Source organism: Xyrauchen texanus, chromosome 12 (genome assembly GCF_025860055.1).
Source record: "Xyrauchen texanus isolate HMW12.3.18 chromosome 12, RBS_HiC_50CHRs, whole genome shotgun sequence".
In the NCBI taxonomy this organism is placed as follows: domain Eukaryota; kingdom Metazoa; phylum Chordata; class Actinopteri; order Cypriniformes; family Catostomidae; genus Xyrauchen; species Xyrauchen texanus.
The window spans coordinates 15,223,591-15,367,769 of record NC_068287.1 but is presented as its reverse complement, the minus strand read 5'-3'; the positions used below and the strand labels follow the sequence as shown (position 1 = coordinate 15,367,769).

General features: G+C 38.8%; 4 protein-coding genes across 12 annotated transcripts; 2 read left to right on the top strand and 2 right to left on the bottom strand.

Moving 5' to 3' along the window:
- Positions 1 to 64,716: 64,716 nt before the first annotated feature.
- mrtfbb (myocardin related transcription factor Bb) lies at positions 64,717 to 113,092 on the top strand. Of its 5 annotated transcripts, XM_052138689.1 has the most exons (18): positions 64,717 to 64,848; positions 74,730 to 74,805; positions 80,580 to 80,658; positions 81,518 to 81,760; positions 97,447 to 97,512; positions 100,114 to 100,169; positions 100,388 to 100,463; positions 100,587 to 100,748; positions 101,561 to 101,739; positions 101,993 to 102,130; positions 103,479 to 103,726; positions 104,600 to 104,753; positions 105,976 to 106,707; positions 106,802 to 106,933; positions 107,884 to 108,027; positions 109,262 to 109,396; positions 109,691 to 109,751; positions 109,871 to 113,092. In XM_052138689.1, exons 4-18 carry the CDS (start codon positions 81,607 to 81,609, stop codon positions 110,326 to 110,328), a joined length of 2,895 nt encoding a protein of 964 aa, XP_051994649.1. In that variant the 5' UTR covers positions 64,717 to 64,848; positions 74,730 to 74,805; positions 80,580 to 80,658; positions 81,518 to 81,606; the 3' UTR covers positions 110,329 to 113,092. The 5 variants fall into 5 exon arrangements, with proteins under 5 accessions (XP_051994649.1, XP_051994651.1, XP_051994648.1 ...); XM_052138691.1 differs by lacking the exon at positions 80,580 to 80,658 and having other exon boundaries at positions 103,482 to 103,726; XM_052138688.1 differs by lacking the exon at positions 80,580 to 80,658.
- A 153-nt stretch (positions 113,093 to 113,245) lies between these two features.
- On the bottom strand, positions 113,246 to 124,878 carry snrnp25 (small nuclear ribonucleoprotein 25). Of its 2 annotated transcripts, XR_007971738.1 has the most exons (10): positions 124,438 to 124,878; positions 124,194 to 124,284; positions 122,105 to 122,210; positions 121,942 to 122,016; positions 120,119 to 120,821; positions 119,616 to 119,836; positions 119,277 to 119,396; positions 119,098 to 119,151; positions 118,772 to 118,919; positions 113,246 to 114,433 (listed from the first exon to the last, which is right to left on the bottom strand). XR_007971738.1 is itself a non-coding variant. In XM_052138712.1 (5 exons), exons 1-5 carry the CDS (start codon positions 124,645 to 124,647, stop codon positions 120,722 to 120,724), a joined length of 582 nt encoding a protein of 193 aa, XP_051994672.1. In that variant the 5' UTR covers positions 124,648 to 124,878; the 3' UTR covers positions 119,906 to 120,721. The 2 variants fall into 2 exon arrangements, 1 of the variants encoding a protein (XP_051994672.1); XM_052138712.1 differs by lacking the exons at positions 113,246 to 114,433; positions 118,772 to 118,919; positions 119,098 to 119,151; positions 119,277 to 119,396; positions 119,616 to 119,836 and having other exon boundaries at positions 119,906 to 120,821.
- Positions 124,879 to 125,113: 235 nt separating this feature from the next.
- On the top strand, positions 125,114 to 126,581 carry polr3k (polymerase (RNA) III (DNA directed) polypeptide K). Its single transcript, XM_052138717.1, has 3 exons — positions 125,114 to 125,328; positions 126,009 to 126,096; positions 126,253 to 126,581. Exons 1-3 carry the CDS (start codon positions 125,218 to 125,220, stop codon positions 126,378 to 126,380), a joined length of 327 nt encoding a protein of 108 aa, XP_051994677.1. The 5' UTR covers positions 125,114 to 125,217; the 3' UTR covers positions 126,381 to 126,581.
- Positions 126,582 to 128,155: 1,574 nt separating this feature from the next.
- On the bottom strand, positions 128,156 to 141,617 carry cdip1 (cell death-inducing p53 target 1). 4 transcript variants are annotated; one of them, XM_052138710.1, is made up of 6 exons: positions 141,479 to 141,617; positions 139,582 to 139,643; positions 139,086 to 139,219; positions 134,596 to 134,769; positions 131,926 to 132,196; positions 128,156 to 129,905 (listed from the first exon to the last, which is right to left on the bottom strand). In XM_052138710.1, exons 3-6 carry the CDS (start codon positions 139,168 to 139,170, stop codon positions 129,794 to 129,796), a joined length of 642 nt encoding a protein of 213 aa, XP_051994670.1. In that variant the 5' UTR covers positions 139,171 to 139,219; positions 139,582 to 139,643; positions 141,479 to 141,617; the 3' UTR covers positions 128,156 to 129,793. The 4 variants fall into 4 exon arrangements, with proteins under 4 accessions (XP_051994670.1, XP_051994668.1, XP_051994669.1 ...); XM_052138708.1 differs by having other exon boundaries at positions 128,157 to 129,905; positions 139,587 to 139,643; XM_052138709.1 differs by having other exon boundaries at positions 128,157 to 129,905; positions 139,086 to 139,215; positions 139,587 to 139,643.
- Positions 141,618 to 144,179: the final 2,562 nt, after the last annotated feature.

Sequence of the window (144,179 nt, the reverse complement as noted above, 5' to 3'; positions counted from 1 at the left end):
AATTAAATCTTAGGTGACAATGAATCTTCAGCACTAGTGAAAGAATTTCACCTTCTTGAACTATTCAGAGTACTTATCTCTTCAAGTCAAAATCCATTCACTTTATCCTTACCACATGTCAATAATGTGGAATGATTAGGTGTTTTCACAAATAATAGGCTTTAATATAACACTTCTGATCTTTGTTTCTGGGAGGTGAAACACAAATAGCAGAAAAGTGCTGTGCAAACAGTTCCAGAGTATTCCAGTGGCATGTATGTGTTTATGTCACAATCTGCGACTTCAACTTCAAATTAGCAAATGTCATAAACAAAGTCCACCAACCATTCAAAATCCAGCACACAGATACTAATCAACATAGCCTGTTATTCCTTTATTCATACTGTCAATTGGTTGCACATCCTTCATGTCTTAAATGTCTCAAATATTTATTGTTTCAATGTTAATCTTTGTCTGAAATTTTCATATTTTTAAATCTACAAAATTAGCTCCAGGAATTTTGTTCTTGTTTCATGGCTGAGCTGGAACACTGATTAGGGCTTTGCCATGTTTTACAAACATATTGTGTGCTCTTTAAGAGGCACACAAGCCCTGTCAAGTGATGGTGTTTTTTTTACATTTCCTTTTGATTAAGATGCTGTAATGGTGCGTTAATTATGATTTGCAATTGCTCAAGTGTGTTGCGCTATATTTCAAAAGCAGACACCAATGTGATTAGGTAAAGGATGGTTCAAAGCTAAACAAATATTTTCTTTATTATTCCTTTCAGAAAATAATTTAAAGTAGTTTTTTTGGTACTTTTCAGAGCAGTAAACTCACTAATGCTTAAGCTTTAATTTTTGTATTGTCAGACCTCCACACATTGTAAATCCCTTGCTGTTGACATGCAGCCAATAATCTGTAGTAACCACAATTCCTGTTTCTCCACCTTAACATCGCTCTTGCATATTGAGGTTTTGGTGACTGCGTTGAGCAGGGTCAGCGAGTCCACAGGGAACTGGATGGAGCACGCAATGAAGTCCAGAACTTCAGCCATTCCCGCTGAAAAGCTTGAATGCTAATCCTGCCATATCCCGAGCAAAACACCACCCAGTCACATGATAGGCACATCAATCCTGGATTTGGCCCCTCGCCAAATGGCCCCATCTCCTGTGTATACTTAAGCTGTAACTTCTCACATCTCAGAATTTTATGTGGATCATTCCTGTTATTCAGTACAGTTTGAGTACAGGTTGACACTAACACTGGGAATAATGGGGTATTGTGAGAGTTGCGAAATGAAGAATATAGAGACAAAGCGGAATCATAAGCTTTGAGGTGTTCATGAGCCTGTTCATGCAGTCGCCCACTGCCTCCGGCTGGCCACGAATTCAATCATAATTACCCACTGAGGACCGCCTGGACTACCCAAAACTGAAGTCGGCTCTCCTGCAACGATTCGGACGCACACCGGAAAAACATTGCCAGTGGTTCTGCTCCCTCACCCTGAGCGAAACTGGCCGCCCATTTACATTTGCCCAGCAGCTCCGTGATGCCTGCCAGAAGTGGGTGCTAGCCGAGGAATGTCGTGAAGTGGAGGGAGCTATCGATCTGATGGTGTTGGAAGAGTTGACCAGTTGTCTGTACCGAGGAACCGTGGAATGGGTCTAATGCCATCACCCCACATCATTGGATGACGCCATCCAGCTGGCTGAAGCCCAAATGGCCTATCCAGAAGCCGGCGAGTAGGAGTCCACATCTCTCTCTCTCTCTCTCTCTCTCTCTCTCTCTCTCTCTCGCACAATCTCCCTCTTGCTGCTCCTCCCCGTCTTGTCCCTCCCTCACCTCCCTCTCATCCTATACCCGCTCCCTAGAAATGGAGAGTTTTTCAACCCAAACTGGCACACGGTACACTCAGGCATGCAACACAGTGACTGAATCATGCATTGTGAACCTAACTCAGTTACCCACCATGGCACAGCCATCACACTGTGAAATGTGTGATCTCCAACCATGAACTATGAGAGCTGAATGCTCTATAGAAATGACATGACATTTTGTACGCACTTAAGAGTCCTTGGCCAATAGGACTGGGCAAATGTTCACACATGGGTGTGAAGGAGGGGCTCTGTAGCACCCCCTTGAAAATGGGCATGTAAGGGGGTTCTGTAGCACACCCATTTTCACCAAAATGGGTATGTATACAGTTCTCATAAAGCTTAACAACTTTCATATAGTCATTAGTTCCACCCAACAGGAAGTTGGCCATTTAGGATTTTCTGCAAATCACAGGCTCTGAACTTTTAAATAGTCCTCCTAGGAGATTCATAAGACTATAACCACATTTAAACACCATTATGCCAAGACATGTAAGATGCTAAATTGTGAACAGATTTTTGTTATATATCGAATGGTGTGGCCATGGCAAGGTATTCAATTAATGACAAAAATGGGAAACAGGAAGTTTAACATATTGTCTGTATGCAATGTGTGATTGAGATAAAAATTGAGACGTATGTTTATTCTTGGAGGCTAATCACATGGATGTGACTATTTTGGGTCACGGTCATAGAGGCACACCTTGCAACAGTAAGTGTGGCTATTACAACAGTGTGGCAGGGCAAAGGGTGGGGCCTGGTCGTGATGCTACACAGCCGGCCCCTAATCAGGCAAATCAAGCCTCCGAGAGGGATAAGGGCCGACCGGAGATGGCAGTGCGACAGAGAGAGAGATTTACGGGTAGCTGCACAGTAGTAGAGTCCTCACCACTACCATCCACCCCAACGGAGCAGCCGCGGTCATCTGCTGGGGGACGGAAGAGCCTGAGAGTGGACGAAAGGCCACCAGCCACAAGAGGAGAAGGGGCTCCTAGCCAAACACCTGGAGTGATCAGGGCCGCTGCCAGGGGCAGGGGGAGACCCCTACCAGCCACTAAATGGGTTGTGACGACCGCGAGTGGGGAGGGTCTACCAGCCGTAGACCCTCCCCACTCGAAAACCACTGCCAGGGGCGGGGAGACCCCTTCTGTTCCCCGAGAACATGGCAAGGAGTTCCGTCCACCAGGGGCCGGAGGACTGCCTCTGATCCACCTGGGGAGGCACAGCTGTCATCCATTAGAGGGTGGAGGAGTGGCCGAGGAGCTATGGCGTATCGAACAACCAGCGAGTAAGTGTTTTTTTCTCTCTCCTCTCTCTCTCTCCCACTGCCGCTCCATGTTGGCCTTTCCCTCTCTTTTAAATTTGAGTGTGTTTTTTGGGGGGGTACTTTGCTGTTACATTGAGTACCCTGTGTTTTTAATTATTATTGTTGTTTCCCTCCCATGTCCCATCCCAGATTCAGAAAGGAAGGGATGACCTGCCGGCAGATGGGGCCGGAAAATACAGACTTTAAATTAGTCCTCTTATATTTAACCAAATTGCTTCAAAATTGATTAGAATAATGTCAAATGTCAAACACATGTGTCCACTGAAGGGGGAAAATTCTATTACATAATGAATCATATACCCTATTTAACTGTTTGATTATATTGAGGATTTATTAATCACAAGTAGTTATGTAAGAGAGAGAGAGAGAGAGAGATCGTAGTTTTGATTTTCTTGTTATTATCATTATCTGATTTATGGTTGTAAAAGTAACCAGGACTGGACAACCCATTTACCTCATGTCATCAATTAATTGAAACATGAATTTACAGTGTATATCAATCAGATGCAGCAATAGTGTGCTCTCTTGTGTTCTTTTGTGCCCTTTTGTCTCTCTCTGTGCTCTGTCCTTATGTTCCACTGATGGTGAGGCCTGGCATTCCAGCAAAGTTGGGGAGAAGGCCTCTATTCCTGAGAAGGCGTTAATACCTACACATCGCATGTCTAAATAACTCATGTATCTGATTTATTTACGGTTATTGTGCCCTATTGTGACTTTGCCATTGTCAAAAACAACTTCCAAGGATTTTAATTGCTCTCCTTGGTATCTATTTGATGTAAAGAAAAAAAGAGTAGCCATAACTGATAGCTAAACTTTGATATATGACCATAAGTTGTTTCAACCAAGGATGGGACCTCTATTCATGTTGTGGCTAACAATTAATGTTTGCACAAAGATGGAAACAGTCCATATTTGTTATATGTTGAAATGATTGAAGTAGTTGACCTACCAGAATGCTACAAATTGTGGTATGATGACACCCATAATGTAATTTGCATATGACTATAATTGCTTTGGAAAGTTTGTCAAACAACACTTCAACTTCCTGTCTTTTTAACTGTTGTATCTTATCGACTTGTGATACCTATTGAACCTACAGAGAACAATCAGTAAATTCTCTCTCATTTGATTATTGCAAAACCTGATTCTGAGTTTTTATTCTTCAATATACATATTGGACCCAGCTGTTGCTCCCTACAGCTTCTGGTGGAGAATGTGGCAAATTTTATCAGTGTAAACTTGATCAAACAACTAAGGTCGGTAGATTTTTATTTTGTTAGGGACTGTCTGGTGGAGAGATTGAGTGAGGCTCTGCTGTTAGTCTTTGAAAAAAAGAGGCCTATGACACCCCGCACTCTGTACCAAGAGTGAGCGGAAGTGGTTACACCCTGCACTCTGTACAGAGAGTGGGTGTTAGTGGTTCTGACAGTCCACACTTATGTTCTAGTCCTTACTTTTCTAGAGTCATTATTAAGAATCTAGCAGTGGCTAGATATCACACCCGAATGTAGTGGTATCTTGATTAGAATGTGAGGATGTCCTTGTGACATCGGAGATATCCGAAGAAGGATAGAATATTCTGCAGACTTTGAATGGGAAAACCTTGTTTCTCTTCTAGTTCTATCAATCAATCAATCAATCAATCAAATTTTATTTGTAGAGTGCCTTACAACAGCCAAAAGGTGCACAAGGCGCTTTCCAGTAAAAACATCAATAGACAACAGTATATAAAAAACATAAGTGTACATAAAAATAGCAATCGAGTCAAGTCGGAGGCTATGTGTTAAAAGTTTGTCTAAATAGATGTGTTTTCAACTGCGATTTAAAAACACTCAACATGGTGATACTTCATAAGTGTGGTTGAAGTGCGTTCCACAGTTTTGGGCCTTGGACGGCAAATGACCGACCTCCAAACTTTATTTATTTAAACTTTGGAATCACCAGAAAGGTGTGTTCAGAGGAGCACAAGGTTCTGGCTGGTTGGTGGACAGTTAGTAATTCTGTGAGATAGGCTGGGGCCAAACCATTAATGGCCTTGAACACGAACAACAGGACCTTATACTCCACCCTAAACCGCACTGGGAGCCAGTGGAGCGAGCGGAGGATCGGGGTGATATGTGAGCGTTTGGTGGCACGTGCTGCTGTGTTTTGTACCAGTTGAAGCCTATTGAGAAGTGATTGATTAAATCCAATGTTCTAGATTCTTTTAGTTTAGATTAGATATACATTTTTCTTTTATTTTCTTGTTTTATATACACAGTGTAGGCATTGGTTGATCATGGGTAAACTGAGATCTGCCTTGACTAAAATTAAAGGAAAAGAAATTCAATAATGATTTGGATAATTTCATGTTCTCTGCTTTTTCAATTCCCTGAAGTCGTGCTCTTAGTACCTGTTCTCCTGATGTTTATGTGTAGCAGCCTTGCCAATATTTTGTTTTTACAACAGGTTTGATCTGTGATCAATTGAGCTAAATAAAATGGCAAGCCAAGTCCAAACCTCCAAAAAGGTTCCAATAATATACTCTTAAGAAGTCTGCTGAAGTAATTAAGAAAATGGTTATTCAGGGATTTCATTCAGACTGGAAAGTATTACAACAGCTTGAATGGTTGGAAACGAGGAAGGATACAAAGAAGTACAAATTTGGAGTTGTGTGTGTGTATTCTTGGTTGAGCAAAATGGGTTGAGTTCCATTAAACCCAGAGGGGAACATTTTAGAGGCGGTTGAAGGGGTTCAAGCAGTGATGGCAGTACAAGACAAAGTTGTTGAGATTACAGGCATAAATGTCTGTTACAAGAGTGATTTAGGAAATGGTTTAGGGGTTGTGTTTAAACAATATGAAGAAATGAAAAAGAAAACAAATCTGGCGCTGTGGTGTCAGTCCTCTCCGCTCCTGAGTTCTCTTCTGAAGACTCAGCGCACATGCCAGAAAAAAAGCTCCACCTCCGCCAGGCCAAAATCAAAGCCCTTACCATAAATAAGGGCTTTGAAATGAAACTGATGTGAATTAAACTGATGTTATATTTACTGAAACTGATAAAGTGAAAGCATCTAGAGGTGCAAAACCTAAAACATTGAAAAAAAAAGTTAACTCCATTAAATAAATTTTGTGATGCCCCCATTATGCCAATAAATTATTATCAGGGTAATTCTATAAGTGAAATAAATAATGAAATGGGTGCAGGAAGAGAACATAATAGAACAACCTCTACTGAAAAGAATAATTTGATGGTAGATCTCAATCTATTTGAATTGCATAACCCAAATCGACTGTTGTGGATTAAGAGACAGTAGCTAGACAATAGAACTTGGGGATATGTGACATTCGAGATTTAGTGGAAAATCTGCTTTCCATTTCCAAATTGGCTGAAGTAAAGCAGTTTGAGTTCTTTCCTTTCATACCAGCTGATTGGGGTGAATTATGTGATGCTCTTGAAGGATACAAAGTTTCTGTGCAGCAGATTTTATGGTGGGGTTCTTTCCCCTGGACCAGTGTCACAGACATGAAACAAGCCCCAAACAAAAAATCAACTGGAAAAAAGATCAGTTGATATTCCTTCCTGGAAAAAGTTTCTCACATGGTATAATCTCACTTGGACCCATAGACTCAATAGAGAATCTGTAAAGAAGGGCAAAGCATAAGTTGCTGCAGTGGTGGAGGAAGAGATTCCACCTGACGTAACTTGCCCTAGATGTGGCATTAGTGGCATATAGTTTAAGCTCAGTAAATGTCACAAATGTGGAAAAATAGGCCATACCCGGAGAACCTGTAGTTACAGAGCAAAAGGACATAGGTTGGAGGGTGGCAATAAAAAAGAGGGAGGGAAGAAGGAGAATAACATGTCCAGCTCTTGAAGCTCCAGCTGTTATTAGAGGAGGAGGATGAATAGGGGTCGACTTCCTCCAGCTCTTGTGATAAAAACTGATTCTCGTGCTTTCGTTCAAGCATTCAAACATTTTATTATCACAAGATAAGATTGTGCTTGGCTGCAATGAAGTACTCTGCTTATCCCATGTTGGTCCCCACCAGGACGACCCAGATTATTCAGTCGCAGCTGTTACATCCATAACAGAGAAGCCCCATAAAAGGAAACTTTTGATTTCTAAATTCCCTCCAGTGTGGGCTAAAGATAGATTTGACTGTAATCGTGCTAAATTGTCACCAATCAGCATTGCTGGTCATATGCATGAAGCCATACATCAATATCCCCTCAAAAATGAACCTTGTAAAGAAGAAGAGATAGCTGTAGAGGAACTAAGCAAATGAGGATTATTGTTCCTTGCAATTCTCCCACTAACTCTCCCATGTGGACTTTCAGCAAGCCTGATTGAAGCTGGAACTTGACAATTGATTATACTGCACTAAATGCTGTTTCACATAAAGTGCACATCCTAGTGGCCAACCCTACGATAATTCTCAATGAGATAGGATCTCAGCAAGCTTATTTCACTGCTTTGGATATTTCTAATGGATTTTGGACATGTCCTATTGCTGTAGAGGATCAGCCAAAGTCTGCTTTTGCTTGTGGGGGTCAACAATGGACCCGTGTAGCACAGGGGTTTTTGCGATTCTCAGATATTATTTCATCAGACTCTGGCTACTTTTAGTGATCCTATTTGCAAAGCACTTGAGGATAATGGATCTATTGGATGGATCTATTGAATGGATCTATTGACATTCTCATTGCCAACCCCACCAAGTTTAAGCACATAGCTGCTGTTCAGACTGTTTTGAAAGCTCTAAAAAATGGGGGTTTCAAAGTGAATTTGAAAAAAGCTCAGCTGGCATCATCTGAGGTAACCTAATTGGGACAGATAGATGGCATTCATGGCCGACGCATAACTCGTGAAAGACTTAAAAGCAACAACTGAATTGTCAAAACCACAAACTTTTACTGGTTTGAGACAGGTAATGGGACTTTTGAACTGTTACCAGTTTATCACAGAATACACTGAACTGTCTAAACCCCTCACTGAGGCTCTGAAGGTAGGTAAGCGAGGGTCTGAATAGATTGACTGGACAGAGGAAATGGATGAAGCATTTGTCAGCATTAAAGAGACACTTGCTTCTTTGTCTGCGTTGAGACATGCTGATATTAACAAGACTTTTCATCTGTGGATTTGGGTGGATAATAAATCTTACTCTGCTGCATTAGGACAACGCATTCCAGGGAGAACATCATATGGAACTCTAGCCCTGTGCCTCCTTCCATGGCAGGACAGTGTCCTTGTTTGGTGATTTGTTGTGACTGTGCAGATTTGGCCGTGAGAGTTACTGAGGAAATCAGAGAGTTTTTGTACACACATAACACCAGATTTTAAAGCTGTTCACTAACATTCGTTTAGGCTCCATTTCAAATCAGAGACGCGCTATTTGGGAAACTACTTCACTGAGCAAAAATGTTGACATTTCAACTGACTCTGGAAATATGGTCAACCCTGCTTCTCTCCTACCTGATGAAGGAACTACTCATAACTGTGTACATGCATTGCAAGATGACTCTGTGAGCCCTCTGTGAGTGCAGAACCCTTTACAGATGCACTAAATATCTTTGTAGATGATTCCAGCTTTCACAACAAAGGAGTTTGACACTCAGGCTGGGCTGTTGTTAATGAACATTTCAAGACTGTCACTTGTGGATCTCTTTCTGAGGGTGGTGCTCAAGTAGCAGAACTGATAGCCCTTAAGCGAGCATTGCAGTTTGCCAAAGGGAAACAAGTAAATAGATACACAGACAGTACTTATGCTTATGGTGTTGTTCATGATTTTGGACATGTGTGGAAACGCAGTGGATTTCTAACTACTTCAGGATTACCCATTTCTCATCAAAAGCAGGTTAATGAATTGATGGATTCTTGCTCTCTCCCCACAAAGGGTGTTGTTATCAAAGTTACAGGACACTCCAGGAACAACTCCTTTGAATCTAATGGAAACAACAGAGCTGATCTGGCTGCATGAGAGGCTGCTCTTCTGAAAAACCACACAGACAGTGCTGATGCTCTCTCTCTTGTTGACACATACAGAAAGCACCTGTGATGAGCAGGAACAATGGACAAAATTAGGGTCTCAATTGAACTCTGATGTCCTACTGAAATTTAATGATCGTATTGTGTGCCATATCAATGTCCATATTAAACTTATGTCTTTGAATCATAGTTTGGCTCATGCAGGTTCTGAACAACTATACTCTTTGATTTAAAAAACCTGGTGGTTGCCAAAAATTAGAGCCGCTTGTATTTATTTTTGCAAAAGATGTCTGATATGTCTAAAGGTAAACTCCCCCTCCAAGCTAAAAATTCCTTTAGGACATGCACCCCAGTCACAGGGCCCATGGACACATTTATAGATTAATTTAATCGTCCTTTACCTCATTGTGAAGGCTGTATATACATACTAATGATTGTTGATCTATTTTCAAGGTGGAAGCTTTTCGTCTGAGAAACTGTACCACAGATGCCACTGCCAAATCATTGTTCCATGAGGTATTCCCTAGATGGGACCTGCCTTTGCAAATTGATTCAGATCTGGGAACTCATTTCACTGATAAAGTCATGAAAAATGTCATGAAGATGATATAAGTTAGAGATCAATTTCACATAATGTTTAGACTGCATTCTAGTGGTTCTGTGGCATGTACAAATCATACTTTGAAAAGATTTCTGAGGAAGGGAGTTCTGGAGTGGGGAAGGGATGGCATGTGACTTTGCCAATGATTCTGTTCAGCATGAGGGTGAGCCCAAACCAAATATTCAGCTCAGCTGTCGAAATCATGACGTGGGATGCTCCTCTACAACATGAGGGTTTTATAGGTCCTTTAAAAGATGCAGCTCAAAATCATTTGAAGGTTTTAGATAAAAGTTTGAAAGCTACTTGAGTGAGTGTCATTATGAGGCAGGAGTAAAAAGACCAAAAAGATTCAAAACAGACACAAAATCTCCCTGAAGTAGGAGATAAAGTTATGTTGCAGCACGACTGGGATTGTCAAACATTAACCCCTGCAGCCTATCTCAAGTTTATTGATTCAAGTGGTAAACGTAAATGTTTCCAAATGGACGGTGAAGCAATGATGACTTATTTGATTAGTCACTCCCAAATTATCCAGAGAGTACCCTCATATTGCAGAAAGCCCAATGGGTGAACCAAGGAGACTTAGATGTCTTAGATGCTGATATCACAAATCACTACTCTAAGTTGGATCCCTAAAGCCCCAGCTGAAGAAAACACATTAATGCATTTAATGTGACCTTTGAAAATACAGGCCGTTATGTAATCAATCAGAAGCCTGTCAAAGATAACAAAAGATTGCAAAGATCTACCCCAGAGAATGACAGCAAATACTAAATAAATGAAGGCAGGTTAATAAGATTGCTCCTGCAACCTAAAGCACCAGATCCTAGACACATCCTGTCTTACCATGTGCCTGGAGCATGAGACAAAATAGAGTCCAACATTGCAGTGAAAGCAGTGGTTCTTAGCTACATTGACAAAAATATCTTTGTACATGAAAACAAATTATGCGTTTGTAGGATACAAATATCTAAATTCTGCCTGGCTTCGATCTGATGGTAAACCATTTTTAACTGAACCTAAGGGACCAACCGCTTTAGCTATAGCTTTTATGATTTAATTTACTGTTGGTAATGTCTTTAGGGACATCTATGAATCTGTTGAAGAATTCGTTGAAGAAGCTTGGGAGCAGAGGTGGGTAGAGTAGCCAAAATCTATACTCAAGAAAAATTTCAATTACTTCAAAAACATAATTACTCAAGTAGAAGTAAAAGTACTCACATAAATAGTTACTTGAGTAAGAGTAAGAAAGTTTCCAATTAAAAGTGTACTCAAGTAGTGAGTGACTCATTACTTTCAAAAATTACATAATAGACTTTTACTCCCCTATATTCCATTACATAATACACATTGAACATATACTACAAAATTATTATTATTATGAATGGAAATTCTGTCATCATTCACCATCATGTTGTTCCATACCCATATGACTTTCTTTCTTCCATGCAACACAATAAGGAGATATTAGAGAGAATGTTTGCCTGAGTCACTATTTACTTTCAGTGAATTATTTTTTATATATATATATTGAAAGTCAATGGTGAACTGTCAGTCCCTAACATTCTGTCAAACATATTTTGTGTTCCACATAATAAAATGTCACACTGGTTTGGAACAACATGAGGGTAGGGAAATGATGACAGAATATTAAATGATGGCTGAGATGTTAATTTAAAGAGATAGTTTACCCAAAAATAAAAATTCTCTCATCATTTACCCAACCTCATGCCATCCCAGATATGTATGACTTCCTTTCTTCTGCAGAACAGAAATATAAATTTTGATGCTCAAAAAAGCACATAAATGCAGTATAAAAATAATCCATAAGACTCCAGTGGTTTAATCCATGTCTTCAGAAGAGGGTGTGTGTGAGAAACAGATCAATATTTGTAATTTTTTGCTAGACAGCAGGGGGAAATATGCAGAGAAAAATGTGAATCAACAAAAACACAAGAAGAATGTGAAAGTGATCTGTTTCTAATCCACACCTATCACATCACTTCTGAAGATACTGATTTAACCACTAGAGTCTTATGGATTATTTTTATGCTGACTTATGTTTGTTTGTTTGTTTAGCCACCCATTCACTTGCATCTGCAGACCTACAGACCTGAGAAATTCTTTTAAAAATCTTCATTTAAGTTCAGCAGAAGAAAGAAATTCATAAATATCTGGGATTTCATGAGGGTGAGTAAATAATGAGAATTGTAATTTTTGGGTGAACTAACCCTTTAAGTTCTCTTGTCAGATCTGGATGAATTTGTCAATAAGAAGAGAGGTTTGGAAAAATTTCTAGTAATTATTACAGTGAAAACGTGAAAATGTCCCACAAGGACATTATATATAATGCTGAAATATAATGCCTTCTTTCACTAGTTCGTAGCTTTTAAAGTCCTGTGTGGATTCTTATTTTGTTTTAGTTACAGTTTTCAGTGTCGTAAGTATTTAGATCGTTAGTTCTGTACAGCAGTACCACCGCGCTCTAAATGCAGAGTACACAACCTACGTAGGGCACCAACTCCAGTCATGGAACACTCGCTGTGTCTGAAACCACCCCTATCCATTATATAGTGCACTATTTCGAGTTTTCACTTATTTGTTGGAGTGTCTGAATGCTGAGCGAGTCACTCGTTCCCTACCTTTGTTCATTCATTCTTACCCACAATGCACTATATTTTCAAGTGTACATTTCAAGTACACTCGATCATGGTTAATTTCCCACAATCCACCATGGGGAAGATGTACGAGCTGGGAGTTAACTGCTTCCTTCACTCCTGCAATGTTTTATTTCATGCTGAATGTAGTAAATTCAGAACTTTTTGACATAATATTACTTGATTAAAATAACATAATAGCATATAGAGAGACAAAACATACAGATACATTTTAAAATGTACACTTTATTTGATCAAATGAGTTTACTCTTTATATTAACACACAGTATATATTAAAAATGACAAACAGAATGAAGATTTATTGTATTAATATATTATTTAATAAGAATAAATAGTAAGGTACCAAGTATTTTAAACTTTCATCTGTAATGTTTTCAGTGCACCTCGCTGTGCAAGCGCAGAAATGCTGTCTGTTCAAGTTCCAGTTGTCGATCACGCGAAAGGCAGTGATTTACACTCAATTTGGATGTTTACATGGATTTATACAGTTAATCCGCATGAAGTAGCTGCGATATTTTACAGTACCCCCGCGAGAGTGTGGAGTAAATGCTTAAATACTGCTTATGACATGAAGGACAAAGCACACTGATATATTGCTGATTTAAAAATGTACACTTAAAAACCGATGTCATAAGTGCCCAGTTACATTATCACCCTAAAAATGACCATCTCATTACACAGAAAAGCCCACGTTAGAATTAGAGTCAAAACTTACCTCAGTGTGCTGCCTGAAGTTGGAGCTGTGACTTTAATCTGGAAATTTCAGCTTATCTTGGTGTTAAATGAAGGCATTGCATGACGAAACTATTCTTTTTGTTTTCACTGTGCAGAGCAAAGAAAGTGTTTCACTTTGAAGAGTTTGATGCTGCTGCACTGCTAACCTGAGTGACAGTCTGTGACACCAGCTCAGCACACACAGCTGTGTGAACATCCGCTCTCATTAAAGTCCCATTTAATAATCTCTTAATAAATAACACATTAATTAAAATGAAACCCAGTAATGTAACGACAGTAACACCACACATTGTAAAGAATTAAAAGTAAAAAAAAAATGAATTCGAATTTTTCTTGAGTGAAAGTAAAAAGTACCCATTTTTAAACCAACTCTAAAAGTAATTTCTTTCCCAAAAAGTCACTCAAGTAAATGTAACGGAGAAAATGTAACGCGTTACTATCCACCTCTGCTTGGGAGGATTTTTTTGAAGCTTCAAAAACAGTAATATTCGGTACAGGGAGATCTCCATTGTATGCCTTCGGCACACTCATGGGAAGATTGCCCTTTTCTTAATTTTATGGTTAATGCTCCATTGTTGCTTTTCATATGTGTTCAAGTCTGCATGTACAACTATTAACCCCTCTAAAGAGGTTGAGTGTCTGGTGAAGCTGGCCTCAAACCTCAGGACCACCTGAAAGAAGAAAACACCAGTGCTCTGTTGTGAGTGGGAGGCCAGAGAGCCTCACCATGAGGACCAGAATTTTTAGGTTCTGGCATGTCCGTAGGTGAAGATGTGTGGGTGACCTGTCAGGGGAGCACATGCCATTTCTCTTATCTCTTTAGTGTCCTCACTGGTAGACCACCATGGGGTATTGAACCCCACACCAGTCTAAAACAGGGGAGAGAAGGGGAAACATTTGAATTCCTCTTTGCTCTTGAAAGCTATATCTTATATTTCATAATCCTCACTTATTCTTATTATATTTATCAATGTTCTGTTCTCTTTTCCTAAAAGGTACAAGTAATCTGAGGGGTGACTGAGGGTCTGGCCCATGTCAGGAGTGCAATAACAGTGTTTACTTATTCAGTCCAGCCTCTGGAGAATTTGCATTTGATGTTGTATTGCATTTATTCCATTTCTATTTTTATTACATAATGAATCATATACCCTATTTAACCGTTTGATTATATTGAGGATTGATTAATCATAAGTAGTAATGTAAAAGAGAGAGAGAGAGATCATAGTTATGATTTATTATCTTTGTTTTATGGTTTGTAAAAGTAACCAGGACTGGACAACCCATCTTCCTCATGTCATCAGTTGAATTGTGTTCTCTTTGTCTGTCTCTGTGCTCTGGCTTAATGTTCCTCATGTGAGGCCCGGCATTCCAGCAAGGTTGGGGACAGGCCTCTATTCCTGAAGAGATAACACCTACACATTGCATGTCTAAATAACTCATGTCTCTGTATTAATTATGGTTATTGTGCCCTTTTGTGACTTTGCCATAGTCGAAAACAACTTCCAAGGATTTTAATTGATCTCCTTGGTACCCCTTTGATGTAAAGAAATAAGGAGTAGCCATAACTGATATCTAGACTTTCATATCTGACCATAAGTTGTTCCAACCATGGATGGGACATCTATTCATGTTGTGGATAACAATTATTGTTGGAAACAGTCCATATTTGTTATATGTTAAAATGTTTGAAGTAGTTGACGTACCAGAATGCTACAAATTGTGGTATGATGACACCCATAATGTAATTTGACCATGAATATCTATGCTTTGGAAAGTTTGTAAAATGACACTTTGACTTTCTGTCTTTCTAACTGTTGTCATCCATCCATCCATCCATCTTCAACCGCTTATCCGAAGTCGGGTCGCGGGGGCAGCTGCTCCAGCAGGGGGCCCCAAACTTCCCTATCCCGAGCCACATTAACCAACTCTGACTGGGGAACCCCGAGGCGTTCCCAGGCCAGTGTGGAGATGTAATCTCTCCACCTAGTCCTTGGTCTTCCCCGAGGCCTCCTCCCAGCTGGACGTGCCTGAAACCAGGGGGCATCCTTACCAGATGCCCAAACCACCTCTAACTGTTGTATCTTATTTAATTGTGATACCTATTGAACCTACAGAGAACAATCTGTAAAATCTCTCTCATTTGATTATTGCAAAACCTGACTCTGAGTTTTTATTCTTCAGTATCCATATTGAGGACCCAGCTGTTGCCCCCTACACCACCTTGCATTGTTTTACAAAATCCACAGAGTGGAAATTGACCCATGGTGCAAGTCAATGCTGCTTGCAGCTATATTTTTATCTTGATATTCATTGGAAATTGTGCCTATGGTGGGTAAGGGACTATCTGAAAAGTCCACACATTGTGCTAAATGTATTAAAACTGTGGAGAATGTGGTAAGAGACCGCCAGAGTTAGGTATACCAGACTTTCAGAATTATGCTATGGTAAAGCTCAGGCTTTTATCATTATAGCTTGAATATTCACCAAACATCTGAATGGAAATTAAGAGCTAACACTATAACCATTGCTCAGTGAGGGATTGACAGTTAGCCGAACAATTATAATTCAATTATTCTTACTTTAAATTAACTTTAATATATTTTTACTAGTACTACTTTTGATTATATCATTCTGATTTCTGATGTTCTAATGTTTTAGAAAACCATTAGTTTTCTAAAAGTTTTGAGAGTTATTCAAACCAACTAATAACACAAAACATTACAGAAGTCCTAAAATGCATTGCTAATACCTTCTGATGTTTGTGCTGTAGGTTTCACTCTTTTGTTTGGTTGTCAAACTCTTACTGATATGTTGCCGATTTATTAGTAGCTTTTGTTTTTATGTGAGAAGTTAGATGTATGTGTTGTACAGTATTAGTGCTTTGTGTATTTTTGTTCTTTGCATATGTTTACAAATTGTACAGCACATTGGTCAACTACCCATTGTTTTTAATTGTGCTATATAAATGAACTACCTTACCTTACCTTACTTTCACACCAAAAGTAATGACACCTCCTAGAGTATGATGTAATTAAAGAACTAGCTTTTGTTAGTTAAAGGGATATTACAAAAGACTAACAGGATGGAAATTGAACTTGAGGACAAATTAAAAACCTTATATATTAAATTATTAATTAAAATAATATTCCCAAGAAAACATGTTTTGTTTGAAACATTTCAATTGGAGAATGCTAAAAATGAGGAAACACCTGGACAATCTGATAATAAATTGGCAGTTTTTCATGTCAGAAGTTAGTGCGTAGCACCTAGGGACATCTGCTCAAACCAAAGTAGTGAAATTATAAACAATTCCTCCCTGTGTTCATTTAATTGTGATGTTGTGATACAAGAAATCAAACTCATATGATTTCAAGATTTACAAAACGAGAGTTTAATATTTAATAGTTTTTATAATATTATAAGATATTTGATGATGACTTCTAATGTACTGCATAAAGACACTGTCACATTTACCTTTGCATGCCGAAAATACAGCAATCTCAATAGGAATTCGCACGATCGTGAATTCAGCGCTATGGATTTCTGGTGGCGGATAATTTCCCCTCTGGGATTTCGCATGGAGCTCAAGGTAGGTGAACTTTAACAGGCCAATCCGTCATTGTTGGCCAATAGAAAGTTGCTTGGTTTGGCAGTGACCTCTGTGTGGGCAGTGCTTGGTATTTTTAACATATCTCTCACAGAATATAAAGTGCATCATTAAAAATTGGCTGCTTAGCAATTCGTTTTTTGCTCATTTCATTCTCATACAATGTCCGTCTACATCTTCCAAAGGTAAATATCACCACACCTTAATAGGAATGACCAACATCAATGATCATTATAGTCAGACACTCACACTCACACTCTCACTATCACGTCACAACTTTCTCCCACCTCTTTCGCAATTTTATCTTAAATTGTGTCATATTGTGTCACTATAGCAAAGTTACATGCTGTGATTACATCTAGCCCTTTCCTTGCTCTCAGTGGCGTTCATCCAAAACTTGTCACCTTTATTTGTCTCTTCATATGGCTCATGGCTTCTCTTCACTTAGAAAAATTACTTCATCTTCCATTGCTCTCTGCCTCTATTACTCTCTTTCACTCTAGCTGCTCGCATTAGCTGAACTTTCAGGCTTCTCAGACTGTGACAATGGACCTGTCTTGTCTGCCAATATGCAGGACTCACAGGAAAAGGACTAGCCGCTTGACACCACCTATTCAGCACAGAGCTTCCTAAACCCATCGCAGGACTTTTGCTTTGTGACAGATTACATTAACTGCAAAAGACATTGATGGATTTGCTCTCTTGCAAGGAACAATCTCTGCCTTTTCACACCCAAATCACACACATCAATCAGAAAACTTGTGGTGAAAAACCTGTTCCTTTTGGACATTTCCTCACATTTTTCTGTTCTAGAAATATGGTACCACATTGCTGATGTTGAGCGATGTGAAACTCAAATTACCCCACTGAGTTAATTTTCTCAGTCTAATGAAAGCCTAAGATTTAATTTAGCAGTGATAGATAAGTTCCTCTGACTGAAGCAATAATGTTCATAAGCCTGATGTAGAAGTTGCATCTTCTCTTTGCCTTAAAGACACCTGTGTTCATTTATAAAGGTGTAATCTGCTGAAAGTGAATTTGGTCAGTGTTTAGGACGATGCAGTTGTATACTATAGATGGCCTCAAAAAAACAGAGACCGAAGCAACAAAACTCAAATTTGATTTAATTGATTCTTTAAGCTCTGAAGGTGGCCATTTCGTTTCACTTGCTGTTGTCTCTTATCACAGGGGGTACTGGAATTGCTCTCACCCATGATCACCTATACAAATTCCTTATCTCTCTTGTGAAATTGTTTCTTCTATTTCAATTGGATGCTCTTATCTCTGGCTCAGTTTTAAATGAGGCATTTTTGGTTTATATTTCTTTATCTAGAAGTTGTATTATATTTGTGTTGTTTCAGGAGTGAGCCTTTGCCTTTTCATAATATTAATGGTCCATTTTTTGATAGAGCATTCAAAGCTATCTGACCCAATGACTTCATTCATACTTTTCCTGAAATTTACTTTTGAAATGGTTTACATAGGGGGGTATTTACCATTTTATATTTATTAAGCTCAAAATATAAAGATTAAGTCATTTCTGCACCATTTCAATCACCAAAATCAATTGCAAAAACAATATTTTTAAAGAGGATTCATGAACACCACTGCAACTAACAGATAGAACTGCCCCAAACTCAAACCATTGGTTGAGTCAAGTTGGTCAGAATTCTCAAACAAACAGAGCGATAGTGTCAAAGCTTTTACACTTTTGGGGGGAAATCTACCTAAAATTGGCTTACTTAAAGCTGTCTATTTACATTAAGCTTTGAATTTTGAATACATCACCTTTAAATATTTAGGGTATCCTTAAATAAAAATTTTATGTAGAGATTTGTGCTGCTGTAAATTAGATTTTCCTCAAGTTAATCAAGACAACAAAATTAGCATGTTTATGCACAGGGCTGGATCTAGGCATGGGCATGGGTGCCACTCAAACATCTGTCTTGCCCACTCAATCAGAATTTAGGCAAAGTCAGCATTAATCTTTTTTTAATTTTTTTTGTTTGTGCATTCAATAAAAGAAATCTGAGGCAGGCTGTGTTTTGTCTGCCTCAACCAATAAAAAAATAACACAAGAATATTGCAATATTTTTCTATGTTTTTATTGGCTGAAAGCAACTGCACTCCACATACAAGACTCACCTTCAGTAGCAAAGAAGCAGATTCTGACAGACACGACACGAGCGATAACATTAACAAGTAGAAGTATTTGCGTACAATGCATAGATTTTTGGTGCCTATAAGGAAGTCTGTTAGTGGCTCTGGCAGCAGTGACCGTGATGTGGCCACTGTTGTTTCACAAACTCCATCTTCCCCAGCTCCCGCTTCAGAAATAAATTCGTCTCCCTCCACCTCAGCCCCCCAAAATCACGATGCCAGTGGCAGCGACATACTGGAACTAAATTTAAACGCACCGTCCCAGCCAATATTATATAGCTACCCCAAATGTGCATTTGGGTCAATATAACGGTCATTTTATGTTGACGGTACCGTTCACATCCATGGCTTGAATACTGCTTTCTATAGACGCATGCTTCTGTTTCCCCTGTCGTAAGTTCGGTGTCGCTAATGAAAGAGATGTCGTTTATACCTTGCGTGGTTATACCAATTAGAAAGCAGCACTGGAATGTGACAGGGGTATGCAGAAACATGCATTCAGCCACTGTCACGTGCAGTCTATGGCAGCCTGGTCCGAATTAAAATGTCGGGAGGCGTCTGGCAAAATTATAGACTGCATGCTAGTGGGCAAAATGCAGTTGAAAAAAAAAGATATATTATGTGAAAAGCATTGTAGGTGTGGTTACATTTCTCTGTGTAAACGAGCAAGGGCTGCGTGGAACCACAGAAATGTCAATGATACAACTGCAGGCCTCTTCCTAAACTTGTTTGAATACACCTTAGAAAAGGATCCCTTTCTGGCCGATATAGTGAAGGGTATACCAAAACATGCAAAGTATACTTCTAAGGACATTCAGAACAAAATAATTGAAACGCTGGCTGATATGGTGCTTTCTGAGATTAAATGTAGATACATATATGCTTACTCAGCAGGGTTTTGCCTTAAAAGTGATGGGACACGAGACAAGTGTAATGTGGAAAACTTGTCTGTAATGATTAGGGTTGTGTGTAATTTCTTGCCAGAGGAGCATTTGATTGGGTTACTTGACTTGCATCAACTAGATGCTGAATACTTTTCCACTCAAATATTGAGCAACCTCTCAGCTGCTGGCTACAATGCTGACAACATATTTAGTCAGTGCTATGATGGTGCCTCAGTGATGAGTGGGGTACGAGGCAGTGTACAAGCCCTGATGCAATACAAGCTTGAGTACTTGTTGTCCTGAAACCAGTTAATGCTAACATCCTGTCTCAGACAGTGGGCATGTGTAAAGCTGGTGAGTTTGTCAGTGCATCCTTGGAGTCCCTAAAGGCAATTTGCAGAGATGAGTTTCAGACATATGGTGATTTACACCCTTCCAAGAGAAGAAGAACACTGAATACACAACTAGATAACAGTGTTGTGTATTCCACAGTGGGCCACACTGACTGTGATAATTCTACAATACACCCCAGTCAGTCTCTGAAGAGATCCTTGCTTTCCATTCTCGACAGGGCCATTGTTGAATGGCCCTGTCGAGAATAGATTTTCCATAAAATAGATTTTCCACAAAACATGTTGATGATGAAAGTCATATCTTGCCTTGTGCCAACGTATAGTGCATTTCTAAATGCCATATCATTGAACCCTCTACATTTGCTTGCTGGCACTGCAGATAGTGTAAACTTGTTGCCAAACCTATGCTTACGAAACAATTTCCTGGTGAAACAGACCTGTCAAATTTTTACAAACACTTGCAAAGCTACAAAGATGAATTTCCAGAGCCACATAATGTACGTAACTGCCCTTTGCATTGGGGTGTCCTCAGCATCATGTGAGAGTTCCTTTTCAACTCTGTCACGGGTTCTGACCACTTTTCGTCGCTGTATGTTACTCCAAAGAAAGAGTCATTTAGTGATATTTACCCATGAGAAGTCCATCACTGGTACCTTGGATGTGGATGAATTTGTTAGGACTTTTGCTAGAAAACTCAGCAGACTGATGTTGTAGATGCGATGATCTTAAAAAAAAAATAAAAGAATCTATATATCAGTCTATAGTACGATTACAATCACAGTGAACATTCAATTCTGCATTGGTGTTGGCGGTGCCGCTGATCCAGAGAGAGCGTTGTCATGTGAAACAGTTTCACAAATAGAAATAATGATACTGTGTGGTTTAAAAGACTGTGTTACAATAATTCAAATTATCACAGATGTACATGGATAAAAGTTTATAGTTCGGATATAAACACTGATGTCTACAGTAGTGATCAAAATAGAGTAAATCTCCTTTTGGAAGTAACGACAATTCAAATAATGATTGTATCAATTACATTGTTACACCAGTAACTGTTAAACAAGTGACTGTTAAAAAATGTATTTGTCATTGAATTATTCATTCAAGAGATATGTTCAAAAACACTGATTTATCCAGTAACGAAACCAGTAAAGTCTTTATGAGAGCGTCATTGAATCATTCATTCAAACCCATTATAAAATTATTCAAATTAATGAAATGTTTTTAAATAGACTGCAATAATTACATTTATTTCAGAAACTTGTGTTTTGTTTTTGTCTATTCAGAATAATGGGAGAATCATGATCTGTATTTAAAAAATAAATAAATAAATCCCCACAATTGCCCACCCAGGATATCTGCCAGCCCACCCTTCCATAGCTGGCAAGAACCGGGCCTGTTTATGCATATTCAACACAAATGTAGGAGTAATAAAAAACAGCTAATTTGAAGACGCTTAGCAAAATTTTACATTATCTCGTTACATTTATCTCATTTAAAGCCTTAATAGGTTCTCATTTTAAGCCTACTACTATGTTAAGAACTCTCAGGCATTAGAGCCACAAAATTCAATATGACCATTTATGGGTCAATACAAAATCTTTACCCTCTTTAGTTTTTCATTTCCACACATACTGCCTGAGGACCCTACAATGGTTTTTTTGGGGGGTTTTTCTGTCTTTGGGAGCACTTTCTATAATTTCAGGGTTAGTGGACAAAAACATTTTTGTTCCCAGGGACCTGGTGGTGGATGAATTTATAGCCAAAGGGCTCGTGACAAAAATGACAGGCATTGACATTCATGCTCACAGAGTGGCTATACTGAACATCCACTTCAATATACTATTATATTATAAATACAAATACATGCAGAAACAGGGTTGTTTTTTAAATTCTAAATCAAGGTCAAAAGGTGGCTCAGTGGTGGAGGCTCAGGGTTACTGACCAGAAGGTTGGGGGTTCAAGTCACAGCACTGCCAAGATGCCACTGTTGGGCCCTTGAGCAAGGCACTGTATCTTGGCTGACACTACACTCTGACCCCAGCTTAGCTGGGATATGTGAAAACAAATAAATTTCACTGTATATATGCAAAAATGTATGTGTGACAAAAAAAAGGCTTCTATTCTGTTTATATATATATATATATATATATATATATATATATATATAATACAATTCATTTTTTTATGTTTGAAATTTGGGTAAGGGTTTGTACTCTATGGTTAGGTTTGGGTTAAGAGGTTAACATTTTATAAACATAGTTTGTTTATTTTTCTCAATTGAAATAAAAGTTGTACGTTTTGTATGAGTCAGCTTGTGATTATTGTGTCATCTCTAATTAAGTATTATGACTCGTCAACCCAAAAAAACCTAGAGTTCTGACAAACTTGCTGCAAACATGCCACACATTTCTTACTCATTATTTTCATATGCGCATGTGATCTGCCGCAAATGTTTAGCAGAAGTTTTCAACTCTACACCAGATAGTGGTGAACCTGCTGCAAAATTTGGCAACAATGAACAGTGTGCCACAAAGTGTGTGAAAATAATGATTGGCAAATTTGCTGTTTATTTGCAGTAAGTTTTCCAGAACTCTCGATTTTTGTAATGGATGTGACTGGGTTCGAAAGTCTCCTCAAGTAATGATGCCATCCTGGCAGTGCTTAATTTGAGGAGGATCCTGCCGGATCCTGTTCCGGAAGATGTTAGATTTGGGATATTTGTATTCTGGCAAATATATCGTTTAAAACTGCGGCAAATTTTTAACGATCCGGGATTAACCAGTGCATTGTCAAACGATGGCAGATGTTTGAGAGAGACGGAGAGAGAGATTGCAGGTGTGCACAGCTTTCTTAATTAGTGTAAAATCTCTCTCATTGGTTGATGCTTATCGTTGCATGTGCAGTGAACACAGGAAAGTGGAAAGCGACCAAAAGGTAGGCTAATATTAGCGAAAAGACAGTCAAGCATATATAATTTTTTTAAACTGCAGCAAATAAAACTAATGGTGTTCCTGATCCAAAGATATCACGAGAAAGTGAAAATGCACCCCTAGATCACACTGCTAATAGCAATGTGTAAAACTCGTCTTCAAGGAGGGAAGGAGGACTCAGGAAACAGGGCTTCGAAAACACAGGTAAGGGTTTAATTGCCGTTTTCTCTTTATCAGTTTGCAAATATATCACAATAATTCATAAGCGCATTGGGTTGACTTGTCATACTCTCTCCCTCGACTGGAGGCTCTGTAGCTGCTTTTATGCCGCTCTCCCCGAGCTCACTGAAATTAGAGACAGGTGTTAGACATAATTTAGCTCAGGTGCAAGCGCCCTTACCGCTTTCTCTCCCGGACGGGGCGCTTGACCATGCCCCCGCTGTCACACAATGCTAGTCAGGAGGATAGCGAGAGACACAAGGAAGTGGATCAGTCAGAAATTGATTGGGCCTAATGGATGAGGAAACGTAATCAGTGAGAGAGGATGTCACTCACCTGAATTATATTTGGTCTCAAGAACAGTTTATAAACAAGCAGACTGGGCTGCCGTACATGTCAGGAGTGGTGTGGTGTAGTGGACTAAAGCACATAACTGTTAATCAGAAGGTTGCTGGTTCGATCCCCATGGCCACCATCATTGTGTCCTTGAGCAAGGCACTTAACTCCAGGTTGCTCTGGGGGGGATTGTCCCTGTAATAAGGGCTCTGTAAGTCGCTTTGGATCAAAGTGTCTGCCAAATGCATAAAAGGAGATTGGGCTCATTCGGACCTGAGCAAACTGTTGGAATTAAATTAGCAACGGAGTGGGTGAGTTGAGCAGTGACATCCACGGTGCTGGATGAAACAAAAGAGCAGTGGGCACTTTGTAAAATTTATTTGAACACAGTCACACTAAATCACATATGGCCGCAGAAAGCATTCTGCAGAGAGCAAGTCAGAATACAATCACATAAAGTGTTGTTAAGGCCCAGGCTGAAAAAATTGAAACTATGGCTAGAGTATTTTCAACAGCCTACAAGGAGGCAAAGCGCAATGGAACGTGAATTTGAGCATGAAACATATTGCTAAGAGTTAAATGGCATACATAGTGGACGCATCTTACATTCTAATGTAGTGTGTGCCAATATCCAGGAACATATCTCATCTGAAATTAGAAGGAAACTATAGTGCAATAAAAGTAAGCCTAATTATTGATGAGGCAACAAGTTTAAGCAAGAAAAGTGCCCTTATCATTTACAAGAGACTGCAGTTACATGACATGGATATTGCTTGCTGATATATTTGTCCGACACACAGTTATAAGCCAAAGGACAATGCAAGAGAATTCCTTCCAAGGTGTCACATTGAATATGTATAAATCCAGTGACAGTATGATCGGCCAAAAGGAGTTTTTCAAGGCTGTTGCAAGGAACGTTGAGAAAGGTTTATTGTGTGAAGATGGACGAGCACCAGACATAATGGTGTACAGCAAGATGATCGAGAAGTTGAAAGTGCTCTATTTCCAGTACTGGCCTGAAAACACAGTGGCATTTTACGGAAAGAGTGGAGTTGAGGCTGTAAATTGGATGTCAATAGTTGTTGTTCATAATAATCATACACTGTAAAAATTATTTTGTGCTTTATTAGCTTTAATGAAAATTAAATGAAATTCATTTCAATATCACATAATCATAATTTATAGGTAACAGAATAATTTGAGATGTCGGTCAGAGAAGCTTGTTTTTGCTATGCTGTAGTTGAGGTCACTGTATTGTATATACTTATTATGCTCTTGCAATCCATGGGTCAGCGTTTAGTGATGTAATTTTGTGATCTATGAAAACTGGGGTCAGATCGTCGGAATTGGTCTCAACACCTCTGAATCATTGTTTTTGATCTGGCAATTCTTAATTTACAAGTTAAGCATTGCTTCTGGGCTTGAAGATTGTACAGCTCTATTGTGGTGAAAATCCAGTCATGAGCTTCATGGTAATTATACAGAAAGAATGTTACTAAGACTTATAACTTTGGTTACTTGGAGGGGCATATTTAGATCAATGCGATCATCTGTGATGTCCAAATTGAAATAGCTCCAGTCTCGATGATAAAGATGGCTTGATTACATGTCATTTGCATCATTACTATTAATGGTAATGTGGTCATTTGCTACAAGACTGCACTGCACAGATTGGCATAGCTATCACTGATACATTTTCTTGCTCTGAAATCATTCTGGTAGCAGCAAATGTATAATCACTCTTGTTGTCAGACTCTGAAGGGTTTTATTCTCCTCCGCTCCCATAGAGGGCCTCAGTGACTCTTTACTTTGCCTTGTTCTGTGGTTTGGTTGCTAATTACCACCCACCTGTTCCTTGTTTGCTGTAGAGAATCCCTTCATCTCAATTGGCCTACATATACAACACCCTTGGAGTGTCTCAATTTTTTGTTATGGAAAAGTGCACACTTTTAAGTGTGTAGCTAGAGAGTGTGCAAGTATTGAAACATACTAGTATGTAATAAAATTCCATCTTGAAACCACAGACCACTTGGTCTCATAGTCGCATGCATCCTGCAACCACATCGACCTGTCAATCATCCTGTTACAGTTGTCATGACATACACATTGCTCATTTCATTTTTACCTTCATTCATTAATTATTTAATTTCATTTACGCTACCCCACAATGATTAATTCTGTACTGGAGAGAAGAAGCAGCACAGCGTTGAAGATTGTGTGTCTTTAGTATGAAAATCCACTGATGTTTTACAGAACATACTTTATGATGCAAATGTGGTAATGTGTATTTAATGTAAGCCAAAATGCTATATTTTATTATCATTATCTCCATTAAATATGTGAAGTACACAATGTATTGCAGATTATATCTAATAAGTAAAACGTGAAATAAATATTTTAAACAAGTTAATGTGATCTTATTCATTATAAACTAAAGTAAAAAATGTAGTTTTACCTATCATATCTTGAATGCCATAAACCATTCAGAAAGACAGAACAATTGCATGACACTGTGCTGAATCACTTTATTGCTTTTTGTCTTTTGAGGCATCACATATAGTTACATCATTCAAAAGTCAGCTGAAAGAGAATCCAATCTTGTATCAGTGTGATACAATAAATGGCAAAAAATTAAATGAGAACATACGTTCTTATTAACACAAAAATGATTGTTAATTTGATTAATGTTTCTGTTTAGTATTTTTCCATTTTTAATCCACATAGTGCTAACGCTTTTACTTAACGATTATTTTAAAGAAAGAAAGCTCTTAAAAAAACAATGTGTATCCATAAGCAATACAAATATATTAGAAGGACTTAAAGTTTGCAGGTAAGATTATAATGATTATTAATCACTCAAACCCTATTTGTGTTCATTGTGTAAATGGAGCAGCTGATCATTCGCAATTTAACATGGAGCATCGTCGTCCTACAGTGTCAATAAAGTTTCTTTTCACAGCATTTAACCTGAGAGATATTCATAATGTGCTATTTTCATGTTGATATTATTTTATACAATTAAACATTTAAAACTGAAGTATTACTTGCTTTGATGAAGATAAAAAACACTCCTATTTACATATTTTGAACAATTGAATTTTAATCTTATAGTGCTTTTCTGACAGTACACTCAAAGCTCTTTTACATAAAGAACAGGGTATACCAGTTACCAGTATATTTTAATATGATAATTCAAGTGTTTTATCTTCTATTATGTTTATATTGTACTAAACATGTCAATTTTAGATGTGATATATGGCTGATACGAGTTCAATGTAAGACTTTATTATTTTTATATTATATTGTACAGTCTCAGTTTATAATGCAAGTGAACTGTAATACTACAATAGTCACCGATCAGCCACAACATTGAAACCCCCTATTTAATATTGTGCAGGTCCCCCTTGTTCCACCAAAACAGCGCATTCTGAGATGCTATTCTTCTAAACACAATTTTTCAGAGCGGTAATCTGAGTTACCGTAGACTTTGTCAGTTCGAACCAGTCTGGCTATTCTAGGGGACCTTCAAAACCGCTATTTATGAGCCATTCGGTTTGGAAGGACCCTTCAACATGGCGGCCAAAACTGTTTCCCCTTCGAAGTGCTGTTCGGAAGCAGATTTATCCCATTTGGAATGCAGGGTTGATGTTTGTGGTCTTAAGTTATTGGATTTTATTGGGTGTAAGTGCTTTTATAAAATGATAAGCTTCCCATTTCTGTGTTTAAACCCTCACTTGAACCTCGATTTTTGCTTTTTTGAGGAACTAGTCTAAATTATTTTTTGTGGTAATTAACATTATGCCACAAATGCTGTCAATCTAGCTGAACCCAGAACGTTCCTTTAAGCATTTGCCATATAGACTCATTCTCTTTTGTAGGAACTCGAGCTGCGTAATCACATTGGGACATGCCCTGAGTGTCATGTGGTCTGAAACCCATGTACAATCATGCAAATTTATTGGCTGGTGGCGCTTAAACGATGCCCCTAGGGAGCTATATCACGGGCTCCATAAAAGTGCTCGCTTTGGCGCAATTGAGTCAGATTTTCTGTTCTTCAGTGAACAATCTCATCTGGCCCGTGTTGTACCAATGACTCGCTTCGAAGCAAGAATCATTATTATTCTCCCTTTTGAGTGGCAACATAGGATGGAATGTAAGAAGAGACTCACGTAGTTTTATACAGCGAAATTTCAGAGCAATTTTAATTTATACGTTCAAGTGGTGTATTTTTGCTTCTTGGTGTACAGCACGAGGTGAAAATCCAGTTCACTGCCCAGTCGGTACAGTGCTGGACAGTGCCTGGCAACGCTTAAAGTCTATGTTACCGCTGTAGCGGCTGAGCATGGAGTCTCTGTCGGTTGACATTCACTTGTCTCTCATTTTATGCTGGGGGTACGCAGGCTTAGACCTTTTCGCCCTGTCCAGGTTCCCTTATGGCATTCATCTGTTGTTTTAGAGGTGCTCTTGTGTGCTCTGTTTGAACCCTTGGCGACAGTTGCTATAAGTTTCTGACTTTTAAAAAGGCCCTGCTAGAAGCATTGGCATCATTTTAAAAAGTTGGTGATTTGCATGCCCTGTCGAACAATCACTTATGTATGGATTTTGCACCAGGGTTTTAAGACTTTTGTTAAGACCTCGTTTGGCTATTTGCCCAAGGTCGTTTGTACATCTTTCGCTAGCAATTAATTTTTGCTATTCATTTTCAGGCTTCCTATCCTCCCTAATTTGAGTTGGAGGAGCATGAAAGATTGCATATGCTTTGCCCAGTTCAGGCGCTGCGAGTTTATGTTGACCATACTAGCCAGTGGCTTAAGTCAGAACAGTTGTTTGTGTGCTTTGGTGGCCACAACTGGGGAATTTTGTGTCCAAACAAAGGCTGTTTTAATTGCTTACTGATGCAATTTCAAGTGCTTACGAAGCAAATGGTGTACCTTCGCCTTCAGTATTCGAGCCCATTCTATGAGAAGCATGGCATCCTCAGGGGATCTGGCTAGAGTTGCATCCTTGGAGGACATTTGTAACGCGGCAAGTTGGTCCTCTCTGCATACATTTGTAGATTTTATAATCTGGATGAGTTTTACTCATGCTTCCCTGGTTCTCTCTGTTGGAACAGGAGTAATCTCATAATTTTCTGTTTTATTCAGACACTTTAGCTCGCTTGTGCACCGCTATATGCTGGCCACATGGCCGTAGACTGTTGGCAGCTACTGTTCACATGGCGTGAATGTATATCGTCCCAATGCGATTTCGCAGCTCGAGTTCCTACTAAAGGGAACATCTTAGTTTTGTGAAACGTAACCCTGGTTCCCTGAGTGGGAACGAGATGCTGCATAAACTGGCCATACTCTCTAGCAGCTGAATTGGCTTATGCCTTCCTTCAGAATATCTAACTATCTAAATATCAATGGCGCCAAAGCGAGTGCTTTTATGGAGCCCGTGACATAGTGCCCTAGGGGTGTTGCTTAAGCGCCATTAGCCAATAAATTGGCGTGATTCTACAAGGGCTTCAGACCACGTGACATTCAGGGTGTGTCCCAATGCGGTTACGCAGCATCTTGTTCCCACTCAGGAATCAGGGTTATGTAACCAAAAAAAAATTGTGCCAGTAATGTTTTATCTCACTCTCACTCTCTCTCTCCATATTTGCCTCTACAGCTTGCTGGTCTAGATCACCTAGTCGCCAAGATTAAGATATGCAGGATTTCAAGTTCTGCAACAGCACTAAAATTACAGACTATTAAGCAATGAGGCAAGCTAGATTGCAAAGCGAATTAACAAAATTAAATCCACTTCATGTGCTGTGGTGCCATTCTCTAAACCTGGTGTGCCCACAGTGAAAAATATGAAACATACTGAATTTTCATTACAGTATTTCTCATTCTCTCTCGATAAACCAGTAAGTAATTTGTGAATTTCCAACATTGTGGAGTAGCTCCCTCCATAAACAAAGATCTTGCAGTTAATGCACTTTAAAAAAAATAATAACAATACCAGGATTCCTTTAGATTTCATGTTAATTCAACCTTTCTGGAGCATTTAAGTGATTGAATGTGTCAAGTCACCATTGTTCTCTCCAACACAACCTTTCAACATCTCTGACATAATGCCAGCGGTTGAAGCTTTGTTACTGTATATATGCCACTGTCTTTTATATAGAATGGACTGCTGCCCTTTATTTGATCAGTCTTATTTAAACCATCACACTTATCAAAACATGTGAATTCATCCTCTGATTCTATTCTAACTTTTTATAAAGGGGCATGTTTTCCATCTTCAATTTATTGCCTAACTATATTTTAAAACACATAGAATTTATGTCCAATACAGTTGAATAAAAAAAAAATGATATGCCTAACAGAATATAATGAAATATTTAAAATGCTAGATGAAAGATTAAAAAATATATGAATTTAGTACTGGGGCATTTTTGGCAACCATATTTGAAGCATGTGAGGCATTTTTGTCACTTTTATTGGCAGTTTTGCCCCAAGCCCTGGAAATGTCCTATTCTAGACTTTAAAAGTTCACCTAACCCAAACTCTGGGGGATAAAAACATTTGAGAGACTGGGGTGATTAGCAATGTGTTACAATCCCTGGTTGTCTGCCCCATGTTTCTCGCGTCGCCGTCACGAACTTCAATCACCATGATTCCCGGCCCTCATCACTGTGTCATTGTGCTCACCTGATTGTCGTTTTGTCATCATCATGTCTGTGTACTTCAACCCCGCTGTTCCTCCATTCCCTTGTCGTTCGTTGTTCTGTTCTGATGTTTTGCTGATATTTGCTCTCGTGCCTGTCTTGATGTGTTCATCCTGCCATGTTAACCCAGTTCGTGTACCTCCGATGTTTTCATGTTTCAGCTTTCCCCCGTGGAGGTTTCATTTGTTCCTGTTTGTCTTGTTTTCACCTTTGATAAAACCCGCGTGTAGATCCTCACTCCTCGTCTGCCTCCTCCTACTAGCGTTACACAATGATTGGACAAAAGTATTGTGAAAATTATTGAGAAGGGTGTTCCTGTGACTACTCAAGCGAACTGACCATAACCATCAACTCACAATCTTTATCTTAAAAGTAACATTGTGAGAAGTCCACTGACCTAGAAGCAAGTGTTCCTATCTGTCATTATTTTCATGAGAGATAAAAACACTATTTTGAAGAAAAACATGAAAATGTACAGTATTATTTGGGCCCTTAAGTGTTATAAATTAAAATAGCAATAAATTACTTTTTTTAGGTATATATGTTCTTGCCGTTAAGGGTTTTTAGTTTTGTTTTTGATGTCTTTGACTTAATTGATGTTCATGTTCATGCTGTGATGGATTTTTGTATGTTTTTCACATATACAAAGTGGTAAGATCGCATGACGTTGCTGTGTGGAACATTAGCAAATATGTTGTGGTGACGACTGTTGTGTTTGCTGGTGAGGGATGCGAGTTCAGCATGTATGACACATTTTGGACAGGAGTGGGTGTACAGCCCACATGGCAAGATGAGTGGAGAGCCTCTGCAAAAGGCTTTTGTTATCCTGAGTAGCAGGCTTTTTGAGAACAACATCATGCTTAACATTGTTTTCAGAGGCTTAGTCTGTTGTTTTGCTAATGTCACAGGTATACAGTAGTTGTATGGAACAATGCATTAGGCCATCACTTGGTGCTGGGACTGTTATTTGTCAATGTGAAGTGTTATTTACAAAAGCCTTTTGTTTTTTTACTGGTTTTGCTTTAGGACCCTACACTAGACATCAAATCGACACCCAACATAGTATGAAAATGGTCTATTCATAAATATTCTTAAAGGAAAATTCCATGTTCAATACAAGTTTAGCTCTATTGGCAGCATTTGTGGCATAATGTTGATTACCTCAAAACAATTATTTTGACTTGTTCCTCCTTTTCTTTAAAAAAAGCAAAAATTGAAGTTACAGTAAGGTACTCACATTGAAAATGGATGGGGCCAATTCTTTGAGGTTATAAAGACACAAATGTGAGCTTATAATTGTTTTAAAAGTACTTACATTAATGGGCAAGGAGGAAGCTGGGACCAGCTTAAAAAACATGTAGACATTTATTTCTTAAACATAAACCGGAGGGGGCTGGGTAGCTCAGTGAGTATTGACTCTGACCACCACCCCTGGAGTCGCAAGTTCAAATCCAGGGTGTGCTGAGTGACTCCAGCTAGGTCTCCTATCAACCAAATTGGCCCGAGTGCTAGTGAGGGTACAGTCACATGGGGTAACCTCCTCGTGGTCACAATTAGTGGTTCTTACTCTGAATGGGACACGTGGAAAGTTGTGCATGGATCGCGGAGAGTAGCATGAGCCTCCTCATGCAGAGTCTCCATGGTGTCATGCACAACGAGGAGGCGGGAACCGGCTGAGCTTTCAGTGTAAACTTTTAATGGCACAAAATGTACAAAACACAACATAAAGTTGATGCACACAACACACAAATTAGTTTTATTGTATGCCAAGTACAAAAAGATATGGGAAGCTTTTTCTCTTCCCTTTTTTAAAGTTAAGCCTTTTGTTTTGTTTTCTTAACTATGCATGATAGAGTATATGGTTAGTTGCATTTCATTGTTTGCATATATAGCATTATTTTTACATGTAGTCCTCTACGCTATCAGAACAGACATGGGACTTATATTTGGGGTTGGAACCCACCAGATAATGTTTTGTTCAGATTTACTCTTTGTTTTTTATCTTCTTTCTTATATACATCAAGATATTTCATTACTGTAACAAGTTCATTGACACAGGAGGAGGAAGCGAGGGTCAGTTCAACAATCCACATAGTTTTATTTAAAGAAAAAGGTCTCTCAGCAAACTCAAAACACCCCGAGCACTCTGCTGCTTTGGTCCGACTCTCTATACACAGCATCTCCATTCTCTGCCATCTGGCTCACTCTTAAATAACTCTCACGCCCTCACTGCAAATGAGAAACAGGTGTTAGAGACAGGTGATAATTCACGCCATGCTCATCTCCCGATCTCGCTCTTCATTCACAAACCGGCGCTCAAGCACGACCCCACTACCAAATTTACATTATATTTCTATACATATACTTCTACATACAGAATATCATTTTTCACAATATTGCACCCATTTTATTTTAGAACTTACATTCGCAAACGTGTCAATGTATAATCACCAACCACCAAAGCTGACCCTACAGAGCATCACTGCTATTTAAATGTTCAACAAAAAAATCTGATGAAATTCAAATCTAAGACCTCAAAATAGAGACACTGCATGCTGTTTCAAATGTTGTTGTTGTTTTGTTTTGTTTTTTGTATGAAATTGCCAAAATTTGAGTTGTTTTGATGTGAGGAATTGGACGTGGGGTGCCTGCAGATGGGCTGAAAAGACCCTTCTTTTTATTTTGCATCACTATTTGGCACTCTCAGAATGCAGGAGGAGAAGAAAGTGGTTGTCATGACAACAGCTGCAAAACAGTCTAGATGACCATTAGTGAGAAGTGCCTATTAGGCAAGTCCATTGTGAGAGACCCCATTGGACCTGACATAGTCCAATGTATCATCCTAAAAGCATTCTTAAATACTTCCTTGTATCCTAGTTTAATATGCAGTGTTAACCATAAGTAAGACATATTTCAACAAAAAGTGGAAACACTGACAGGTAAATTAATTAAACATTTGCACCACTCTTGACCATGGTGTTTCACAAAAATTACCCAGCAAAATGTATATTGTGCTATTATCGGCAGATGAGGTAAAATACATTTTATTTAAAATTAACTGATGCTTTTAGCAGGCGCAATTCATTCTTAGTGAATTCCCTCCTGTGGCTCTGTGGCACTTTCACAACATTGCTATAATTTCTACTAGCGCCAATATAGTAACACCAAATGGAAAAGCAAAAATAAACGACAAAAAAAACGAATAGATGCATATTTACAGTTGTAATTACTGTGGAAAAAATGACTTTGGAAATAATTCAATTCCTTTTAAAACACTATAAAATGATTGTTTACAAAGTCATGATCATGACTTAACATGTGTGATCATCAGAATGGAGCCAGTTTGTCTATTGCTCAGGCAAAGATATGTCACAGTATCACAATACCTGCATTCCCTTGGTTGTTGTTGTTCTGCGCAAAGACAATATTAAAACTCTAAACAAGATAGCTTTGTATCGGCAGAGCCAAATGTCTTCTGATGTTCTGTTGCTGTGGAGCTAATCTAGCACTGTTGATACTTACACAGTTTCAGTGGCTTAATTGTGCTCCAGGGACTGTTGATAGAATTGTGATTCATCCCGTCTCATTACAATAAACATGTAAGCCATCCTCCAGTTTCATCCCAGAGCCTACTTTCAGGCGTTCTTACAGCACTAAGAACGAGGACTGAATTTGAATTGATTTCCAATCAGCAGTGTTGGGCAGGAATGTGGCACTCAACACATACTTCTGGTTTCTGGCAATGTGAGAGATGTTCTTTGATTTAAAAGCTCATGGTGAAGTGTACCTCAGAAGGATAATACTCTTGTAAATAAAAAAGAATAGAATAATTTGATGGATAATACTCTTGTGAATTGAAATTCATATAACTGACTTTGACGGCCAGGCAATACTCTTTTGAGTTGAAAAAACTGGTAAAAAAAAACATCACTAGCAGCGAGTAAAATGGTCACAATGCAACAGGAAGTCTTAGTGCCGAAACATACTTAACACAAGTATGTGAATGCAGACGCATCTTGCCACGCAAGTTCAATTACATGCATTGTTGTGTTCTTAAATGTCAGATCACAATTTATAGCACAATGCAACTACGTGTTGCATTCTCTGTGTTGCCGCAAGGGGCGCTATAGCAAGATTAGTGTGAACTGTCGGCCTCTACAGTGAGTAGTTTTTATGTAAACTACTGTCATGGTGGAGCAATAGTTTGAAGAGAATATTACTGATCAAGTAAGTTAAAGTCAACATGAGCATTGCAGTGTTTTTGCAAAACTGAAGTTGCTTCATAACACGGTTGGAGTTTTTAATAAAACGTACCTCCCTAACCTAAAACTTTACCCTTAACTTAACCAATGGTGTCTGAAAAGAGAAATGAGGGTGAGAGTTTAACAAAACAGACATCCTTACCCTAAACCAACACCCAATCTAAACCGAAAGTGTTTTAAAATGCAGAAGCGAAATGAAACGCACATTTTCTGAAGCAACAATATAAATTTGTGTCGCTTCTATGTCTCTTTCATGACACATGTCAGCTTGAGTTCTTTGGTCCTCAGAGTCCAAAGTCCAAAACTCTATGAGCTGCGCTACCAAGCAAGTGAATCATATTGGAATAACGCCCGTTTCACATCGTAAACATGATCGGCACGTAAGCAGAGCATATTTTTTCCGCCATCCATAATAACAGATAAGAGCAGGGGTGTCAAACTCAGTCCCTGCAGAGTTTAGTTCCAGCCCTGCTCCAAACTGCCTACTTGTAATCTTCAAGCACTCCTGAAGACCTTGATTAGCTACTTCAGGTGTGTTTAATTAGGGTTGAAGCTAAACTCTGCTGGACTGTGGCCCTCCAGGAAGCAAGTTTGACACCCCTGGATTAGAGTATTCACATCGGAAGCATCAGCAGCACGTCAGAGCGTAGTGTGCTCTGCAGTGTAGCAGGGATTTCGTAGCACCGCTCACGCTCAATTAAAGTGAACATGCACTGTTAATGGATAAAATGTATGTGATCTGCACAAAAAAGTACACAATGCATAGAATAAGCATAAGCAGTCTTTATACTGTATGAATTAGAGCACATCTGAAAAACAAATGAAAAGAAAATATGAAATCCCAGGAGATTTAACCATTTAAACTAATTTAACATATTTTTAATCAGAAGTATGGTTTATCATTTAAAACTACAGCAAATTACAATTTATGAGCCTGAAAATATGGGACAGAAAATTGTCTTTTATATACAATTAAATATAGAACAATTCTATAGGCTTCAGTAATACCCACTCACAGCCGAGTTTGCTTTCATTTGTAAACACATGCATGTGACAGACCATGACATCGGCAAATTCAGAACTTACAGAACATTGGACTACATTTCCCAAGTGCCAACATACCTGGACTGATTACTGCACACCTGTTCCACATCACTTAGTTTAAGCCCTGTGTGTTTGTTCACTCGTTGCGAAATCTTGTTTGCCCCGGGAAATTTCTAAGCATTATTATTTCCTGTGTTGTTCTACCCATGTTTTACTCTGCCTTGCATTACCTATTTACATATGTTTGCTGCCTGCCTGGACTATTTCTATTGATGTTTGCTGCCTGCCCCGATCCTCTGCCTCTGATATTGTTGATTACCCTGGTTATTCGACCCATGTCTGTACTCTGAATTTGCTGTGTTAAATAAACCGCACATGGATCCCACTCTACCTGAGACATTGTTACAGAAGACTTCGCCAACTACCAATCCTGCGGTCCTCAAACGAACTCTCTGCCCAAGCAAACCTACTGGCATCTCACCAACAACAACTGGGTCGGCATACCATGTTAACAGAGGAGTTGGTGACATCAGTACAGAGTCTCCATCAGCCCGAATCCATTTCCCCAGCATCTCAAGCGAGTCCGGTACCTATCATAACGCCTCACAGCACAGTGACTGCTAATCCACGTTTAGACTTTCCAGGATAATTTGACGACATCCCAACCAAATGTAAGGGCTTTCTCATGCAATGCTATATATTCCTGGTGCAATAACCTTCGTTATACCTGACTTATGATAGTAAGATCTCTTTTGTGTGTTCACTGCTCACGGGAAAGGCACTGGAGTGGGCAACAGCTGTCTGGGCCTATCAAGGGTTAAACCTTATCACTTTCAATGATTTTATTCAGTGACTAAGAGATTTTCAAACATTTTGAGGGAGGAAGGAGTGCTGGGGAACAACTGCTTGAGCTTCGTCAGGGAAGAAATACCGCTGCTGAATTTGTTCTGTCTTTCGCACTCTCGCTGCACAAACTGTTTGGGTGAAAGACACATTAAAACTGCGGTTTCGTCAAGGATTAAACACAGACGTGCAATCAGAGCTGGCCTGCTGGGATGAAGGCAGAACCCTGGACCAATTCATTGACCTCGCTATTCGCATTGACAATCACATTCGCTCTAGGAGAACTAACTGATTTACCAGCCCTCTCAGTCAAATGAATCAACTCAGTGATGACGCTGAACCCATGCAAGTCGGTCAAACTCATCTCTCCACAGAGCGTGAACGCCGCATCAGTAATCATCTCTGTTTATATTGTGGCCAAGCAGGACATTCGAGAGCTGACTGCCCAACACGACCCTTTCAAATACACAGTAGCAGGGTGAGTTTGTTGATTTCCTCAATCCAAACTACTGCTTGTTTTGAAGTGCCAGTAAAATTAACATCTCTATCTGATGCCATCACCACCAAAGCCTTGTTAGATTTGGGGGTAGCGGGCAACTTTATTGATGATGAATTGATTAGACCGACTGCATAACATGCCACTAATTTCTTACAACTCTCCTTTGGCAGTGGCAGCGCTAGATGGTCGCCCCCTGGGGACCGACCAGGTACTGTACACCACTACTGATCTCAGTGTGCAAGTTGGAGTTTTATACACAAACTACACGCCTGTTTGTCATCCACTCTCCTCACAACCCAGTCATTCTCAGTTTATCCTGTCTGCAGGACCATAACCCACAAATTTCATGGTGCGAGAAGCAGATCATGCGATGGGACCCCAGCTGCTCATCCAAGTGTCCAAAGCCTATCACCCCTATGCCCATGAGAACCACTAAGGTGACATGTACCTACTGAGTATGCTGATCTGATTGAAGCCTTTAGTAAAACCAAAGCCTCGCAACTACCGCTGTATCGATCTAGTGACTGCGCCATTGAACTGTTACCTGATACCTCACCACCTAGAGACAGAATCTTCCATCTGTCAGAACCTGAGGCTAAAGCAATGAAATCGTACTTTGAAGAAGAACTGGCCAAGGGTTTCATTTGTCCATCCACTTCACCGGCAGCAGCAGGCTTCTTTGTGGGTAAGAAGGATGGGGGCCTTCATCCTTGTATTGATTATCGTGGTCTACATGACATAACGGTCAAATTCAGATATCCATTTCCACTGGTCCCTGCAGCTTTGGAACAACTGATATCTGCTTCGTTTTACACTAAGCTCGATCTACACTTGGCTTAAATCCTCATTTGCATTCGAGAGGGGGATGAATGGAAAACAGCCTTTTCCACCAGCAGTGGATTAATTGTATATATTGATGATATATTGGTTTATTCAGTCACCCTGGAGGAACACATCAAGCAAGTCCGGGCAGTTTTGAAGCATCTTGTGGAACACCAACTGTATGATAAAGTGGAGAAATGTGAATTACACCAAGCTTCAATCTCCTTCCTAGGTTATATCATCAGTCCAGAAGGGGTGTGTATGGATGAGGGCAAGGTGCGGGCGGTTCTAAATTGGCCTCCACCCACTACAGTATAGGAACTCTTTACGATTCTTAGGATTTGCTAACTTATACAGAAGATTTATCAGAAATTGCAGCACTGTCGCCACTCCCCTCACTGCTGCGGTAAAGGGAGGAAACACCAAGCTTTGCTGGTCTACTGATGGTTTTGCTGGTCCATTCAAGCCTTCGATGAATTGAAGAATCGCTTCACCTCTTCTCCAATCCTGATCCCAACGCACCTTTCACCTTTTCAAACACCGGTATTGGCGCTATCCTCTATCAACGCCTAAACTTTTATATCTAAACTTTTCCCATGTGCTTACTACTCTTGTAAACTTTCCTCTGCTGAACAGAATTATGATGTGGAAAATTGTGAACCGTTAGCTATGAAAGCAGCATTTGAAAATTGGCGAAACTGGTGGTGGACATACATCCATTTCTGGTACTAACGGATCATCACAACCTGGAATACCTGCACTCAGCCAAAATACTAAACCCGAGACAGGCCAGATGGCCACTGTTTTTCACTCACTTTAACTTTTCAATCACTTATCTTCCAGGATCAAAGAACATCAAAACCGACTCGCTATCCCATCAATATCAGAATCCCTTCCAGAACCCATTCTTTCATCCACGCTGATTCTAGCTCCGGTCCAGTGGGATATCATGTCCGAAATCTCCCATGCCTACACACAAGGCCTGCCTCCATCAGAATGTCTTCCCAACTTAACGTTTGTGCCACCAAATCTACGAGAAAAGGTAATCCACTGGGTGCACTCCTCCACAAGCTCTGGCCATCCTGGTATTACTTCCACAGTGCGTTTGTTAAGGAATCGGTTCTGGTGGGAAACGTTACAGGCAGACGCCATTACATTCATAAACGGGCACACCTGCACCACAGCAAAAAAAAAACAGACAGCTTCTGGCAGGGCTGCTACAACCTCTACCATACCACAACGACCATGGTCCCACATTGCCATTGATTACCAGCCTTTCAAGGTATACCACCATATTAACTGTCATTGATGGTTTCGCTAAGGCATGTCGACTAATACCCCTGTCTAAGCTCCCAACAGCCTTCGAAACCACAGAACACCTCTTCCATTATGTGTTCCGCTACTATGGTCTTCCTGTAGACATCGTCTCTGACCGGGGGCCCTCAGTTTACATCAAGGGTTTGGACAGTCTTCTTTTGATTACTTAATGTCAACATAAGTCTCACTTCAGGTTACCACCCCAGTCTAATGGGCAGACGGAAAATCTAAATCAAGAATTCACAAAATTCCTTCACATTTCCATTGGATTACGAGCCATTCACTGCGTCTCTGAGTGATAAAACTAACGGTTGCTGTCTCTCACACGATCCCTAAACCGGCTTCGGTGCCATCACCCTGTTATCTCTCTTGTACCACATTCTCTGGCCGTAAACCTAGCATGACTCACTCTCCACGAGAGCCATGTCTGCCATTTTGTGTACTCCTTATACACACACACACACACCTCTACCCTCCTGTCATTGGCTTATCTGTTACCATATCTAATCATGTTACTATTTAGTTTGTAGTTGGAAGTTGGAAGTTTATCGGCTGCATTGTATTTATTATTCATTGTTATTACTGCATCAATAAACTTTTGACTGGCAGGGGATGTCAGTGCTCTGATTCAAGCCTTCATTGTTCTCTTTTTGAATGTCGATGATCTTGAGATGTCAAATTTCCTAAGAGAACAATCCTATATTGAGACTGCTATACTGTCTGGTTATTAGTCCCTGATTCCAGGGTAGTGCCCCAGCAATATTCATTATTATTAATATTTATTGATTTTGATAATTGATAGTTATCTTTAATGATTGTTGATTTGAAGGATTAATAAGCTGATGTTGATTCTAATCAATTATTATTGATTTTAGTAATTAATCATTAGCTTTAATAATGATTAATTATTGCTTATAAATAAACTCGCTCTTGAAGGAAGACCCAACCTAGTATATTTACACAACTGGGAGAAGAAAAATGTAGAGCATAGCTTGCATATTCTAGGAATGAAGCCAAAATTTTTATTTTTTATTTTGAGCTATTACCATCACCATTGCTGTGGGGTTGTGCCAGGATTGAAAATTCTACATTAAGCATGCTATAAAAGTGACAGCTCTGCTGGAAATACTTGTCTCAACTGGAGTTCTCCACACTATCCCTCACCCCAGGGACAGAGGCTATAGAATATAGTAAATTATTGACACATACTGTCTTATTAGAAGAGTCATACTTGAATACAGACAGGATCTGCCCATATAAGGACTCAAAAACCTGTTACTTTACTAAGGTTTTCAAAGTATCTCATCAATAGAGACCCGACAGTGTCAGCATTGAACCATTGATGAAGTCTCAAATAATGTTTGTGTTGTAATAAAGAGACTCAGAACCCAGGATGTATGCAAACACCCCATTCCCCTTAATTCCAAAGAAATCAACATCAGTTTTTTGTATTTTATTAGCCATTTCCATTACTTTAGAATTCATCCAGTCTTTAATGAGTAGGGCAATGTCTTCAACTAACCCTTTTTGACAATGCGCTCACAACCAAAATACGATTTTTTTCACTGGACAAATTAAGTAAGAATGTAGCACCTTCAAGGGCATATTCTTTCACAGAGTACATGTCCATCACAGCTTTAACCTAAGCCTAAAAAAGCTCTCTGATGACAACCTATCCTCAAAATACTATGACCGAGCCAAGTAGAGGGTAGAAGAGTGTCCTCAGGTGTAGTCTGACAGCAGTGTTGAAGAGAGGAGAGTGGTGACACACAGGACAGGACGATGGCACTTATCGAGGCAGGCATGACTCACAAGAGCCTAGCATCAGAATCGTAGCCTAAAACCATTCTTTTTTAATTTTTTAATAAGAATACTTTAAGTATTCTTATTAAAATTCTTATTCTTTGGTGGCTCAGTGGTTAGCACTGTTGCCTCACAGCAAGAAGGTCCTGGGGTTGAGTCCCAGCTCAACTGGGCCTTTCTGTGTGTAGTTTGCATGTTCTCCCCATGTTAACGTGGGTTTCTTCTGGGTGCTCTGGTCTCCCACCACAAGTCCAAAAACATGCAGTTTAAGTGAATTGGAGACTCTAAATTGCCCTCTAAAGTCCCCCAGTCACTGGGGGTTGCGTCAGGAAGGGCATCTGGCGTAAAACCTGTGACAAGTCAAATGTGTGGATCATGAATTATCTGCTGTGGTGACCCCTAATGGGAGTATATGAAAGAAGAAGATAATAGATCATTTATTTATCTATAATATTGTATTAGAATTATAATAATTGCTGAATAATATTAGCAATTAAAAATGTGATATTTCGTTTTTCTGGTTTATTTATTTGTTTATTTATTTTAAATACTATGATTTCTATGAAAACCTGAATCTGGAAAAAATAAAAGTAAATAAGATGCACTCAACAGCTGCAATCCAAAGAGGTCAGTTTCATGATACCTGAGATACGTTGATAAGATCCTAGACGCATCAGAGGGAAAGCCTGGTCTCTAAGTGTAATATGAATTACAATGAATTTGATCAGCCCTTCTATTTACAGCCTGCTCATTCAGTGTCTCAAATCCATTCCACCAGAACCCTGCACATTAGTTTATATGAGAAAGACAGGTTGGATCAGGACATCTCCTCAGAGAAATGGTATAATACATTGCTAATTTTTCCTATAAGTGGCACTCATTGAAGTTTCATAAAAGTTGCCAAGGAACACAATGGTACTATTTCTTTCACACAGGCCAGGACATGAATAACCTATTAATACACAATGAATAATAGTGATGGATTTTTTAAGACTCAATAGATGTGACCCTGACCACATAATGCACTGGAGGTTCTACATGTACAACAAATCTAAACACTCTCAATCAAATTCCAGGTCATTAAAGTTGCTGTTAGCCATTTTAGAACTTCTTTCAGACTTTGCTACTTAATTAGACATGCCCACACATTCCAAAACTCCGCCTTCTAATGCTAGTCATACAGTTGTAATCAGAGATGGAACATGAGAGCAGCAGGGCATTATCTCAGTGTTGTAAATGTTGTTAAAAGCAACACTTAAGAATGTGCGTTAAAGTGGAATGACCTGCTTCAACGACCATACTCCTTGCAAAATGATTGACAAGCAGAAAGCTCTTCTGACTAAACCGACGCTTTTGCTGTCACAGAGACAGATGTGGTATTTTAGGACACCTAATTCAGCAATATCTGTCAGGTATTAGGGATATTTTCTGCCTGACATTCCATAAAAAATATCAATTATAGCACTTTAAAATTTTAATATGAATAGTTTACACAAAAATAAAAATTATGTCATCATTCACTCTCCTTCATGCTGCTTCAAACCCGTATACATTTCTTTATCCTTGGAACACAACAGAATATGTCAGGAAGAATGTTAGAGACTATGAGCTTCGGTCCCCATTTACTTTCATTGTATCTTTTATGTTCCACAGAAGAAAGAAAATCATACAGGTTTGGAACATCATGAGGGTGAATAAATTAAAACACCATTTTTACTGTATTTGCATACTGATTGATCAAGGTCTGGGTGTTTTTATTCCCAGAGATGATCAGTCACAAGTTTACTTTTTCTTTTGAAATTCACATTCTATAAAACATGCATACATGTCATCATGCTAGATGTCTTGGGGTCATTTTAATGAGACAGTGACACCAGCACTACATTTCAAAGCACTGCAACTGTCACCATTTGTCAGCACCCTCAAACATTCCCCATCTGTCTCAATGCTGGAAGACCTTGCGATTTACTTTTCCAACAGTTTATTTTCGCACTCTCTTCTCTACTGAAACACTGAATGCACTATTCCATCTTAGCGAGAAGGGTGTCTATTTGTTTTTCTCCCATATTCCTCTCTGTGTAAATTTACTTTCTCAAGTCATACATCTCCCTGATCCAGCCTGCTAACAATATTTCTCAGCTTGTATTGCCCTGGTCTTTTCAGCAGAATCGAAGATGACAAGCTTGTTACACTTGCAGCAACAACACCATAAGTGATAAACTGAAATCTCTTAAAGAAGTTTCTTACTTTTTTGCTGTTGTTGTATTTTTGATGGCCAGATAAAGTATAGCAGATGCTAGGTTTATTTATATGAACATGAATTATTAAAGCATTTTCAGCCAATTATCAATTGCAATACACAAACTTTCATTTTGTCACAATTTCAGATTTTACACACTTTATCTCAAACTATAGGGGAAATACAACAACATTTTGATAATATTTGTTGTCTACAGGGTTATTCCATAAAATTTGATTCACTTCCGGGAATAAGCCCTTTTCACTCAAGGTACTTTAAAGCTGATGTTGTTTAATTGCTCAAGTTCATGTGAACTCATGCTATCAATTAGTGTCAATTATTTGCATATAAACGTCTGTCAACATATTTCATAACGCATTCAATATTTGTTTATGCAATGCAAATGCATGATGTATGTCAAAAAGCTGTAGTACCCTTCCCTTGTCTCGTTCCAGATGTTTTCTTTCTTCTATGGTACACAAAAGTTATTTTACAATGAATATCATGGTGAAGTTAAGAGTTTTGCTAAGTTTATGGTTTATGGCTTATTTCTTGTTGGAACTCATTTTAATCATGATACACATGAGTTTTGATACTGAAAAAAGTTCAGCTACTGGCATGACTTGGTTGGTAACATACACACATGTACAGTGGCAAGAAAAATTATGTGAACCCTTTGGAATTAGCTGGTGTTCTGCATTAAGTGGTTATAAAAAAATAGATCTCATCTTCATCTAAGTCACAAGTATTGACAAACACAATGTGCTTAAGCTAACATCACACAAACAATTATATTTTTTAGTGTCTTTATTGAACACATCCCATTATACATTCACAGTGCTGTGGAAGAAGTAAGTGACCCCTTTGGATTTAATAACTGGTCAATCCTCACATCAACCAAGTGTTTCCGGCAGCTGCGGATTAGACCAGCACAATGATCAGAAGGAATTTTGGACCATTGTTCCTTACAGAACTGCTTCAGCTCAGGCATATTTGTAGTATGTCTGGTGTGAACGACTCTCTTGAGGTCATTCCACTGCATTTCTATTGGTTTAAGGTCTGGGCCCTGATTGGGCCACTCCAATAGGTAACTTTTCTTTTTTGAAGTAATTCTATAGTGGATTTAGTTCAATGTTTAGGGTCATTATCCTGCTGCATTACCCAACTTCTCCTGAACTTCAGCTGGTGCAAAGCCACCCTGACATTATCCTGTAGGATATCTTAAATTCAGTTTTCCCTTGATGATGGCAAGCGGTCCAGGCCCCAAAGCAGCAAAGCAGCCCTAAATCATGATGCTCTTCCAAAGTACTTACTGTTGGGATTATGTTTTCATTTTGTTGTTATACGGTGCATTTTTGCTGCGTGTTCTTCTAAAACAATTCAATCTTAGTTTGATCAGTACACAAAACATTTTCCCAGTAGCATTGTGGAGGGTCTATGTGGTCTTTAGCAAATTCAAGCATGCAGAAATGATTTTGTTGGAAAGCAGCGGCTTCCTACATGGGGTTCTGCTATGGACACCATGCTTGTTTAATGTTTTCCATGTAATACATTTAATTAACAAAGATGTTAACCAGTTCAGATGATTCCTTCAAGTCATTATCTGTCACTCTAGGATTCCTTTTTACCTCACTAAGCATTTTCTGGTGTGCCCTTTGAGTCATCTTGGCTGGGAAGCCACTTCTTGGAAGATTAGCCACAGTACTAAATCATCTCCATTCTATTAATGTGTCTTACCATGGACAGATATATATTTAAGCTCTACAAGGTAACTTTGTAACCATTTCCAGCTTGATGCAAAGCAAAGGTTCTTGATCGTAGGTCTTCTGTGAGCTCTTTATTGCGAGGCATGATTCACATCAGCAGATGCTTCTTGTGAATAGCAAACTCAAAATGTATGAAAGCTTTTTATAAGTCAAAGTAGCTCTTATCACCACCAATCTCATTTCATTAATATGATGCCAGGTTGTCCAACTTCTTACTCTAATTAGCTTTTGTTGACATCATAGCCTACATACATAAATGCAGGTAATTCCAAGGGTTCACGTACTTTTTCTTGCCACTGTATGTTGAATATCTCGAAACCAGTGACAAACGTTCTATGGTCTTATATTGTAAAGTGTTATGCAGACTTACAAATTATGTTTTCCTTATCTCCTCAAGGTTAGTCAGAATATCCACGTTCCCCTGTGACACTGAGACATGGCATGAAACTGCCAATGACTTCAAACCCTCTCACTTTAAAAAATGGATGCTATTTTAAGGCCAGACTGATTTACAGTTATTTGAAGCAGCATGTTTTCTTGTTTTTATATTGTATCTCAGTATGACATTTTCTTTGTGATAAGTTTAGTACCAGTGGTTATAATAAAACCCGTTGTAAATAAAACATTTTATACATAAAATTTATGAGAAAGAAAAGACTTCAGTTGGAGTGCAGTTTCATTCTCTATCCTCTTTCACAGCTCTACTGTATGCTACTGTGCTGAACACGATGAAGAGCCCAGTTAGATCACAGACATCTATACAGCTCTGGTCTGCGGCCCTGCATATCTGTGATCAGACAGAGAAATATAAGTGCGACATAATCTTGCTCTTACATAATCTTGACACCACCTCACTTACGCTTGCTTGTCAATCATGCATGTGTAGTAATTTCACACGAATTGCCAGTATTTCAAATGAAACTGTTAACTTCAAAACAAGGCTAATAATACCAAACATATCTATGCTTTTGAAAATCGATGTTAAAAGGCTGGGTTATATTTCTGCACTCACTTTGCATGGTCTACAAGGCCATGGACCCTCTGGTCTGGTTGGCATGAGTGACACGCACCCTTTTGCATGTCAATTAACAATGCAACATTTTACTCCACCATGGAATGTTATTATGGGCTATTGCAGAATGTGGCATGAATTCTGAAGCCTGGCAGGACCTTAACTGTTGCACTGTAAGAATGCATGGGTGGCACAATCGTTTCGGCTATAAACAGCGGCGTCCTAACATCATCATGGGAGGGGCACTAAATTAGATGTAGATGTTCAGCTTTCAGCATCCATCCATTGAAAAGGGCTTCATAACCCAACAAATAAAGCTCCCAAAACCTCACCCATACACACTTTCTGATGCTCTTTTTTCTAATGTTATCTGTCAGGCAGCATATGCTTTCCAATCAGTAAACATTTTACAATTAATGCAAGTGTGTGTGTTCAGGTATATGTGGTTTACGAGGGTATTTTTTCAGTTACACAATGTAATTAAGGCGGTATTATACTATAAATGTGGAATATGAGGACACCTGAAGTGTGTGTGGGGGGGGGATGGCAGCCCATGTCGCCCATGCCTATATCTGCCAGTGTGTGTGTGTGTGTGTGTGTCTGCGTGCACACCTACGCATACTTTGCTGTTATATCCAATTGCATCATTACAAATAGGGCCTAGGTGATTATTCGATTATTGTAACAGAATACATTTGTGAATCTCAATATGATGACATATTACATAATACGAGTATGATCATGTGTGATTCTCTTGTCTTTATCCAACAGAACATGTGATGAGCTTTAATTTGACAAACAAATAATAATAATAATAATAATAAAGCCCACCGCAGCACCCATCTAGATCCGCCCCTGCACCGATGCCTTGTCTTGAGTAGTATGTGACCACAAAGTGTAATTTTGAAGCAGCTTCTAACTCCTTCTGAAAATACAGAAAATTGGGCCTCCACACTCACCTTTGATTTTGACATGGTGAGACATGCATTTTTCTTTGTAATGTCATAAAAAAAGCAGCGTATCGCCTGACATACAGAAACAGAAATGCAATACTGCCCTCTTCTGGTGGAGGAAATTTCAATAATGTAGTCATGCTTATACAGAAAGTTCTTAAAAGGGCTTTTTGAATACACTGAATGTTCATTATCACAAAGCTGGGTTATTTACAATGAACTAGAGGAGGCAAAAATGTAATTACAAATTCAGGAAAACTTCTGGGGGAAAATGGTGAACCAGTATCAGCATCAACAAATCACTACATTATACTTTCCTTATGCATACGTATACATTTTAACCAAAAACCTTCATGTTAGTTTAAAAAAGCTTGTGTTATGTGTAACTACCCCTAGATTGAAATGCATTACCTCATGCTAAGGTTAGTTAATGTTTGGGAAACAGGGCCGCTGGCCAAATTAATGCCCTATGCAGAGTTCCAGGTGGGGTGTAGGGGTTCGCGTGAAATGAGCGTGAAGCGATCATCTGTGTTCTGCAGCTGCTTTTGGGTCATTGAATAATGTATAATGTGCAAGTAAGGGCAGCCGGTGGACTTTCTGGTGCCCTCCTAGGGCAAGATGGTGCCCCCCTAGCGAGTTGGGGCCCTTACGCAGGCTGCGCAGTATCCGTGTAGGGAGTGGCGGTACTGTTGGGAATGCATAATAGAAGAAATTATATAAATCTATAAAATGTCCAGACTCTGGCTGGGCCACTCAAGGACATTCACAGAGTTGTCCCTAAGCCACTTTTGCATTGTCTTGGCTGTGTGCTTAGGGTCATTGTCCTGTTGGAAGGTGAACCTTCAGCCCAGTCTGAAGTCCTGAGCACTCTGGACCAGGTTTTCATTAAGGATATTTCTGTATTTTGCTGCATTCAGCATTCTTTCAACCCTGACCAATCCCCCAGTCCCTGCCACTGTAAAACACCCCCACAGCATGATGCTACCACTACCATGCTTCACCGTTGGGATGGTATTGTGCAGGTTATGAGTGATGCCTGGTTTCCTTCAGACCAAACAGTTCAATCTTCATTTCATCAGACCAGAGAATCTTGTTTCCCACTGTCTGAGAGTCATTGAGGTGCTTTTTTGCTAATTCCAAGCAGACTTTCATGTGTCTTGCACAGAGGAGATTCTTCCGTCTGGCCACTCTGCCATAAAGTCCAGATTGGTGGTGTGTTGCAGTGATGGTTGTCCTTCTACAAGTGTCTCCCATCTCCACAGATGATCTTAGGAGCTCAACCAGAGTGACCAGGTTCTTGGTCACCTCTCTTACGAAGGCGCTTCTCCCCCAATTGCTCAGTTTGGCCAGGTTTCCAGCTCTAGGAAGAGTCCTGGTTGTTCCAAACTTCTTCCTTTTAAGAAATATGGAGGCCACTGTGCTCTTGGGAACCTTCAATGCAACCGAAAATTAGTTGTAGCCATCCCCATATCTGTGCTCTAACATGGGAGGAGACAAGGCAGATTATAAATTATAGAGGATTATAGAAGAACTCTATAAAAAAAACAGCCTTGCTATGTTTTATTCCAAAGAATAGCATGTTATTACAAATATATATATATATATACACACACACACACACACACACACACACACACACATACACACAGTTGGAGTCAGAAGTTTACATACTCTTATGTTGAAGTCAAAAAAATTATTTTTTTTAACCATTATTAGCAAACTATAGTTTTGACAAGTCGTTTAGGACATCTACTTTGTAATTTTTCTTTAAACAATAGTTTACAGACAGATTGTTTACTTTTATTTGACTATATCACTGTTAAGTTAACTGTGCCATTAAGCAGCTTGGAAAATTCCAGAATATTATGTCAAGTCTTTAGGCAATTAGCTAATAAGCTTCTGATAGGCTAATTGGAGTCAACTGGAGGTGTACATGTGTACGTATTTTAAGGCCTACCATCAAACTCAGTACCTATTTGCTTGACATCATGGGATAATCAAAAGAAATCACCAAAGACCTCAGAAAATAAATTGTGGATCTCCATAAGTCTGGTTCATTCTTGGGAGCAATTTCCAAATGCCTGAAGGAACCACATTTATCTGTACAAACAATAGTACATAAGTATGGGACCACACAGCTATCATACAACTCCGGAAGGAAACTCATTCTGTCTCCTAGAGATGAGCATAGATTGGTGCAAAAATGATAAATCAATCCCAGAACAACAGCAAAGTACCTTGTGAAGATGCTGGAGGAAACAGTTAGACAAGTATTTATATCCAAATTAAACAAGTCCTATATCAACATAACCTGAAAGGCTGCTCAGCAAGTAAGAAGCCACTGCTCCAAAGCTGCCATAAAAAAGCCAGACTACAGTTTGCAAGTACACATGGGGTCAAAGATCTTAAGTTTTGGAGAAATGTCCTCTGGTCTGATAAAACTTTTTTTTTTTTTTTTAATCAAACTGTTGGCCATAATGACCATCGAAAAAGGGTGAGACTTGCAAGCTGAAGAATACCATCCCAACTGTGATGAATGGGGTGGCAGCATCATGTTGTGGGGGTGCTTTGCTGCAGGAGGGACTGGTGCACTTCACAAAATAGATGGCATCATGAGGAAGGAAAATGATGTGGATATATTGAAGCAACATCTCAAGACATCAGCCAGGAAGTTAAAGCTCAGATGCAATTGGGTCTTCCAAATGGAAAAAAGACCCCCAAGCATACCACCAAAGTTGTGGCAAAATGGCTTGACGACAATAAAGTCACGGTATTGAAGTGGCCATCACAAATACTTGACCTCAATCTGGTATAAAATTTGTGGGCAGAACTGAAAAAGCATGTGCAAGCAAGGAGGCCTACAAACCTGACTGTTACACCAGTTCTGTCTGGAGGAATGGGACAAAATTCCAGCAACATATTGTAAGAAGCTTGTGGAAGGCTACCCAAAACATTTGACCCAGGTTAAACAATTTAAAGGCAATGCCACCAAATACTAACAAAGTGTATGTAAACTTCTGACCCACTGGGAATGTGATGAAAGAATTCAAATCTAAAATAAATCATTCTATTATTACACTATTATTCTGACATTTCACATTCTTAAAATAAAGTAGTGATCCTAACTGACCTAAGACAGGGAAGTACGATTAAATGTCAGGAATTTTGATTTTTAAAAAGTTTTAAAGTTTAAATGTATTTGGCCTAGGTGTATGTAAACAGCTGTGTGTGTGTGTGTGTGTGTGTGTGTGTGTGTGTGTGTGTGTGTGTGTGTGTGTGTGTGTGTGTGTGTGTATGTGTGAGCGTGTATTTATCACTTTGTGGGGACCAAATGTCCCCATAAGGATAGTAAAACCCGAAATTTTTGACCTTGTGGGGACATTTTGTCGGTCCCCATGAGGAAAACAGCTTATAAATCATACTAAATTATGTTTTTTGAAAATGTAAAAATGCAGAATGTTTTCTGTGAGGGTTAGGTTTAGGGGTAGGGTTAGGTTTAGGGGATAGAATATAAAGTTTGTACAGTATAAAAACCATTATGTCTATGGAAAGTCCCCATAAAACATGGAAACACAACATGTGTGTGTGTGTGTGTGTGTGTGTGTGTGTGTGTGTGTGTGTGTGTGTGGCTTTGTTTTGTTTCCGTATTGACACGTGTCTCTCAGTCTTGCGGCATGCCCTGCCTTATGTCTCTCTCTTTATTTTGTTTTGCAGGTGCAAATCTCAGCCCCGTTGCCCTGGTTACTTCACTACCAATCGTCTGCGACACCTGTTCTGCTCGTCTTCCCTCATGATTTCTCTCCCTTATATTCTCATGTTCTCTTTCTTGTGCCAGTTCGCTGTCTCTGTTTAGTCATATCATGTTTATCTCCAGTCAAGTCTTTTCAGTCGTGTTTGTTATCTGTCTGTATTTTTTGTATTTCTTTTGTTTCTACTCTTGTGAGAGTTTTGATTTCTGGTTCCTGTTTTGGTTTGGTTTATCACATTTGTTTGTTTTCTTTTCTCTCCACCGTGACAGTTTTGAGTTCTGTTGAGTTTTTCTTTTAATAAAAGCCCATCTTGTACTCTTGTGTTTGGGTCCTTCTCATTTTATCCCATCTAGAGGAAGCTGGGAGAACTGTGAGAATCATGTTTTTTATTTCTCCAGTGCATTCAATAACATTCAGCCTTCACTGCTTGGAATTAAGATGGAGAAAGCAGGAGTGAATTTTTGCTTGGTAAACTGGATAACACACTACCACACAAATATACCTCAGTATGTGAGCATGCAGACTTAAGTGCTGTACGGAAGTCCCACAAGGAACTGTATTAGCCCCTTTCTTATTTACCTTATATACATCCGACTTTAAGTACAACTCTAGTAGCTGTCATCTTCAGAAATGTACAGATGACTACATAGTATGTGGATGTATATCTGAACACAATGAGGGTGAAAATAGAGAGTTGCTTAAGATCATTGTAGACTGGTTCCAGCTTAAATGCCTCCAGCTTAATATAAGTAAATATACAAAAGAAAATGTATTGGATTATCAAAGGAAGACACATCAAATAATACCAGTTAACCTCCAGGGGATGGACAATGAGTCAAATCATATAAATACCTGAGTGTTTATCTAAATAACAAGTTAGACTGGTCTGATAACACAAACTATTTATATAAGAAAGGTCAAAGTTGCATTCAACTTTAGACCTTAAAAAAGAGAAAAAGAAAAAAGACCTTGGAAAGAGAAAAAACTAACTTAAGTTAATTAGAAAGGCCAGTTCTGTTGTGGAATGCTCTCTGCCTCATACAGATCAAATAGGAGATGTGAGGATGGTTAAGAAACGATATTGTATTTTAGATAATAACTTTCTTTCCCTCCACGAGACAGTGCGGGCTCTGGACAGCATGTTAAGTGCCAGGTTTATTCATCTGTACTGCTCAAAAGAGCGTTACAGAAAGTCTTTTTTACCATCTGCCATAAGATTGTACAATCAATATTATACATTATTTAATTGTTACTGGTGTAATATTATTATGATGTAGTGCTTAGGTTGGTGCAATATTGTTTATTGTCTGTTGTTTTGCTTTGTTTTTAAATTATACATCTATTTAAAGATACGGGTTGTGTTGTTGCTGTAACGTGAATTTTCCCCTAGGGAAATCAATTTCACTCTTTAAGCGATACGCGACAGTACGAACTGGCCATTTCTGGACACAGCAGAGACAAGATGGGCAGCTTCCTTTTTCAATCTCCCTCCACTAGTTTTAATATCCGTCAATGCATGGTTCAGCTTGTCAACCTGCACAATGTCCATCAGAGGGGAGCTGATGTGAGAGACTTTGCTTGCAACATTTTAATTGTGGTGGATGAGCTGGACTATGATGAGGCTGACCTTAAAGAGGTTTTTAACACTCACCTCGACAAGCATCTTAGTCAGTGGGAAATGGAGAAGCTGGGGCTTTTGGGATTTCGTCGATCACCTTCTTGATCAAGGTGAGATGGAACTCTCATCCCAAGAGGGGCTTCCCCATACAGACCACACCATCGTCTAACCCTCTACAAGCCCAATCCCCAGTCCTCCTATGACCAGTAAACAGAGGAGGAAGAACGGGTCAGCTGCAGTTCCCAAGGAGCCTGTCGACGAACCTGTCCTTTTCCCTGTGGTCGTAAACGAGCCTGTCCAGTTCCTCATGGTCATCGAGTCTGTCCAGTTCCATTAGGCTGTCGACATGCCTGTCCTGTTCTCTGTGGCCGTCGACAAGCCTGTCCAGTTCCCTGAGGCTGTCGACTATCCTGCCAGCTCCGCCCTGGTCTCTCCTGCTGGCTCCACCCTGGTCTGTCCTGTTGGTACCTTCATGGACTTTCCTGCTGGCTCTTCCCTGGTTTCCCTCTATTTCCTCCCTTTCTTTTGTTCTGTGTTAGTGCCTGTTCTGTTTATATATTTTGTTTTTTTTTTTTTAAGTTTTTTTAAGTTTTTTTTTTTTTTTTTTTTTAAGTTGAGAATGAGATGCTTTGAGTTGGACTCCCTCACATGTCAATGTTTTTATTGAGATTTCATTGTAAGTGCATAATTGGCTTTCATTTGTGTGTCTTTGTACGTATGTAATGATGTGATGTAATTTTGCTGCCTATCTTGGCCAGGTCCCCCTTGCAAAAGAGATTTTTAATCTCAATGGGTTTTTCCTGGTTAAATAAAGGATAAATAAAAAAATAAAAAAATAATATTGTGTTTGATGTCTCCCTGGTGGGATGCCAGGTGGAGACCCTTTGAGGTGTTGGGGAGGGGGGGGGGGTTCAAAGTGGTCAGCCACTTTATTTAGTTATGTTTATATTGTCATTGTGGCTGAGCTCTGACATTGGAGGCATTGGAAGCAGCTGAGCCTTCCAGCACCACTGCTGAGCTCAGCAAAGCAGCACCTGAAAGCTCGGAGGAACTCTCAGCTCAGCTCAGGTTCAGCTTTCATCTCCAGCACATCCTGAAGTCAAGTCACGTGATTTATATTGTCGTTTCATCCATATACAGTTAGTACAGTACACAGCAAAATGAGAAAACGTTCCTCCAGGACCATGGTGCTTCATAAAACAACATAGGACAAACCCAGAACCACATGAGACTACACAGACTAAATAACATACCTATATAAAGTGCACGTGCAAACGTGTGCAAAAAGTACGGGACAGTACAATAAATTACTAACAATGAACAGGACAATAGTCACAGTAAGGGACAGTGCAGCGCCGACCAGTACACCGTAGTACAAAAAGTTTCTAAAATTGCCAAATGTAAACATAACATACTATGAGATAGTGTTCTATGCACATAGCAGTTATTGAGGTAGCAGCCAGTTAAAAGGGACAAAATTGAAGTGCAACTCAGGACATGTGTGTGTGTCAAACCAGTATTGAGAAGTCTGATGGCTTGGGGGAAGAAGCTGTTACACAGTCTGGCCGTGAGGGCCCAAATGCTTCGGTACCCCTTGTCAGGCGGCAGGAGGGTGAAGAGTTTGTGTGAGGGGTGGGTGGGGTCGTCCACAATGCTGGTTGCTTTGCGGATACAGTGTTTTTTTTTAAATGTCTTTGATGGAGGGAAGAGAGACCCCAATGATCTTCTCAGCTGTCCTTACTAACCTCTGCAAGGCTATGCAGTCCGAAACGGTGGAAGTCCCAAACCAGGCAGTGATGCAGCTGCTCAGGATGCTCTCAATAGTCCCTCTATAGAATGTAGTGAGGATGGGGGGTGGGAGATGTGCTTTCCTCAGCCTTCGAAGAAAGTAGAGACCCTGATGGGCTTTCTTGGTAATAGAGCTGGTGTTGAGGGACCAGGTGAGGTTCTCCACCAGGTGAACACCAAGGAATTTGGTGCTCTTGACAATCTCCACAGAAGAGCCGTCGATGTTCAGTGGAGAGCGGTCACTCTGTGCTCTCCTCAAGTCAACAACAATCTCTTTTGTTTTGTCCACATTCAGAGACAGGTTGTTGGCTCTACACCAGTCCGTTAGCCGCTGCACCTCCTCTCTGTATGCTGACTCGTCGTTCTTGCTGATGAGACCCACCACGGTCGTTTCATTGGCGAACTTGATGATGTTATTCGAGCTGTGCATTGTTGCACAGTTGTGAGTCAGCAGAGTGAACAGCAGTGGACTGAGCACACAGCCCTGGGGGGGCCCCAGTGCTCAGTGTGGTGGTGGTGGAGATGCAGTTCCCGATCCGGACTGACTGAGGTCTCCCAGTCAGGAAGTCCAGGATCCAGTTGCAGAGGGAGGTGTCCAGGCCCATCAGGTTCAGCTTTCCAATCAGGTGCTGAGGAATTATTGTGTTTAATACTGAGCTGAAGTCTATGAACAGCATTCGAACGTATGAGTCCTTTTTATCTAGGTGGGTGAGGGCCAGATGGAGGGTGGTGGTGATGCATCGTCTGTTTGAATGGTTTGGATGATACGCAAACTGTAGTGGGTCTAGTGAGGGGGGCAGCTGGGTCTTAATGTGCCTCATGACGAGCCTCTCGAAGCACTTCATGATGATGGGTGTGAGTGCGATGGGACAGTAGTCGTTGAGGCAGGACACTGAAGACTTCTTTGGCATGGGGACGACGGTGGTGGCCTTGAAGCACGTTGGAATGACGGCGCTGTTCAGAGAGATGTTGAAGATGTCGGTAAGAACATCTGCCAGCTGGTCTGCACATCCTCTGAGCACTCTGCCAGGAATGTTGTCTGGTCCAGCAGCCTTCCGTGGGTTGACTCTACGTAGAGTTTTCCTCACATCAGCCGTGGTAAGACAGAGCACCTGGTCGTTGGGAGGAGGGGTGGTCTTCCTGGCCACCACGTCGTTCTGCACTTCAAACCGAGCATCTGGAAGGGAGGCATCTTTGTCACAGGCAACTGATGTTGTCCTGTAGTTGGTGATGGCATGGATGCCCTGCCACATACGCCGCATTTCACCGCTGTCCTGGAAGTGACTGTGATTCTCTGGGCGTGTGCATGCTTTGCCTCTCTGATGGCTCGTTTGGCCCTCGCTGTTCTTAGGGCTGCCTTGTCACCTGCTCTGAAGGCGGAGTCTCGGATTCTCAGCAGTGCACGCACATCCGCAGTCATCCATGGCTTCTGGTTGGAGCGTGTGGTGATGGTCTTGGAGAAAGTGACATCATCAATGCACTTGCTGATGTAGCTGGTCACTGATGCTGTGTATTCCTCCAAGTTGGTAGAGTCGCCATATGTTGCAGCCTCCCTGAACATTTGCCAGTCAGTACACTCAAAACAGTCTTGAAGAGCAGAGATGGCTCCTGCTGGCCAGGTTTTCACCTGCTTCTGAAGCGGTTTTGTGCGTCTGACGAGCAGTCTGTATGCTGGAATTAACATAAAAGAGATGTGGTCTGAGTGGCCAAAGTGGGGGCGGGGCTTGTACATTTACATTTACATTTATGCATTTGGCAGACGCTTTTATCCAAAGCGACTTACAGTGCACTTATTACAGGGACAATCCCCCCGGAGCAACCTGGAGTTAAGTGCCTTGCTCAAGGACACAATGGTGGTGGCTGTGGGGCTTGAACCAGCATCCTTCTGATTACCAGATTACCAATTATGTGCTTAGACCACTACACCACCACCACTCCATAACCACTCGGGGGCTTGTAAACAAGACCCCGAATGGGCTATGTGCCCAAGGCTCCCACGACCCCTTTTAGGGATCAAGTGGTGAGCCTGCAAGCACTGCTCCGGGAGGAGGCAGACCCATCCTTATCATTGCTGTGTCCTGTGCGTGATTTGCACATCTACTTGGATTGCACACAGAGCTTTAGACGCTCTGAGCAGCTCTTTGTCTTCTTTGGTCGAACGCTGTCTCCAAACAGAGGCTTGCCACTGGATCGTGGATGCCATCACGTTGGCATACCAGGCCCAGGCCATGTCCGGAGGAGTGTGGCATCCTCGTGGGCACTGCCCAATGGCACCTCTCTAGCAGACATCTGCAGAGCAGCGGGCTGGGCATCACCCAATACCTACGCAAGATTTTACAATCTTCGGGTTGAGCCGGTCTCGTCCTGTGTATTTTCAGGTACAAACTTTAAGTTTTGTAATGCAGGACAGCTTCTCCTCCATGAGGTGAAGATGTGCGCTCTTCTGAACCCTGGATGACCTTCCTCCCTAGCCCTCTGGCTCGCTAATTCGGCAGAGGAATTCGTAGTCAGACCCAGTACGTATGCTAACATGCCCTGTACTGGGGTAGGTGTTCCACACGTGCCATTTACCTTGGTAACCCTGTGATGTATCTCCTACTGTCGCGCCTCTTCCATGTGCGGCTGTGAGACCAAGTGATGTATTTGGCATATCTTAACCTCCCTTTCAGGGCAGGATGTGGTCTCCATGGGGTCTTTTCCCCCTGAAAGAATAGGAAAGGAAAAGAACACCTTCCCCGGTGCATATAATGAGCATTATATGGCCATAGACCAATAACTAAATACTCTGTAGAGAGAAAACATAGAGAGAAAAGGGGCCCGGCCTGATCCCATACTAGATAGTCTCACACATTTTTTATAACAAATGGTGCACGTAAGAAACAATGGTGCATTTAAAAAAAATGTAAAAGTTAGATTAGTCTTATTCTTAAAAAAATAAGAAATGTTTGTATATTTATTTATCTGGTACAATACATATCAATTAATGGAACATTGTTAGTGCTTGAAATGGAAGAACAATTTGCAGGTACTCACTTTGTTAGTAATAAACTTGATATTTTTGTAAATAAAATTATCCTCTGAGACTGCTTTTTTCACAATCTATGTTTATTTAAAAGAAACTTTCACATGTATTTATTTAAACTAAATGGCAGGGCTCTTCAGCTAATTTAGTAAAGGGTTGCCATATTATCTAAGGTTATTGTTTATGAAAACTGAGTTAAAACTGTTTGATCTGTAAAAGTTTTTATCTTTGACCATTTGAACCCACATAGGAAAACAACAAAAATCTAATTTGGAACTGTCTTTTTACATCAAATAACTGTAAAACTGAAAAAGGCAAGGTTTGTTATTTTTATCAATCATCTTCCCATTCAATAAAGGGGATTTGTGCAAGAGTCAGATACTTGTGTAGCTAATCATTAGTAAACGGAAAGCAGACTGATTTGATGATGTTTTGGATTGAGAATGCTGACACACATCTGTATATAGAACCAAACACCATCAGGATGTATATACAATGCATGCATGCAGATTCATTGAAACTACACGTTTTAGCAAGCACTGTGACCATGAATTAATTAGGCACGTGCGTTTAACACTTGAAGAATGGCGAGTAAAAGCACAAACTTCTGCGTATTTTCTTTGAAGGTTAGGTTTTCATCTTTGCTTTTTGTTTTGTTTAAAAGGTTTGTGCATAGGAGCTGATATCACTGTGATCTGACAGCACAACAGCTGTGATACATTCTTTTAAGTCTGTAGTTTTGACTGCACCCAGCAGGTATGAAATATGCATAAATACAGTTGATTGAATAATAAGATGAGATCAAATGTGATTGCTTCATGTTTAGGAGAGCAGTCAGTGTAACTGAACTTAAACGTGTGCGCTTCTGTCCGGAACTTGTCCACCACATGCACCGTTGCTGATGCACGCGCATGACGCGCTGCTGAGTGTTGTTAAACTCACCGCTGCACTGAGTTTCGCGCAGACAGTGCTCGGATGTTTAGACTGTGAAGTGATTTTTATCAAAATTACTTGCATTAAATAAAGAAATTACACCATACCGTGAGACTCTGATAAGTGGTGGTACTCAAGAAAAACTGCCAAAGCAATTTATAGAAGTCCAGATACTGCGTACTGGTGAGTACCCGCCCACTTCAAGCACTGACTGTTATATAAATGTGACAGATTTAGCAAAAGTAGCTAATTTTCTTCTACATTTCTAGAGAAAACACATGGAAGCGTAGTATATCTAGTCATGTCAAGGGCGTAGCAGCCGCGGGGGACACGTAGGCCTACTTTCTCAAGCTTAATCCATACAGAGTCCAAATGGTGGATTTGTATTCTTTGAGTTTTGTTACATTGCCTGATTGAGTGACCATCCAATCACATGTGGGTTTCATGAGCCTTACATAATAGGCTTCTACAAAGTTGCTTTCAACAATGCTCATATATATATATATATATATATATATATATATATATATATATATAAGCCTACATAAAGCCATTGATGTTGATCTTGTAGGTACGGAAGAGGATTAGGGCCAAGCAATAATAAAAAAAATAAAACCATCTCAAGATTAAAGTCATTATAGGCCTAATGCGAGATTAAACTCGTTAAATTTCGAGAAAAATGTCGAAATACAATCTTGAGAATAAACTCATTAAATATCGAGATTAAAGTAATTATAATGCGAGATTAAACTCGTTAAATTTCGAGAAAAAAGTCGAAATACAATCTTGAGAATAAACTCATTAAATATTGAGAATAAAGTCATTATAATGCGAGATTAAACTTAACGAGTTTTTTCTCGAAACACAACGACTTTATTCTCGATATTTAATGAGTTTATTCTCAAGATTGTATTTTGACTTTTTTCTCGAAATTTAACGAGTTTAATCTCGCATTATAATGACTTTAATCTCGAGATGGCTTTATTTATTTTTTTTATTATTGCTTGGCCCTAATCCTCTTCCGTATTGTAGGACCCAGACGCAGGGGTAAAAAAAATTCATGTTTAAAGACTAAGAATTTCAGGTAACTGATGAAAATTATAAAGTAGCACAACAACGGATCGGTCCAGAGATAAGGTGGGAGAAGATGATAGTGGAGGACACTTGACGGCGATAGCTGCAGCAAGGAGAGAGTAGAGACATATTCCAAGAAGTGGTGTGAGATGGCGGGACTGGTGCAAAGATAAACCGAGGTGAGTGATCAAGTGAATGGATTACATGGTAATGGCTGGAGCACAGTAAACTAGGCAAAATATCCAGACTACAAAAATACAAAAGACACAACACGAGAACGATCCGTTACTGAATTCACACAAAAGGACTGCGTATAAGGGAGGAGCAAAATAGTGTGCAGGTGCCTAGCTAATCAAGCAGTGGCTGGTAATGAGCGTTGCTGAGCAACGCTGCCGAGTGATTAACCATGCACCTGCAACAACATGAGGGAACACACAGAAACAAACCGACAGTTATTTATCGTCATATCGTAAGGACAATCCTTCTTTTTAGCACACATTGTAAGTGGAGTTTGTGTCTGCGCATGAGTATTCATTAAGTTATGCTCTTTTACATGTTTGTAAAATTTGATCGGTTCTTTAATCAGGTCACTAGATCTGTGTTAAATATGTAAAGCTATTTGTAAAATCAGCTCCTGTTTTTTTGGTGTGCCCTCGACAAACCGTAAGAAAATGGATAGATCTCCTGTATTCTGAAGCATTTTACAGAAGTGATTTGTTTATAGCCTACATCAAAACGTACGGACATTATTGAAACTCATAATTATTATAAGACTAACTTGTTGTCTTTTGTTAAAAGTCATGCTCACAAACTGTAGGGAAATTATAGATTTGCTTTGTTCTTTTAATTTTTAACCTCTGCTGATGTCTCTTTGTAGCTCTGTAGACAAACAAATTTGAAAGGATTAATAATTTCTTTTTATTTTGTTGATTTAGTGACTACTAATTTCACACAAGACACTCATTTGTCACCACCTTCTGGCGTCATCAGAAATTGTCACTGAATCATTAAATGGATCTGAATGAATTTTGGTGAACATAGTCAAAACATTCAAGCCACTTGGATACATTTAAATCACACAATGCACCCGCACAGAGAAAAAATAAAATTGTGCACATGCACATTTGTCATTATTGCAATCGATTAAATCATTTATTCAGGACCAGCTTGTGCTCAGTCTTTTGTGAAACAGAAGCAAGTGTTCCACAAAATGCCCTTTATTTTAGCTGCAAACTTTGCAATTATTTTGCAATACTTGAATCTTTAAAATACTACAAAATGAAAAGTAAATAATACATATATATTGATATAATACGTATATCATACTTGTATATTAATATATACTGTAATATTAAGAATGAGTCATGGTTTGTTCATAGTCAACTGACCAAATGTACTTTTACAGTCACCTCTAAAGCCAGCCCCTGTAAATGTTTCTGTATAATGTACTCTTTACATAGGGATATGTCCATAAAGACCATTAAGAATTTACATTAAAAGTAGTTCATCTGCAAATAATATTTTCCAACTCCAAAAAAAAATCATACTTTGCCATACCCCCACAATTGCGACACCTAATGTATATTGTATAATGTGCATATATGACATGACATACTATGAGAAATGGGCAAGAGATACTAAAAAGTCATATATGAATTCCTCCACATGTTGAGGAGTTGCACCTGAAATTCAAATTTACAGCAAGGCAAACTAATTGTGCTCTAAAATTTACATCAAAGACCCCAAACAGGGGCCAAGGACATTAGAGAATGGATATTTTCAATGATCTGGAACCCAAGCCTACCTGGACCACACCGCCTAGAAGCCCCATTGTGCACTGAGGTTCTCATTGAGCTGCAAATAGAAAATGAGGTGCAGCTGAAAAAGGCAACAAATACCTGAAGGTTGAGGATCCAGAGACCCTGAAGACTGAGGTGTGCTCCTTCACTCTGGCTTAAGCCAAATACATATTTCAACCAATCAGACTCTGGCTTTATTTGCAATAGAGAATGTGTGTTTTGTAGCAAATGTGATCCTTTTGGTGGGTAAGTACACACTAATGCTACTTGGAATAATAAGGGCAAATAATAAGTATAATACAACACACAATAGTTTAGTATAGAACTGCATTCATAAATGGTCACAATATAAATATAATAAACTGTTAGAAACAAAAATGTTTTGGTTTTTGTCAGTGTAAGTGTATACACCATTCAGACACAACATTAAAACCACCTGTCTAATATTGTTTAGGTCCCACTCGTGCTGCCAAAATTGCGCCAACCTGCATCTCAGAATAGCATGCTGAGATACTATTCTTCTCACCACAATTGTACAGAGTGGTTATCTGAGTTACTGCAGACTTTGTCAGTTGGTTACCAGTCTGACCATTCTCCGTTGATCTCTCTCATCAACAAAGCATTCCCGTCCACAGAACTGCCATTCACTGGATGTTTTTTGTATTTGGCACCATTCTGAGTAAATTCTAGAGACTGTTGTGTGTGGAAATTCCAGGAGATCAGCAGTTACAGAAACACTCAAACCAGCCCATCTGACACCAACAATCATCCATGTGATTATCTAATCATTCAATCATTTGGCAGCAGTGTGATGCATACAATTATGAAGATACGAGTCAGGAGCTTCAATCAATGTTCACATCAACCATCAGAATGGGGAAAAATGTGATCTCATTGATTTTGATTGTGGCGTGATTGTTGGTGCATCTCAGTTCAGAGGAATTTGAGTTTTTACGTTTTTCTCAGCTGAGTTAAAAAAAATGTTGTGTGTTTAGACTGGTTGCGAAGCAATCTTTTAAAAATGAAATGTTCAAGGGGAGAACGTTTTTAGAGTTAAGGTATCAGTCAAGATCCAACAAAATATGAGGCTCCTATATGGTCTTCCCACATTATTATGCACTGCATAAACTACAGGTATGTACATCAGTCAGAGAATGTTAGCTTGTAAAAAAAATAATTTGAATTTAAATGTAAAATTGGGGTCTCTGTTACAACAAACATAAGTAATGTAAAAAAATCATTTACATCGTTGGAAGCATGTTATCAAGTTTTTTGGTTTTTAATATTATCTACTTACAAAAAAAACAGATTTGGATTAGGAAAAGTATAAATTTTTAAGTTTGTTTTTTAAAGATATTGTAGCAAAGATATTAATGAAGCATAATATAACAACTGCACATGATCTAATAAGTTAAATGTAATAATAATTTATATATATATATATATATAACATTATTATCTCACACTATTTGTCATTTATCTGCATATATACACCTTTATTTGTCAAATTGAAAAAATATTCTCTTAACTGAAGACTATAACTGTCTTTGTCTCATGTATAAAATATATGATTATTATTTTAATTAGTGTGTACTGTGTTTGTACTGTATGGATTTACACTGACACCTAATGGTGTGGATGCAGCATCATTTAAATGCAATAGTTTTCAGTTATTTATGCCAGTGTAGAAATGTACTACAAAGAGTCAGCCTTGATTAAATTAATCCATGAGTGAAAGTTTCCAATAACAGGGCAGGTACTTAGATAAAGATTGTATTCAGCTGGTCATGTGATCATAACATGGCCACCCCCATGAGGGGACCCTCTTCATGTAGAATAAAACGGCTTTTATAAGGTTACTGATATGACTGGAGTCTTCATCTCATGTGAGTCATCATAATTATTTACATATATTTCAAAATTACAATGAATTTCTTTAGGAGTAAACTTTTTGAATGTTGAATAAATTACTGACTGCACCTTTAACTCTTAAAATACAGCAATATAGATATAGTTCATACAAAATGAAAATTCTGTCATCATTTATTCACCCTCATGTTGTACCAAACCTGTATATTTGTCTCAGTCACCATTCACTTTCATTAAATGGAAAAATGCAATGAAAGGGAATGGTGACTTTCATGTGATGTGACGTGAAGACTAACGTCTCCTTTGGTATTCCAAAGAGGATAGAAAGCCTTAAAATGAGGATGAGTGAATGATGACAGAACTTTATTTTTTTGGGTAAACGTTCCTTTTAATAGGCTATAACAAATGCTGCATAATTAAGATTTATATAAATTTGTAATTTTATTGAAATTATAGGGGGGATAATCAGGACATTTGAATGCCCATATTAGCATCATCTTGAAACATTTCAAATGCACAGACCACCAGGCCATAAAAGGCTAATCACACCTTTTAAATTAGCAGAATTAAATATAAAAAAAAAATAGAAACTTCTAATATTTCCATGCCATACAGCCTACTGTCACGTTTCATTGATTTCATTTTATTCTGCAGTTAGATTGCTTAGTGGTTGCACAGTCACATTCTAATCTAAATTAATAGCCAATCAGACATTGTGGCCCCAAAGCCTCTCAGGCAGCTGGGGCTCCATCCTGCCCATCATCTTTCGCTGTGTATGAAGCAGAATGTAAAGACACAAAGCATGAAAATGAGTCACATCTCACGCCAGTACTCTCAGAGATACGACTGGCATCCAGCCTCCAGCCTACCTCCCCCAGCACACACCTCTGTCCCAAACCACACACTATTCTGGGCTGTGATTAAGCCTCACACCTCCATCAGCAGGGAAGTATGGGCAATGTGGATGATCTTTTAAAACCAACTATGTGGGAGTATACATGAGAAACAGAAGCATGGAGAGAGAGAGATGGAGAAACAGAAAGAGAAAGGAGGACAAAAGAGCAACCTTTCCCATGACTCACACTATCTCAGTTTAGTGTGTTGTTGTGTTGGCTCTCATTTGGTTTGCAGATTATGTGTGATCTCCTGCTTTCTAAATGGCTATTGAAAGTATGCTACTGAAGCTTTTGGGTATTTCAAGGGCTGTTCTTTATCTCTGATATTATGTAAACTTTATATAATATAATATATTGTAATATATAATATAATATTATTCCTTGTGTTATTTACTTTGAGGTGTGACTACCCCCCTATTTTCTACACAACTTGTGTGTGTGTGTGTGTGTGTGTGTGTGTTTATTATAAATTAGTATGATCAGACAATCTGCAACAAGTTTTGAAGCATGCAAGCATGAACTGACTTTGGGAGCACACCAGATGGCAGTGTCATATAAAATGTTTATGATAGCTCACTATTTCTGATGATGTAATAATGTGTTCTTAGTTTTCTTTTATTTTTTTATTATTAATATTAAAAAAATGTTTTTATCTTATTTTAGTTGGCTTTATCCAAATATCTGTATATTGCCTATATTTTTGCTTAGCCTTCTTGGGCTGATGCTAAACATTTAGCCGTACGGTTCACCTCATCTTCTTAAACTGATCGTATGTGACTTATGAATCCTTTAGCAGCACACTAATAATTAGTTCCATGATATTGTATGTGCATTCATGGGTGTTTTTTGTTCACAACATTGTTTCGTTTTTTATTTATTTTTTATTAATCAGAATTAATTGGAATTAAATGTTTGTAATCGTAATAATTTATTAAATGGCACTATCTATTGTTCCGCAGTGTAGACGTGGTGTGTCAGTTTTGATGTGTGTTGTGAAGGGTTAACACAACTACATTACATCATCGGCTCCAGCTAAACACAATAAGAGCGGCCATCTTTCTCCAACACTAACAACTGCTACTCCAGCGAAGAAAGAAAATAAATGTCCAGTCGGAAGTTTCATTTTGTTCTAGATGTGGCCTTTAAGTGAACTCAACTGCTTTGAAAGCCAAAAAGTGAGGTAAGATTTCCTCCTCTCTATCCCGACTGTTATCTCCTGTTGCCTGTGTATTGAATATAAGATGCAACAAGTGATTGAATGATTCACAGTATCTGTCTAGTACATTAGAAGAGCTTTGACAGATTATCACTATACCTGCGCAATCATTTATAAGAATGATCATAAACTTTATTCTTACCTATCAGAATGACTTAATTATTTACATTTGCTTCTGAAACATTGTCATGTCAGTCTCAGAACTCTTTCTAGTAAATTTAGGGGAATGTTTATTTAACAGTTTATCACGTTTAAGAATTGTGCATCAGTAGTTTAAATATAGTAATGTCTTGATCACATTTTTTCGAAGGTAGTTATTGTTTTGTCAAGTTTAATAATTATTGATTAATTAAAAAAATTATAAAGTTTGTAATTGTCCTTATGGATTTAATACAGGCATGATGAGTTTGAGAGAGTTTCTCATTTTGGAATTTAAAATAGGATTAATTACCAATTACCTTTAAAGGGAGACAAAAATGTTTTTAACAAAATTAAAAAAGGTTCTTACTTTCCCCTCATGTCATCCCAGATGTATATGACTTTCTTTTTTCAGCAGAACACAAACAAAGATTTTTAATAGAATATATTTCCGCTCTGTAGGTCCATACAATGCATGTGAATGTGACCAGAACTTCGAAAAAAGCACAAAAAGCAGCATTAACGTAATCCACACAACTCCAGTGGTTAAATCCATGTCTTCAGAAGTGATATGATAGGTGTGTGTGAGAAACAGATCAATATTTAAGTATTTTTCTTTTTTACTATAAATCTCAACTTTCACATTTATCTTCTTTTGATTTGTCATGTCACATTTTTTTGTGCTTATCGCCACTTACTGGGCAGGGAGGAGAATTTATAGTAAAAAAAAAAAGGCTTTAATATTAATCAGTTTTTTCACCCTATCCTATAATATCACTACTGAAGATATAGGTTCGACAATTAGAGTTGTATGGATTACTTTTATGTTTCCTTTATGTGCTTTTAAATTTCTGGTCACCATTTACTTGCATTGTATGGTCCTGCAGAGTTGAGATATTCTTCTAAAAAAGTTTGTTTGTGTTCAGCTGAAAAAATAAAGCCATACACACCTGGGATGGTATTAGGATGAGTAAATGATGAATTTTAATTTTGAGGTGAACTATCCCTATAAATAAACATTAACTCCTATGTTATGTGAGAATATACAGTATATAACTAGATATAGGCCTGGTTGCTAGGGAGGGTAGAGTCACATGGGGTAACCTCTTTGAGGTCGCTATAATGTGGTTCGCTCTCTGTTGGGCTCGTGGTGAGTTGTGCGTGGCTGCTGCGGAGAATAGCGTGAAGCCTCCACATGCTCCATGTCTCCACGGTAATGCATTCAACAAGCCACATGATAAGATGCGCAGGTTGACGGTCTCAGACGTGGAGGAAACTGAGATTCGTCCTCCGCCACCCGGATTGAGGCGAATCACTACGCCACCTCGAGGTCTTTGAGTGCATTGGGAATTCCAAATTGGGGAGAAAAAGGGAAGAATTACAACAAAAAAAATAATTTATTGCTGGGGCATATTTTGTCCTTTTTATATTTAGAATTTTGTGGGCATTTTTGTCAATTTTGGTGAAATTTTTGTCCTGAGCCCACCTTAATTTCTGAGCCTGATATATACACATTCAGTGCTTACTTCACCACAACAGCTATGAGGGCATCGATTGCAGTTGGTGTTGCCAGAAAAACTGAATGGCCTTTATACAGCTCATTAAAATGTTGTTAACTATGCACACATTCATGGCATTATGGGTGTGTCTGCAAGGCAGCATTGTTGAGCATTCCCATGCAGCGACCTTTTGGCCTTTTTTTGATTTGCGTCGAGGTGTGGTGCCTGAAATACTCTGTGTTTACTGCCAGAGGACAGAGGAATTATTCTATACTGCAGAATCCTTAATCTGGTAGCTTTATTACCTAAATATAATAAGGGCTGTAGGCTATTTTTCCTTGCAATATAGAATACTTAAATCAATTTCATTTTTCGAAAAACCTCAGCGAATAACATGGTAAATCACAAAAGGGTGTGGTACACTGACGTACAATGCCACTTGTGTTACTTTTGTTTCTTACAATTTGCAACACTATAGCCCATTTGAATTCCCAAAGAAATACTTAATAAATAGACTGAAGCACCCAGGACTGGAAGAACCAGATTGCCATTATTGAAATAACTTTGGCATCTTTTTATATTATTGAAGTCCACTATAATGTGCCAGACAGAATTGTCCAAGAAAGTGAACGAGTGTTATGGTTAAGAATAATATTTGAATTCAGCTTTAAAAGGCAGGGCCATGTTTTTTAAATCTGTTTATCTTTGCCAGTTTGCCCAGGTTTTATCCCCTAAAGGCTTTGGGGCTTCTTAGCTTAGTGTCTGTTCACACTTGTAGTTCAGTTCTCTTGGTCCTCTTGGTCCGGACCAAAAAAGAAAACTATACATTTAGTCCTGGTTTGTTTAGCGTTCACACTGGCATTTTTAACTCTGAACCTAACAATACAAAACCAAAGGCATCAGGAAAAAGTCACAACCTGCTTGGACAGCTTTTACGACATATATTTTCTGACGAAACTTGCCGATCATCCAAAATAATGCTGGCCGAGAACCAGCTGAGAACAAACGAAGAGCTAATAAAATGTGTAAATGAGTCAAAACAGTGCCAGGAATTCCTCCGTTGCACACACAAATGAAGATATGCTGCAAGGATGGCTGACGGCGGTTCCGATGCCTGTACCGAACTATAATGGGCAACGTAGCTCCTATGATGAGAGGAACCAGGTATGCTTAAGGTTAGTATTAGGCTAATTACTCCTGTTTTTGGTCCGTTTAGATTTGGTCCATGTTGCGTTCATATATCAATCAAACCGCACCAGAGTTCATTTGGAAGTGGACGAGACCCACTTTTCAGGCAGTCTCGGTCCGCTTGTTTGGTGCGCACCAAGGTTCGGGTGACAACGTTCACATTTGTTCAAATGAATCTCACTAACAGAACAATCGCTCCAGAGTTCGTATTAATCGAACCAAACCTGCCAAGTGTGAACACACCCTTATATGCACGTCTTTTTTTTTTTCTCTAAATGTTTATTACTATTTATTTTTTAATTAAAAAAAAAATCTACTTTTCTCACTTCGGGCATCTTTGGCTCAGTTGGTAGAGCGGGTCGGCCACTAATTGCAGGGTTGGTGGTTCGAATACCGGCCCACACGACTCCACATGCCGAAGTGTCCTTGGGCAAGACACTGAACCCCAAGTTGCTCCCAATGGCAGGCTAGCACCTTACATAGCAGCTCTGCTGCCATTGGTGTATGAATGTGTGTGTGTGTGAATGGGTGAATGAGTCACAGTGTAAAGTGCTTTGAATACTGTTAAGGCTTAAAAAGGCACTATATAAGTGCAGATCAATTACCATTTACCTAAAATAAATAGCTTATTTAAATAAATCAAACATTCCTCTCTGATGGCAGACTGAATTTTTCCCACCACAGGTGTCTGTTCACCACCGCATATTTCACATAAATGAGTTCTTCCTCAACCAGTACTGAAAGAATTAATGGTCTGGACTGTTCCCTTTCTGTGAATTAAAATCAAAGAAATTCTGACCATGTTGAAAAGAACTGCCTGTGTTTTTATATTGCTTTCCATCCCGCAATCCATGTCTACAATAGATTTTTTGTGTAGGGAGGACCTTTAGACCACAGAGCTGTGTTCAAGTAAAACTTAGAGAGTTGGAGGTCCTGGTATTTATAGTGATCGTGGTCTGGACATTGTTTTCTTGGTGTGCTGTGTTGCCTGTTTGACTTACAAGTAACGATAACTATGTTGAAGCCTCAAATTTTAAGCAACAGGTAACCGTTATTTTGTACATTTGAACTGTAGTTTGGAAAGTTCAGGTTCACAAACAAGATTGAGATCATTGCTTTTTTGTTCAGTTAAACCAAAAATCATCCCTGTTTTTTTCATAAGAGTTCAAACGAATGTCTGATAAAAAGAAAAATGGGACAAATAAATAAAAAAATCTTTTGCACAATAACATTCCACTGAGATGTCATGTGACACCCTTGACCTCATAGGCTTTGATGCTGATGAACCAGATTCAGGTGTCTTTAGACCAAACAAAGTCAACTTAATTAGACAGCCAGTGTCGGCAACCAAAAATGTGAAGCTTCTCAAATGGTCAACAAATTTGCGTGGGATGCCGCTCTCTGATAATATTACTTAAAGAATGCCTTTGATCTGCTCTCTATGGCTTATGTAGCTGTCTTCTATGAACCCATCTCTATCAGTTTATTACAGAGCGTAAAGATGACAGCAGTTCCAGTGGGAATTAACATTAGTTGACGCCACAACATGTCCATGTTTACATTTTTTATAGAAGTATAAGAGAACATGCATATCTTAGGTTCTGTGGTCACAATCTCTTTTAAAAGTAGTCTCCCAAAAATGTCAATTTCGGTCATTTACTTACCTTTATGTTTCTCCAAATACTTGTGTGACTTTCTTACATGGTAACAAAAGAGAAATATTAAATTGAACGCTCTGTCTCAGTCACCATTTACTTTCATTGCATCTTTTTTCATGCAATGAAAATGAAAAATGACTGCAGCTGACATGCAGCTGACATTCTGCCTAACATCGCCTTTTGTTTTCTTTGGAGAGCAAAAAATGTGAAAAAGAAAATGATTGACGGATTAACTTTTTTGATTGAACTATTCCTTTTAAAGGAATATTCCAGGCTTGGTACAAGTTAAGCTCAATCTGCAGTATTTGTGGCATAATGTTGATTACCAGAAAAAAACATTTCGACTCCTACCTCCTTTTCTTTAAAAACAAAAATTGAATTTAGCTTCGCTTACAGAGAGGCACTTACAATGGAAGTGAATGTGCGAATATTTGGAGGGTTTAAAAGGCAGAAATGTGAAGCTTATAATTTTATAAAAGCACATTATTTCTTCTGTTAAATCTTTTTAGGGTTTGTTGACATTACATCATCATGGCAACAAAGGTGCAAAAGTGGTTATAACTTTACACGGATCAGTAATCAATTTTATCATACATAATCACATAGAATGTGTAAATGTCTTGTGGCTATACTTTTAAAACGGTGAGTATTTTAATGTTTACGGATTAGCCCCCATTGACTTCTATTGCAAGATCCTCACTGTAACCCAGATTTTTGTTTTTGATTTAAAGAAAAGGAGAGACCATTTAAAATGTTTTCTGGTAATCAACATTACGCCACAAATGTTGTCGATTGAGCTTAATTTGTATTGAATATTTTAAGTTTTTCACCTTTTTGCATTCAGTAGCTCATATTAAATGGTCCTGCACAGTGGCAACATATTATTTTAAAGGTACAAATATTCTAAGTAAACTCTCAATTAAGTTGGGTCATAAAAGCTGCATGCATAATTATAAAAGATTTGGCAAAATGCTGTTTTAGATGAAGTATAGCATAGATTAAGTATCTCTCGTAAATAATTCTAGTAAACAGCAAGGCTAATCACAATGCAAATTTGGCAGAAGTGTCATTGCTTACTGAAATTACTGATCCACTGCCCCTAGTGGCCAAAATTGAAAGTGTTTGTAAAATGTCCACTAAGTGGCGCCAAAAGCATTGTATTTTTGTATTTTTGTTGTAAATTTGAATGTAGTCAAAAGGAATGTATATTTTATTGTGCATGCCATTGTTTACTTCCTAGTTTCCATTGGATTAGAACCTGTGTTTGGTCATCAGTAGCATCAGATGGAATGGTGATTGTTTGAATTAATGCCAAACTGGGAAAGGGGACAATTTCAGGGTACATTCAGAACCAACATGTTGATTTCCTGTGTGATCATGTTGAAACAACCTTTTCAGTAAAAGTAATTGTCATGTTGGCTCTGAATAAGGACGCACTGATGTCTGGTGTTGATATGTTTCTGTTTACCCAATTATAAAAGAGAACACTATGAACGCACTTATTTCATCACTTTGGCCATTATTCAAAATTATCAACCGGTTTATGTCATTGTTTGCCACATTGTTGCTTGATGAAAATGGCCAACTTACATGAATCATGCTGAGATACATCCGTTGTTCTAAAACAGTGAAGTAATGTTTTAGGTTTCGTGGAAACCTATTAAAACAACTAACAAATGCATGTCTCTAATATTGGGTTGAATCGTATGGTTGTGATAGTGGGAAGAAGAATTGGAGAAGTATTTGTATGGTTTAGAGAAGAACCAGAGAAGTCAGCTTTTAAAACAGATGATTTCATTTTTGAGCATGACTTCTGAGCAAATCTGCATCATTTTGTGGATTGATTGTAAATTAAACCTATTATGGCCGATCAGCATTATGATTTGCTGATGGCAAGCTATTTTGATTTATGGTTTAACCATATTCTCACTCTGTGACCAATGGGATGAGGGCAAGTGGGAGGGGCAAAGGCAATGTGCACTGCTCAGGGATGGCCCCTTGGGAATTAGCAGGGTTTTTGGGAAAGTTGGTTGCAATGTTAGGTCATTTTTGGGAATTGTAAAGGAATTTTCACCCTCTCTTTCCTTTTCCTCACTCAGTGTTGCAGTGTTTTCTTTGTGCTGACTCCTGATGCTTGCATTCTCTGCACACACATGGAAAAGTGTCGGAGTGGTTTCTTTTTTTTACTCCAGATGCTTATTCTGGCTGGTCTCACAACTATATTTAGCAACACAGCTGACCCCCTCTGGTTTACTGTGGATGAGTCATGAAGTGTTTGTGTGGGTTGAAGTTCTCATTGTGTAGTAATGCTGTAATACGGCTATTATATAGTCAGCCAAACACCATTTTGATTCGTGTTTGGACTTTATGTAACAACTGTTAACTATTCAAGTAAACACATTTGAAAAATTTACATTTGTGATATTTTCCGTTCAACGTAGCATACTTGGTTAAGAGACTTAAAGGGATAGTTCACCCAAACATTAAAATTCTGCCATCAATTATTTAATCTCATGCTTTCTAAACCTGTGTGGGTTTCTTTCTTGCATGGAACACAAAAGGAAATGTTAGACGGAATGTTAGGGACTATCAACCTCAATCATCATTCACTTTTATTTCAATTTAACCAATTCATGTTTCAGTTACAATTGAGAGCCCATTACTTATTTATAATGTGTGATTTTGTTGATGAGCCCCACACTACAGCCATAATCGGTCTCCCCAGGGAGAGGTAAATTGTTTACAATTGTTTTTGAGTGCTCGGTCATGCACATTCTTACTTCCTGTTCTAGGTGGAGTGTAAATGCATCCCAACGCAAAGTATCCATGGCAGATGAGGTGTGGCAGAGCTTGCATTGGCCATCCAAACTAAGTCCAGTTTACTGGCAGCTGGCAATACAATGATGTCCTCACTTGACCCAAGTTTCCTCTTTAAAATATAAAACATAATTCTGTTTGAGGTTTAGAAATCATGCTGGACTAAGATGAATTGTCAGTGTCACTGAAAGGGGCTTATTGCTGATCCTTAGCGAGAAAACAGCAGAACGTCTTTAAACTCCGTTAAATAAGATTGAAAGCAGGGAATGTGAGCAGCCAAGAAAGCAAACCAAGGGGGGTTGCATGTCTGCTGGAGTTGAGACATTCAACAGCCTTTTTTTCTTCTCTGCAGAAGATAACAAGATCACAGTGCACACCGAGTCACTTAATCTGCCTTCCCTGGCTTTGTTTAACTCTATGAAGCATGACATCCTTTAATCCACATATTTAGGATTACATTTTTATCCATTTGTCATAGAAATCAAAAGCAATAGTTTAGATGAAGCTGGCGTAAGACTTAAAGTTGAAGTATTGTAACTTTCTGTGTTAAAATTCTTTCTCCTGTCACAGCTTAATATCCAGATGACAACTATTAGTTAGCCATTCAAAGGTTAATTTTCTCAAACTGTTTGTTGCGCTATGAAAATTGCTCCGTTTGTTTTGAGAGACCCACTTAGACCCGCCCCAATAATGTTTCTCAACAAATGGTATGAGCTGGGGTTGGGACAATCTCTTTGTTTGACCAAAGGCAGAAGTGGGTTGTATTCAGAAAGCTGCTTAAAAACAATGTTTATTTTTACAATTCCATTTGGTGGCACAGAAATTACGTAATTCAGCTTTAACCTCGTATGACTCCGCGAACGCATGCATGGGCATTGTATTTTGGCTTTGCTATATGCAATGCTTAAATTCGTTTAAACCGACTGATTTCAGTAAAGAAGACTCTGGGCTGTCAGTAAAGCATTATGGAGTCATGTGACAAAACCGTATGGTGCCAACCACAGCAGAGTTTGTCTTCTGATGGTAACTACATTTGATGGTAAACCTAATTAAGTTTTTACATTGAAACCTGATTGTGTCAAAAGGTTAGACACACTCTAGTTTCATCAGATGATGTTTATACCACTCAACATGTTTGGCAGATATAGGACAATGGTAATCGGTACATAGATTGATACTTCATAATAAGGATGCACTGATCCAATACTGAAGCTTTTAGATGGATCGGTTATTGGTCTGACGAGCCCGATCCAAATCCGATACTGTGTGTTAGTCATGTTCGTTACTGTGAAGCTCAAAAAAAGAATCATAAAAACACAATTATAGTAGCTCATATGGCTTTTGCATTTTATTCAAATCCACTTGAAGACATGTGATAGTTCTGTGAATCACAAAAGGCTGTGTTTAATAAGAAAATGTATAAAATGCACGTGCAGCTCCAGTGCGTCAGTGAATGGCGCTGCTCTGTTTACACACACGTGCCCATTTTTAGCCTTCACACATTGCGCAACATTTGAGCTCTACTCGCAAACAACATCTCCGATGTAGATGCTCAAAAGTTCGGTTCACTAAAAAGTTGCCTTGGTTTAATTAACCATAAAACATTTCCTTTCAAATAATGTTTAAAAATAAATTTACATGATAACAACATAAAATATTGTATAATAGACCGACCTTTTGGTGTGTGAGCACGTAATGGAATGCGTACATTAATTCCAGCCTACAATCAGCAATTGTATGGCCCGCAAATAATTTGGTAAATGCGCAAATTGCACTTAATGGAAAAAAGGTTCCCCACCCCTACTTTAAAGTCCAGATACAAAATGAAAAAAATTTCCACAAAAAAAAAATCACCGGAATTACTGTTAATTTTGCTTCTGCATTATCCAGTATATTAGTTAACAATGAAGTTTTTCTTAATTAGCTATACATTTATATTGAAATAAGGTAGTAGTTAGATGTTTGTTTCTTTAAAGAGTACTCCCAATTAGTTCCACACAATAATGTAAAGATATTCTAAACAGATTATGCAAAAAACACTTTGCTTATATCTGTTTGAATGACTCTTCTGGTGTGTGAGAATAAAGATAAAAAGTAGCCAGAGTATTTGTGTAAAAGCGTGATGCCAGATGATTATTTGTCTTGTTTGTGCTTTAATGAATATGAATGTCTCCCTTGTTTGCGGAGGCTATTTTTGAGCATTGAGTGCAGACTATCATGAGCTTGTTTTCCATTTCTCTTGATGGCCTCTTATGTGGAGTGGCATACATACATGCATAAATATCTGTCAAGCTATTGTTTAGCCATTAATCAGCACACAAACAGCTCACCGTTTCCACAGCAACTGCATTGATTAGATGCAAACTGCCCTTCCCTTCCCTTGTCCCCTTCATGTGCTGTTTTGCCAGCCGGATGGAATGGTACTGGTTTCACCTGTGGAAAACTGTGCTGATGACAAGGTGTACAGTATGTAGTTTAAACGGTTGTTGTTGTTGTTTGTTGTTGTTGTTGTTGTTTAATGCCAACATATTCCTGTGTGTTTCAGAGACGCCATGACCTAGTGATCTTTGTGTCGGTGTGCTCCTGTTAGTGTCCTTCCCAGTCCTCTTCTCTTCTAACAGGTAAATATCATTCATCTGCTGATGTTTTTATCTATTATTGTAAAACAGTTGATCAACATTAATGAACGCTTTTCTTTAAGCTGCTTTTTTTGCTTAAAGGGATAGTACACCCAAAAATGAAAATAATTTACTTACCTTATGTAGGTTCCAAACCAAGGACTTTCTGTCTTCCACTGAACATGGTAAGAGTTGTTAGGCAGAATGTGCAGTCTCCGTGAGCATTTAATTTCATTACATCTTTTTGCCATATAATTAAAATTAATGGTGACAGATTTATTTATTTTTGGGCAGTTGTCCAAGACAAGAAATAAAACCAGGCAAAGGTGTTTCAAAGGCACAACAATGTTCTTCTGCAAGACGCATACTTTTTTTTTTAACCGCTAGAGGGCCAAAAGTTACATAGCGGCTCTTTAGTTAAAGCTACGCTTGCGTGATATGTGTCTTTTTAAAGATTTCGTTCCACAAGTGTTCCCTATGCAAATGGCACATCCCGCCGCCAGATGAGCACGAGAGCTGGTCTGGGCCCGTGCCCATGCACAAGCAGCTCTCATGGCGACAATGCATGAGAAACTGCTAGGGCATGAATCTTCAGATGCTGCACTCTAGGATCGATCTCGCTCTGAGCCACTAAAGCTACCACTCAAGCCATCTGCAAAGCAATGAGCAACCTGGTGGTTCTGGACCGGCATATTTGGTTAACTCTCACGGAGATGCGGGAGGCATAGAATGCCCTGACAAATAATCCATCGCTGCCCCATTGCAACTGAAAGCTACTACTGAGCCATCTGTGAAGCCAAGCAAACCGTAGCCTAAGCATAAGCACCTGCCATTGCTGGCTTGGCAGCAGAAATGTTCCTGACATGCCTAGCCCTGTGAAGCCCCTGAGCTCACTGTTATTCATTGCCTCAGTTTGAGGCAAGCTATGTTTCTCCCCTCTTTCCCAATACTGTTCATCGGAAACTGGTTCAAAATGTTGCTTCTGTGTGTATTACTCAAAGATTGTTCTCACAAAAGAGAAAAAAGCACCCATTATACAAACACTAGATGCTCACTCATTCTCAGAAAAAGGGCCATTTCCTTTTTATGCTCAACAGCTTCCCTATGGTGAGCGGTGCTCTATCTCCTATAGCAAGCGAATCAATAAGCCCACGGTCCCGCTGCGTGGGGACCCCTTATGGCCATGTCAGACTGATTGTTAAAAACGATCGAGCATGGTTATACGATTCAGTTTGTACAACGGCCACCTCGCTTCACCAACGTCTTGCAATCTGTGGTCCAACTACAAGATGTGCCGGTGTTGCGCATAGAGATTCACAATCTCCTTGCAAAAAAACGTGATTGAGACTGTTCCAGACTGCGACACACACAGCAGGGTTTACAGCCATTATTTTCTAGTTCTAAAGAAATACGGCAGGCTTCAGCCCATTCTAGATGTGAGGCACTTGAATCGTGCACTTGCGACGCACCCATTCAAAATGTTTACTCGAGAAGAAATGATCGCAGATCTGTCCTCAGGACTGGTTTGCGTCAATAGATCGTGGATGTGTACAGTTGAACTGCGTCACAGGTGCTTTTTGAGATTCGTATTTGAGGGAACTGCAGATCAATTCAAAGTCCTTCCATATTGCTCTGTCTCTGGCTCCCCGCACAGTCAAGAAATGTATTGATGCAGCGCTCACCCCATTGGAAATGAACCGTGTGTGTTTTTAGAATTACCTTGACGATTGGTTAATACTAGCCCAATCAGAGGAACTACTGGGCGAACACTGAGACTTGCTGCTTTGCCATTTGAAAAATCTGGGTCTGAATGTCAACTGCGCGAAAAGCGCACTTGCTGCCTGGAAAAAAAAAAAAAAAAAGTGCGCTTTTTTTTCCCAGGCAGCAAATCTCCTTTTTTAGGAGTTTGTCTCGACTCCGTGAGCATGTATGTGCACCTCATGAACGGGCGCATACAGACCATTCTTCGGTGTCCGTCTCCGTTCAAACTGGGGAAAACATTGCTACTGAAGTCATTTCAGGGAATGCTGAGTTTTGTGGTGGCGGCATCCTCCATCATACCATTCGATCTGTTACACACAAGACTTCTCCAGTACTGGCTCAAGTGACACATTCCACCTCGGGCCAGGAACCTCGGGTGCATACGCATCGCGGTGACTCTCTGCTTTCTGGCTGCTCTAGCACCATGGACCGCACCGGCCTTCTATCAACAGGGTAGAATGCTGGGTAAAATTTTCAGAAATGGTGACCACAGATGCATCCAACCAATGTGGGATGGACACCCAACTTTCGGCAACTGGACAGGTGTGAAATGGGCGTGGCACATCAACAACCTAGAACTACTGGCTGTCTTTTTAGCTTTGAGAGCTTTTTATTCCAACATTGTGAATCTCCGTGTTCTGATTCGTTCGGACAACACAACAGTAGTGGTGCACATAAATCACCAGGGCAGACACCGATCACCACAAATAATGAGCATGACACAACGCCTGCAATGGAGTGGGCGTCATCTCCTCTCATTGCGTGCAACAGATGTCCCGGGCTGTATGAATTTCAGAGTGGATCTGTTATCACGCCAGGGAGCATTAACAGGGAAATGGAGACTTCATCCTCAGACAGTGATGAGGATTTGGGAAACATTTGGCAATGCGGAAGTCGAACTACTTGCTTCCACAGAGAATGCCCACTGTCCCCTTTTGTAATCCATGTCCCAAAATGGCAGGCTCAAAAATGGCCGGCAAAATGCAAGTATGTATTTTCCCCAGTGTGCCGCCTCCATTCTGTCATCAACAAAGTCAGAGTGGACATGAAAGTCTCAGGTGGTTCATTTGTGAGCCTTCTTTCCCTCACTGTTTAATTCAGATGAAGGGCAATCTATTCATGTGTTTTGCCCTGTGAGTGCATTGCACACATATGTTGAGTGCACCCATCAGTTTAGGCTGTCGGATCAGATCTTTATTTGTTATGGAGGATGCACAAAAGGAATGCCCATCTTCAAACGAAGGCTCTCTCTTTGGATTATTGATGCAATTGCCCTCACTTACAAATCACAGGGCGCAAATTGCCCTATTGGTGTCAAAGCGCATTCAACCAGAGGCATAGCCTCTTCATAGACATGGACAAATGGTGTGTCCTTACAGGACATATATTTGGCAGCAGGATATTCCTCACAAAACACGTTCATGAGATTTTATAGCCTGGACGTGGCATCCATCTCCTCAAAATTTCTCTCTGTATCGAGTGCTTCTTACATATAAGTGGGTGAGCCACAGCCCTTATTACTTGAGGGCTACCGACTATAATCAACAGAACTGCCCCTTTAAAAGTCAAAAGCACTCCCATAAGAAATAAAACCTACTTTTCCAACCATGTTGTGAGAGGGTTAATAAACCAAACTGTCTATAGTTATGATTTCTACAGATCCCAGACTACATTAATTTCTATCTGGCATCCGCCATGATGGACTATTCATATACACTTTAATATGACTTTATAAGTCATTGTCCTGTGGCTCCTTATGAATGTCTCTATTTATTTTTATATCACTGGGAGTGCTATGTCATATGTTACACATGTAACCTCGGTTCCCTGAGATGAAGGGAATGAGACCTTGCGAAAGCTGGCTGCACTACTACTTCAGAATTTCGTAATATGAGTAACTCACTTTTGTCCCTCAAACAGAAAATTCGGAAGAAATGGTGACCGAGCACCTGCTTATATAGAGCAACTGCACCTACAGGGTCTGGGCTCAGACACCATTGCCAAACAAAGGATTGGCGTGATTGTATAAAGGTTTCAACAAGGTTCTGTTAAAGGGCATTCCCCATAGTGCTTGCAGTATTGTCCTTCATCTCAGGAAACCGAGGTTACATGTGTTACCAGAGATGTTTCTTGCCAACTAGACTACTAACCAAAATATGTCCCTGTAACAGTGCAGTTTTAATTAATTGAGGTTGTCTTTTGCAAGCCACGCCTCTGAAGTCCTCCTACATTTTCATCATTACAAAAAAATGTAATCAGAACATGCATAGCGATAGTAATGCGGAACATAGACTTCTCCAGAAGCATACTTCAAAACAGAAACATAGGCCCAGAGGGATGGGCTTGTACATTTTCTCACCATAAACCCTGCAGAACTCAAGCCTCCATAGAGAATATCACCATGAGAAGATTGTGGGTGTTGGTTGGGACATCAGTGAAGAGAGTCCTCTCTAAATACAAAAACCGTTGCTTGTCTCACAATGCTTTGTAGTAGATAATGACCGTACTTGGCGATCCTATTAGACAGCGTGGTTTCATACAGTATTATGATTGGTTAAAATAAATTGCTAATGGGTAATTCATATGGTTGATTTGAAAGGTTTTTAAAGCTGAAAAAAAAAATACACAAGCTTTAAAGTTCACAGATGTCTGAGTAGAGAAACCAAAGGTGTAGATCTCCACATTAACTATGATTGTGTTCCAGTAGGTTTGAACTAATAAACTTCTGTTTGTGAAATGTTTTGCTTGAAAAGTGTGCTTGTGGTATCATTCTTTAAAATAAATGTCACTTGGTTTGATATTATGTTACCCACTGCAATAACATTCATACATTTGTATGTGTAGCTTTAGTGTTTAAATACTTTGTGTGGCCACTGTATCTAGAAACTTTATAGTCAATGTGTTTGCTGGAAAGTTTTATCTCTTTTAGCCTTGAAATCTTATACTTGAAAATGATAGAAATACAAAAGTTCCTCACTGATAGATAAAAGAACAGCCAATGAAATTTCTTTAAAGTAATATTTTATTACATTGTTTAGTCATAGTTGGTAGTCCAGCATATCCCACAGATGCTCAACCTGATTGAGATCTGGGGAATTTGTAGGCCAGGGCAACACCTTTTAACTCATCATGTTTTTCTACCATTCTCGGACAATATGTGCAGTGTGACAGGGCGCATTATCCTGCTGCCATTAGAGAATATCATTGCCATGAAGGGTTGTACTTGGTCTGCATTGATGCTTAGGTAGGTGGCACGTGTCAAATTGACATCCACAGCCTGGACCCAGGGTTTCCCAGCAGAACATTGCCCAGAGCGTCACATTCCCTCCACCGGCTTGTTGTCTTCCTAGAGTGCATTTTGGTGCCATCGCTTCCATAGGAAATTGACACCCGTACACGGCCGTCCACTTTATGTAAAAGAAAATGGGACTCCTCAAACTAGGTGACCATCCACTGCTCCAAGGTCCAGTTCTGACACTCGAGTGCCCATTGTTGGCCCTTTCGATGGTGAACTGGTCATCATGGGCACTCTGACCAGTCTGTGGCTATGCAGCCCCATACACCGCAGGCTGTGATGCACTGTGTGTTGTGACACATTGCTCCCGTAACCATCATTAAAATGTTCAGTGCCTTGTGCCACAGTAGACCTTCTGTCAGTTCAGACACCTGAATTATCAACACGTTGTTTAGCAAACAAACAAAATTGGCTAACTTATAGTGGCACATGCTTGTGTACTTTTCTGTGCGTGGTGACATAGTCCTATAAACTGGGACCTACATAACGTTAGATATTGTTTGGATGTATGGCTATAGATTGCTAGCTAAATCGATGCAAAAAATGCTTTAAGGTTGACAGTAACTGAACAAGTCTAATGTACATTGAACAAGTTTAATGTACATTAAACTAGTTATCTTGTTAAACCGTACTTATCATTAGGGTTGGCTGAAATAACAGTTTAGCTTTGTTTGTTTGTTTGTTTGTTTGTTTTTTTTTCCTCTTCAAATTAATGTTATAGCCTCTGCCCCTGCCGACACTGGCATGAGGAGACCAGAAGAAGTCAACAAACTGAAAAATAAAACCAGCGTTGTTTTTAGGTAATGTTTGTAATCTTGTTAATACGGATTTCATAAAATTGGTATCGAAAAAAGTATCGTTTGGCCTCTCGGCCTACCATCATGTAGATCACATTGCACAGAGAGCATCTGTCAGAATAACACATTAAACAGCTGGCCCAGACTTGCTGCCTGCATATTCTCCCATATACCTTGTCTTGGACTGTAGCCACAGCCAGTCTTATAGAATGTGCACTTTTAAAACATCAGCCATAAGGATTTAAGAGATTTTTTTATAGGGTTTACCGGGAGGACCATCAAACTTATTTCAGTAAATACTTGGGAGTATATGGTAAATATTTTTTGGGGGTTGACGGGTTACATTTCTCTTAAGCTATTTAGAGGAAGCTCTGAAAAATAAGAGCATATCTTGCGTCTCCTTATATCATCCTTTTCTTGTGGGTTTATCGCATAATTTGTTTGGAATATCAAAGTACAAATTGAGTTGCCAGTACATGAGCCACAGAGCTGCATTGTTGGCCTTTTCGAAGTTCATTAAAAGGGATAGTTTTCCCACAAATGAAACTTCTGTCATTTTCTCACCCTCCTGTTATTCCAAAAACATATTTCTGGACTCTTTCTTCCATGGAACACAATCTGTTTGTGATATGAGTTTGGAACAAAATGAGCTTTAGTAAATAATGCAGAAGTATATTTTTGGGTGAATTTTCCCTTTAACATTCATTCAACCCCCTTACAAGTTAATGAGGTTTGTTACCACAACACAACAACATACATTTTCAGCCTCATTTGCATTCTTAGTAATTTATTATTATTATTATTATTATTATTATTATTAGAACATTCTAAAACTTGAAAGCCTTTTGTTTCTTTCTGGCAGTCTGCAGTCCGAGGTTCCCACCAGTTCCACCCGCTAGCCGTGGTAGTTTCCAGGGAGAGACCTTCGCCTCTCCCCACGCCTGAGGAGATATGGAGCCCCAAGAGAGTCTGGGAATGGAGGGGGATTTTGTTATGCTGGGGGTCTTCGTCCCAAGCCCACGGAGTGAAGCGGTGACCCATGACTTGGAGGAACTGTCTCTGCTGCCGGCTCAGAGCCTTCCACCCATTAAAGAGCGCAAGAACGGTACGTGAATTTGGTCATTTGGTCATGCCCTTAGGCCACCACTCTGCTCCCAGGCTCCTATTTCCTCGTCATCCATTACACTACCGCCCAATTTGACACTGAGAAAATAAGGCCTGCCAGACTGTTGAGAAATTTGTTTGTGGTTAGAGTGGGGAATTACACAGGAATTGCAAGTGAAAGCCAACATATAATCAAGGCTTAGGCGCTCCCTTTAAGTCTTATCCAAAGTGTTCTTGGCTCATGTTAGGGTGCACAACTTGTAAACTAATGTGATCTATTTTGTGTCAAATATAATTGCTGGAAGTGTCTGATATAGAGGAGTCTTAACTCTCACTCATGTTGCTGCTATTGTCATGGCTGGGAATTTACAGTTCTGAAATATGCCGTTGAATCACCTTCATGTTCTGTTTGGGGTTTGAGAGACCGTAATGTCACTGTAATAGCTTGAAAAATATACTTTTTCACCCACAAATAAAAATTCTGTCATCATTTTGTTCCAAACCCATATGACTTACTTTCTTCTGCGGAACACAAAGATCTCACTCCATCTTTTCAGTACAATGGCAATGGATAGTGCCTCACTCTGAAGCTTAAAAAAGGACCAGAAAGTCCATTCAGCTTCATATTTCAAGGCATCTGAAAAATCTGCTATTTGAGTCTTCATTAATTCATGATAGAAGCTCATTCACAATGGCTCACATATTCACATGAAAACGTGTGGTGTTTTTTTTTTTTTTTTTGTTTGTTTTTTTTTTGCATTAACTATTCGATTTAAGGATCAGTATGATTCTAGGGATGGGCGTTTTTAAGTAATTTTGTAGAGATTAAGCTAACCAACAAAAAACGAGTAATTGATTGATCGTAAATTAAAATGTCAGTTTTATTTACAAACATTTCCAAGAATGGTTTCAAAATAAGTTAAATTTTACAAACTATGCTTTTCTTTTGGGGGGAAAATTAAATGAGCAATTTTTTAATAACTGTAAAAAAACATTTGCACTCAACTGGATCTGTCTTAGAAACCAATAGATTTGTGTATGGCACACACAGTCTTTATGTAGACTTGTGCAGACTATCACGTTTTTATCATTTCACACAATTTCATTGAGAAAACAAGTGTTGAAATTTGGCTTTTTATAAAATGTGCTCTGCACGTATTCAGATATTTAACCCGCATACCATTCTAATAAGCTTCCAATTTTCCCGTACTGCTTCGCGTTTCCTTTCCACTATAAAAACAGATAATGGTATTTTGGTATGCATTACTTCAACAAAAACCAATAATTAAAATTAATTTAGAATCAAAATATTACAAATATTGCCACAATTGGCTTTGCTTAAAAGCACACAAAGATGACATAATTTCTCCTTCCAGCATCCAACAACTCAATGTCACACATCCAAAGCACCTCTAAGTGGACTCAATTTGGTAAGAGATTCAGAAAGTACAGGAAAATTCAGTGTTACCCACAGCAGGCCAGTGCACAAAGGAAAATAATTTTTTCATATTTGAGTAGTGTTTTTAATAGTCGATTGTCTGATGCAGAACACAATATTTTAAACTTGATAACATGCATCAAAAATCACCCATGAAAAATGTTACGTTCGTTATGTATGGGGTCTTGGAGACCACTGATATAAAACATTGAGTCAATGTGCATACTGAAGTTCTCTGACTTGTGTAAATACTGTAGACAAACACTCATTCCTGTTGTTTATTTTGATTTCTTGTATTGTTTTGTTTTTTTCTTCAATGTGTTTTGGTGGGGTCAATTTGACCCCAAACAGAAAAAACATTACCATGTATGTATCTGCGGGTTCTTAAAGTCTTAAAAAAATTAAATAAAAAGAAGTCTTAAATTTAGTTTGCTGAGGTCTTAAATTTGGGGGCATGAATAGAGGAGACGCTTAAAACAGTACAATCTGCATGAGGCAAAATCATCTCTCTCTCTCTCTCTCGTGTGTCCTCATTTAGCAGCTGACGCTTGAGTTTAGTGTGAGCACGTGCAGGGAAGCAAATTTTTACTGAACTTACGATGTTACACATTTATAACCTTCATAAACCCGTTAATCCAAATGGCATTATTTTGCGTCTCTAACACATTCGCTCCTGCTTATAATCGACAAAGCGTCAGCATTACAATTTGCATGTGCGCAAGGTTGGAGCGGTCTTTTGACTCCTTTCAAATTGTGCGCTTCCTTATTTTAAATCACTTTTGACAATAATTAGAACTACTAATTTTATATGCTAACAGAACTACTCAGCTGCAGAGATACACCAGTTATATCTCCATCACTCTAGATCTAGGGCTGCCAACAAAATTGACACTGTTCTCACAATCTCGCGCCACACGTCCCTTTTCTCACGCATTAAAAATGTTGCAGAACAAAGAGGACACTGACAGCGCATGGACAGACAAGACAGAGCAGCCTGCATGATGCTGTGAGTTATTCAGACCAATCAGGGGAAAGCAGCTGCACAGCATCTCTCCCTCTCTTTCTCTTTCATAATTGAATCTGTTAACATTGTCAATACATAGTCCACTTTAAACGGCCATTTTTAAATGAACTGATGATAAATTAACTTGAAATTTCACTCAAATTAAAATTGTCATCACTTACCTTCATGCTGTTGCAAACATGTATGACTTTCTTATTTCAGTGGATATCAAAAGGAGATATTAGGGAGTTTGTCACCATTCACTTACATTGAATGAAAAACAAGATGCAATAACAGAGAATGGTGACCGAGACTAAACTAGACTGAACAGTGATGACAGAAATTATTATTTTTTAAATGAACTGCCCTTTAACTACCTGTTGAAGATTTTGGTAAAGTTATTTGCCAAGAAAACTGGGTTTTAAAAATGTTTTTATTCAGCACATGCTAGACCTCATTCACAGCAGCGGTATCTTTGATTTTTTTTAATGGCAATGACAACGAGGCTGCACTGGATAGACATACAGTCTGTTCAATGAGATGTACTGCAGTTTAAAATGTTTTTGGATCATTCTGTGTACAAAACATTGGAAAACTATATTTTCAAGGACACTCAGTAGACAAAAAACTCCAGGCAACAAGAGCTGTACAAAATCAGATGGGATATTGGAGCTTTTTACAGATTTATACCGTGCATGCCATTGAAGAAATGGTATGTCTATCCCTCACAGTCTTGTTTACATTCACATTAATAATCAAACATGGCACTGCTGTGAATAAGGTCTATAGACCAATCTTCTTATTTACAAAAATATCAGCGTATGTGCAGTAAGTGGTGCCAGAAATCACGCTGATTGTTGTTAGATTTGACAGATTAGATGATTAAACGAAAGTATGACACAAAAGCATCATAAATGCAAACATATTCTTAGCGATTTAAAGTACTATAATGAAATGAGTTAACTACAAACATGTCATGTTTTCTATACGTTTTTGCTGTGAAGTTGTGAGTCGAAATTATCTCTGCTCTTTTTGATGGCTTGAAGCCACAGCAGTCAACTAGAACCCTCGGAATAATTTTTCAACAACGTAATCCGATAAAAGATGATTGTTTTTATGTCCTTTTGCCACCATTTCAGTGTTTGTCATATGCGGTGACATTGTCAAAGCACTGGTCTAATGTGTCATGCCTTGCTAGAAAGCAAGTGACTAAAGAGTAGGGTCACTATATAGGCTACATACTTTAGGCTACATGCATTCATAATCAATTAATTTACATACAATTTCTTAACACTTGCAACAATGCACAAAATATATTAAAACAAACATGTCCAGAGACATTCAAGCAGGCTCAGTGGTTATGTATTTACCAGCGAATGTGTTTTTTTTTTATTGCGAAAGTGGTCTTAAATTGTTTTACATTTTAAAAAGTCTTAGTATTAAATTTCATTCCTTCAAACCTGCAGATCTGCTATGTGGGATACTAGTCAAATTTCGGAACGTTCACATTTTAGAACCGTAATACAGCTAAAATAATAAAACTGCCTGCTGGGTATTGATTGGGTCAAAACAACATTTGAGGTTAATATCACAATTACTATTATAATTTTTTTTATGTACATCATTGGGGTCTGGGGCACCAAACATCCAAACAGTCAAATCAGTCTCAATATAACATGAGACTTTCTTGTCACTGTTATGTTATCATTCTGTCTGGTGCTCCCAATAGAGGCCAAAGCTTCAATCTGGAAATGTTTACTAGTGTATGAGCCCTAATGGGAAGGCACAAAAGGGCTGGTCCATTGGGCAGTCTAGCAGTGAACCATGTCCAACTACTCTGCAACATCTGTTTGTCTACCAATTGAGCCGACTACTGCAAAAGTTTATGTCCCACTCCCTACACACATTCCTGCCCCTGAGAATCTCACTGTGTCCTCGAGGCTACTGGGTAATTTAAGGAAGAAAACCGAGTCCCCATCAGGCATGTTTGTATTTCTGCTCCCACTACTCAACTCTCTTGTCATTACATTCTGGGCTAAGCTGTTTTCTCAGACCTGTTGTATTTAAATAGACATGAAACTATGACTCACTCAGATACTTCAATATTTAACATGACCTTGGAATTACCCTGTTTGTTTGCGGACTATGAATAAAATCTTAAGTTATTGTATCCTATAATTCTTGTACACTAAAATGATATAAATATTTTGCATTGTATTTGTGTTTTTGATATAAATGTATGAACCAGGTAGGGATGGGCATTTTGTTGATTTTGTTTGCTTTCTAAAAATCTTTCAAATACTATTGAGGGGGTGTACATCTGCAATATGTAAATATGTGTGTCAGACAGACATCCTCGTCTGTTTCATTGCATCTTATTTTTATTAAGCTTGTCTCACATTTTTAAGAAACCTAGCTTGCCATTTTAACCATCTTTAAGTGGTATACATACCTTTTGAAAGTATACGTTCCCCAACTTTACAAAATGAATAAATCAAACTTTTGACGTGATGCGAGCTGATCGTCTATGTTCTACAACTGCTATTGGGTCCTTGAATAATGTATAACAATCGAGGAAGGGCAGCCGGTGGAGTTTCTGGTGCCCACCTATGGGAGTTGGTGCCCTACATAGACTGTGTAATATGTGTATAGGGAGCGTCGGCACAAGCTTGATAGATTGATGCATTTCTCTTTATGATTAACTAATGTTGAAGTATTGATTTTTATTTATTGATTTAATTTTTTTTTATTGGACAATGCTACCTTATGAGCAGGCTAATATGATCAGACTATAAAAACCTGTCATTTTATTCTTTAGAAAAAAAAATTAATATGTTAAAATATTTGAGAACTGCTCAGCGTGTGTGTGTGTGTCTGTGTGTCTGTGTGTCTGTGTGTCTGTGTGTCTGTGTGTGTGTGTGTGTGTGTGTGTGTGTGTGTGTGTGTGTGTGTGTGTGTGTGTGTGTGTATATATATTAGGCCAAAATTTGTTAATGCATGAATAACATGTTGTAAATGTTAGCTAGAGTACTACTTATGATAAATTGCTCCCAGGTGAAACAGCATTTTCTTAAGAATTGTATTTTTTTAATGAAAAGTTCATTTTGGCCATATCAAGACTTTATCAAATGTTTATTTAAATCTGGTAAGGCGCTTGAAAGTCCAATAAATTGGTTCTCACTGCAAAATAAAAAGAGGCAGTATGTGGAACATTTTTGTATTTTCCTTGTATTTTGATCCCAAAAAAAAAGTTGGAAAAACAAAATAATGCAGCTAGTATTTTCATGATCAATTATTTCTGTTAGATCAGAGTAATCGGGTACAACCCATTCCTGGTAACCAAGTATATAAGAGTGGACAGACCTAAGAGAACATTTGAATTGGAAATTCAATGAAATGGTCATTTTACATGACCTTTAATTAAAGGGTTGTAGCTATATAATGAGAACATTATGTGTTCTATCAGTGATAAACCTAACAAACTCACAATAAATCCTAATACAATACAAGGAATAGTTTCTGCTTTTTATCAGTTTTGAGATGCAAGTTATGAGTTTAGTAAATGTAATTTGTCAGAACACACTTTTCTTGTATATTTATAAGACAAGCAAAAAATATGTTTAAAACCTGTTGTTTTGCTGCCAATATTGTTTGATTCCTGCTCCCTTGAGCTTGGGTATATTTTGGTCTCAGGGAGGGTTTGTGTTACGCAGGGCCATATCAACACGATCTGTTCCTGCTCAAGCTAAAACACAGATGGTACCCATCCTTCCTCTTTTCAACCCACCCATCTAGCTGTATTGAAATTTTATGTCACCACAGTTTCAACAAATTCCCCTTCTAAAACACAATTTTCAATAAAATTGCAGTGCATCTGCATTAGAAGAACTTCAGATCCTGGCATTGAGTCATAGCTATTATATGTACAGTATACCACTGAATGGCCAACTGATGCTGTTCTCAATCTTTGTTGGATCAGTTTGGCTGAGGATTTCACAGACACTCCAATAAATTCATTCCAGGGTCGTCACTTAAATTCACATGGCCTGGGCTTTTTTTATTTGCTGTTGCATGTTGTTTTTCTCTCACTTGTCAGGACAGTGTGCATACCTGTCTAGTTTCTAAATTTGTCTTAAAAGTGCACACACTAGAACATTTACATTTATGCATTCGGCAGACGCTTCTATCCAAAGCGACTTACAGAGCCCATATTACAGGGACAATCCCCGGGAGCAACCTGGAGTTAAGTGCCTTGCTCAAGGACACAATGGTGGTGGCTGTGGGGCTCGAATCAGCGTCTTTCTGATTAACAGATTACCAGTTATGTGCTTAGACCACTACACCACTACCACTCACTATGAACATATTTTGCAAAATGTTCCTGCTGCCGCAACATTTTGACTAAACTTGGCCAATGCTCTCTCCGATTATGCGTTGCCTTTTTATTTAGCATGTAAGGAACGTCGAATGACAAACACTTAAAAAGTGGAATGCATATGCCTCTGCCTCCACATATCCCCACCACCCGATGAGACCCAATGAATGATCGATTAGTGTCCTTCATGCAGTGGAGCCATTGGAGCAGGCCATGGTCCAAACAGAGGGTGAAGGCCTTCCCAAGCAGGTAGTTCTGAAGAGTTGGCTGACCCGCTGTTGGATGGCCCGCTTCAGATCTGGGTACTCCAGCATGTTAGTTACTGGTAGTTGTTGGGCTGCGAACTGAGCCTCCGCCAACAAAAGCGTATGCAGGCGGACCGCCCACTGCATCTGTGGCTGGCCCGACCCCGCAGTGGCCCACTCGAACAGCTCAAGGAAAGCTTTGGGGTGGTTCCGGGGACCCATCTTTGCCTCGGTGATCTGAGGTGGGGTTCCTGTGGCCGTTGTCGCTCCTGGAGTACCAGGCGGCATCAGGTTCTGGAACACTCTCTGGTCCTCCGCCTGGGCTTTATAAAATATCAGTATCAACTTTATGTGGATATTAAACTACACATAGCCATATGAACATAGTCCATATTTACTCCTGATTTAAAGGTGGATTGAGCAATGTGTGTGTTTTTTTTTTTTTTTTTGTCATCTCGAAATTACACTGATACCTAGGTACATTGATGCAGCATCATTCAAAAACACAGTCGTTTTTGGTAAACGGTGCCATTGCCATTTTAGAAATTCACTAATCACGGTCAGCCACGATTAATTTAATTCATGAGTGAAAGTGTCCAATAACAGCACTGTTACTGAGATTAAGCGAGTAGTATTCGGCTGGTCGTGTGATTCTAACTTAGCAGCTCCCATGTGCGGACCCTCTCCATGTTTATTAAAACGGCTTTTATAAGGTTACTGATATGACTGAAGTCTTCATCTCATGTGAGTGGTCATGATTTTTTGTACATATGTTTTAAAATTATAACTAACTTCAATGGGTAACTTTGGGTAAGTCTTGAGTTGAAAATGGGGAATTTATTGATTTCAGTAAGTTTTTTTTTTTTTTGTTTTTGTTTTTTTTTTATTCAGAAAAATGAACCGGCTGATAAAAGTAATTTATTCGTAAGGTAGCCCTTTTTTGTTGTTGTTTTTTTTTCTTGTTGCTTCATAAGAACTAGCTCATGAGTCATTCATTCTGGAATCTGGCTACACTGGTTTTGCTGTATATTTTGCACTCTAGATTCAAAGAACAAGCTGATATGAGTCATTAATTTGGGAATTGGGCAACACTGCATTTTGTTTTGCTCAATTTTACGGAATTGCGATGCCACTGAATACCAATGTGGGAAAGATTGACCGTATTTTAGTACAGTGTTCTTTCCATATAGACAGAAGTATGCTTGTTTGAGAATGAAATTCATTTGATTTTAGTATTTATTTTAATTGGAAATATGGGTTGTCATTTTCCAAACATAGTGACAAGCATATAGTGGTGGATTCCTCCCACCCCAAAACCCACACACACACCCACTACAGATGGTTCTTCTCCATTGTTTAGGTCACTTCAGCCAATTCAGATAGGATTTGTTCCAATATTTTCTTTACTACTTAGCATTACTAATCTCCGGTGACCGTGTTAGAGAGCACTGAATGTAGATAAATTAAATGTAATGTCTTTTTGTGCAGAGTCCCTTGAGACACACAGGGCTTTATATTAAAGGACGATAGCTGACATAGCAGTGGGAAAGAGTGAAATGTGAAATCTCATCTGTAATCCCTAGATATGATCTGTTTATGGCCACAGTGAGTGACAAAGACAAACACCGATATGCCTGGGGCTGTTTTTGTCATTTTGTTCCATGACGACATGTTTTTTTCGAGTCAAAATACCTACAAAATTAATTTTCTCACGGCTAAAACTAATGTAGTGAATGTTTTTGCTCTCAGTTCCTCCTTTTATTGTCTAGAATGCAGTTTGCTTTTGAAGTATAGTATTTCCGTAATGTTCAGTGCTGTTGAGGGTTAACAACTAGAAGCTTTTGTCCCGCCCCTCCAGTCACCCACTGACGGAGCCTGAGCTGAACTGCTGCAAAGAAAGCACACATTTGCTCAATCCACTGAGAACTACACGCACACAAGCAGTCTAGAGACAGCCTGTGAAGGAACTTGTCGGAACGGGCTGGGGAGTTTCCTGCCAGCTCTCGCTGTTTTGCCTCGGTCTTCATTTCCCACAGCAATCCATGGGACTCCAGACACGGCCACTGTCTGATCCATCTCTCAGCTCCATGGCCTGCCTTGAGGTGGACACCTTGAATGTCTGCAGGGGTAAATCCAATTCATTAGAAACCTTTTTTAAATTCCAATGTGGATTGCATGTGGGTTTGCATTAAGATGTTGATGTTGATACTAAACGTGAAGGAATACCTGGAAAAGCAGCTGGTAATTATCACTGAACACATCTTGAGAAGATCATAGTGGTTACAAATTTTTTTGAAAAATGTAAAGTATAAATTAACTGGTTTTATTCAAGTCATAGTAGTATTAAATACACCAATGAAAATCATTTTTAAGGATCATATCAGGTATTTTTTTTGGCTTTTTGAGATCTGATTTATCACATATTGTGTAACATTCAGGTTTTCATTCAAACGCATACTCCAACATTACCTCATCGTTCAGTTAATCATTTGGCACCCTTATCATGCCTCTTCAGGATGTTTATCTGCTTTTAATTTGTTATGGGAGTAACACCTCTTTACTGGTTTACTTAGCAGTAAGACTCAAGCAAGCAAAAGATATCAATGCAGCCTTCAGTACTACTGATGTATGACTTAAGTTATAAGAGTTTTGTGTTTGAGTTATTAGTTGCTGGAATGGTGCCCATCACTGATTGCTGTAAACCAAAGGGTATTTTCTTTTATCAAATCTCAGACCAAAGCCAACATACATTAGTCTTCAATCGCTTCACATTATATATGGTTCTTGCAAGAGTTTATGAAGATATAGTCATCGGTGGAGCTGGTAAAATATATTTCCTAATGGTAATGTCAACAGAGTGCAGGTCAGTGAATCGAGAGTAGCCATAAAGCCCATCCATTGAATTTATGTTGCTAGTGTCTGGTTATGTTGGGCTTAACATAAATAAGTTGGTAACACTTTACAATAAAAATGTGAACATTAACATTAATTAAAACAATATTTAACATTAACTAATAATGAACTGTACTTTGACAATTTATTAAACTGGATTAATGCTCATGTCTAAATACTGTATATTAGGACATTTTATTAACACTTTACAAAAAGGTATATTTGTTAACATTTAGTTAACATGTACTAATAATTAATAATATGTTTACAGCACTTATTAATATTGGTTAATTTTATTTTTGTACATTTATTTAACATGTAATGAAACCAAGACTGAGATTATTGTCTGCAGTTCTAGTGGAGCCAAGGGTACAGCAGAAATAGACTTTGGCCTTTTGTCACCTCATGTTAAAACATGTATTCGAAATCTAGGTGTAAATATGGACAGCTCTTTAAAACTAGACAAACAGATCAATTCTGTTGTAAAGTCAAGTTTCTTTCACTTACGCAATCTAGCAAAGATGAAATCATGCTTGACGTCTAAAGGCCTTGAAACCGCGATCCACGCTTTGATAACATCCAGACTTGATTATTGTAATGCGTTATATACGGGAATTAGTCAGTCATCTATTTCTCATTTACAAAAAGTTCAAAATTCAGCTGCTAGACTTTTAATGGGGATTAAAAAACGTGAACACATTACTCCTACCCTGATCTCCTTGCACTGGCTTCCGGTTTATTATAGGATTGATTTTAAACTTTTGTTACTGGTGTACAAATCTCTGCATGGACTCTGTCAGATCTTTTAACTGAATATCAGACTGGACGAAGTTTTAAGATCTGCGACTCAGAAGCTACTCAAAATACCTAGGACACATCGAAATAAAAAAGGTGATCGTGCCTTTGCTGTAGCAGCGCCTAAACTTTGGAATAGTTTGCCTGAACATATTAGAGATGCCGCTAATGTGCAGGATTTTAAAAGACAACTTAAAACACATCTGTTTTCAATAGCTTTTAATCAGTGATAATTTTTTATTAAACGTGTTGCTGCCTATGTGATGCTTACTTTTAAGATTAGATCTTTTTTACCTTCTGTGTTATGTGTTACAATGTAAAGCACTTTGGTCAACTTGTGTTGTTTTTTAAATGTGCTATATAAATAAAGTTGCTATTGCTATTGCTATGTAATGACAACTTTTAACATTTACTAATACATTTTTTTTTAAATGAAATCTTTTATGTTAAAGGGACAGTTCACCCAAAAATGAACATTCTCTCATCATTTACTGACCCTCATGCCATCCCAGATGTGTATGACTTACTTTCTTCTGCTGAACACAAATGAAGATTTCTAGAAGAATATTTCAGTTCTGTAGGTCCTTACAATTCAAGTAAATGGACACCAAAAAGCACAAAGGCAGCGTAAAAGTGTTCCATATGACTCCAGTGGTTTAATAAAGTACATGTCGTATGAAAGGTGTGGGTGAGAAACAGATCAGTATTTCCACTTTCACATTCTTCTTCTTTTGTTTTTGGCAATTCACATTCTTTGTGCATATCGCCACATTCTGGGCAGGGAGGAGAATATAGTAAAAAAGACTTAAATATTCTTCTTTTTCCTCACCCACACTTATCTTGTCACTTCTGAAGACATTGATTTAACCACTGGAGACTGGAACTGCAACATTTTGGTACCCATTCACTTGCATTGTATTGACCTACAGAGCTGAAATATTCTACAAATCTTCATGTTGAGCAGAAGAAAGGAAGTCATCCACATCTGGGATGGCATGAGGGAGGGAGTAAATGATGAGAGAATTTTCATTTTTGGGTGAAATATCCCTTTTACACTAGTTAATGCATTGTGAACTAAACCAATAATGACCAGGTTTACTTTCATAAATTAACATTAACCAAGATTAATATATGCAGTAAAAATGTATTGTTTGTTAGTTCATGATAACTAATGCATTTACTACTGTTAACTAATAGAAAGGTTGTGAAGTGTTGTAGAGTGTTGCTGACATTTTTAACATTAAAAGTTGTACATGTTAAAGGGACAGTTCACCCAAAAATTAAACTACTGTATTCTTCCAAGCCTATATGACTTACATCTCCTTTTGTGTTCCACTGAGGAAAGAAAGGCAGAATGACAGCCTCAGTCTCCATTCACTTTCATTGCATCTTTTTCAATACAAGTAAATGTAACAACATGAGTATAAGTGAATGATAGAATTTACATTTGTGTGAACTAGCCCTTTAATGCATTATGCACTAGCAATGAACACTAATGCATTAATCAAATGCTTTTTGAATCACAAAGACTTAGAAATTCTGTAAAAAAAATATATATTATTTTTAGTTCATGATGCTTAATGCATTAACGTAGATGTTTAGAACCTTATTGTAAAGTGTGTTACCAAAACGTCTGGGGAATTAAGATTGAAAATTGAGAGAGGTAGTAAAACCCAGAGCGATCTAAGCTGCCTTTTGTTTATTGCAGAGATTGAGGGTGAGCTCTGGAGCAGCTTGAATCATACAGGGTCAGCCAGGGTTCACCAAAGAACATCAGGGTTGACATCAACTCAACAAACATGTATTGCCGGTGCTGATGTAAAGATAAATTATGGTATTTTTCTGCCAATGAAATGCCTCTCTTCCATCAAGTTTCAATCACCGCTTTTAGAAAAAGACCACTTGCTGGTGGTATGGATCTTGATTTGTAATGGATAACTGCTTAAATAGCGTAACCCGCTACAGAACAACAGATGCATAATCGAAATATGGGCTGGGACAGTGTGTTCTGAACTTTTGGGTTTTAGGGGGCATTGAACGTACACTCACTCCCCCTTTAGTCTCTCTACTGAGTTTTAACCCAGCTGCTGTCTGTGATGGAGAATGGATGTGTTCCACACAGCTCCCACCCCCCATGCCATTTTTAAAGTCTTCTGTTTCCCAGGCCTTGTTCTCACAACGGTTTGGTTTATTTTAGCAAGGGTGAGTCAGACAGAATGGTCGCTCTCCTGGGAGCTCGGCAGAACTGTGCTAGGCCTCATTCGGCAGCCAATCAGAATCATTCTCCTCTCCCAGTGCTCATGATGGGCAGAAGGGTTGGGAGGGTGGGTATGTTCCACACTGCGCTGTCCTGTTTGTCAGCATCAACTGTCACCCTCCTTTTCAAATATTTTTGCAGAGGAGCTGTGTTATTCTCTTGAACAAACATGTCCATGCTTGCTTGTTTATAAATGTATAAACTGAGCCCCATCTGCAGTTTATTAGGATGGTAAAATGGCATTCAGCACTGACCAAAAGGTAGTAGGCTGTGCATATTTCAGCCTTCCACTCAGGCATTCACTGTCTTCTTGATGTTCTTTGGTTTTAATGGATCAGTGTTTCCTCATCCAAAGCCAAACTCTAAGCATCTCACTTTTTATGGGCAGCACATGGAAAGCAGATGGTTCTGCCAAGACTTAAGATGACATCATCGTGATAAGTTGATAGGACCACTGCACTGTTTATTATTTTCCCACTTATGTACTTTGGAAGTTCTTTTGTTGTTGATCGCTCTTTATAAACAGCAATCTGTTATATGATTGCGTTTGAGGTCAGTACTATTGAGCTTTAGTTCCATCTGATACTTTTATTACATTCCAACGAATAAATCTTAAGTCGATCTTCAACCCAGTTACATTCAATCCCAAAACATTTAGAATGTAACAGAGTTAGCACAAATTATGTTGACAGGTAATTTTTTCAAGTTATATAAAGTATGGACTTACTATGATGTGGTTTAAATAATATTGCGCTCTAGGGTAAGGCTTAAGGCCCGGGTATGCTTTGTTTTTCTGCGTTCTGGATCGGATTGCACATAACGGACCGCGTTGCCTTTTCAAATATACTTTTCTGACCATGCACGAATATGAATGCATTTGACGCATGCGACTACAACTGCTTTGTGATGCTCTTTTAGTATAGTCAATGGTTGGTGCATACACCACCGATACACACAGATGAGGACTGTGTCCACAGGTCGAGAAAATCTGGGCCGAGTGCGGTCAGTCTGTTCAGTCTGTGCTAATGAAGAAATTTACGTCATGCATGCTGTGTGTGGAGCAATCAACAATGCGGATATCCGAAGTAAGTTTACTTTGGCCTTTTAGGCTAACAAATAACTATTGGATTTTTTTGAAGGCTGTATCTACATATTTTGGATGGTGGTAATAGTTTAAAATGTTGAATACTGATCTGAATATTGGAGATAACGAGTTCAGCTGTGGTGGCTCCCAATGTCTGTGGTGGTACGGCCCTGGTATTTTGAACCAGAGGTGGCATAATATGATTTCTTAGAAAATTAGAAATCTACTGAGTCCCTAGAGGGACAGGGAGGGAATTTAATTGCTGAAATGGTTAAATTAATTGCAAGGGAATGCAAAACTATTTTACTGATTATTATTTTTATTATATTGTAGTTGAACTATATGGTATTTTTTTTTTAGTATAACCACACTAACCACAACATTTACCAGGGTTGTGCTACAGGAACCATATTTTAACTATTATATTTGTGGGAAAACCATAGGAAAACCAAAACAATAGTAATAAAAATCACAATCAGTCTGCCAAAAAAAAAAAAAAACACACATGGTTACAATAGTTTGACCATAGTAGCAATGTGGTTAATTTGTGGAAGATGTAACCATGATTCATTTTCAAACTATATTAAATATATACTATAGTAAAACTGTAACCATGTTTTTTGGCAGAATTATTGATTTTTATTTCCATAGTTTTGGTTTTCCTTTTATTACTGTGAACAGTAAAGAATGATGCAATGTCTTTATGCATTCATGCATCTGTGACCATATGCTGTTAGGATGGCATGTACCTTGTAGATGGATTTTTTTTTACATTGTATGTACACCATGACCGTTTTATTGTCTCTTGGGAGATGGACTGCACAGCTTTATTTCTGTTTGGGTGGGTATGAATGTGTGGGTTATGTTGTGGGTTCTGCTTTCTGGATGTTTTATTCTCACGCATTTATTTCTGTGTATGTTTGTGCGCGTTATGCATTGTGGGTGTTAATGTCTCGCCCCCTAGTTTCTGAGTGTGTGTGTGAGTTTGTTTAGCATTGTGGCTGATTTATTTGACAAAAAATATATATATAAAATGTCTGCGTTATAGTCTCAGCAGTTCGTGTGTGGGTATGTTTTGCACTCTGGATGTTTTATAATGTCTTTTCTGCATTGTGGCTGATTTATTGATTGTATTTGATGGATAAGAAATTGCTCTGTGCTCCGTCTTTCCTATTCATATTCAATGGTCGGCCAATTTTGACCACAATGTTTGTTTTTACTTGTATGTTCAAGTGGAACAAAAGTCACCAAGTCTTGTACTGCACAGATAAAATAAATCATTTTATTAAATCAGTCAAAGTGATTCTGGTCAAAAATGACCAAAGACCATAGGAGGTTTTAAGAAAGAAAGGAAATAAAAAAATTTCATAAAATGTCAGGCACAAAAAAAAAACATTATTTTCTGAGAATAATACAGATATATATTTACCTAGAATAAAGTGGTTGCTCTTGGTCATTGAACACTGGATGAAGAATCTGATAATGAATGTGGGATGTGCTCACGACAATATTTGACTGTATCTAGTGCTGTCTCAGGCAATATTTGAAGTGTGGAACTCGCATGATGTACTGAGTTCGGTTTCTTGCTTCCTCAACAGTGCTTCAGCTCAGACTACAGCAGAGGCGCACACGCAAGCAGCTCGCAGACCAGGGCATCATGCCACGTGAGTATGCTTGCTTCATGGAAACAGAACGTTTAACTCTGTTAATGTTTAGACAAATTTTGCCTACCCAAAGTGGACTTTCATGTTACTAAAATCTAAAATGTCCTTGTTAATTTAACACTTAATCCACAGTCATAAACACACAGCCTCACAACTCTGTTAAAACAAACAGCTGAGATCTGGCCTAAGATGTTTGGCTTGTCTTAACTGGATTCCCAACCTGTTAAGACTGGCCAGTAGGCTCTAGTCAGGCTGAGAACCCAGCGAAGTGCCAACAAACTATCTTAAAGGGATAGTTCACCCAAAAATGAAAATTCTCTTATCATTTACTCACCCTCATGACATCCTAGATGTGTATGACTTACTTTCTTCAGCTGAACACAAAGATTTTTATAACAATATTTAGGCTTTTTAGGCCGGTCCATACAATGCAAGTATGGTGCCAGAAATTTGAAGCTCCAAAAAGCACATAAAGGCAGCATAAAATTAATTACTCCAGTGATTAAATTCCTGTGTTCATAAGTGATAGGTGGAATTTAGAAACAGATCAATATTTAAGTATTAAATATTACATTTATGCTGCCTTTTATATGCTTTTTGGACCTTTTGGCCATCATTCACTTGCAGTGTATGGATATACAAAGCTGAATATTCTTCTAAAAATCTTTGTGTTCAGCTGAAGAAAGTCGTACACATCTGGGATGGCAAGAGGGTGAGTAAATGAGAGAATTTTCATTTTTGGGTGGACTATTCCTTAAACCTTGTATACGTTTTATTCAACCGGAGCATTCCTGATTTTGCACATAATTCCATCATCCAAGCTCTGCACAAATGCTTCCTCTGAGTAAAGTGGAGCACATTTACCACCAAGCAAAGGTTTTTGTATTTTAAATTTTTTTAGATTATTCCTTTGGCAGTAGGGGGATGGGCTAAGTTATAAGTGTCGGTAAGCAGAGCAGTTCTAATAAAAGAAAGCGTCTGTTGAGGATACGATCTGATAAGAAAGTGGAGATAGAACAATGGTGTGACTGATCTCTGTCTGGAACAGTGGGAGCTGTCCTGCTGTCTGTAGAGGGCCCCTAATGTCACAGTCCAAGCTCCAAGAGTAACAAGAGTGAGTCAGCGACTGAGCTTGCACTTTTGGTCAGCAAGATCTGTGGTTACCTCCCGGGCTTTATAGTCAATGCATAATGGCTCGAATTCTCCCACAAAGACCAGTTATTGGCTTCATAAAGGGATTGTTCATCCAAAAAAATTCTCACTCTTGTGTCGTTCCAAAGTCATATTACTTTATTTCTTTGTGGAACACAAAAGGGGATGTTAGGCATCATTTTAGGGAGTGACAGCTTCAGTCACTATTCACTTTCATTGTTTCTTTTCTGAATACAATGAAAGTGAGAGGTGAATTCCAGTCTTACTGGTTTGCAAAGGCTTTTATCATATTAATATCAAGATTTCATATTAGTTTTCATGACTGTTTCAGAGGCAAGGCTTGTTAGTGATCTGAATTATCATAGAGGAGCAAGCAAGATATATCTTGACTAATCAAAACACAGCCACTTTGTCTGGACATGGAGTAGAGCACTCATTTCCTGTTGATGACAACTCAACACTCACAGAAATGGTCATAGCAGAACTGTTTCGGTGTTGTATTTATTTGTTAAAGGTATAGTTCTCCCAAAAATGACAATTCTGTTGTCATTTAGTCATCAGTCACCATTCACTTTCACTGTATGGAACAAAGGTGCAATAAAAGTGAATAGTGACTGAGGCTGACATTCTGACATGCATCATCTTTTTATGTTCCATGGAAAAATATGAGGATGAATTTTCATTTTTGGGTGAACTACCCTTTTAAGCACAGGTTCTTTTGAAGCGTGTCAAATGGCTGACTTTCTAGTTTAACTTGATCCGATAAGATCATTTTAGAACTGCTTAATCTTTCCTTTTGGCTGATATTTTGTACAGTATTTGCCACTGCAAAATGTTTAAGAGGTTTTTGCTGTGCTGCTTTTGGAATCAGGTCAACAATATCAGCCGATTTACTTGATCTTGGAGGTATTGGAAAAACATGTCTAAAGAGGTATTAGATAAAGATGAAATATTTTATAAAGATGTCATGACACTTGACTTGTGTAAATGAAAGTTTTAAGGGGGTCTGTGTTGCTCAGCAAGTATTGACGCTGTCTACCACCCCTGGAGTCACGAGTTCGAATCCAGGGTGTGCCGAGTGACTCCAGCCAGGTCCCCTAAGCAACCAAATTGGCTCGGTTGCTAGGGAGGGTAGTGTCACATAGGGTAACCTCCTTGTGGTCACGATAAGTGGTTCTCGCTCTCAATGGTGTGCGTGGAAATTTGTGCATGGATCGCGGAGAGTGACATGAGCCACTGTGTCATGCACAACAAGCCACATGATAAAATGTGCAGATTGACTGTCTCAGAAGCGGACGCAACGGAGACTTGTCCTCCGCCACCTGGATTGAGGTGAGCAACCGCTCCACCACGAGGACCTACTAAGTAGTGGGAATTGAGCATTCCAAATTGGGAGAAAAGGGGATTAAAAAAAAAGAATTAACGTTTTTAATTTGTTGTCCTTTCTAGCATTGAAAACTCCTGCAGCTTTTCATGAGCAGGTCAAAAGCCTAGAGAGGGCAAGGGTAAGACTCAGAAATATTTTTCGTCTTGCATTTGTTCTTCATTACTGAACTGACCAATGATAATTATTTAATGTACATATGCAAGTTTTGCATGGTAAAATTATGGATCACTAATTAGTTTGATTCATTGTTGCATAATTGAATGTGCAGTTACAATAATTACAAGCCGAGACGTGTTTACTAAAGTTGTGCCATCATATTTATTTATTTTTTTACAGACTGAGATTTTCTTGAAGCATAAAATTCGGAGCAGACCTGAACGTGCTGAACTCGTCCGAATGCACATCCTGCAAGGTAATCAACTCACCAATCAGGTGCTGTGATTTAGCATAGTCAGAGCACTTTTGTTCATTAGAAATTAGTAACTAAGATGTGATAAGGACTTTTATGTGTTTTGAAATTGTTTGTATATTTCAGAAACCCTGGCGGAGCCTTCTTTGCAAGCCACTCAGATGAAACTGAAGAGGGCCCGTCTAGCTGATGATCTCAATGAGAAGATTGCACAGAGGCCTGGACCACTGGAACTGGTGGAGAAGAACATACTTCCTGTTGATTCAAGTGTCAAAGAAGCCATCATTGGTAAATATAGACAGTGAATAATTTATGTGCTTAATCACCAGAGGCATGTTGCGTGTAGCTAGTAGCTTACTCTGAGTTTCAGAGTAAGTTTCAGGTTATTTGTTTAGGTGGAAAGACTCGTCACACAAATGCATCTTAAAAGTGTGAGAATCGCCTTATGAACACTTCTGCAAACAAGATTTTGTTTCCGTGGTTCACAGCATCACACACTGCATTCAAGTACAGTATGTAAAGAAATGAAAAGAAACCCATTAATACATTTTTAATGTGCTGCTCAAAACATACAAGGTTCCTGGATCTTTCAAATAAACCATATTATAATATCTTACTATATAGGTTTAATATATTAAATCTTGATATATAAATCTAAATTAATTAATACATTTCCACATGAAGCGCGCTTTCTTTACATGGGGAGAGATACATGGGGAGTGACTTTTATTGCATCAGAGATGTCACCACTCACAGCTGATTAGTTCAGCATAAGTTTGCAATCCGTTACCCAGAATAAAACCTGTATCAAGCTGAGTAGCTTAAGTTGCTATGGTGTTGACCACCAGTAAAAACTGGCCCACTGCCTAGAGACATAAAACAGAGTTTGCTCACACTAAACTCAAACTTACCTGGGTAGCCACTGAAGCCAGCTACGTGCAACAGGCCTCGGATTTACTGCAACTGGGGAGAAATTACATCACTATCTTCATATTTGATTGTGTTTTATCTTTTTCTTTTTTTTTGCCTCGTTTTGTCTTGCCCTGCTTTGCCTGGTTTTGTTTTATTGTTTATTTGTTTTTTCTTTCTTTATACTGTAGTTGGAGAAGTGAACTACCCGAGGACACTGGACATTTATAACTTTGAAGAGGACAGTAGCGATGCTCTGTCTCCAGAGCAACCAGCTAGTCAGGAGTCTCAGGGCTCTGTATCGTCCCCTATAGAGGCCAGACTGCCTGATGCTTCCTCTGTATCGCCTCCGACTGGCTCCAACCTGCAGGTCAGCCTCTTACATTCAGTATAGTGACTTATAATGGTAGATGAAACATTGGTGTGCTACTATTTACAGTTAGCTGTTGATAAAAGGCTTGATATAGAGAATACTTTCATTAAAGCATATGGATCAATTAAACCGCTTTCCGCAAAGTAGTGAGCGTCTACTTTTCCTCTGGCAGCCTTGTGCTGCTGGTTAGATTGATGTTTCTCTTCCTATTCTGATGGCCTCATGATTTTTAAATCTCATTTGATCACAGTTTTGTCCACCTACAACCCAGTGCACAGACTTCCTGAGTAGAACATCAGTAGGAGATCATGCAAACAGTCGTGTAATGACTGCCATTCAGCCAGTCACTACTGCTACTCCCACTAAATCCGGACCCACTCTTGTGAAGGTAAACCATATGTCCCAACCACACTGATGTAATTTCCTGCCCATGTTTACTCTTTATAGATAATGGTCAGTGACTCACTGCATTTCCAGCTGAATTCTCAATAGCTGCTCAAACTAGATGATAAACTATGGCACACAGACTGAGAAACAGAAAGAGTGGTTGTAATGATTCACAGAAATCCACTGAGAATTTTATAGAATGTCAAGAGATAAGTTGAAAGGAGATCAATGCCATGCTGAAATAACAAGCTCAGACCAGTGGGAATTTCCATGCTTGTTTATACTGGTTATTGCTGATCTAGCTGGTGGACCATACATAACCTTAGCTGTTGAGGCTGGATGAACCGCAAAATTGTTCTGGTCTAGCTGTTTGACCAAGGAAAAATTACTGGTTTAGCTAGTTAAGATAGGCTGGACTTGATGTCAAAGGATTAACTTTCCTTTATAAAACATGCTAACATGGGCACACATTCAATAAGCCAAAACATGATCTAGTCTTTTAAGCCTTTTACACTCGCTCCACTCGGTCTATAGTACTGCTTATGTGCAAGAGTGAAAAGATAGGAGATACCTAAAGCTGTAGTTTGTCATTGTAAACAGCCTGTTTAGAGTAACTTGTCAGGGTATATTTGGCTAAAAGCTTTAAAAGAGCAGCAGATGTAGAGATAGAAATACCAGCTGACTTCTGTCTTCAATTGAAGGTCAAATGAAATATGCACGCTCATAATGCGGAGAAGAACAAACTAGAGTCAGGCAATATCTTGTGCATTTATCATAATAAATGCCTTCAAAGCATTCTGCAGATATTTATTTAATGACTTAGGGTCACTGCTGACCCTGTCTCCCAGTGGATCTTGTGCAAGAGAGCACAAACTTTTGTTTGTGGTGTCTGTGCGCACATAAGCTGGTTTGAAATGGGGTTATTACATCCTGATGGCTTTCAACTGCCTTCAACAGAAGACAAGCCATTTTTAATCCTGTATCCTGTGACTCGATAGTTTGAAACAATAAAGGTCATGTTCCCTCCATGCATCCTGTTTCCTCTTCCTGTCATTTTAGGTAAATGTTCATGCATGTCCCACCTATTCACAGCAATTACTTGCAGTTTGGCCCACAAATCTCTCACCTCATGGTTTTATAAGAGTGCTGACACTTCTATTAACAAGAGATTTGATCTAGTGGTGAAGTTTGTGGGAGTTACCTGAAATTACAAAGCAAACAGACTGGTGCTAACAAGGCATTAGCACCAACAAGGTGGCTTTGGTTGGTAAGTTTGCTGTGAGATTTCAGGTGACGGCTTTAATAATCTTCACTCAATTCTTGTCCCTTTTCCCCCTCTTTCCATGCAGCAGAGCCAGCCCAAACAGCCCAGTGACAAGAGCCGCAGTAAGAAGAGTAAAGAACCCAAACCACGGGTCAAGAAGCTCAAGTATCACCAGTACATCCCGCCCGACCAGAAGCATGAACCCAATGAAACCCCAATGGACTCTTCATATGCCCGGCTGCTTCAACAACAGCAGCAGTTTCTGCAGCTCCAGATCCTCAGCCAACAGCAACAGCACTATAATTACCAGGCAATACTACCCACGCCCCTCAAGTATGTGTCACGTTTCCAATAAAGTTAGCATGCAAAACAAATCCAGCCTTATAAGTTTGGTTCCTCAACTAGCTCGTTTTCACCAGCAAAAAAAAGCTGTTCAACTGCATGATCTTGCTCATTAAATTAAGATATTTAAAGGTCCAGGAAAAAAATACCAGCACCCAAAACAACAGAAATGGAAGCATAAGCTTAGCTCTAGTAGGAAGACTCAGGATTCTCAAGCATTCATTCAATTTGGGCATCTCATCCAATCACAATACAGCCTCCGATTTATAAGCTCTGCACAGCTGTCTTTCATCGCTTGTATGCCTCCATTGTTTTCACCCTCCTCCACCCCATCACCACAAGTTCAGGTCCTGTCCTGTGTAAGGGTACGCTTCACTCCCCTGCTGTCATCACCTTCTGGCAGGATCTGATGGTTCAAGCAAGTATCTGAGCACTGAACCATTGGACGGGGCTTACTTAATGATCTAAATATCTCTGCATTCGTATTAATTCCAAACCTGAGTCATTTCTGATAGAAATGCTGGTCATTCAACGATTCAAGTGACATAGGTAATTGCGTATGATTTGGATATTTCAGAGTCTACTGACATATTTCAGAATGGGTATAAAACTAAAAAAGGAATGCAGGCATTGTTTACTAAGAATGATAGCCTTTCAAAACCATAGTTTCACCTATTAATCCTGTCTAACAGACCTGTTATCACCCAAGTCGTAGTATGGCAGTTTCTCATATTATTTTCCATTTTGGCTTCTGTTGCTGCAAGATATACCTCTGCTTCTATTGTTTGAAAAGGCTGTTGATTGTGAATGATGAGGGAACAGGAAGTTCTCATTGCATTTAAAATCCTGCATACTCCTTTGCAGGTCTGAGAGTCAGAACAGCTGCCCAAACATCACCCTGAGCAACAGCCCGACTTCAGTTGTGGTGTCTCTACCCAGCGCAGCAACTTCACGTCCCAACAACACCTTGACCAGTCGTAAACTGGGGCCTCTGCCCGCCAACCTGGATGAAATGAAGGTGTGTAATACTTTGGTTCTCAAACCTGTCTTGGAGGCCTCTCAACACTACACATTTTAGATGTCGTCTCAATCAAATACACCTGATTCAGCTCACAAGCTTGTTCGTTGAAACTCCAAGACTTAAATTGGGTGTGTCAGAAAAGGGCGACATGCAAAATGTGCAGTGCTGGGGGGCCTCCAGTACAGGTTTGAGAACCACTGGTGTAATACCTGTCCAAATGTTAATCTCACAAGGTGTCAAAAGGTGTCCAGGTCAAATTTTACCCCAATAAGAAAAACAAAAAATAAATTTTATTTTGCATAGACAGTATATTATTATTATATATTATAGTATAAATATTAGGACACTTAAAATTGTATGAATGTGACATTGTCCCAAATGGCACAAATTCAACATTCATGGGGGGGTTGCAGTGTGAAAAGGGTAAATCACACACATGAAAACACACAATCAACTAAAAGACACCAATTTAAAATATTGATTATTGGCCCTCCGATCCATGTTTGCACTCAAGTGTGCCGGGGGAATCACGGAGTATGATGTAAGAGGGAAACCCCAATACTGCAGCACAGTGCAGTGGCAGGCGCAATTTTAAAAGTTAAGGAAACAAACACAGCAGAAACTGTGGAACGTTTGGAACAAAAATAGTTAACAAAAGTAGCAAAGTTTTCCTCAGATGCCATGTTTGTTATTTACACAAGCATTGCAAGGAAATTACGTGCTGTGGAGAAAGCATCTTCCAGCCCCAGTGCGGCTGCTCACCCTGCACTGCCTGTAGTTATGCCACTGGTTTCCTTGTCTTGAATAATTACTTGACAACTTGAAACAGTGTGTTTTACCTTATTAACAATTAATATTGGTTAATATTAGTTTTGGTGTCGTCATAACAATGTGTATTTAAATTGTGCATGGTAGATCTTACAATAATAGCATTATGAAAAGTAGATCTCATGCCATAGAAGTGTGAGAACCCCTGGTCTAAAGCAAATTTACATAGGAAAACAAGTGAAAAAACATGCTGGACTGGGTCAAAAACGTGTTCAGTGTGAATGGCCCCTTAGACAAAATTTTCTCGATGTGTTTTCTTACAATATCTTATATTTTTCTTTTGGTGGCAAATGTGACCTGGACTTTTCTTGACCGGTTTTGTGAGATTCACCTTCATATCTAGCTTGTACACAGTAAGTTGCTTAAGTAGAGCTGTTCTTTTGCCCTCTAGGTGGCAGAACTCAAGATGGAGTTGAAGCTGCGTGGACTTCCTGTGTCAGGCACAAAAACGGACCTCATAGAAAGACTTAAAGCCAACCAGGAGAGTCTACAACCTGCTTCAGTCATGGACACCAACATCTCCAAACCTTCTCTACAAACTGACAGCATGAGCACAACACCTCCCTTGTCACCAGAGTGGTTGGAGGTCTCTAGTGTCAGTATGGAGGAAAGCAGGAACAGTCCCACCAAATCTCCAGCCCGCCCACCCACCGTCACATCACCCATCAGACCCACACCTGAAAACATGGCAATGGAGACCAAGGTGTCTGAGAAAGACCAACGCCTCTATGAGAAGGAGCGTCAGATTGAGGAGTTGATGCGTAAGCTGGAACAGGAGCAGCGACTGGTGGAGGAGCTGAAGATGCAGTTGGAGGTGGAAAAGAGGAGCCAGCAGGGTGGAGGACAGCAGCCAGAACCCTTATCACTGATCCAGATCAAAGAGGAGAACAGTGCCGCCCCCAGCTGCAGCTCTGAGAACAGTCCCCTGCCGCAAACTACAGGTGTGAAACGGGAAGAGCCACATGCCCAGATGCACCACACCCAAGTCCAGCAATTCTATATAAACACCCAGCAAGTCCCCCAGACACAGGCCTTGATCAACACTCAACCTGCCTCACAGATGCTGCTGCCCATCTCACTGCCTGCCAACATCGGACTGCCCAGCAACCCCATTACCACACAGGTCTCTTGATATGTCTACTTTGTTTACAGTGTCTCCTGAAGGAAATTTTATAGTATTATTTTGTCTTATTTGAGTTTGTCTGTATACTTTGCAGGCGCATAACATTCTCCAAGGAACAGTGCCCAGGCTGGCTCAAAACCTCACACAAACGCCACTGCTGCAAACACAGACGTCCGAAAATACAATGTTACAACAACACTCAAACCAGACGCAATCTGCAAATCAAGTGAGCAAAATATTTCTTATGTAAGAAAACAAAACTTAATGATTGAATGTCCTGTTTTACATAAGTCTTACATTTAAAGCAGGCTCTCAAGCCATATCTAGGCACTAGAATACCATAGAGGCTTGTGGATGGGTTCTTCTGACTTGGGTCAGTAGGTTAATGCCTAGGAATTCCATAGCAACCCCCCAAACACCCTAGCAACTGCACAACAATTTGGTAACATCACTCACATATCGTGACGGCAAGGTTTGCATGGAAAGGCACCCATCCCATCTTCTTCAGGAAATGTAAATATCTAGTTTAATTTCTAGTTCTAAAAAGAAACTGAAATTTGAAACGCAGTTAAAAACTCAACTTTGTTATGTGCATTTGGTTGTGTACAGTATACGTACGATACCAGGTAACTAGGATATGCATTATGCCTAATTCTTATAGAGATATCACAAACAATACATTTTTTTTATTTATTGCAATACAAGAAGTATAAATATTTGAACTGTTTATGCATATTTATGCATACATGTATATTTTAGGGTGCTGATAGATCTTATCATAAACTTTCCTCTTGCTCAATGTTCCCACTCGCACTTCATCAATTTATTTTGGCTTACTATTGTGATGACAAGGCCTAGACGCATTTCTCTCTTATTTGGCGCATAGGTTGAAATGGAAATTCTCACCTGATATGTGTTCTGTACTTATCTTTGATGTTGCCAAGGAAATAGCAGTTGAGTTCAGGTGATGCATTACCCTCTCAACAACATCAAAAGCAAACCTGAATAAATATGTGACAAAAGTAGAGAGAGAAACAGAATGAGCACTCTTCAATTACAAAAGAAACCTGGGCCAAGAACAAGAGACTGCTGTTTACATGCATAAAACAACACACACACATTTTTTAAAACACTATGTAGTGGCCTAATACTGCCTCCTGCTGCATGTGTTTACAGACGTTGCCCTTGTGTGGAAGTTCTTCTTCTGGGTTTGAGTACAGGCAGAACCAGAACCACCCTATGGCCGAGATGCCCCAGTGCTTCCTCAATAACTCGCCCAGAGTCTCACCCCGACACACCCCAAATGGACCCATTAACAAAGTAAGCAAAACTCTGTCCTGTAAGGCCCAATACACTAACGCAAACATTTTTAGGAACCCAAGCTCAATTTCACACATTGTTGCATTGCATATTATATCAGAACACAATTCATAACGCAGCACTGGTGGAGAGCTGTAGTTTCAACCACATAACTTTGCAATGCTGTTTGCGATTGTTCATTGGAACTATGGTTTCGGGAAACACCAAATCATTGAACTTGCGACCAGGTACTAAAAATGGTTCAAGGAACAAAAACAAAAACCGGAAACGAATGAATTTTTTTTTTTGCAGAATGTAACTGAAAACCGGAGCAAAGTGATTTTCAATTGTTCTGGAGTGAAAACTTTATTTTTACATGCTGGAAGCTGGTTATAACCAGTTAAATTTGTTCCAATAATTTTTTCATGAAACTAAAGGCCCAAAGGGTTTATCAGTATATTTTTGGAACTACACCACTTCATGCTGCCCAAAAAAAATGAAATGTGTTTTGAACCTTAAAGATTTTTAATTAAAATGTTACTGAACTGTTAATTAACTGTATGCTTGTTACGATTTCTATTGTGATTAATCTCAAAGTTTTTGTTTATTTTGAGGCAAGTGGCTTATTATGAGCTTGTTTTTCCAGACCAGTTTGCTTGCATCTCTAGTGGTATCTGGCGACACCGCAATTGGTATTTCACACACCCCTTAGCGCAAAGTACTATAATGTATAATGAACGTTATTAACTGTTCTTTTATTTTGTTCTAACCAGTAACCATTTTTGAATGAGTCTGCACAAATTCAGTTTTTGCTCAGAATAAACCGAAATGAAAAGCGTTTTGTTTTAGTCCCTGCTTGCGACTATTGTTGGCTAATGATGCTTTGGAAAACATGTATGACTGTGTGTAATTTATGTTGTAAAACAAAACGTAAAAGTCTCTTCAAATATTGTTCACCACAGTCCTTATTTTACTCTTAAATTGAAAAATCCCTATTTTAAAAGCCTATTGGAAATTTCCTTCAGAAATACAAGTTTTCTGAAGGAAACTCGCCCCCTTGAGTACTGAGGTTCGTTACCGCCAACGTAATGTACTGCAGAAACAGGACCACACACTTGCAATGCATTGTCCAAGCATTCACATTTGTGTACTTGCCTAGTCTAAAGCCTAAATCTACTCATATTTTCTAGCTTTGTTTTCTAGGGCTCCGTTATATATTACATAATTTGCTCATTAATGTATATGTTTTGATCAGCCTCCCTCGCCCTGTCAGCACAACTATATCCCCCAGCCATCCACGTTCCCCAATCACCACAGCCCAAAGGGTAAAGACCCACCCCGCTATGAGGAAGCCGTTAAACAGACCCGTAGCCTGCAAGCCACAATGAAGGTAATATAAACATTTGTGCACAGCGAAGGCTACAGATCTCATATGCAAATATTTTAACATAAAGTGACACAGCAAAGCCTAGCAAATTTACTTGTCAGATTTGCATACTTAACCATGGCCTTGATACTTTAAGAATTAAAATGCTGTAATCATTTACTCATCTTCATGTTGTTCAAAATGTGTAGGACTTCCTTTTCAGTGAAAATAAAAAGGACGTGATGGTGAGTAAATGAAGACAGAATTCTCATTTTTGGGTGAACCATCCTTTTAAACCCTTTGTATTCCACCATAAAGGTACCCACTGCTACCAGTCAGCACATGGACGATTTGTTTGACATTTTAATCGAGAGTGGAGGTGAGGACAGTAAACAGAAGCTATATTGAGTTCTCTTTTTCCATAGAACATGTCTTTGTTTTCAGCTGCGATGTATTTGTTTACGAAAACCATAACAAAACCATCTTCCGCTTGCACAGAAATTTCCCCACTGACCAGACACGATCCCTTACTGGAGAAACTTCTCCCAATGACTGCTAACATCACCACCCTGCCCATCAATACGGTGCTGTCACGCCCTCCCCCACAGATACACATGGCCCACACACCCAACCTACTCCAAGCACCTCCACCCAGCCTGGTGGCCTTGGCCACAGATAACCAGTTGGAGGCCCTGCTGGAAGATACAGAGCCACGAACCCAACGACTGATGGAAGAGCTGAAGAACCAGCTGCTGGAGCCACACTCCCCAATGGACATTTCAGACCTGACCTTCGCTGACAGGCCATCCTCCACCCTCAATCTGCAGGAAGCCACCATGGACAACATGGAGTGGTTAGACCTGACAATGCCTGGAGCTGCTGGTATCTCCTCTCAGGCTGCAGTCTTCTCCTCTGATTTCTTGGACTCACCTGATTTACAGTTACACTGGGAGTGAGGACACAAAGTGAAGGAGATTATGGAACATCAAAATTCTGACATTCTGAAAAGATCTGTTATCTTTAAGGGACCACTAGCACACAGGCTAAGTGGGCCTGCAGTAATGAATGACACTTAGTGCTAAGATTCTGAGAACTGGCTCTGATGATTCGTTGAGCTCCCTGCAACACCCTGGGAACATTAGTTTCTGGTTATAAAAACATTTTAAGAATTGGTTCACAAAAAAATAACCAAACGGGAACCATACGCTAATGTTATGGGAACATTTCGTGTTTCCTGGGTTAGAATGTTTGAGCTTAGGGGGAACATTGAATCTGGAGTGGTCCACTGTGCACAAACCACAATCAAAACAGTCGGCAACCACTGATAGTTTAGCATCAGCTTTTCTCATTTGTGCCTATAAACGCAGGCCTGTACGCGGCAGTATATTGTAACCAACATCTCTTTCCAGACAGACAAAGAATGTAGAGACACTTTTTGCCTATATATGTAGGCAGTTTTGACCTTCTTTTTCATATTATGAAGCAGTCTTTGAAACATGAGATATATTATATAGAAATGTTAGAATGTTGTTTTCTAGTATTCTGACCAGTATAATTTCTTCGAACTGAGTTTTGGGGAAAGGAAAATGTATACACAGATTTAACATGCCTTTGCTGTTTTCATTGCCCAGAAACGCTCTAGGTTTAGAATTTTTTAAAGGAATAGTTGAAGATTCTGTCATTATTTACATCTCCTCATGCCGTTCCAGACCTGTAAGGCTTTCTTTCTTTTGCGGAACACAAAAGGAGATGGTTTAAAGAAGCGGGCTGGGTATCGCCTGCCACTTCACGATACGGTGCGTAATGAAATGCATGGCACGATTCGATATGTTGCGATACATCACAATATCATAATTTTATTTGATTACGAATCACTTCCAATTCATTTGGGTAAGTTTCAGTTATATACTGATGTTTGATGAAGAGCATATAGCTCGAAACATCACACATTTGTCTTTTGGTGAACTCATTAAATTGATTTGGAAGTAAGAATGTGCCAACTTTGTTGTGTGGTTACATTATATGAATAGTTTCATATAAATATCGATACATGGATCCAAAGTATCGGTACAATTTCAAGGGAAAGTATTCCAATATATCGATATTTGATTGTATCAGCACAGCCCTATTAAAGAATGCAGTTTCTATACAATAGAAGTTGATAGTAACTCACGCACCCAAATAAAAATAACAAAACATTAGACAGTTTTGCAAAAGTTATTAAAAAGTCTAATAAATCAGTTACTCAAATTACTTTTGTAAATTAGATTATTTTAATGATTATGTAATTGAAAAGTAATCACATTACTAATTACTTTACTTTTGAAGGAACATTCCAGGTTCAATACCAGTTAAGCTCAATCGACAGCATTCGTGGCGTAATGTTGATTACCACAAAAAATTATTTCGACTCGTTTCTCCTTTTCTTTAAAAAAACAAAAGGCAAATATCGACGTTACAATGAGGCACTTACCATGGAAGTGAATGGGCCAATTTTTGGAGGGTTTAAAGGCAGAAATGTGAAGCTTATGATTTTCTAAAAGCACTTACAGAAAGTTGTGTTAACTTGTGTATTATTTGAGCTGTATAGTTGTTTAAATCGTCATTTTAGGGCTTGTTGACATTACATCATCTTGGCAACAAAGTTGCAAAATTGGCTATAACTTTACACAGAAAAGGTTAGTAAGCGACACTAAAATATTGTTCAACAAGAATTTAAAATGTAATGTGTTTCACTATTTTTTTTAACTTAAAAGTACATTCACAGTAACAATTTATTTTGTAATCTGATTACACCCAACACTGCACATCAATAACATCAAACCTCATTGGTTGTTGACCATCTCGACACAAGGTTTGATATTATTGCAGTATGGCCTTGATTGATTTGGGCAATTTGAGAGTAACTCACAATGTAAATTTCAGTCTGTACATCATACAAAGTGAATGTATGGCTTCAAAAAAGACTTTCACTATTTCACTAAGCAAGTCACTATCAACTGCTATCGTCCTGAAATTGCCGATCATAAAATACCTCCTTTTTCTATTCCACGGAAATAATGGTTTCGGAACGACATGGGTGAGTGAGTATGACAGAATTAAATTTTTGCTGAACTGTTTCTTTACACAATGGGATAGAGTTTGCAAATGTTACACATTTGTGAGGGAAACATTGTACCATGGTACCATGGTAATTGTTACCCATGTTACATCACCTTCACTGAAGGAACCTGTCTAGTGGCTCTCTTTAGATTCCCAATCAGTTAACCTTTGCTTTAGGGTACTCTAAATTGTAACAGCTACATAGTGGTTTGCAAGACAAAGAAGAGAAATCTATGGCAACCTGTTGTCTTCAATTGGTAATACATTTAGATTCATTCACACCAGATCACTTGCAACCAGTAAATAGATGGGACAAGGTGAGGGATAGAGTTTGTTTACCAAATCCAACATGGGGCCAAAGATACACTAGACCTAAAGGGAGTGGGTAATGTGGATCAGTTTAAAGTCAGATTTTAAGTTTGGGGGGTGGGGGGGGTCTACGTAATGTGAAAATGTAGCGACATCTGCTGGACAATTTGGAAAAAGACAGCTGAATGAATTTCTCCGAGATATATTACTGTCTGATTTAGTTATGTGGCAGATATCTCCCTAAACTCTCTGTGAAAATTATGCCAAAAATGTTGCACTTACTTGACCTTGGACTGAGCATCAACTCATTGACAATCAGTTCCTAATCAAAACACATTGTCCAAGTGAAAGAATGTATTTCTTTTTTTAGAATAATTATTTCTAAAGGGATATCATATTTCTGTCTCAACCAGAAATCAAAAACTGTTAATTATGTAAACGCACCCATTTACTGCATTTATCTCGCATATTTTAAATATATTAAATATGGCTGTATAAATGTTTTTAGTGTGTGGGAAAAAGACACTTGGTGGAATATCTGTATCAGGCAAAGCTGTGGAACATAAGTTAATATTTTAGGTGAGCTTGTAAAGACAATTAGGGGTGTCACTTTTCCCTACATGTCCATCAAAGAAATGTATATGTTTTGAAGAGGTATAGTCTTTGAAAGACAAGAGTAGGGAAATATTTCAAATCTTACTAACCCTTTGGAGTATGATGTAGATTGTATGCCTCATATTTTGCATATTGTATATATTGTTGCTTTAAATTTGATACAAACATATTTGTGCAACTGTAAATAATGTTTTGAGGTTTTCTTTGTAAATATCTTTATTGTGTATATATACAGCCTTTTATCATTAAAATGTTTCTGTTTTATCATTAAAATGTTTCTGTTTGCTTATAGAATTAGAGTTTTATAGCTATAGCAAGACCCAAGGCGTACTATAAGAGTAAACATTTGACATTTGTTTTAATAGTGATGTATTTGTTTTTTCATAAATTATAATATATTTTATATAAAAATATAATATTCATGGGGCAGATTATATCTCTGTTTCCAAAACAAGATCATAGAACAATTTTGAATTCAATTTAATCAAAGAACCATTGTTTTGTATTGTGTTTAGATCCCACATTTTATATTCCTGTAAACCCTGAAAGCGTTGCGCAAACATTCCACCCCTTTGTTCAGACTTCAGATCATATACATTTGCATTAAATGTCCTTGAAGTTCAAACCAGAAGATTGTGGCGAGACAATCAATCTCAGATTCAGACCTTTAAGCGTACTTGTATTCCTTTTCTGGGTGGAGTGGTGTGAGGTTCAGGTCTGGTACCCAGTAGGTTAACTCCTGAATTCAGTGTGGTGGCATTCTATGGCTAAATAAAGTTGTGGAAACAAATTCCTCCAAACCTGGTCATGAAAGAATAAATAATCATCATAAAAATCGAATAAATAGCCCAAATATTCTGTTTAGCACAGATGTTCTGGTGATGATTCGGTTTAATTCTCTGTTGTGTTTTCAAGAGTTTCACCCATCAAAGCTTCTTGCAGGTGTGTATTGTACTCCGACATTTTGGACACTTGTGAACGACATCTCTGAAGGCATCCACACAGAATGGGATCAAGCAGCAGCCAGCTCCACAACTATAAATAACCAGAAAGACAACTGTTAAGAACACCAGTATATCATACATGACTTCTCTGGATATTTTAATTAATTATATATTTATCTTGAAACTGTTTAACAACTTCTACAGAGAATACAGAAAGGTTATAAGTACATGAGTTGGTAAAAGCTGTCGCGTCACTGTACAAAACAAAAATGATAAACTTTTGTATAATCAAACATAAAATTAACAAAGTAGCTTGTTTTAAACACATCAAATGTCTGTATCCCCCCCACCCTTAAAGATGTGATTTTGGCCAGTCCTAGCTTGAGGTCTTGGTCTTGAACAAATCATACAACAGTGTCATAATTTTAACAATCTATTGAACTGATAGTCAATGAATTGTTCTAAAAATAAAATAAAAAATGTAATAACCAAAAATATATTATTTTGCGTATTACCCTGTTAATAAACAAGTTACTGTATGAAAAAATAACAAAACACATATTTTCCTTCAAAATTTTTTAAATATACATTTATTAACTTAAACATCCCAAATTTCCAAACACCTACTAAGTGATAGTTCGCCAAAACAATTTAAATTCTCATTTTCTCGTACACCCTCATGCCACCCCAGATGTGACTTTCTTTCTTGTACTTGACACAAACAAAAACTTTTAGATGAATATTTCAGCTCTGTTGGTCCATAAAATGCAAGTGAATAGGTACCAAAGACAGTATAAAAGTAATCTGTAAGATTACTTTCTTCATTCATATCGCCACCTACTGGGCAGAGGAGAATTTATGGCAAAAAAAGGACTTAAATATTGATCTGTTTCTCATCCACACCTATCATATACATTCAGAAGACATGGATTAAACCACTGGCGACGTATGGATTACTTTTATGCTGCCTTTATGTTTAACTTGCATTGTTTGGGCCTACAGAGCTGAAATATTCTTTTAAATATCATGTTCAGCAGAAAAAACAAAGTCATACACTTCTGGGATGAGCATATGATGACAGAATTTTATTTTTTGGGTGAACTATTCCTTTAAAACACTGAACACTAAGAACGGTCCCTTTAATTTAGGCTATATGTGTAACCCTGTTACAGTCACACACAAAAAAATATTACACCTTAATTCAACTTAATGGAATTTTGTTATAAATCTAAATATTTTATATATATATATATACACTCACCTAAAGGATTATCAGGAACACCATACTAATACTGTGTTTGACCCCCTTTCGCCTTCAGAACTGCCTTAATTCTACGTGGCATTGATTCAACAAGGTGCTGAAAGCATTCTTTAGAAATGTTGGCCCATATTGATAGGATAGCATCTTGCAGTTGATGGAGATTTGTGGGATGCACATCCAGGGCACAAAGCTCCCATTCCACCACATCCCAAAGATGCTGTATTGGGTTGAGATCTGGTGACTGTGGGGGCCATTTTAGTACAGTGAACTCATTGTCATGTTCAAGAAACCAATTTGAAATGATTCAAGCTTTGTGACATGGTGCATTATCCTGCTGGAAGTAGCCATCAGAGGATGGGTACATGGTGGCCATAAAGGGATGGACATAGTCAGAAACAATGCTCAGGTAGGCCGTGGCATTTAAACGATGCCCAATTGGCACTAAGGGGCCTAAAGTGTGCCAAGAAAACATCCTCCACACCATTACACCACCACCACCAGCCTGCACAGTGGTAACAAGGCATGATGGATCCATGTTCTCATTCTGTTTACGCCAAATTCTGACTCTACCATCTGAATGTCTCAACAGAAATCGAGACTCATCAGACCAGGCAACATTTTTCCAGTCTTCAACTGTCCAATTTTGGTGAGCTCTTGCAAATTGTAGCCTCTTTTTCCTATTTGTAGTGGAGATGAGTGGTACCCGGTGGGGTCTTCTGCTGTTGTAGCCCATCCGCCTCAAGGTTGTGCGTGTTGTGGCTTCACAAATGCTTTGCTGCATACCTCAGTTGTAACGAGTGTTTATTTCAGGCAAAGTTGCTCTTCTATCAGCTTGAATCAGTCGGCCCATTCTCCTCTGACCTCTAGCATCAACAAGGCATTTTCACCCACAGGACTGCCGCGATACTGGATGTTTTTCCTTTTCACACCATTCTTTGTAAACCCTAGAAATGGTTGTGCGTGAAAATCCCAGTAACTGAGCAGATTGTGAAATACTCAGACCGCCCGCCTGGCACCAACAACCATGCCACGCTCAAAATTGCTTAAATCACCTTTCTTTCCCATTCTGACATTCAGTTTGGAGTTCAGGAGATTGTCTTGACCAGGACCACACCCCTAAATGCATCGAAGCAACTGCCATGTGATTGGTTGATTAGATAATTGCATTAATGAGAAATTGAACAGGTGTTCCTAATAATCCTTTAGGTGAGTGTATATATATATAATATTAAGATTTATACATTTATAACAAAATTCCATTAAGTTGAATTAAGGTGTAATCTTAAATTAAATCAAATTAAATATTTTAAGTTTTATAAATGTATATTGTTAAATATAACACAATTCAATTTGATGGAACTGAAATGCATAAATCTTAAAAATAGTGTACTTCCAACCATGTTAACCATTCTGAAGTAGTTTTATATATATATATATATATATACATATACACATACATACAGGTGCATCTCAAAAAATGTGAATATCGTGGAAAAAAAATAAACATCTATAATTTAATTCAAAGGGTGGAACTTTCATATATTCTAGATTCATTACACATAAACTAAAATAGTTCAAGCCTTTTTCTGTTGTAATCTTGATGCTTACAGCTCATGGAAATCAAAAATCCAGTATCTGAAAATATTAGAATAAAGAATTTATAATACAGAAATTTCAACCTTCTGAAAAGTATGTTTATTTATGCACAAAATACTTGGTCGGGGCTCCTTTTGCATGAATTACTGCAAATAATTATTGCTCAGTGATCCAAAGTCCTCTCTTTAGATGAAAGTACATTTTGCATTTAATTTGGAAATCAAGGTCCCAGAGTCTGGAGGAAGAGTGGAGAGGCACAGAATCCACGTTGCTTGAAGTCCAGTGTGAAGTTTCCACAGTCAGTGATGATTTGGGGAGCCATGTCATCTGCTGGTGTTGGTCCACTGTGTTTTCTCAAGTCGCGAGTCAATGCAGCCGTCTTCCAGGAAGTTTTAGAGCACTTCATGCTTCCATCTGCTGACAAGCTTTATGGAGATGCTGATTTCCTTTTACAGCAGCACTTGGCACCTGCCCACAGTGCCAAAACTACAAGTAACTGGTTTGCTGACCATGGTATTACTGTGCTTGATTGCCCTGCCATCTCGCCAGACCTGAACCCCATAGAGAATCTATGTGGTATTGTCAAGAAGAAAATGAGAGACACCCGACCCAACAATACAGATGAGCTGAAGGCCACTATCAAAGTAACCTGGGCTTCCAAAACATATCAGCAGTGCCACAGGCTGATTGCCGCCATGCCACGCCGCATTGATGCAGTAATTCATGCAAAAGGAGCCCCGACCAAGTATTGAGTGCATAAATTAACACTTTTCAGAAGGTCGACATTTCTGTATTATAAATTCTTTATTCTAATATTTTGAGATACTGGATTTTTGATTTCCATGAGCTGCAAGCTGTAATCATCCATTCATCCATCCATCCATCCATCCATCCATCCATCCATCGTCAACCACTTATCCTGTGTACAGGGTCGCGGGGGGCTGGAGCCTATCCCAGCTAACATTGGGCGAAAGGCGGGGGACACCCTGGACAGGTCGCCAGTCCATCGCAGGGCCACACATAGACAGACATAGACTCACACTCACCTCCACATCCACATCCACACCTAGGGCAATTTTTTTTTGGAGACACCAATTAACCTAGCCTGCATGTCTTTTGGATGGTGGGAGGAAGCCGGAGTACCCGGAGAGAACCCACGCAGACACGGGGAGAACATGCAAACTCCACACAGAAAGGCCGGGGCAACCAGGGTTTGAACAGCTGTAATCATAAAGATTACAAAAAAAAAGGCTTGAAATATTTCACTTTATGTGAATCTAGAATATAAAGCTCCACTTTTGAATTAAATTACGAAAAAAAACAATAATTCCACAATATTCTAAATTTTAAGATGCACCTGTGTATATAAATTGCAAACATTGTAAAATAAAATAGGTGGGGGAAAATGGCTAATAATATTTAGTTTGAACTTCTGAGGTTAACAATTAACATTATCTGATGATTTTGCACCTCATTTCACTGACCATTTGGTGAAAAAGAAAGTTTTGGGCACATTTATGTACCTTTTCGTGGAAAGTGCCTAAGAACATCATAAAACGGCATTGAACTCACCCAAAGACAATGGAAATAAGACACACGAGACAGGTCACACTACCAGCTTTGGTCGTGACCTCTGTGGTCACAAATTGGCGGCAGAATGGACACTGTGTCTGGGCTGGGTTTCGAGGAAGTAGTTGAACATCCAAAATAACCTGCGGAGCTGAGATAAATACAATTCAGATACTTCCAAGAAGTTTTGTGCAGTTGTATTTTATATTTAATGAACTCTTAAACATAACACTTTTAACGAGCCACACTGCTCAAATCAAACCTCATACTACATCACGAGTATTATTGTATCCACACACACAGACGCGCGCGAAAGAAAAATCAGTAACCTGGAAAGGAAGGTGGAGTCTCCACAAAAGCAACACCAGACGATACAGATGTGTCTAAAAATAAAATAAACACACATACAGAGTAAAATGTCAAATAAGTTGAGAGATCAACTTCCAAATGTAAAAGCTGAGCATATTAACTGAAGGAGAATAAAAAATGTTATATTAGAAAATGTCACCTATTAAATGTGTAGTTCTTCCTAATCTCTTTTGCTCTGCCAACAGTTGTATCTTCCTCTCAGAGAGAACTTCAAGTTCCTTATCAAGTTCTTGCATTTCTGAGTTTAACTGGGAATACTCTGCTGGTCACAAGAACTACAGTTTAACACCTGTTTATCAGATATATTAACACTATATAATATAAAGGCTCATATTAAGATTAGGCTACAATCAGAAATCCAAATATTTGCATATATAACCTTATTTCTTAATGAAGATGTCATATATAAACGTATTTGACAGTTTGTTTGGCTTATGTGACAAAATGGTATGTTGTTATGAGCTATTATTTTACTGACGTTGCTCATTTCTTCCGGTATTTTGCCTGTATTCGATCAGTAAACCCAGAACACTGCGTCTGTCGGAGATTTGCTGCGTCCGTAAGGAGAGTTTGTTCAGCTCCTCCGAGATATTCTCCAGCTCCTGCTCACAATATTGTCGAGGCATGTTGAGAGCTGAAAAGTCACGTACACTTGATCCTAAACCTCTATGAGCCCCATTCCTCTCTGATGTGATATCACTAGAGTTTGTGGACAGAAATGAACGACTTCAGAATAATGGAGAATAAATGGTCCTTTCATGCTGTGAAAATACTACACTCTACACATTTAACTATTTTAAAATGTATCAGATAATAATGAGAATACATGTTTAAAAGTAGAAACCATTTTAATTTACAATTATTTACAAATAAAACATAACCAATGTGTGATCAAATTATAATGTGAATCTACATAGTGAACATGAAAAAAGAAATCAGATTTTCAAGTAAAAAAAGTATAGAGATATGTAGCACATTTACCCGTGTTTCCAGCAACCTGTGTATTTAGTTTCTCCAGTCTGCTGTATGTGTTGTAGTTACAAGGAAATATTAGGCTAGTCATATCAAGGAACATGTTTACAATATTTAAAGTATGTGGCAAGTCTGTATTTTCCTAAATTCAGGTTGCGGACCTAAGAATTGTCAGGGGGAGGGTTTTAAACAGCAAATTGTGTGGTCTGGTAGAACCATAAAAACAAATAATAATACATGAAAACATGAATTAAATAAAATCCAACTCTATATTTTCACCATGTCCACATTTCATTATATGATCAGTATACAATTAACATACAATTCCACAAATATGATGTTAATTTACTTCATTATAGTGATTCTGATCTAGTTGTGTGGATCTAAAATGGGTTTGTTACATGGCTCTGGGTTTTTCTGTCAACCATCATTTGCATCTTTGCAAATGTATCAGTTTGAGATTCTGTCCCACATAAAAGAAAAAAACAAAAAACAAACAAAGGCTCTTTTATCATTACTGATGAAAGACAAAAAAAACAATAGGAATAATTCTTGAACATTCATTTTAAGGCAAAATAGACTGAACAAAAGCAATTGAATGTCTTTTAAATGTCAAATTTGACCCGTAATAGAGGACTGGCCATTCCCCCTGTTCAGTTTTGTCCTCAGTTTCTTCAAGAACGTCACTTCATCTCTGTTCCTTATCCCGTAGCTAAAAATATGAGAATAACAATTCTATTTATCATATGCAGTAACAATCATAACTCAAAAGAAAATTTGTCAACATGAAACAGCATTTGCAATCTATTTTAATTCTGTAATCTGACATATTTCAGAAGTTAATATTACTGGAAAAATCAAGTTGTTAAACATCAAGTTAATTAAACATTACTTGAAACGTCAAGTTTTGGGCTCATAACTCAAAAAGACAAGTTATATATAATATTGTGGCAGGGCGGAGGGCGGGGCCGGGTCGTGATCATACACACCCAGTCCCTTATCAGGCTAATCAAGCCTCCGAGAGGGATAAAGGCCGACTGTGGAGGATTGTGCAGGAGAGAGAGATAGTTTACGGTCTGTGTGTTTGTTGTCTTTTAAGTTTCTCATTAAAATATTGTTTATATAATCAAGCCGGTTCTCGCCTCCTCCTTTCCATTGACTGCTTTACATATATATTTTCTTAAAAATCCATATACTTAAGATTTTAAGCATTAATAACTCAAACAATGAGACTATGGGGAATACCCACAATGCCCTGCACTTGAATTATTTAATTATGTTTCCTTGGCCAAAGGGAACATATGGGGCCATTCAAATAATTGTTATTAAGAATTCATAGTGGTTTAAGTTCTTTTATATGATTATTTAGGTTGTTTTGTTGCAAATAGTTGTTTCGTGTTATGTCACCATTAGGGTGATCTTTGTCCCCTTTGGTCATGTTAACACTCTTTCAATTCTACATGTGCAAGTGCAACTGAAGTACAGGCATATGTGCATTTCTGTAAAGAAATTAGTTTATTTAATGATTGACCAAGAATCATTTACATTTCATTTTGGAGTCAGGTGGTTGGAGGGGAAAGAATGAAATGTAAGAGATTTGATGACATAGACCAACACAGAAAGTAGGCGGAGAGAGTTATTATATTGAATTTGAAAAACTAAGACAAAACATGTTTCCTTTGCAATAACATTCACTAATAAATTGTGCACAAAAAGGTCAGATTAAGAAAGTAAATTGGGTGATTTTTTCTTTCATGTTGACTTTAAACCAACTAATGTGCACTACATGAATAAAAGTTATTTTACAACAGCAAAAACTGATTTGAACTTACTCCTTCAGCTTTCTTTTGTCGTCGTCTAATTTTTCTCCATTGAAGACAAGATTAAATGTTCTCCACACATATTTCCTTGACAGGAGAAAGGTAATTAGTCACAAGCAAAAAACAAAACAAAGAATGACTTGAAAAAATGAAACTTGGCATTTTCATGTCCCACCAGCTGATGTGCTTGACACCTCCTTCTCGCTGCTGTTTGAGCTCCATATATCTGCAAATGGCTTTCTTCAGATCCAGCACTGTAGCAGATTGCACAACAACAATAGCTGCAAAGAAGTATGCTCCAATTATTATCAATAAATGCAATAATTCACTCAAGAATTTGACTCAGAACTAACAAATCTATTCTCCTCAAACAAATCATTAGACGTGGACCGATAATCAGTTTAAAAGATATTTATAACCGATATTTACACTTTTGTACTTAATCGGTTAATGGTTCATTAATGTTGCTATATGTAATATTTTTACTGTACTAAATAATAACATGACCATTAAATGTCATAGAGAATTGGGAAACATGCTAAGTTGAAATACTGGCTTCTCCGATAACAATGATAGAGCCAGAATATTCTACTTGAGCCAGTATATTCTACTTTGAAGTTTAAATTCCGGGCTGGAATTTCTGTTTATGTTTTGGCCTGTGTGATCCCGCCACTGCCCACTCACCAATAGTATTTCGACACCCACGGGTTGCCAGATTTGAACAAGTTTGCAGGCAAACATCACTGCTTGCTGCCATGGAAGCCAGCAAACAAACTGGATCAGAGGTAACAGATTCCACCTGACCTAAAAAGCCTCGCCATCCATCTAAAAACCACCATGACCAGATGCGTAGTAAAACAAGGATAAATATTGGAGATGCCTTTGGAAGATGGAGATATCCTCATTCTGGCAACCCACATGAGCTTAGAGTCTGGGGCGGAGCAGACAACTCTCCAATATTTTGAATTTGGACTGCAGTACCCATTTCAAACGCTTGTTGTCAATCTTACATATAGCACCTTTCAAGGGATAGTTCACCCAAAAATGTAAATTCTCCAATTATTTACTCACCCTCACACCATCCTATATGTGAATGACTTTCTTTTTTAGCTGAACACAAATTAAAATTTTTAGAAGAATATTTCAGCTTTGTAGTTTCCTAAATTGCAAGTGAAAGGTGACCATAACGTTGAAGCTCCAAAAAGCACATAAACGCAGCATAAAGTAATCCATTAGATTCCAGTATTTAAAATCATGTCTTCTGAAGCGATCCAATCAATTTTGGGTGAGAACAGACCAAAATGCTACTCCTTTTTCAATGTACAATTTGTCATTGCTGTCTCTAGGCACAATCATGATTTCAAGCTTGATTACATTTCATAGTGCTTGATGCATGCACAGTAATCATGATCACCAAGGAGACTGCTGATGTTAAGATTTAAAGTAAATATATAAGAGAATTGTCATTTTTGGTGAGCTATCCTTCAGGTTTTACTGATACGGTTCAACATACCGTAGCACAAAAGAATGAAAAATCTTCACAGTGGAAGACCAATTGTGAAAAGTCTTTGTTTAACTAATGTAACTGCAAATTTAAATCTGTATAATCAAAGAACCCTGGCCAAGGTTATATTGCCAATAAAACGATATGGACTATATGCAATATTAGCCTTGTAAAGCAGGCTGTTCACATTCAGATTTTAGTCATGGAAGATAGTCATTATTTTGCTAAAAGCAGAAATGGATCAATAATTAAAAATACACTCACTGAGCACTTTAATTAGGAACACCTTTACAACTACATATTCATGCAATTGTCAAATCAACCAATCACGTGGAAGCAGTGCAATGCATTATATCACACAGATATGGGTCAGGACAGGAGCTTCAATTCATTTTCCCATCAACCAACAGAATGGGGAAAAAATGTGTTCTCAGTGATTTGGACAGTGACGGGATGGTTTGAACTGCTGATCTCCTGGGATTCTCACTTTCTGTATACACAGAATGGTGCCAAAACAAAAAAAACATCCGGTTCTGTGGATGGAAATACCTTGTTGATGAGAGAGATCAACGGAGAATGGCCAGACTGGTTCGAGCTGACAGAAAGGCTACGGTAACTCAGATAACCGTTCTGTCAAATTATAGTGAGCAGAATTGCATCTCAGAACACAAGGCAAGCTGAATGGATCACTAGGAGGTGGTTTGGTATATGAGAACAACATGGGATCCTTCATTTGAGAGTGACTCCAAGAAAAACTTACGCATGACTTCTCCATCAGCCTTACAAACTCGAACAGTCATGGCCTGACCATATTCCAGAGCTACCTGAGAGTTCACCTCCTCCAGTGTGACCTGAAACATTTGAAGATAAAATCACATCAAGGAGATTTAAAATATCAAAACCATGCTGTGATGGATAACATCATTATTTATTTTACTTTTTCTGAACTGATTACAAATTGTATCTAAATATGTGAATGAATAACATAAACTCTTCATTGACACCTGAATTGGCAGGTCACACAGTAATGGGTCCTGCACCATCAGAGCGAGACCTTCCTCAAAGATGTCAAGAAATTCAGAGTGTGGCAATGCTTCTTCATCCTCTTCTTCTTGTTCCTCTTTTTTAAAATCATCTACAAAAGCTGTGTCTTTCAACTCAGTCTCATCGTTATTAATTTCATTTACCTCCTTTAATTCTTCCATATTCGACATGAAACCGCGAGAGGGCAAACTGGTGGTTAGCAGATTTCAGTTTCTTCAGAAATCTGCTGTAAGGGTTCTTTCCTTTGCTTTTCAGTTAACGATATGTGTACATTATATTTAGAAATCGTAATGTTTTTTCAGTCGTTTCAGTTGTTTGAGAACACTGTTCTCAAATCGCATAACCAAAAGAGCCGTGAATATCAGCATGATTATGTTTTTCAAAGACGCTGTCGGCACAATTATTGGGTGCACAAAGACTTCCTTTACATTTAGTTCCGCGTGTTTTGTAAATACTTCTTTATATTATCGTTCTGGTATTTTATGTATAATTAGTTGTATCAGTTTAGTTGACATTTACCAACTATATCCCACATTAACCTTCTCCGTTTACTATTATCAAAGTATTTTCGCATTTATATGGCGTTTCATGTCGAGCCTGAAATAGCGAGGCACATTTACTATCACGTGTTTCCGTTTGCGAACAGAAGCGAGAATGTTTATGACCACGTTTTTTTTTTAACTGAATCGGAATAACACAGTAGCACTTTTTGCATACATTATTATATTGTTGTTTGGAAAATGCTTCTATTTTGTCCAACATGTGGAAATGTGCTGATCGTGGAGGAGGGTCAAAGATGCTACAGATTTGCTTGCAATACATGCCCATATGTTCACAACATCACGAGAAAGGTAAAGTTATCATTACACATCGCCTGGCTCTAAAAACGTAGTGAGTTGCCAACATAAATACAAATTTGCTTCCCGAACAATCGAATCGAACATGAAGTATTACGTAATGAGGTGAACGTTCCATTTTACATTTATGCATTTGGCAGACGCTTTTATCCAAAGCGACTTACAGTGCACTTATTACAGGGACAACTCCCCCAGAGCAACCTGGCGTTAAGTGCCTTGCTCAAGGAGCACAATGGTCGTGGCAGTGGGGATCGAACCAGCAACCTTCTGATTAACAGATATGTGCTTTAGCCCACTACTCCACCACCACTTTTACACACGAAATGAGGTGTACGTTCGATTTTAACACATGAAATATTGTGTATTTTCGATTTTGACACATGAAATGCTGTAAACGTTCGATTTGAACACTTGAAAATTATGTGAACGTTCGATTTGAACACACGAAATGAGGCGAACGGTCGATTCGTATGCATGACGATGTGAACGTCCCATTCAAACGCATGACATGATGTGAACTTGCATGATGAAAGCGAATGTTCCAAATGTTGCCAAAATACACTGTTAAGGCAGCTCACTAGGTTTTGTGACACCATCGCTGTGAGTTTTCTTTTGAAATATTTATTTCATGTGGGTCGAAGAAACTGTGGTGGTAAAACCTTGTGAATTCTTAGGTCAATAATAGAAAGTACCCCAAACTGAAAGAGGTTGATGATGTTCTCGGGGGCTCAGCTGCTTGGGAAAACGTGGACTCTACACCAGGTAAAATAATGGATCCTAATGTAATTCATGTACTTCTACATGTTTGTCAGTTTAGATGGTGGATATATCATCAAATGTTTTGATTTGCTTTTAATAATTTTTCTTGGTTCATTTCTGAACCCATTCTCATTCTCATTCTCACTTTTTTCTTTTTAGAACCTTGTCCAAAATGCGAGCACCCAAGGGCCTATTTTATGCAGATACAAACCAGATCAGCTGATGAACCTATGACAACTTTCTACAAATGCTGCAACCTACAATGTGGGAATCGGTGGAGAGACTAAATCAGGCCTCTGATTTCTTTCTTTTTTTTTCACATTTTGGCTCAGAGTAAATGCTCACAATGGAATCTACCCTGCTGTTTTCATATATAAGATTCTATATTTATTTTGGAGGGAGTTAGATATTGTGACAACATGTGGATTAGGAAAATAAGATGTATTTACACATGAATACTTGCCTACTTCCTCACTAGTATGTATACAAATCAACAAATGTTTTCATTTATTTATATGCAATAAATGCAACAAGTTTACAGCTAGGTTTGTTTGTGCGTTAATAACATAACCACTCAAAGCTGGTACGGTTTGTCTTTTTATTTGTTTAAATAATCATAAGTCCACATGTTTTGTTTAACATACACATTTGAGATTTCAGTTTAGCCTGGCATTGTGTGTTGTGCCACAGACTATTCTCAAGGCATCTATCTACAGTTGCTGCATTCCTGTAACACAAGCTTGACATTTACTCCGTCTGGCACAGCATCAAATCACTTCAAGAAGCATGTAAACCAAAGTAGTCAAGAGCATATTAGATTAAAGGGAGCCAGCTTGGATTGTGCAATTAAACCCCAGGAACATGCATACATATTGACAGGAGAGTATTTTTTAATAATGAAATGGAGACATCCATGAAGTTTTTATGTGTGTGGATGATGAAGTGGTGGCTTGTGACACCAGGTAGTGGCTCATGGGATGACATGAAGCAGGTTTGGATAAGGTTATTTTTCACAAAAAAAGAAAATAAATAAAAAATATATGGAGATTTGGATTCCCAAGTACTGGATAATTTGGAGAACAAATTAAAACAAGGTTGCAAAGGTTATTTTTGTAATGCTTGGGTATGCATCTATGGCAAAGGTGCAAATACTAAGAAAAGATGCAGAGAAATTAACATTAACAGAAAATGCTAAAAATTATTACTTGATGAATACTACAATGGAAAGATAGGGAAAGTCTGACGCTTAAACAACTACAATTGTTGTCAAGACTGTCTACAAGAGAAACATGATGTATCATCTGAATCATCATACAAAAATGGTAGAAAGCAGAGGATTATTTAATTTTCAGATACACCAAACAACAACATTAAAACCACCTGCCTAATATTGTGTAGGTCCCCCTCGTGCTGCCAAAACGGGACCAACCCACATCTCAGAATAGCATGCTGCGCTACTATTCTTCTCAAGTTACTGTAGACGTTGTCCGTTCGAACTGGTCTGGCCATGCATTTTCATGAGCAGATCTGCCGATCACAGGATGTTCACCATTCGGTGTAAATTCTAGAGACTGTGAAATTCCTAGATCAGCAGTTCCAAAAATACTCAAACCAGCCCATCTGGTACCAACAATCATCCAAGAGATTATCTAATCCAACTGTGTGGCAGCAGTATAGTGCATAAAATCATGCAGATATTGGTCAGGAGCTTCAGAATGGGGGACACATTTGATCTCTGTGATTTGGACCATGGTATGATTGTTGGTGCCAGATGGGCTGGTTTGAGTGTTTCTGTAACTGCTGATCTCCTGGAATTTTCACACACAACAGTCTCTAGAATTTTACTCAGCATGGTGCCAAAAATATCCAGTAAGTGGCAGTTCTGTGGATGGAAACACCGTGTTGATGAGAGAGGTCAACAGAGAATGGCCAGACTGGTTCGAACTGACAAAGTCTACAGTAACCCAGATAACCACTCTGTACAATTGTAGTGAGAAGAATAACACCTCAGAATTCTATTTTGAGATGCTGGTTGGCGCTGTTTTGGCAGCAAGAGGGGGACCTGCACAATTTTAGGCAGGTGGTTTTAATGTTGTGTCTGATAAGTGTATAGAGTCTTAGCACTGTTGATGGTATCTTGGATTTTTTTTTTTTTTAAATAGCAGTAAATTACAGTTTCTGGATAAATCAGAATGACTTGTAATGTTTACAAATGGTATTTTGCAATCAGAACAGTTATTCCAAGCCAAGTGCTCATGACACCACTCGGTCATTTACCTTCGAAAGTGATCCAAAAAAGTTCAAAAGAAACAATTCGTAGTCAGATTACAAAGAAAATGAATCTCTCTAGAGAAATTAAAATCATAATCACCACCAAAGAAAAAAAAAAGCACAATACAATCATACCATAAATCCTTATATATAGTAATGAAGCCCAATGTGATATGAGCTCAGAGCACTGAGGGGACATTTGGCCCAATATACCACTATGCAAGATTACAATGATGTCATGCAGCGTGATTCATCATGCTGTTGATTTCCAACAGCAAATCAGCTTTGAACAGCTTGACCTGAAATGTACTCCCATTTTGAAGAAAAAACATCTTTCATTTACAACCAATAATAGACCAAATAAAGCATCTTCATTAGTCATGTAAAAAATAAATTAAAAAAATGTTAATTTTAGAAATGTCTTCACACCAATTATGTAAATGAAGATTGTTCTACCTTATTAATTACCTGTTCTGGGTAATTGACCTGGATAATAGTTTATAAAAGTCTCAAACAGCTTTCATACAGCTTACAGACATCACACATCATCTAGTATAGTGGTTCAAGATGCATCGTTGCTATCATTTTGATTCACAGTTTAAAAAAAAAATAAAGTAAATGTGTATTGGTCGAATTCCACAAATATCTCTTAAATATTACAAGGAGGCTGAGATGAATATACACATGTCTTAGCAATAGAAACCCTTCATTTAAAATTACACAAATCTACACAACTCGAAACAAGTCTTATTAAACAAATATAAGTAACCAAATACAAAAGTGAAAGAACTCCCCTCCCATAACATTTGCATAAGATGCCAAATATAGATAAACATTTTCACGTCAAAGCAACAATATTACTCCAGGACTTTGCAATGTTAGTCCCAGACCCAGCCATCAAAATACTTTCATTTGAATACGTTACAATAACAATGCATAAAATAATATATCTCCTACAATTAAAACAATACTGACCCTGTAGTGAACTTCATTTTGTTTGCTACCGAAATGTTCACATGAGCTTAAAGTAACCATTTTCACATATTCTCTAAACGAATTCACTTGGCTCAACTTAGAAAAATAAAATAAATCCTACTTCTAAAATAAAGTAAACCCAAACAGTGTTTGATGACAACATGTAACCATTAATATTGTGCATATAAAATGCACTTCTTCATTGACTGCCAGACTTCTATACTTCATTGACTGCCAGTCTTCTATACTTCATTTAGAGTCATTAGTAACTACAGTATATTATCATGTCTGTACATTAAGTGTGAGAATCAATAGTTCAATAAAATGAGAGGAGGCTAAAACTGTTGGCTCTCAGCTGGGGCAATATGAACACAGAGCAGACGGAAATGAAAGAGAGTCATCTACACCCATCAGGTTGAGGTCACAGCACAATTGTTGAGTAATGGATAAACCGTTAGCATATACGCTTGTATGTGTAAATATAGCCCTTGCAGTTCGGGCAAGTGTGTGTCACATCCTTGAGGTCGTCAATAATACAGGGGATTAAGCAACAGCCTAGGTCGCAACTGTAAAAGAAAAGAAAAAAATAGCAAGTCAAATGCTGTCAACAGTCATGAGAAATCTTTCATTTTACAGGATGCCATTTTGAGATATCTTAAAACTGATGTGGCTGCATTTCAGATCATTTTGACCCTGTTACACCTGGTATTAACATTGGTCTTGGGTGATCCGACAAGAAGTGAACCGTGCTAAATACAGGTGCAATTAGCACAGACAAAACCAAAAAATTTAGTGATCTGATGACTAAAATGCGTGTGACCACATACCACAATAGAGCGCAACAGTCTGGTTCCAATCCCATGAATTTTTTCCATTGACTAATTACTTTTCAACGATAACTTCTAAAACTTAAGACAGACCTACCATGAGCGCCGAGATTGTTCATCGATGGTATATGCTTCCGTTGAAGCCATCCATCTGCGTAATTTAAACTTCATTGTTTAAAAATCGTGTTTGATAATGTAATTCATGTTAAACAACTACATTACCCATGGTCCAGCAGAGAAAGCTTTACCAATCTGAGAACCGCTGCCAACCTATCCCATATAACATGGCTCCGATTGACCACGCGCTCCCACGACACACTGTGAATGACGCAATTGAGACGTCTCCCTTCACCCTTAAACTACTTATATTTTTGTACATGTCTGAATATTTCTCAATAAATGTAAAATATATTGTTTCTATACTTATTGTTTTATTTTGTTGATTTATATTTTTATATATTCCATAATTGTTTTTTCAATGACATCATTAACAACACCTCATGGGATTGGAGTCTGTGCCCTCATGAATGGTACAGTAAAAAGGTACAACACTTCTACCTTATCTGATTTTCAAATACTTGTTTGCCTCAAAACAAAGTTTGTGATGTTGTGATTCACCTCTGAGCTGGCTGACTTGGATCATGATTTACAACTCTTTATGAAGGATTTAATGAAAAGTCTGAATAGGATAAATACTTCCAGAACCCAGATAGCCAAATAAGTGGGCAGGCACTGTAGTGCAATTTCTTCATGCAGAAATAAACTACAAAAATGTTATGACTAAACAGAAATCAGAAAATTTTTATTACATTTTTAATTTAAAAATTAAATTAAAAAGATAAATGTTAATTTTTTACAAAGTTAAAGTTGTGTGTGAAATGTAATATAGTACTAATTAAGAGTTTACATTTTTTGTTTACATTATTTACTATATTCAATTGTGTGATATATTGGCATTGTATCAGCCTATCGGCCACCCTGTTTACTGGATATCGGCATCAGCCATTAAAAAAACCCATGTCAGTCAACCACTAAACAACATCTTCGGTGTGCCTGATATCATTATTAGGCCAATTCACACTGCCCCAACAAAGGTCAACAAACACAACATTTAACAGGTTTTGTCAGATCATCGTGTTCACCCTGTCGGCATTTGTTGCCGTACATCAGTTTTCAAATTTTACATTAAGAGGCAATATTTGCCCCCCTGGATTTGATTTACAGGGGCATTTTTGTCTTTTTTTTTTTTCCCCCTTTTATTTCGAACTGTATAAAACAAACTGAATCTGCAACCTCAACCTTGTCAATAGTCTTCTTCAAAAGGTGAACAATGACACGCAAGGATACAAGTTTGTTGGTAAATAGAATGTTTCCCAACATTATAAAAACAAGCCAACTTTAGAATGTTTGAAGTGTTGGTGTCTCTTGGCATTTGTTTGGGCAGTGTGAATGTGAAGTGTGCATGTCCGAAGTTCACTTCATCTACAAAAATAACAATAAGCATTCTGCTCAATGTAGTGTTAGTGATTAAAAAGCACATTTCCAACTCTAACCATTTCTGCATTTTAAAACATCCAATGACCATAGTGAGGTATGACGTCACAAAATCAGTGACCCTCCTCTCAAAATCCGATCACAAGGGGTCACAGCAGATGCATTTGAGAAGGCAATCGGTCTTACCTGACCATTTATGATCGTATCACCTGACATGGGTGCTAATACCAGGTAAACAAGGCCATTACGCAGTACTTCCATTTACCCAACAAAGAAGCAGAAGAGACAGAACAGGGTATTCATGAGGCCAACGTCGTGGCTGATGCGGGTAATGATGGGTTGCTGGCAGTGTGGACACACTGTTTGCACTGGAGCCGATTGGAACATCTCACCCTGCAGAACAGTCACAGTGGTGGTGGTTGCACCAGGCGGGGTGAGAACGGTGGCTGTGTGACCAGGAGCATAGTGACTGGGCCCTGGAGCATAGTGCTCTGCCATTGGATGAGGATAGTGCCCAGGGGGAGGGTAGTAACCACCTGCAGCATGTTGAAATTTGAGAAAATCAGTATTACAAGAGTCTAAGTAGGAGCAATGCACAAAAGCAAACAAGTAATTACTCTTTCCTGCGCTTGTCAAAGTTTTTGTCCCAACCAGCTGTGACCAAACAAATGTCTTGTGATTTGTAGTGTCGCTCACTTGGGTTGTTTATCAATGATAAGAACGCATTCTCGTTCTTGCATTCTTGAGAAAATCAATCTTGTCCAACTACCTTGAAAGAGTGAACTCTTGAGGATGTAAAATGCGTATATATGCGAGTCTTGAGATGTGCTGCAATATGTAGATTCAACCACCTCGTAAATATTTAATTTTTTTGGAAGTGGATTATTTCACAAGTATGCACAGATTAATCATGCACAATACAACCAGGAACATACATTAATGAAAGTATTAATGCTCTGATACTTTTGCTTTCAGTGTGAAAATGTACTCATTGCATTATAGAGTAGACGCAGGAATTAAATCTTTAAATCCTTTAATTATACACACTGGAGTGGAACAAACACTAAATCTTAACATCAAAACTTAGCACAACATAACACTTCAAGGACTGAAAAATGATGAACAAAACTAGAGGGTATTTATACACAGAAAACTAATGATGGAATGGAAGGCAGGTGAGGATGACGATGAACAGATGGAAGAGATTAGGGCAGTGACTTCTGGGAAATGTAGTGCAGAGGAAAATTTCAAAATAAGAGTCCTTGAAGAAAATGATTGAGACAGACTGTGACATTACTACCCAGGAGGCCAAGGGGACGGCTTCAGGGCTGGGAATGAATCAGGAGGCCTGGGAGGCAGTCAAAGGGCAGAGACTTGGTCAGGAGGCTGAACCGCTGGAGGATGAGACTCTGGGGAAGCCGAGGAAGAGTCTGAGGGTGGAGCCGAGGGAGGCGGAGCCAAGGGAGGCTTGAAGAGAGGAGCTGAAGAAGGCAGAGATGTGGAAAACTCTGGGGGTGGAGCCGTGGGAGGCAGAGCCGTAGAACGCGGGTCCGCAGAAAGCACGAGGGGTGAAGGTGTGGAAGGCGGAGCCGTGAGAGGCACGAGGGGCGAAGCCAATGAAGGCTGTGGAAGAGAGGAGTCCTTTTCAATCCAGCAGGGAGTGTAGATGTGGGGACGGTCGAGGCTACAGGCTCGGGGACAGTCGAGGCTACAGGCACAGGCTCGTTAACCATGGCAGGCATGGGCTCAGGTTGTAGCCCGGGGTTCCCTCCATAATACACAGCATAAAGGGGAAATGCAAGTTCCGTGGTTGCAAACGCTGACTGCAGTAGGGAATCGACCACCGGAACCTGGAGAGGATTATACCCCCCCAAAAAAAAAATATTTTGGGAAATTGAATGGAGATTAGTAATGTAGGAGATAGGGCATGTAAGGCGCGGAGACAGGGGCCGTGGAAGAAGTCAGTTCTGTATAAAACATGATGCAAGTGAAGGGTTATGCATATTCAGGGTGGCTAGGATGTAATTCGCCAAGGGAAGATCTTCCACCTCCGGAAGTGCTGTGGGAGTTTAATCCCATTCCATAAATGGGCTTGAGGTATATGTCTGGATTTGATGTTAAAGCAGCGAGGTGAAGGGACTTGGTTGTGTATTCCAAGAAGGGAAGATCCTGCCTGAACAGCTCCAAGAAAAATACTGTTGGATCCATGCTCAGGGATGTGCACATCGAGGTAAGGCTTTGTAGGAGAGGATGATAAGCAGGATCACTGGAGTAGAGGAAGACGCTTGGAAGAGCAGGTTAAGTATATCCATATTCTTTGTTGGGTCTGTCCTTCTGTAACATTGGGTACAAGGAGTGGAAGAGAGGAGACGCAGGAGTGGAATCTTTAAATCCTTTAATTATACACGCTGGAGTGGAACAAACGCTGGAACAAACACTAAATCTTAACATCAAAATGAACAGATGGAAGTGATTAGGGCAGTGAATTCTGGGAAATGTAGTGCAGTGGAAAACTTCAAAATAAGAGTCCTTGAAAAAAATTATGGAGACAGACTGTGACACGCATCACATCTGGTTAGAACAGTCAGTACGAGTACATGTGCCGTTATAATCGAGCTATAGAAGATTTTTTCATAGTTGAGCTATGCAATCTGTCTGTCCAAGTATACATGACTCGATGAACAATCGAATAATGTTTGCATGTTGTGCATCTTTTGGAGCACATGTACAATGCTGAGGCCAATTGTGATCCAATTAAAGTTTATACATGCCGGACCAAGCTGCACTACAATCACATTATCTAGATGTGCTAGTCCAACTTCACAAAAAGACTACACTATTTTTTTTGTATAAATTTATATTGGTAGCTTTCCTCGGTTCAAAATGTGAATTACAAAATGTTTTGCAAAAGACAGTGTTTTGTTAGCAGACCCACCATGAGTATGAAGCATGGACATTGGCATAGCCATAGGCTTAGGCACTGCACCTTCGCCTGGGACATGCGGAGGAACAAAGCCAGGTTGTAGTGTGGCTTCATAAGGTGGAGGTCCATATTCTGGAGGCAGGGGTTGTCCCTGTGGAGGTCCTGTCACTACTGGAGCAGTGGGTGCTGAGGAAATAGCATTATGTAAATTTATAAGAAATGAAAGTACTTCTGTTTCCCACCCGCTAGACTTTCTACTCTCAAAATGAATTATAGATGAATATCTGAAAGCAATTTTGTACAAAGAGCTGTGTGGATTTTAATAAGACAATTCAGAGTAAGGCTGCACAATTAATCCAATAAATAGATGAGTAATGGGTGGGCGGTATGGCGATATACATTGAGGCGATGGTATAAAGTGTCTACCAATAGAGAGTTTTCTATACCGTGTACAGTATTTAGAAGTATGTCAATATCTGTGTCTTTCGGAGAGAGAGAGGGCACACAAAGTGTAGGACTTCTTTCTTCTGCAGAAGACAAAGATTTTTAAAAGAATATATTTCAGCTCTGTAGGTCCTCACAATGCCAGTGAATGGGTATGAAAACTTTGAAGCTCCAAAAGCACATAAAGGCAGCATAAAAGTAATCTGTATGACTCCAGTGGTTAAATCATGTCTTCAGAAGCAATATGATTAGCGTGGGTGAGAAACAGATTGATATGTAGGTCCTTTTTTTGCAATAAATCTCTACTTTCACATTTTCTTCTGTTTTTGCCGATTGCATTCTTCATGCATATTTACATTCATGCATTTGGCAGGCGCTTTTTATCCAAAGCGACTTACAGTGCACTTATTACAGGGACAATCCCCCCAGAGCAACCTTGAGTTAAGTTCCTTGCTCAAGGACACAATGGTGGTGGCTGTGGGGATCGAACCAGTGTCCTTCTGATTACCAGTTTACTAGTTATGTGGTTTAGACCACTACACCAACTGATCAATATTTTATCACTTCTGAAGATATAGATTTAACCACTGCAGTCATACAAATTACATTTCTATTGCCTTTATGTGCTTTTTGGAGCTTCAAAATGTTGGTACCCATTCACTTGCATCGTATGGAACTACAGAGCAGACATATTCTTCTAAAAATCTTTCGTTTGTGTTCAGCAGAAGAAAGAAAGTCACACATATCTTGGATGTCATGAGGGTGAGTAAATGAGAATTTAAATTTTTGGGTGAACTATCCCTTTATTGTTTTCTGTCAAAATGACACAGCATTTTGAAATGATCCCCTTTACATTACCTCATAATCACAGAGATAAAAGCAATAGCACTCAGTAAATTACCTCAGGAATGATTAATTAGCACATATCAACCCTGCATTCATATCTAGTACACAGTCACCAAAAAGGTTTCCAGTTTCCAATGAAAAGGCATAATCCAAAACAAATACGTGACAGAGTGATTTGCTTCATAATCAAAGCAAACGCTTATATTCAACTACAAAGAAGACTATTTTTTTATTTGATAGAAAAAACAATGCAGAGTAAATAAAACTATATTTTTTATTTTTAAATATTATTTTTAATAACAAGTTATTTATTATGTTTATTCATTGCAATGGAATGACAACCAATAGGATCCATTGGACATTGCTTTAAATAAAAAAGGAACTTTCATTATCTTTTCAGAAGAATGTAGGCTACATCGTCATATACAGTGCATCCAGAAAGTATTCACAGCACCACTTTTTCCACATTTTGTGTTACAGCCTCATTCCAAAATTTATTTTAATCATTATTTTCCTCACAATTCTACAAACAATACCCCATAATCACAACGTGAAAGAAGGTTGTTTGAAATCTTTGCAAATTTACTAAAAATAAAAACATCACATGTACGGGAAGTATTCACAGCCTATGCATGACACTCAAAATTGAGCTCAGGTGCATCCTGTTTCCACTGATCATCCTTGAGATGTTTCTACAACTTGATTGGAGTCCACCTGTGGTAAATTCAGTTGATTGGACATGATTTGGAAAGGCACACACCTGTCTATATAAGGTCCCACAGTTAACAGTGCATGTCAGAGCACAAACCAAGCCATGAAGTCCGAGGAATTGTCTGTAAACCTCCGAGACAGGATTATATCGAGGCACAGATCTGAGGAATGTACAGAAAAATGTCTGCAGCATTGAAGGTCACAATTAGCACAGTAGTCTCCATCATCCGTAAATGGAAGTTTGGAACCACCGGGACTCTTCCTAGAGCTGTCCGCCTGGCCAAACTGAGCGATCAGGGGAGAAGGCCCTTAGTCAGGGAGGTGACCAAGAACCCGATGGTCACTCTGTCAGAGCTCCAGCATTTCTCTGTGGAGAGAGGAGAACCTTCCAGAAGAACAACCATCTCTGCAGCACTCCACTAATCATGCCTGTATGGTAGAGTGGCCAGACGGAAGCCACTCCTCAGTAAAAGGCACATGACAGCCCATCTGGAGTTTGCCAAAAGGCACCTGAAGGACTCTCAGACCATGAGAAACAAAATTCTCTGGTCTGCTGAACAAAGATTGAACACTTTGGCCTGAATCACAAGCGTCATGTCTGGAGGAAACCTCATCACCTGGCCAATACCACCCCTAGAGTGAAGCATGGTGGTGGCAGCATCATGCTGTGGGGATGTTTTTCAGCGGCAGGAACTGGGAGATTTGTCAGGATCGAGGGAAAGATGAATGCAGCAATGTACAGAGACATCCTTGATGAAAACCTGCTCCAGAGCGCTCTGGACCTCAGACTGAGGTGAAGGTTCATCTTCCAACAGGTCAACGACCCCAAGCACACAGCCAAGATAACAAAGGAGTGGCTTCAGGGCAACTCTGTGAATGTCCTTGAGTGGCCCAACCAGAGCCCAGACTTGAACCCGATTGAACATCCCTGGAGAGATCTGAAAATGGCTGTGCACCGACGCTCCCCATCCAACCTGATGGAGCTTGAGATGTCCTGCAAAGAAGAATGGGAGAAACTGCACAAAAATAGGTGTGCCAAGCTTTTAGCATCATACACCAAAAGACTTGAGGCTGTAATTGCTGCCAAAGGTGCTTCATCAAAGTATTGAGCAAAGGCTGTGAATACTTATGTACATGTGATTAGTTTAGTTAAGATTTCAATTAAACTTATTTCACGTTGTCATTATGAGGTATTGTTTGTAGAATTTTGAGGAAAATAATGAATTAAATCAATTTTGGAATAAGGCTGTAACATAACAAAATGTGGAAGAAGTGAAGTGCTGTGAATACTATCCAGATGCACTGTATATAGTTATTGGCTAAAACTTTCAAGAATATCGCTATATAATTTGTTCTTATATCCTCCACCCCACAGTTATTTAATATTTAAAACCTTTTCTGTTGATTTTTCCAGAAATATATTGTGATATATACGGTTACCGTGATAATATATAATTACTTTTACATTTTATATAGAATTTTGGTCCTATCGCCCACCCCCAAATTGAGATTAGAATTACAGCTGCCACAATTAACTATATATATATATTTTTTAAATTAATTTTCAATTTAACGTGTTTGTGCAGCGGTTGAGAATTGTAGCCAAATCAGATAAATCTTTTGCTCGCTTCTGTGTATAATTTATTCAAAATTCGAATAACAGCTTTGTTTTTTATGCCACTAAAAGAATGAAAAGTTGACCATTTAGGCAACTAATCTCGATTTAATGATGTATAAAACATCAATAAAGTAATTAAGGAACAGTTGATCCACCTAAAATTAGCACTGTAGTGTGAATTCAATTAACCACAATTAAGATATCAAGGGAAATTGTCATAATTGTGCAGCCCTCATACTATTCATGTAGCCTTCCCTATTTTACCCATTTTTCATCGTCTAGGCCAAATACGTTAATGTAATTCATGGTCTGGCAAGAAGGTTTTTGTAATGCTTTGAGTGATCCATTACTTCAACCAGGCCCACACAAAACCTGAGCCTTCATAATCTCCACAGAAAGCTCTGTGGATTACCTCAAGACTAGAGCACTCATTCACAAAGGTCTACACATTCAACACATTTGTTCCCTTATTAAATAATTAATATTTATTAATTATGTTTTTAGTGACCCATAAGAATGCAGTACACCAAGTTCTGTACATTAATACATTACCATATTTAAATCCATCCCACAAAGTTCTAAAGATTTTCCCCCAAAATCAGTGCGGAAAATGTGATTCTACAAATTCTGTTGCCTTCCAACAGAAAACACATTCTTTTTAGTCCCATGAAATTTCAAAGAGTTCTTTAATAAGGTTGTGAGGAAAGTGTCTTCATTCAAGTTTCCATGGTTTCCTTTGCAATTCTGCTCCAGTGGGCTGCTATTGACGATGCTGCATAGGGCTTTTTCAAAGCAGTGCATTTACATTTTTTGTACGTTTTTCTTAAAAGCAAGTTAAAAAAAATATTAAATAAACCAATGAGAAAAATATCCAGGAATTTACCAGAAACAGGAGGTTGTCCATTTTTCTCTTCAAGTAGAGGGGCACTGGGGCCCCCTGGGTAGGGAGGAGGGGGGTCACTGGACATGTTGTTTCTCTGGAAAGGGGGCCAGATAAAGGAGCTCAGCTCACACTGCCTTGAGGAAGACAAACAGGAGTGATGCTTCAATACTCACACAGTGTAACCTGATAGCTTGATCTCTGACTACTGTTGCTGAGGTATTTCAAGCACCCAATGATTATTGATTTGCAGTAGCACACTGCCTCAAGATTCCCCTTCGCCCACAAATAAAACAAACATACCCATAACTAGAAATGATCTGTCTGTATAAACACAGGTTTGCTTTGCACAGTCAGCTAATAAATGTCAGTCGGGCAACCCACATGGCTCACTGGGAAATAGGCCTGGATCCCAATTCTAAAGGTTGCGTTTAAAATGAGTTGATTGTTAATACTTTGGAACAAATATATTAAATATATGAACTCTCATAATATACACCTTACCTGCCAGTTAAAGGTAGTTATTCCAGCAAATCAAGCCTCTTGTAGTCACCAAAACAGCTAGGAAACCAATCAAGAGCCACAAAAAATTTAGAGAGTAGAGCTTTTGTTCTTAAGAGATTAAGGTAACAATATTTACAGTAATAACACAAAAGCACAGTATTCTTGGAACCTCAAATACAGCTGGCAACAATTATTTTAACCCTAACTGATGCGGTGTGTAGCTTACATTTCGGAAGACCTCCCGTGGTCATGAAAAAGATGTTACTGTGCTTCAGAAGGGGCAAATTATTGGCAAAGAAAACAATTTAGGAGATTGCTGAAATTACTAGAATTGAGTTAAGAGCTGTCCAACGGATTATAGTGGTGAACCGTCAGCTTCGAGAAAGAAATGTGGTCAGAAAGAAATCTTAAATTATTGTGATTGGAGAGCACTAAAAGGTTTGGTGAAGTCGAATCGTAAAAATGGAAAGTGGAACTCACAGCGATGTCTAATAGGAAAAGTAAGAGCATCTCCATGCGCACAATGTGACGAGAATTTACAAGATTGGGACTAAACAGCTGTGTGGCCACAAAAAAACAATTGTTAGGCTAATTGGAAAAAAACTACTTCAGTTTGCTAGGGAGCATAAAGATTAGACTGAGGAGCAATGGAATAATGTAATGTGGTCTGATGAGTCCAGATTTACCCTATTCCAAAGTGATGGGCGAGCGTCAGGGTAAGAATGGAAGCGCATAAAGTGATACACCATCATGCATAGTGCCCACTGTACAAGCCTCTGGTGGCATGTTATGATCTGGGTTTGTTTCAGTTGATCAGGTCTAGGCTCATTAAAGTTATGTGGCAATAAAATGAAGTCAGCTGATTGCCTGAATGTACTGAATGACCAGGTTATCCCATCAATGGATATTTTTTTTCTTCTTTGACAGCACAGGCATATTACAGGACGACAATGCCGAGATTCATCGGGCTCAAATTGTGAAAGAGTAATTCAGGGAGCACGAGGAATCATTTTCGTCTTTCTGGAGTGCTGTGGAGCAGATCCAACCGGAGTTTCATCCCGCTAGCACTGATTTCATGAGACTTTCCTAACCTTAATACTCTCACAATTGCTAAACTTCTCTGTCTGTGACTCACTATAACAAAATCAATAAATGCCAAAATAATTTGCACAATCAGGTATTCCCCTCATCACTTGGTACAAAGGAAGGAAGGGGCTGTTCCATCGAAAGCGTTTTTTTATTATTATTTAAATATGCGCTCGACGGACGCGTCCCGCGCAGTAGCGCCGCGTTTTTTAAGCGCAAGGACTTCAACTTCGGTGTGAACGCCCCCTAACTCTAGAGTCCTATCTTATCAATTTAGATCATAATTTGAACTTCTCAGATCTTCATTTAAGTCTTATGGAGGTAAACAGTATCTGTAATACGGTCCTGATCATTCCTAATAATATTATAATGTAAAATGTTGCTAATATTGAATGGAGACATTTACAGTTACTCAGGCAGAATATCTAAAAATACGCCCGCTGTCCCTAAATATAGTACGCAAGTGTGGAGTGACACACTCCATTTCGCTTTAATGTATCGTCTGATAAAATCAGCAACACGACTGGCTAGCTAACATATCTCACATTGGTTTATGCGTATTAACATTATAACTTCAGCAAAACATGACAATGTAAACCTGTCTTTATTCAAATCATACATCAGGTAGAGGTAGCAACTTTCATAGATCATTAAATATAAAATAAAATCCTTCTGCGATACATACTAGTGCTGTTAATGATGCGAAAACGGGCCTGAGTCAAAGCTACGCTACCATGTCAACGCTCTAAATAACAAAACAATAGTGAGCATCAGAAACACTATTGATGCAAGCAACTCGCCGTTACCTTCTTTATCCCTTTTGTTACTGTATATGTATGGCTGGAGAACTTTTCAATGGTTTCTAGCTCAAACGTTGACGATTGTAGCTCACCAACAGTCCTAATTTTCCAGTAACATCCGCTGCTGGGAAGGATTTGACGTAAATATTGGAGATGGGAGGTGTATGAGGCCCATGTGGATCCAGCTGGACCTATCCTACTACGGCGAAGGTTTGGCTCACGCATATTAATTAGGTAACGTGCTGCCTCATAAATAAAAAGGTACGTGAATGGATGATCAAGTGGAGTTACAAAGTTACGTCAGCATGTCTTAATTAATATGCATGTTGATTGTTTTGCACATTTAACCCCTTAAACTCATTGTTTTGATTTCCGCCTAAATCCAATAATAACCAACTGCAGAACCGCAGAACCATACGTCATAGCAGTGTGAGGACGACAGCGCCAGCCTAACCGTCTGATGCCTGGAGGGCCAAGATGGCGCCTGTGTAAGTCGTGTTTTCAGTAGCTCTTAAAAATTTATGTGCAATTCTTGACCTAACCGATCCTCATGTGAATAAATTCGATACTAAATACTACAAAGTTAAGAACCCTTACAACTGGATTTTTCTTGAAGATGATGGATGTTTCCTATACCCACTTTCTTGGAAATTAATCTGTAGGCCTATGCTATTTGAGAAGTGACTGCTCTTTCCGTCGGTTATAACTATCGGTCTTTTCCCTCATCGAAACATGGAAGACGCTTTACCAGTAAAACGTGTGCATGATTACGCAATGTCGCCCGTGCAGACGGATAAATCGGCTCTTTCAACGTTACCTGATACTCCCACCAAGAGTCCACAATCGAAGATGCGACGCCATATTACAGAGCCATCGAATGCTGTTCTCTTGGAAGCAATTGAGAAACTTGGGAAAAAGCAAGACGATTTCTTAGAGAAGTTAACGGCAATTGAAAACTCTGTCTCCTGTAATTCAAACCGCATTGCTGAACTCGGATCTGAAATGAACGCGATCTCGGACAAGGCCGATTTTGCTGTTACAAACTCCACTGTGATGAAGGATCAAGTTACATCGCTAAAGACCGAAAACAAACAACTTTGGGAAAAGCTGGATGAATTAGAGGCATACAAAAGGCGGTGGAACCTAAGGATTGCTGGTATTCCTGAAGTGGACGGTGAGAACGTAAAGATGGCTGTGATGGAAATACTGTGCTTTGTTTCACCATCTCTAGCAGATGTTCTCCAGTCTTCCATCGACGTGGCCCACAGGCTTGGGAAGAAAGGGCTCACTCAGCAGCCTCGTCGCATTATTGTGCAGTTCACCTCTCGCACACACCGTGACCTCATCTGGGCCGACGCAAAGCGTTCGAAATTCTCAAACAAAAGAATGTCAGGATAACGGAGGACTTAACACAACGCGCAAGGGAGGCTCGAAACAAACTGTGGCCACTTGTGAACCAAGCTAGACTGGAAGGTAAACGTGCAGGGTTTCAGGGCTCAGCTGCCATCATCGACGGGAAGAAAATTACAGCTGACCACATATAAGTGACTCTTTGCCGTGCTTCTAACATTCTGTGAGGTTTTTCATTCTCGGGAACTTACTTCTTGTAAGGGTGCCAACCTAGGTTAGAGAAACGTTAAACTTGTTCTAATTAACGTTATAATGAGGAGGTCTGGATAAGTGTTGCACTCACTTTTTGTCTACCTTAATCCATTTAGAAGTTCTAGTTTTACTTACTATATAATAGATTTTGCTTTCACGTTCTTGTTCGTTTGTTTTTATGTCAATTAAGTTAAACTGTTTTTCACTTAATGTTAGGGGAATCCGAGACTTAACCAAACGTAAAGCTTTATTTCTTTTTGTAAATCGAAGTGTAGAGATGTCTATTTTTACAAGAAACGCATTCAGTTGTGAAAGACGAAAGTTTCTGGTCGAATCAGTGGGGAGTAAAATTATCTACTGTCATGGTTCCAATAATTCTGCTGGGGTTATGATTTTATTTAATCAACACTTTAATTACACTTTACTTGAATCACATTGTTCAAATGAAGGCAGGTGGTTAATTATTGTTATCCAGTTTGGGGAAAACATTGTTATTCTAGCAAATGTCTATGGCTTTAATCGATCCAGTCTTAATAGTTGTCTCTTTACAGATTTAACCTCCAAATTAATTTCTTTAAAAACAAAATACCCATCTACATCACTAATTATGGGTGGGGACTTTAATGAGGCTCCTGATTTATGCTATGATAGATTTCCTCCAAAATATGGCATTACTACTGTCAACAAAATAATTAGTGATATGTGTACCAGTCTCTCTTTGGTAGATATTCATAGATCCTTACATAATGACTCTCCCCTTCCTTCACCTGGTTTAAATCTGATTTGACACAAAAATCACGTATTGATTTTTGGTTAATATCTGATAATCTGATTTCTTCTGTTAAATCATGTTCTATTTCCAATGCACCCTTAACTGATCATGCAGGTATCGAGTTAGAAATCTCTGACATTAAACATAACTTATTTAGGAAACCAGGGTATTGGAAATTGAATAGCTCTTTATTAAACAATTCTGATTATTGTTTGGGTATTAAAGGCATAATTGATTCTTTTAAAAAAAATACTAATATTTCTAGTACCTTAAACTGGGAATTGTTTAAATATGAGTGTCGAAAGTTCTCCATAAAATTTAGTAAAGATCTTT

Bases quoted from the DNA above. Each gene is read 5' to 3' on its own strand.
- cdip1 (XM_052138710.1), bottom strand. From the start codon at position 139,170: ATGTCCAGTGACCCCCCTCCTCCCTACCCAGGGGGCCCCAGTGCCCCT. The intron at 134,770-139,085 runs GTAAATTCCTGG...CTATTTCCTCAG, and splicing joins TGGACAACCTCCTGTTTCTG to CACCCACTGCTCCAGTAGTG. The intron at 129,906-131,925 runs GTAAATGGAAGT...TTTCTTTTACAG, and splicing joins CTCTTCTGCTTCTTTGTTGG to TTGCGACCTAGGCTGTTGCT.
- mrtfbb (XM_052138688.1), top strand. From the start codon at position 81,607: ATGGAGCCCCAAGAGAGTCTGGGAATGGAGGGGGATTTTGTTATGCTG. The intron at 81,761-97,446 runs GTACGTGAATTT...CTTCCTCAACAG, and splicing joins CATTAAAGAGCGCAAGAACG to TGCTTCAGCTCAGACTACAG. The intron at 103,727-104,599 runs GTATGTGTCACG...ACTCCTTTGCAG, and splicing joins ATACTACCCACGCCCCTCAA to GTCTGAGAGTCAGAACAGCT.
- polr3k (XM_052138717.1), top strand. From the start codon at position 125,218: ATGCTTCTATTTTGTCCAACATGTGGAAATGTGCTGATCGTGGAGGAG. The intron at 125,329-126,008 runs GTAAAGTTATCA...GTGAATTCTTAG, and splicing joins TTCACAACATCACGAGAAAG to GTCAATAATAGAAAGTACCC. The intron at 126,097-126,252 runs GTAAAATAATGG...TTTTCTTTTTAG, and splicing joins AAACGTGGACTCTACACCAG to AACCTTGTCCAAAATGCGAG.
- snrnp25 (XM_052138712.1), bottom strand. From the start codon at position 124,647: ATGTCGAATATGGAAGAATTAAAGGAGGTAAATGAAATTAATAACGAT. The intron at 122,017-122,104 runs GTGGGACATGAA...TCTCCTGTCAAG, and splicing joins GGTGTCAAGCACATCAGCTG to GAAATATGTGTGGAGAACAT. The intron at 120,822-121,941 runs GTAAGTTCAAAT...TCATATTTTTAG, and splicing joins GACAAAAGAAAGCTGAAGGA to CTACGGGATAAGGAACAGAG.